Here is a 125,413-nt window from a genome sequence, read left to right on the forward strand (position 1 = left end):
TTATGAGATATCTCATATAATTTTCTTTATAAGATATCTTCTATAGTTTATAAGATATCTTATAAATTATATAAGATATCTTATAAAGTATATAAGATATCTTATAAAGTATATAAGATATTATATTATAGAGTATATTAGAAATCTTATAAAGTATATAAGATATCTTCTAAAGTTGATAAGATATCTTATAAAAACTGGATTATATAAGATATCTTATTTGAATATTATATGATCTTATATGAGATATCTTGAAGTTATAGATAGTAAAACGGCTTGCCAAAGAGTTCGCTTCTCAGTCTTAGAATAATAAACTTTTCAAAACACTAGTTTATATTGATAGGGGATTAATAAAGGAATCCAAAGAGCTAACAAAATATATGTATAGGTCACCGTGCTTGTTTTCGAGATAATAGCCATTGAAATTTTGGCGGGAAAATATTCTCTCTTGACTTTTCATAGCTTTATCATTGACAAAAACAGAAAGTTGAAGTTCTCAAAACTCTTTAAAAATGATTTTTTTTTATTTTTTAAGACCTTAAAAGATTTACAAAAAGAAATATAGGGGTAACCGGGCAAATTATTTCACGGCATTCAAATAGATAAAACCAGAGGATTCGAAATTCTGAGCCAGCTTCCTTATCAACCGACTAATGTCATTCCGCCGATCTCCGTTTAATCTCCGATTGCTACATTAACTGATTAATTAACGCCTGAATGCATACACAGTTAGAACGCGTCAAAGCGGAAATTGATTGACGCGGTGAATTATGGGCAATTGTTTACAATTACAGATTTGGCGGGAGAAAAAGGCGGAGCATAAACAGATGATACGATTACAGTAAACTCCTTAGGTTATATTACCTATTTACCTGTTCGCAAATACTTGGAAAAGAAGGCGGAGCATGATTACAAGTAAACACCTTAATAACAATGGAATTTGACAACACGTGTTTGCATTGTCAACACAAGGATTTGTATTAATTAGTCTTACTATACAAATCCTTGGTCAACATTATTTTGTAATTTTTGATGTGGACAATTTAAAAACGGAGCGAAGGCGTAAACAACTTATGAAACATAGTGATGTTGATCTAATTGAAACTACTGCTACTGCAAATTGATACCAGTTGGAGGAAAATCTGTTGAGAAAGTATATGTTGAAGAAAATGAAGACCCTTATGTATGTGATGCATGTTTTAAATCTCTTAAAACAATATACAACAGCCAGAAACAATGCAAACAGTTGACTGACACTCTAAAAAAAAAGTTTCTAATAACTTTAAGAATCTCACCATCAAGTTAGAATATGTACGTAGTGTAAGGCGAAACAGGGACTGTTTAACCCCTTCTAACACCAAAAGGAAAGAAATTCAGCCCACCCAGAGGATTAACTCCTAATGGCAACAGAAAGAGACTGCAGTTCTCTACACCCATTCCAAGAACTCACACTCAGACTCACAGAATCAGTCCCCTGGCCCTGGTCCCAAAGTTAAGGTAAATATACAACATGTGCATGTATATATCATGTATATATAAGATAACATTAAATTCTTCAACTTAATATGATCATTGAACATTTTTTACATGTAAATTTCTGTCAGTCACATGTCCAATTTCCTTGACCTCATTTTCATGGTTCAGTGACTACTTGAAAAAGTTAAGATTTTTTGTAATATGAAATACTGTAAATTCAGAAATTATTGCGAGGTTTTTATTATTGCGAATAATGCGACTGAGTTGTAAACGCAATAATTAAAACTCACATTTTGTAATATTTTAACTGAATTAAGCATGACTTTTCTCAAAATCGTAAAAATTAAAATCGCATTCAAGTGTAAAATGACAAAATCGCAAAAATAAATGCACGCAATTATTTCTGAATTTACAGTACTCTCTTATTGTAAGTAACAGGATACTATATATTTTGGTATGTGCATACCTTGCAAGGTCCTCATACCGATCATACATTTTTCACTTGACCTCAACCTCATTTCATGGATCAGTGAACAAGGTTAAGTTTTGGTGGTCAAGTCCATATCTCAGATACATGTACAAATGTACATGTACTATAAGCAATATGTCTACTGTAATCAGTGTATGGAAGGACAGTAAGGTGTACATGTCCAACTGGCAGGTGTCAATTGACCTTGACCTCATTTTCATGGTTCAGTGGTTTTAAGTTTTTGAGTTTGGTCTTTTTATCCATGCAATACTATATGCAATAAGTCAACTATATTTGGTGTATGGAAATATTTGATGACTAAGCTATATGTCAGTGGTTCAGTGGTTATAGTTAAGTTTTTGAGTTTGGTCTTTTTATCCAATACTATATGAAATAAGTCAACTATATTTGGTGTTTATCCAATACTATATGCAATAAGTCAACTATATTTGGTGTATGGAAATATTTGATGACTATATGTCAGTCGCTCAGATTGAATTTGACCTTGACCTCATTTTTAGGATTCATTGCTCAGTGTTAAGTTTATGTTTAAATTGTAATTAAGCTTTATATTTAGAACTACCGGTATCAACATAATATCAATGATTAGTAAAGAAGGAGAGACATTTCAGCGTGTGCACTCTTGTTATTTTATTTTCAACCGTCATGAAAGATTTGTCACCTCACCTCACCTATTCTCTTCATGCCAGTCGGCATTTAAGGCCCTTGAAAGATTTGTATGCCCCATTTATCAGCATTATGTTTTCTGGTCTGTGCGTCCGTCCATTGTACGTTCATTCATCTGTTCGTCCCTCCGTCTGTCCTGCTTCAGGTTAAAGTTTTTGGTCAAGGTAGTTTTTGATGGAGTACACATGTTCCTTTTGATATGATCATGATCTTTCTAATTTTAATGCCAAATTAGAAATTTTCCCTAATTTTCACGGTCCATTGAACATAGAAAATGATAGTGCCAATGGGGCATTTATGTACCAGGGACACATTCTTGTTGCATTGTCAGTTGAAAAGCAAACTCAAATCATAAGAACTGAAATGTTGGAATTTTGTACTTTATTTTACAGTTGTGTTATTATCTGTACATGTTATTTTAGTCATATATATATATATATACATGTATAGATACATTTTATAATAAAACCTTTGCAACATTAACCTTGATAAAGGAGGGCATGCACCCAGTACAAGATCAATTTCACATTATAGTAGTCCTGCAAAAAAGGTGGAGCTTTAATTATACCTGTCAATGCATGTATTTGTGTACCTGCAATTTGTACAATAGTTGAATAGTTGGTTTATTGCAGGATGAATTAATGTATGGTTACAGTCATTCCTATATTTATATAATCTAGAGGAAGACCAGTGTATCAATGCTTGAGTACATGTAGCTCATTCTTTTCTCCAATTAATATATATATGTACATTATATTAAAAATGTCTATAATCTGGTGATAAAATTGTATTTTTTGTTTGTCATCACAGAAGTCTGTCGAAAATGTAGAAGTGACATGGTGCATGCCATCCTGGACAAAGATAATCCTACAGAAAGCCTATATGCACCTGTAAATGCAAATTCTGAAGATACATGTACCACCATTACTACTGTCTCAGAGGAGGTAGGAATTCTATTACAATAACCATGATAACAGATATGATTGAAATATTACTGTGAGATGTTTGTTAGGGTGAAAATATATATGATATATAATGTAAGAATTTACTTTTGGGAAAGTCAGTACAAATTGTGTTTTAAAATAAGTATTACAAAGTAGCTACAGTATTTCTTAGAAACTGTAATTGTAAGATGCTATTGATTTATAAAAAAAGTATCAAAACAACTTTTTAGCTCACCTGGCCGAAAGGCCAAGTGAGCTTTTCTCATCACTTGGCGTCCGGCGTCCGTCGTCATCGTCCGTCGTCGTCCTGCGTTAACTTTTACAAAAATCTTCTCCTCTGAAACTACTGGGCCAAATTTAACCAAACTTGGCCACAATCATCATTGGGGTATGTAGTTTAAAAAATGTGTCTGGTGACCCGGCCAACCAACCAAGATGGCCGCCACGGCTAAAAATAGAACATAGGGGTAAAATGCAGTTTTTGGCTTATAACTCAAAAACTAAAGCATTTAGAGCAAATCTGACATGGGGTACTATTGTTCATCAGGTCAAGATCTATCTGCCCTGAAATTTTCAGATGAATCGGACATTTCGTTGTTGGGTTGCTGCCCCTGAAATGGTAATTTTAAGGAAATTTTGCTGTTTTTGGTTATTATCTTGAATATTATTATAGATAAAGATAAACTGTAAACAGCAATAGTGTTCAGCAAAGTAAGATCTACAAATAAGTCAACACGACAAAAATGGTCAGTTGACCACTTTAGGAGTTATTGCCCTTTATAGTCAACTTTTAACCATTTTTCGTAAATCTTAGTAATCTTTTAGAAAAATCTTCTCCTGTGAAACTACTGGGCTAAATTTAACCAAACTTAGCCATAATCATCATTGGGGCATCTAGTTTAAAAAATGTGTCCGGTGACCCGGCCAACCAACCAAGATGGCCGCCATTGCTAAAAATAGAACATGGGGGTAAAATGCAGTTTTTGGCTTATAACTCAAAAACCAAAGCATTTAGAGCAAATCTGACAGCGGTAAAATTGTTCATCAGGTCAAGATCTATCTGCCCTGAAATTATCAGATGAATCGGACATTCCGTTGTTTGGTTGCTGCCCCTGAAATGGTAATTTTAAGGAAATTTTGCTGTTTTTGGTTATTATCTTGAATATTATTATAGATAGAGATAAACTGTAAACAGCAATAATGTTCAGCAAAGTAAGATCTACAAATAAGTCAACATGACCAAAATGGTCAGTTGACCACTTTAGGAGTTATTGCCCTTCATAGTCAATTTTTTACCATTTTTCGTAAATCTTAGTAATCTTTTAGAAAAATCTTCTCCTCTGAAACTACTGGGCCATAATCATCATTGGGATATTTAGTTTAAAAAATGTGTCTGGTGACCCGGCCAACCAACCAAGATGGCCGCCATGGCTAAAAATAGAACATGGGGGTAAAATGCAGTTTTTGGCTTATAACTCAAAAACCAAAGTATTTAGAGCAAATCTGACGCGGTAAAATTGTTCATCAGGTCAAGATCTATCTGCCCTGAAATTATCAGATGAATCGGACATTCCGTTGTTGGGTTGCTGCCCCTGAAATGGTAATTTTAAGGAAATTTTGCTGTTTTTGGTTATTATCTTGAATATTATTATAGATAGAGATAAACTGTAAACAGCAACAATGTTCAGCAAAGTAAGATCTACAAATAAGTCAACATGACAAAAATGGTCAGTTGACCACTTTAGGTGTTATTGCCCTTTATTGTCAATTTTTAACCATTTTTCGTAAATCTTAGTAATCTTTTAGAAAAATCTTCTCCTCTGAAACTACTGGGCCAAATTTTACCAAACTTAGCCATAATCATCATTGGGGTATCTAGTTATAAAAATGTGTCCGGTAACTCGGCCAACAAACCAAGATGGCCGCCATGGCTAAAAATAGAACATGGGGGGAAATGCAGTTTTTGGCTTATAACTCAAAAACCAAAGCATCAAGAGCAAATCTGACAGGAAGTAAAATTGTTGATCAGGTCACGATCTATCTGCCCTGGAATTTTCAGATGAATCCAATAATCGGTTGTTAGGTTGCTGCCCCTGAATTGGTAATTTTGAGGAAATTTTGCTGTTTTTAGCTCACCTGACCTGAAAGGTCAAGTGAGCTTTTCTCATCACTTGGCGTCCGTCGTCCGTCGTCCGTAAACTTTTACAAAAATCTTCTCCTCTGAAACTACTGGGCCAAATTTAACCAAACTTGGCCACAATCATCCTTGGGGTATCTAGTTTAAAAAATGTGTCCGATGACTTGGCCATCCAAACAAGATGGCCGCCATGGCTAAAAATAGAACACAGGGGTAAAATGTATATTTTGGCTTATATCTTTGAAACCAAAGCATTTAGAGCAAATCTGACATGGGGTAAAATTGTTGATCAGGTCAAGATCTATCTGCACTGAAATTTTCAGACGAATCGGACAACCTGTTATTGGGTTGCTGCCCCTGAATTGGTTATTTTAAGGAAATTTTGCAGTTTTTGGTTATTATCTTGAATACTATTATAGATAGAGATAAACAGTAAACAGCAATAATGTTCAGCAAAGTAAGACCTACAAATAAGTCAACATGACCAAAATTGTCGGTCAACCCCCTAAGGAGTAATTGCCCTTTGTAGTCAATTTTTAACAACTTTTTGTCATTTTTTGTAACTTGTACAAAAATCTTCTTCTCTGAAACTACTTGGCCAAATTTAACCAAACTTGGCCACAATTATCATTGTGGTATATAGTTAAAAAAATGTGTCCCATGACCCTACCTACTAAACAAAATGGCCGACATGGCTTAAATTAGAACATAGTGGTAAAATGCAGTTTTTGCTTTATATCTTTGAAACTAAGACATTTAGGGTAAATCTTTCAAGATTTAAATGTCCATCAGAATAAGATCTATCCCCTCATAAATTTTCAGATGAATCTGACAACCTGTTGTTGGGTTGCTGCCCTAAAATTGATAATTTTAAGGAAATTTTGCAGTTTTTGGTTATTATCTTGAATACTATTATAGATAGAGATAAACTGTAAACAACAATAATGGTCAGCAAAGTAAGATCTACAAATAAGTCAACATGACCAAAATTGTCAGAGGACCCCTTAAGGAGTTATTGCCCTTTATAGTCAATATTGACCAACTTTTCGTCATTTTTTTAACTTGTACAAAAATCTTTTTTTCTAAAACTATGTGCCAATTTTAACCAAATTTGGCCACAATCATTACTAGGGTATCTATTTAAAAAAAGTGTCTAATGACCCCGCCTACCAACCAAGATGGCCGACATCAGTAAATACAGTAACAGGTGAGCGACACAGGCTCTTGAGAGCCTCTAGTTTTTTCTCCAAGTAAAACAGTAGAATGGAGCAGTTACATGTATGTACTGACATCATCAAAATTGCATATTTTTCTAACATTGCAACAAATTATTGGTTCGTAAATGACTATCATGCAAATTCACTAAACTGCCAATAATATGCATCATCATACATGTAAGATGTTGATGAAGATGATCCTTCCTTTAAAGCTATTTAAGAAAAGCCTCCAATACTTAGCTTCTTCATTTTTCTTCTGAACTCAGAAAAAAATAGCAAGATTTAAAATATTGAAAAAAAAATTGTAACACGCATTAGCATAATTAGGAAAGTAATATTTTCTGATGAAAATATAAACAGGATTTTGCAAGAGATATATCTGTTAACCAATTTCAAGTATTTGACCAATTTTTACATCCCTTTATATTTGTTTTAGCTATAAATAAGCTTTGTGTAAATTACAAAATAAGCCACATGAGGTCAATATTACATGTATGTGAAATATTGTAAATTCATATATATAATATTGCCCTAAGTTCATTTGATGTATACAATCTATTTCTTTTATTATGATACAGAGAGCAAGCCCAGACAATATTTCCTGTGATTTCCAACAGAACAAAAATGATGAATATCAGGAAGAAGATGCTGCAAGCTGTAGCACACAGGTAAAATGAAAACCTTAACTGTCCTAACTTTAATGGCCAAAATACAAGGATTTTCTAGTTTGCAAACAATTTATTAGTCCCCTACTGTTGAAGGCGAAGTGAACTTAAGGTTTGCACTCTGGGCTGAGTACACAGTTATTGTCCCTTGAATATTTGTTGTCCACAATTATGTTCCCTAGTGTACATGTGTCCGTATTGTGAGTTAGAGCCGATAAAGTTTTCTATAATTTTGATATAATTTGTCCCAAAAGTAGAACAACACACTGTAAGAATTTTATTGAGAAACTGCAGGTGGGATTTTTTTATTTCCATTTATTGTCTTAAGGAAATGCACCACGAAATAACTGTGTTTCCTCAGACCCTCTGCATGTCCATTCTGTCAGTCCGGCAAATCAGTTTTCCACACTTTTTCCTGCATGCTTGAAGATATTGATTTGATATTTGGTATATTGTTTTATCATGACAAGTTACAGATCAATTTTGATTTTTGTTCTGATCTGATAATTTTGTGCAGAATTATAATTGAACTTCAAAAAATTCACTTGCAAAATCAGTTTGATCAGTTTCCCAGATTTTTTTCGTCATGACTGAAGATTTTGACTTTGATATTTATTATATCGTCGCTGGGCTTCTAAATTGTCGTATATGACTTTTTTGGCTAAAAATACCTTTTGACACCAATGGTCTCGGCGGGAGGAAATCTTTGGTATAACAAAATAGCATACACATGATACAGTTAGATCAATCAAAATGTGTGAAATAAGACATATTACAAAATTGCCAATGTCAGTTGCTTGTAAAGTTTGCTTCCAAAATGTTGTATGAAAACTTGAAAATCGTTGTAGAATGGCTTTGGGAAAAAAATAATTGTACATTTCTTTATTTCCGTGAAAATAGTTTAAGTTCTTGGATAATCCATAAATGTCAAAGTTTTTATTTCACTGCTATTTACAAAAATGTTCAAGCTCACATACGACATTTTGGAAGCATGCATTTTGTCAAAATTTTCAAAGCCTGTTTGTGAGATATTTTTTTATTGAAAAATTTGTAATTTACAACATTTTAGAAGCCCAGCGACGATATGTTGTAAACATGTTCAAAATATTGCACTTTTAATTTCAAAATATTCATTTAACCATGTCAAAATTTCATAATGCAAGAAATATCTCTGTATAAGCTTGTCAATACCTTTTGTGCCTAATTTTCAAATAGGTTCAATGTTTATGTCTAAAAGGTCCAAAATTAAACTTTATTTGACCTCAACAAAAAATTATTTCTGGGGGACCTAGATGTGCTTAATTGAAAAAATTAATCTAAATTTTAAAGATTTTTTTAAATTGGTCCACATAAAGGTTTAAAGGATTCCAACTCAAACTTAGTTTGATTTTAACCACAATTGAATTCTTGTGATACTTTGTGTAATCTACACATGTATTTACTTTTTATACAACCGTAAACAAAATTTGAGGTGGTATATTGGTATCATGTTGTTGTCGTCAGCGACGTCTGAAGATATTTAGTTTCCTGTAATTTTAACGCAAAGTTTGAAACCATAAAAGGAAGGTTGAGGATTATGGTCCCAATAGTTAACGAATTAAGAGCATAAAAAAGGGCCCAAAGAAGCATTATTAAACCCCATGCATTGAAGTTGCAGAGGGTTTTTGCCCTGTCCGTCCATCCTGTTTCTTGTCATCACAACTCCTCTCAAACCACACAACAGGATTTCACAAAACCTTTTTAGATAATAAGGACATACAATGTAGTTGTGCATATCGACAGGAAATTAGGATTCAATTTTTTTACTTGGAGTTACGTCCCTTTCAACTTATTTACATTAATGTACTACAACTCCTCTGAAACTACACAATAGAATTTCATGAAACTTTGCAGATAATAAGGAAATATTATGTAGATGTGCATATTGACAGGAAATTAAGATTCATTTTTATGTCCCATTTATGGGCATTATGTTTTCTGGTCTGCGTCCGTTCGTTCGTCTGTCTGTCCCGCTTCAGGTTAAAGTGTTCAGTCGAGGTAGTTTTTGATGAAGTTGAAGTCCAATCAACGTGAAACTTAGTACACATTTTCCCTCTGATATGATCTTTCTAATTTTAATGCCAAATTAAGAGTTTTTACCCCATTCTCACGGTCCACTGAACATATAAAATGATAGTGTGGATGGGGCATCTGTGTACTAGGGACACATTCTTGTTTTTTTTCTTACACTTATTTCATTTCTCCAATGACAATGTGGGGACATGGGGTATGTGAGCGTGCTCACTAAGGTTCTTTAATACGATTTTCCAGACAGTTATAAACTTGTGTGTAAGTGTATGGATCGTTCTTTGATACATGTATGCCTAATCTAACTGTGTATTTAGATTATTTTTTTTTTATCCCAATTTCAAATTGGTCTACATTAAGGTCCAAAGGGTCTTAAATAAACTGAATTTGATTTTAACAAAAATTGAAATCTTTGGGTTCTTTTATATGCTAAATCTAAACCTGTAGTTAGATTTCTTTTAATTATGGGCCCAGTTTTCAAGTTGATCCAAATTGGGGTCCAAAATTAAACTTTGTTGATTTCAACAAAAATTGAATATATTGGGGTTTTTGATATGCTGAATTTAACCGTGTATTTAGATATTTGATTTTTTGGCCATATCAGCAAATTGGTCCATATTGAGGTCAAAAGGGTCCAAAATTAAACTTTGTTTGATTTCATCAAAAATTGAATTCTTAAGGTTCTTTGATATGCTGTATCTAACCACAAATTAAGATTTTGGATATTGGACCTAAATAGGTAAATTGTTATGCGTTACTTTTCTACATTGACTAGAGGTATAGGGGAGGGTTGATATCTCCAAAAAATGTTTAACCCGGCACATTATTAGGAGCCCCTGGCCTTTGTTAGTCTTGTATGATTTTTAATTTAAGTTTCTTGTGTATAATTTATAGTTAAGTATGACGTCCATTATCACTGAACTAGTATATATATTTGTTTAGGGGCCAGTTGAAGGACACCTCCGGGTGCAGGAGTTTCTCGCTGACCTTCAGGGTTGTTGTCTCTTTGACATATTCCACATTTCCGTTCTCAACTTTTAGATGTCCAAATTAAATTTTTTAAGTTCTTGGACCAATTTCATTCTCTGTCAGAAACCTATGCTGTGTCAAATATTTAATCACACTTCAAATTCTGAGCTGTATCGAGCTTGAATGGTGTGTCCATGTGTTGCAAATAATGATTACTTTCTGATAAATTTGACCATGTTGAGGCACTTATGTCCTGACTCTTACTTTTGGTTATCAAATATAAACTGACTCAGCTTCATGATTTTATCTATGCAGCCTCAAGACTCAAGAGATGGTTTGAATCTCAATTTTATCTAGATTATCATAATATTTCTCATCTTTTCAGATGTTAAATGCTGATTCTCAGGGTAGTTTGTGGTTACCGAATAGCCAGTACACTGACACCAGTGAACATATAGACAACTCAGATATCCCTCATTATGATATTTCAGTGAAACGTAAAGCACTTGATAATTTTTTGCAATCCTGTGGTCTTAGCCCTGTGAAGAAACAACTTAAAATCAACTGGAATCAATCATCCGAACACACCCAATATGACTATACAATGAAGATCGAAAAGATATTTGTACAGATGGTTAATGTTCTCGCACCATGACAAGGAAGTCATCTTCTACATTCAGTCATGAATTTATCTCCTTCAACATCATCTGACAAAACGCTTGAAAATCTACAGCTTATGATTTATCATCTGATTGGGGAACACAGAGACAGATTTTGTCAGTATTTGCAAATAACTTTACTTTTAAGAAATTAGTACTTATATTCCAGATTTAACAAAATATAGATATACATGTACAGCAGCCAGAAAACATGCTTCAGAAAAAGGATAAGGACAGCCTGTATAAATTTCACCATATACCCGCAAAGGGTTGTCTGAACATCAAACTAAATGTTTTATTGATTTTGTTATGTCTCCAAGCGTAATGACTGATTCACCATTTCTGGAAACAAAATTAAAACTATCAAATGGAGAACTTTATCAAGTACCTCAAATAATTTTGAATAGTGTTTGCTCTCGTGTTGTAGAACAGTACCAGACTTTTTGTAGGGAATCAGGAATTGGTGATGTGGCAAGTGACAGATCATATTGAGAATATTACAGCCCACTGAACCTAATATCAGAAAAAGTATGAAAGGTCTAGATAACTATGCAGCTGATGGAGCCAAAGATATTGATGACCTGAAGAAAATTGTAAATGTATTGGGCAAAGAATGGGAAGATGGTATATTCCAACAATTATCCAACTGTAAACAGTATTTAAAGCTTGATTATAAGGTTTGTTTTTGGTATAGATAAAGAAACATGCAATAATGTTATAATTCATGAGACACTAATCCCGTCAACGCAGAACACTAAAATATATTCAGAACAAGGTCCATAGGTGACTGCAGCCTTCAACAATGGAATCACACACTAAGTAAGCTAAAGACCAAAAAAAAGAAGTTTGAAAGATGAATTAAATTTTGATTTGAAAATGTTGCAATGATATTTATATTTTCCTTACAGCTTTATGATTCTTTAAGAAATCCTACATGCGCCTAGGTGGCTGAGTTAGTCTAAGTAGTTATTACTGTAATCACTAGCCAGTCAACACTGAGCTTGTTATTTCGAACCCAGTGATTACAAGTGCACTCCATTTCAATGGAAGGTCAGTGGTTTTCTTCGGGCAATACGGCTTCCTACGCCAATAAAAACGTATTTCCTACACTCTTTCATGTCATTCTAAAATGAAAATAAACAAAGTTATCTACCTTGAATTGAATTTTTTTTTAACCTCTTTGCTTATACAGATGAACTGCATTGTTTATGTCTATTTTCTTTTTTTTTTTAAATCTGTGCTCTATGACGTCAGCGTGCAAAATGCAGATAAAGCCAAATAAAAACATATGTGTGGATAGAGTTACCCTACTTTTCAGTGGTTCAATGGTAATTTGGAATTAAAGCAATTTTCTAAAGAGTTAATATAATTCTTTTTCTCCAGTGATAATATTTCACAATTCTATTGATGTTGTGGATAGTATAAAACTAGCATCAAAATTCAATTTTAATAAAAAAAAAAAGAAAATAAGACAAACAATGAAGTTCATCAGTATAAACAAAGAGGTTTAAAAATTTTTTTAATTCAAGGTAGATAACTTTGTTTATTTTCATTTTAGAATGACATGAAAGAGTGTAGGAAATACGGCTAATCAATATATTTGTAAGATGATACACATACATGTAAGTGGGTCTCTCCTCAAATGTTAATATTTGCACAATAGATATTATAACCCATTCATTACCTATTGAAATATATATGTTAGTGAAATGAACAAATGTTATTGATATTTGATTTTTTTTTTAAGGAAACAAAAGCAAATTTAGAGAAAATAAATCTGCGATTGAAAGAAGCGAAGGAAGAAACAGAACAAATCCGGAGGAATTGTCGGGACATTATCAAAACTTACCAGGTATGGTTTAAATACCTATTCTGATATTGGCCTGAAAGAACAATGTAAACAAGAAATTTTTAGGATGTCTTTATTATTGAGAAAACTGTGACAGAATAGTAATGGAAATGAGGAATGTGTTAAAGAGACAACAACCCCGTCAAAAGGCAGAAAACAGCCCACGGCCACCAATGAGTCTTCAACACAGCGGGAACATCCTACACCCCCTACTTGCTATAGGTATAGCAAATACAAATACACACACTTAAAATTTTGATAGCATAATTTGTATACAGCATTTCATGTAATGGCTAATTTAGCGTTGATGTCCATTCTACCAAAATTGCAATCACAGAATATCAGGAATACCTTGAATCAATGGGAAAGTAATTTTTTCCTGTAATGGTATGATTTTCATACAAATAAAACTACCTTGATTTATTGTTTGTATCTTAAAATTTCTACACATACTTGCATATTATGAAATGTTTGCTGAGCGCAGCCTGATACAACCGCAGAGGTTGAACCCTGAACAGTTGGGCTAAATTTTTTATGGTTTTTTATCTTGTCTACCTTTTGCCATTTCCGTTCTCTTACCACCAAATTTGATAAAACTTGTTCTCTATGTTCATTACCAACAAAGACACATCCAATTGGAATATAGGTAGTTTCATTTTTAAAATAAAGGAGTAGGTTCAGTAAGACCCCTTTTTGGCCCCAAAATATAGCAGTTTACAAAATTGTGAAATTGTAATCTTTTAGCTATTTACTGGAAAGTAGAATGCTTATGCTACATAAATATGGGCTGTTTTTGACAATACAATGCACATATATCGGGTACTAGCATCATTAAGTCATGCTAAATTACTGAAATCTTCACAATTTTAGCGTTTTTGTTAAATTTTAGACAGTTTTTGTCTTTAATGAAAGTGGCCGCATTTGTGTTCATTCATTATATTGAAATGTAAGTTGTATTTGATGATATTACATAACATATATAAAGGTTGAGGATGAACACGGATTCGGCTACTTTATAATTTTGACAAAAACCATATGAAAAGTGACGATTTTTGGCATATTTGATAGATTTTTCATATTAATGCTTGAAAGGGAGCGTTTTTAATGCCTAAATCAGTTAAAATCTTTCACATAAACTGATTGAATCAATTGAAATAGACACTTAAGTGTTTAAAAAATGTTCAAAATCTTTCGTTAGATGAACCTGAAATTTGAGACCAAAATCGGCCCTTACCGGACCTACTTCTTTCATGTTTCTCACTAATTATGTAATTTAAGCAAAACAATCTTTTAAATTCGGTATACTTTGTCCCCCATCCCCCCCTTTTTCCTAACATAAAATCATGGATCTGACCCTAATACCAGAGAGAGAATACCAGTGAGAGACGATTGCCACATTCAAACACCAGATTTTGAATTGATAATTAGCAGAAACATAAATAATGTACAGATTTTGTTATATTGCATGTCTATCTAAAATTTCATAATTAAAAACAAAATATCCTCAAAGTTGTTATTGACTCCCTTACACATGTAGTTCATTGCTTTCGGATTTTTAAAGAAGTGTAACTAGACATATACTAACGGAAATTATATTAGGAATACATGTTACATTCATAAACAAAAAAATTAAGTTTCTATAGGCATAAGAATGTATAAACTAAACTTTGTCAGATGAATAGGTCCAATTTGGAAGGCAAATTTCAGCTTTTTATTGCTCTGCTTGGCTATGAAAAATATAAAATAAACTATCGCACCAACCTTGCACCAAAAAGATTTTTTATCTTAAGTTTGATATGTATGAACTTGTCAAAATGTTAAAATTTTTAATAGGTGCAAGTATAATAAGGTCGTCAAAATTTAGAAAAAACATCAAACTTTCTGTATTTTTGCTTATTTCCCCAGGTATGACGTCATTTGCCACTACCATTGTGACGTCATTGAACCTTTTTTTTTTTTTTTTTTTTTAGATAAAAACAGTTTTTATTAATCATTGACTCATATTCAAATAATTTATGGAGAAAAAACTGCTCTGTTAGAATTTTTTTTATCTTATAAACTTGGGTCATTATAGGCCATTATAGCCCCTACTCCTTTGTCATAAAATAGGTTTCTGACACAAAACAAATATCAAGATCTTACAAATCTATTACTCAATACTGTGCAATTAAAGATTTCTTCTTGAAACTTTAAAAAAAAATTGAAAAAAATTTGAACCCCTTAAAAAAATTGGAACCTCCGAAAACTTTTTGAAATCCCCCTTGGAGCAATTACCCCCACACTTGATCTTTGCCTTTCCCTTGTAGTATGGAACCTTGTACAATTTCAGAGAGATCCATACCCTTAAACACAAGTTATTATCTGGAAACTATAAATGTGCTCAATTTTGGCCCTTTTTTTTGGATCCAATTCCTGCATGAATGGGGTAACAACCCCCAAACTCAATCCAAGCCTTCCTTTTGTGATATGGAACCTTGTGGTACAATGTCAGATAGATCCATACTCTTACATACAAACTATTGTCCAGAAACTACAAAAATGTGTTTTTGGCCCTTAATTCCAAAACTGTTGGCGCCATAACCCCCAAAATGAAACCAAACCTTCTACTTGTGGTATTAAACATTGTGGAATAATTTCAGAGCAATTGAAATACTTATACACAAGTTATTATCCTGAAAGTAGAAAAATGCTTGTTTAGGACCTCTTTTAGGGCCCTTATTCCAGTTATAAACAGTTAGAACCATCATCCTCAAAATCAATCCCAACTTTTCGTGGTATTGAGGCTTCTTATACATTGTTATAAAATTTCAAATATCCATTCACGTAAACTAAAGTTATTGTCCGGAAACCAATGTGTCTTCAAAGGACGCAGACGACTACGACATCGTACCATTATATGATTCCAAAAATTGTTTTGCGGTTGTATAAAAATAGCTGTAATGTATTTTGCCCTTGATAATGTAAATACTCGCATATTTAAGTGTTCAGAAAAAGTTTAAATAAGGTTGCTGAAATTCATTATTGTAATTGCAAAATAACTGTTATAGGAATCTGAGGAGATAAAATCCAACAGTCCGGATCAACAACTGAAGAAAAACAGACTGAACTTTTACTTCAGGAGACAGAAAATAAAGACAAAGAAGAGGTAGATAAATGTTTATTGTCTGTCTTAATTTACATTGAGTATTCCTGACAAAGGTGAATCTCAGAAGCCCCTCTAATACACCAAATTTATAAAATATGATTTTCATTTTCTAGCCCTGAAGAGATACTGCCACTGCTTGTGGACTCCTAGTCTCCGAGAGTATCATCAGCTCAGGAGTCAGTGCATTGGAATTGACATGTATTATGAAACATAAAAAAACACAAAAGAGCACATAAATTTTAAAGGTTACCATTGCATATTCCATACAAATATAACCAATTAACCAAATATTTAGACTGTTGAAAAAATTATTTACTGTGGATTCATTTATTTTTGTGGGTACCAATTTTTGTGTTTTGAGAAAAACTTGCATATTCGTGGATATTTAATTTCGTGGTTTTGGCAAACTTTGCATACATTCCTTTAGAAAATTTGCAATTGGTTGAATATTTAAATTCGTGGTTCCCCTGTACCCACGAAATCCATGAAAATTGGTATCCAACGAATAAAAAGGAATCCACAGTATTGGTATCAGTCGTGCTGTACCAATTCATTAAAATTTAACAACAGCTCGTAGAAATTTAATAAAACTTCTAGATAATCAATATATTTATTTTTATTTGTTTACAGTTATATATACAAGAATTATAGTCATTTCGTACCCCACATTTCGTACCCTGGCAAAAACCATTTCGTACCTTGACCATTTTGAATTTAACATGTAATACCATTTTGTAGCTCATGGAAGATTTAATATGTATGCCATTTTGTACCTTATGGAAGATTTATATGTTATTCCATTTCGTATCTCATGGAAGATTAATATGTATGCCATTTCGTACCTCATCGAAGATTTATATGTAATACCATTTCATTTCTCATGGAAGATTAATATGTATGCCATTTCGTACCTCATCGAAGATTTATATGTAATACCATTTCATATCTCATGGAAGATTAATATAAATGCCATTTCGTACCTCAGCGAATATTTATATGTAATACCATTTCGTACCGCATGGAGATTACTATGTATGCTTTTTGTACCTCATGGAAGATTGTTACTTGTCTTGTGGAAAACTGTTTCAAAGACGTATAGTCCAAATGCGCATGATAAACAATTACTCAATCATGAATAATTAAAAAAAACCAAACAGACCTAATAAATATTTTATTGTACTGTTGGTATGCATATACAAAACAATATAAACAGAAAGCACTAATAAAAACAATCATATAATGCCAAAATGGCAAACGAGCACAAAAACATGAGATAAAACATGAGATCTTCTGCACTACATTTGTAAATGTCTTATCTATGAAGCATTGTAATTAATTTAGTGTGTGCTTAAAATATTGCACCTGTTGAAGCTTTTTAAAATTTACCAATTAGTCATCTTAACACAAGAAAATAGGAAAGTGATTAAAAAAAACTGTCCCGGATTCAGACTCAGGACTATTTAATTTATTTTTACTAAGTTTAAAATGTTATACTTGTTTCATATTTTTTTTTCCTTTGCTTCAACTTCAAAATCTTTCCTATAACATAATTGTGAGTTATCTTCACCAGTACGAAGAAATGCATGTATTGAAAACATCTGGTAGAATTGTTTCCTGATGATCTTGAAAGTAACATCCATGTACCACACTTTGGCTGAGGATAAAACGTCTAACTGGCTATCAGTGGCAAAAATGAGGTGTCGATTGCTGTCAACAACGTCTTTCTTGAAAAAGTTCTCTGGTAGAAAGTCATAGTTGGTCTGAAATAGGGAATAAATACTATTATATTACTATGTATATTTATTGTAATGAACAAATTAGTACAATGTATAATGCTATAAAATGTTTTATATTTGCCATGCAGTTGGGTTTTGCACAATGTTGTTTTTACACTTCAATAATGTCTCATTGGCACTGATACCACATCTTCTTATATCAGTTTTATTATATTTTCGGATAATAAATTGCACATTGTTGAAGGACGCACTAATCTTCATGTTGCTGAGCTGTGTTTTTTCACTTCAATTATGTCTCATTGGCACTCATACAACATCTTCTTATATCAATTTTATTATATTTTCGGATAATAAATTGCACATTGTTGAAGGACACACTAATCTTCATGTTGCTGAGCTGATTTTTTTACACTTTAATTATGTTTCATTGGCACTCATACCACATCTTCTTATATCAATTTTATTATATTTTCGGATAATAAATTGCACATTGTTGAAGGACGCACTAATCTTCATGTTGCTGAGCTGTGTTTTTACACTTCAATTATGTCTCATTGGCACTCATACCACATCTTCTTATATCAATTTTATTATATTTTTGGATAATAAATTGCACATTGTTGAAGGACGCACTAATCTTCATGTTGCTGAGCTGTGTATTTACACTTCAATTATGTCTCATACCACATCTTATATTAATTTTATTTATATTTTGGATAATAAATTACATATCATATAATTATTGTAAATTATCTGATAATACTGGAAGAAACCATTCACTTAGTTCAAATCATACCTCAAAGTTTAAATCTGTTGGATCTTTTGGTCTGCTTTTCTCACGTAGACAGTTAGTTGACGTCTGAAGGTTGTGTACATTGGGTCTGCTACCTGCTGGGACTGTATGGTCGGAATGACTAACCATGGCTTCATTGACTATCTGTGCTGCTGGCTTGAAGACATTGGTTGCGGCTTCTTGCTTAGACTGTGAATGGAAAAATATGTTAAGTTTGATTTCATATGAAACAAGATCAATTTAGTTAAATCAACAGGCTCAAATATTAATTTATATATATAGTTTCTTTCTATCTATGTCAGTTGAACTCTGGTTGATAGTTGTCAACTTTGAAATCATACCACATCTCCTTTTTTGTATATCTTTCAAATAATTCTAAATGTTGATAACATGGAAATGTAAACTGTTATTTTAAATTATGTTCTCGGTAATGATATTTACATTAAGGTATGTTATGAAAATTAATAGGTAAATACCTGTGAAACTATCTTCAGTTTGATAATTGCTCCATGAGCTTAGTCATGGTTGTGTTGATGAGAACCTGGTCTGAAATTTGAACCAGACTGGATAACTGTTGCTGGACATCTAGATTTGTTTGAATGTACAGAGCACCACCAATATATTGAACCATTTGGTCGCTGACACTGAAAAAAATGACAAAATTATGAACAAGTGAAAATAAACCCTTTTCATGCATGGTACAAAGAAAGACAAAACTATTACATGTAGCATTATTGAGGGTTATAATGTCTTTTACTGTCAGGCGACACACGGTCATTGTCGGTTACCGTTAGCGTCAAATTGATTAAAATTTTAACGTGATTCATCAGAGGTCTCAAATTACTAATGTTAATTTACCATCATTTTTGAAAAAAAAATGGGCAAGAATTTTTACCATTATTCGTCATGAATGTACACCCATTAACACCTTCATTATTGTATTCATCTATTACATGTACATATAATAATACAAATGTCGTTATTTATCATTCTTAAAAAAAAAATAATCCTTAAAGTGGATTTCTTGAATTAGTATAGTTTCTTCAATTTTTTTAATCTATTATAAATGATCGACGAAAAAGGGAAATAGTTATTGCAAAGGAGCGGAGATAAAAAGAGAGGCACATTGGGAAACAAATGTTTGCATGACAAAGTTATTGCTCTCTCTGATATTTTTAGTTATACAAAATCACACATCGTGTTCCTAATTGATGTTCAAGTGCACTTACTTGATGTCTGCATAGCATGGTTATAACTTAAAAATAATTAAGTTTTCCATTTGTTATATTGTAGTGTTGCTGTGATTCTTTATTAATGATTGTGTAAACTGTATAAAAAAATCTTCATACCAGTTTGATTATTGTTACATATCATATATATATATAGAGAGAGAGAACCTTTCATACATCTTAAAGTAAAAGATGTGTGTCGGAGTCAAACGACATAAGAACCCTGTAAATTACTAGCTACTCAATATGGTTGTATTGGAATACAGATTGACAACACATGGTCCGAGATCATGTAATATTTGCCACATGATGCTCATATTTCTTTCTACCATCATCATTTTAGTCATTAAATATTGCTGCAAACATCGATGTTTAACACCCAAACAAAATGGAAGTAGTAAATACCTTCAGAGCTTCTCCGTGGTATATACTTGTGAAATATATAGACGAAATTCGGTATTGGTGTAAATCTACATCAACCAAAACAATTTTTGAATTACTATTTTGAGAGAACACTCACCAAACCAACACGAAAGTATGGCAAGATATAACCATGCAGGCATTTAGTTTTCGTCAGACACAAGATAAATAATCTCTCTCAAAAACGTATATATGCATGCAGTTTCAAATATCAAGAACAATTAGCGGTCTGTGTCTATATAGGTCACTGTTAAGTCCGTTTACTAACTGTTTGAGTCAGACATGTCACTTGTGCATTCTTAGAAGCCTTCATGTACCACATTCGACTATGGGAACTCTTCTCTGATAGTGTTGATAACATAAGCTTATATGGTAATTCTGTTTATCTGTATACAAGTGGTTGGTCTCGTCTGTCCCAACAATCAAATTAACGAAACGCTACTAGTCAGCTTTGTCTGGTAGAGAGAACCTCTAGAACTCATCCTAAATGGCACTTAAACGTCAGGAAACTTACAAGTATACAAGTAAAGATTGTTTCAAGAACAACGAGGTTGGGACGAATCCTGCAAACAAATAAATTGTAATTATAACTATTGAAGTTTCCAAATGCTGCTTAATCAAACTATTCATCGGTCTTTATAAAATTGTTATGTCTAGATGCACAATTTTATTTAATATGTTTTATTTTATAAAAAAAAAACCCATTAAAATCATGAAAAACTATACAAAAATATGATACGAAATAGCTTACCGGTACATGTATTAAGTCCATGAGGTACAAAATGGTAGATGCATTTGGCCCATTGGGTACGAAATGGATATTATCGGGGGTATGAAATGGTAAATGTTGGGTACAAAATGGCAGATTTGGGTACAAATGGCAGATTCGGGTACGAAATGACAGGGTTCAAAATGACTTGCTTCCATATACAACAGCCATGAAGGAACTTGAACAGTTAAAAATAAAACATCGTGAGACACTTTCAGAACTTCATACATACCAAGATAAAACCATGTGCTCGAAAGAGGAAGACAAAACAGATGAAGAAACTTTGAATAAATTTATAAACATATGTTACAGAAACAGAAAATTGAAAATAAAACAGTTCAAGATAAAACTGAACACATGAATTACAATCAGATTTTAAAAGGTATATATAATATATAAAAAAGAAGATGTGGTTAATGATTGCCAATGAGACAACTGTCCACAAGAGACCAAAATGACACCAAAATATGGTTATTTTGGGTAAATGTAGGGAAAAGATCAGTTAAGTTTCTACCAGGTGCTTCTTTTGATGCACTCATTTTAAATGTAGATCTGCACCTTTTATCACATAAAAAATAACCAGAAAAAATATTTAAAAGGTATCTCTAAGGTACAATGCCAGTAATACAATTTTCCACAAAACTTAATTTATATACTGAGAAAATTTAAAGGTTTTCCAGTTTTTATTTTTAAACAAGAATATTTTTTAGGCAATAAATAATAATCTTTATTTTGGAAACCAGAAAATCTTTTGTAGATGATATTAAACAAAATTTCTCATTTTATTCAGAGCACAAAATACAATAGCTTCACAAGATGCAAAGTCTCAAAACTTAAAATTAGCAATAAAGATTTAAGCATAGAAATGGAAGGGTGTCAAAGGAGAGAATCTGAGAAATTAGAATTAACGGAGAAACTAATGCCACAAAAAATGCTGAACTTCAATCAGAAAACTCTGCTCTGAATGATAAGGTAAGAACTATAGAAAATGTAGTTGGTTATAATAAGGTTTAACTTGACGTATTACTGTATCTTTTCAGTCACACTGGAGATAATGCAGATAAACTTGATCCAAATTGATTTGTTGAAGAAATAGTGGTTTGAGCTAATTCACATAATTTTTAACCCCAATGTCATGTTTTAGTTTAACACATATTTGTCAGAGTCAATCCTGTTTTAGATTCAACTGCCACATTTTTCTATTTGCAAGGTTCTATTAATTTGTTCCTCAGCATAATTTATCACACTATGGTAACTAGATATTGTTTTATTTGATAGGTGATGGCTTTATCAGTTGAAGTACAAAGTCAAAAGATGGATCTCCAGTCCAAAGAAAGCAACTTAGAAGAACTGGTAGGTGACTAAGATTAGTTGTTCAAAAAAATTTCAGAAATTAATGATAGCTATAAATAACTTTATTGCAGATATAATATTAGTGGGATAGCAATTTTAATGGAATTTGGTTAGCACACAAAACCACAAGTTTATATGTTTAACAAAGTACATTGTTTTATATGAGGATATACAGACTGTTGTAATACCAAGAAATGATATACTGATGAAAATACAATTTTACATTAACAGTGAAAATTGATAGCCACGAAGAATAAACGAATCCACAATGCCACATTGTGGATTGAAATATAAAAAAGAAGTCAATGTAATCCAGCACATCTTTTTTGTAGTAATAGAGTAGAGTTAAGGAGGCTCATGAGTACAAAAATTTCAGCAAAAAATTAAACATTTGTTTTTTTCATATCACATTTTATTTATTACACTATTAGTTATTACTTTAAGATCTGGTACAAAAATCAATCAAAAATATCGATTCAATTAGGCCCCAGATGTCTTTTATAATGTTTATTTCATTGAAAAAGCTTCAAATTATCTCCCTTTGGTGCAACAATGCCATTTTTAGCTCACCTGGCCCGAAGGGCCAAGTGAGCTTTTCCCATCACTTGGTGTTCGTCGTCCGTCGTCGTTAACTTTTACAAAAATCTTCTCCTCTGAAACTACTGGGCCAAATTAAACCAAACTTGGCCACAATCATCATTGGGGTATCTAGTTTAAAAAATGTGTGGCGTGACCCGGCCAACCAACCAAGATGGCCGCCATGGCTAAAAATAGAACATAGGGGTAAAATGCAGTTTTTGGCTTATAACTCAAAAACCAAAGCATTTAGAGCAAATCTGACAGGGGTAAAATTGTTTATCAGGTCAAGATCTATCTGCCCTCAAATTTTCAGATGAATCCGACAACCTGTTATTGGGTTGCTGCCCCTGAACTGGTAATTTTAGGTAATTTTTGCTGTTTTTGGCTATTATCTTGAATATTATTATAGATAGAGATAAACTGTAAACAGCAATAATGTTCAGCAAAGTAAGATTTACAAATAAGTCAACATGACCAAAATGGTCAGTTGACCCCTTTAGGAGTTATTGACCTTTATAGTCAATTTTTAACCATTTTTCCTAAATCTTAGTAATCTTTTACAAAAATCTTCTCCTCTGAAACTACTGGGCCAAATTAATCCAAACTTGGCCACAATCATCTTTGGGATATCTAGTTTAAAAAATGTGTGGCGTGACCGGGTCAACCAACCAAGATGGCCGCCATGGCTAGAAATAGTACATAGGGGTAAAATGCAGTTTTTGGCTTATAACTCAAAAACCAAAGCATTTAGAGCAAATCTGACATGCGGTAAAAGTGTTTATCAGGTCAAGATCTAACTGTCCTGAAATTTTCAGATGAATCGGACAACCTGTTGTTGGGTTGCTGCCCCTGAATTGGTAATTTTAAGGAAATTTTGCTGTTTTTGGTTATTATCTTGAATATTATTATAGATAGAGATAAACTGTAAACAGCAATAATGTTCAGCAAAGTAAGATTTACAAATAAGTCAACATGACCAAAATGGTCAGTTGACCCCTGAAGGAGTTATTGCCCTTTATAGTCAATTTTTAACCATTTTTTCGTAAATCTTAGTAATCTTTTACAAAAATCTTCTTCTCTGAAACTACTGGGCCAAATTAAACTAAACTTGGCTACAGTCATCATTGGGGTAACTTGTTTAAAAAATGTGTGGCGTGACCTGGCCAATCAACCAAAATGGCTGCCACGGCTAATAATAGAACATAGGGGTAAAATGCAGTTTTTGGCTTATAATTCAAAAACCGAAGCATTAAGAGAAAATCTGACAGGGTTTAATTGTTTATCAGGTCAAGATCTATCTGCCCTGATGTTTTCACATGGATCGGATAACCCGTTGTTAGGTTACTGTCCTGAATTGGTAATTTTAAGGAAATTTTGCCGTTTTTTGTTATTATCTTGAATATTATTATAGATAGAGATAAACTGTATACAGCAATAACGTTCAGCAAAATAAGATCTACAAATAAGTTTACATGACCAAAATAGTCAATTGACCCCTTAAGGAGTTATTGCCCTTTATAGTTAATTTTTAACATTTTTCATAAATTTTTGTTAATTTTTAGAAAATATTTTTATAGACTTTTTTTTTAACAATTTTCATATATTTGTGTAAATTTTTGTAAATTTTTAGAATATATTTTCCACTGTAATTACTAGGCCAAGTTCATTATAGATAGAGATAATTGTAGCAACAAGAATGTTCAGTAAAGTAAGATCTACAAACACATCACTATCACCAAAACACAATTATGTCATGAATTTATCCGTGTCCATTGTTTAATATGCACAAGACCAAGGTGAGCGACACAGGCTCTTTAGAGCCTCTAGTTTGGCATTAAGATTGAAATATCTTTTTTAACTTATCGGTGACCTACAGTTTTTATTATTGTTTTCAAATAAGCTGTACATAAACTAAATAATTATAAAATTTATGCGTTTTGGGTTTTTATTTTTTATTTTTTTTATTTCGATATTACCACCATGTATCATCAGTACACCGTATATAGGTACTAACCAAGCGGGCATGATCGATTTTGACCTTACACGGTAACGAAAATCTTTGTTTTGATTTATCAATATTCAATGTACATTTCTCAACATTTGAAATTCCTGCTCCCAAATAATTTTTGCATCGATTTTTTTCTATTCATAAAACAACTTTGATATTCTAATAAGAACAATTAACTTGTACATGCGCAAATAGTTGTGAATGTCAACACCAAATTTCAATTTCGATACAGTTGTTGAGACATTTACATGTTTTATCTGAAAAAAAAATACAGGGCAAAAGTAATAGTCACCAATCACAAACCTACCTGTGATTACTTATTCCTTGAAACTGTTTGGATAATAAACGAGTATGAAAATAAAGTTTTTGTGTACGGTGTACAACAACTTAACTATGCACCACCGTACATAAGAATTTATGTGGTCAGCTAAACACCGTACACAACTCTTCTTTAGGGATAAAATATCGAAAAATAACATATGTATGAAAGATTTCAATGCCAATTATTAAAACAGCTATATTTATTACACACACACATTGACCTTTTATCAGAAAAAGAGTTGCAATGAATATAGAATTATATTGGATGAGACGAGGGCCACCTTCTTTGACAAGTATTTGCACATGCTTTTACAAAGTTTTAGTAATCCCTCTTGTTTTGGGAAAATAATGAGACATCTCTAATCATCAACCTACGACCAAATCATTTCTTAAAACAGCAATTATGTTTAGATTGAAGAACACATAGATATTATGTGAACAAAACAAAGATTGTGGTTACCGTGTAAGATCAAAATCACTCACGCCCGCTTGGTTAGTACCTATATCCGCTGTACGATGATACACAGTGATTATCTCTATTTCTCCTTTTCAACAGAAAAAAAAGGACATGCAAGCCCCCTTAAATAGCAAAAGTTTTATTAACAAAGGATTCAATTTTAACTTATTCAGCATGAGATTTAATATTTATATAAAATTGAGCTTTGTCCTAAGTTCTGATAGCTTATGTACATATATAGATCCACAAGCTTCCTAAAAAGTCACCAGATGGTAGATAATATGAGCGCTCACTCTTCCTTCGTTTGCTGGGTTGTGTTTATATTAAGCCACACTTTATAATAATAATAATAATAATAATAATAAAATTCTTTATTTAACGAAGGTAACACATTTAACAATCTTCCATGAGGCCTTCAAAAACTATTAATACAAATAGAAAATGGACAAAAATACATACAAAATAAAATACATAATACAGTTAAATATAGCAGCTTCAATATTGAATACCCCCCCGAAGTACATATACATTCAGTAGAAGAAGAAAAAAAAAATACATTAGTTTCGTGCATCTTTATTCTGTTCAGTCAGTTAATCTTAAATGTATCTAAATTATCTATTTCTTTAATATTATTTGGTAAATTATTCCAGGTAATAAGACCAGAATATTTAAATGTTCTTTTTAAAAAATCAGAATTAGGTCTTGGTACATGAAGAAGTCCTGATGTTGTCGACCTCAGACAATAATTATAAAGATCAGCACAAGCAGTGAATTTAATAGATAGATAATTAGGTGCTAGACCATTCATACACTTAAACATTAAACACTAAACATTTTTCCACCTCAACTTTCATTGAGGTGGAAAAATTAATGCTATTTGTAATATGTTATGCTTAAAAATTTTAAATCTGCAGACCCTACCAATTTCATCCCTTCTCATTTGAACAAGTTTTATATGATGGTTGCCTTATGCATTCAATGTTGAACCATTCATTTATTAGTCTTAGCTTTCAAAGAGTTGTTTCTTTTTCAGTCTCACAGATTATCAGATATTACAACTAAAAGTCAACAAGAAATCAAACAACTGACAAATTCAGTGAAAAGAACAAGAAAGGTAACATGAAAAATATTCTCAGAACATTGTATTTTTGATTTTAGTTGATTTAGTTTGCCCCGTTTTGCTCTTTCATTTTAGAAACTGGTACTGATTCATCCCTTTTTTATGGCCCACTTATGATAGTAGAGGGGCATTATGTTTTCTGGTCTGTGGGTCCGTCTGTTCGTCTGTTCGTTCGTTCGTCTGTCCAATTTCAGGTTAAAGTTTTTGGTCGAGGTAGTTTTTGATGAAGTTGAAGTCCAATCAACCTGAAACTTAGTATATATGTTCCTTGTGATATGATCTTTCTAATTTTAATGTCAAATTAGAGTTCTGACCCCAATTTCACGGTCCACTGAACATAGAAAAGGATAGTGCGAGTGGGGCATCTGTGTACTGGGGACACATTCTTGTTATTTCATATTTAAATGGTCATTTAGTCTCAAGAAAAAAAAATTTATAAATATTTATGTAAGAAAATTTTCATGTATATATTTCAAAATGTCAAGATTTATGCTTGTTTATAAAGACCATGAAATTTTATACCAAACAAATTCTATATCAATTTGTTGATTCTGTAAAATGTAATGACCATATAGGCTCAAGAAAAGGAAAATATTATGATTAAACAATTTCCACACATTTTATGATTTTAATTGTTATTTAAAACAAAGAAAGTTTTACCCAACAAACTGTAATATCTGTGTGTTTATTTTGTGATAAGTATTAAACAACTGAAAGATTACTTGAACAGAAACTTTAAACTGTTATCTTCACATTAAAATCAATTTTAACCCTTTTTAGTCTTAATCATTGAAGGGAGATAATTGGAAAGCATAATTTTGTGCATCTTTTGATGATAACTTTGATGCATGTCTATTAAAGTAAAAACAACATTCTGATAAAGGGAAAAAATAAAGTTCAAAATTAATGGAGATAAGAGTGAAAGGGATGATTCAATATCATATTCACAAAGTGTTCTTTGTAAGGGGAGGGTGGAGTTGGTAAAGACTTTTAACAATTGTATGACTTGGCAAATAAAGTTCCAACCTCCCCTCTCAATTTTCTCCTCAGCTGTATATGTTCAATTTGTAATACTGATAGGGAATCACTGAAGCATGACTGGAGTGCCCCCCTCCCCTTTAGGTCAGTCATTCTTAATTGTAACCACAGCTGTATATGTTCAATTTGTAATACTGACAGGGAATCACTGAAGCATGACTGGAGCAGCCCCCCCCCTTTTAGGTCAGTCATTGTTAATTTTCTCCTCAGCTGTGTATATGTTCAATTTGTAATACTGATAGGGAACCACTGAAGCATGACTGGAGACCCCCCCCTTAGGTCAGTCAGTCTCAATTTTCTCCTCAGCTGTATATGTTCAATTTGTAATACTGATAGGGAATCACTGAAGAATGACTGGAGTGCCCCCCTCCCCCTTTAGGTCAGTCATTCTTAATTGTAACCACAGCTGTATATGTTCAATTTGTAATACTGATAGGGAATCACTGAAGCATGACTGGAGAAACCCCCCCCCCCCCCCCCCCTTTAGGTCAGTCAGTCTCAATTTTCTCCTCAGCTGTATATGTTTAATTTGTAATACTGATAGGGAATCACTGAAGAATGACTGGAGTGCCCCCGTCCCCCTTTAGGTCAGTCATTCTTAATTGTAACCACAACTGTATATGTTCAATTTGTAATACTGATAGGGAATCAATGAAGCATGACTGGAGCAGCCCCCCTCCCTCCTTAGGTCAGTCAGTCTTAATTTTCTCCTCAGCTGTATATGTTCAATTTGTAATACTGATAGGGAATGACTGAAGAATGACTGGAGTGCCCCCCTCCCCCTTTAGGTCAGTCATTCTTAATTGTAACCACAACTGTATATGTTCAATTTGTAATACTGATAGGGAATCAATGAAGCATGACTGGAGCAGCCCCCCCCCCCCTTTAGGTCAGTCAGTCTTAATTTTCTCCTCAGCTGTATATGTTCAATTTGTAATACTGATAGGGAATCACTGAAGCATGACTAGAGCGGTCCCCCTTAGGTCAGTCAGTCTCAATTTTATCCTCTGCTGTATAGGTTCAATTTGTAATACTGATGTTTGTCTTTATAGTTCTTTTTGTATGTCTTGATGTAGATGTTTGTGAATTTTATATATCATTATTATACCCCCGCTTTGAACTGTCAACAAGAATTGATGATGAAAAAGATGAGATTAAAACCTTAAAGAGAAAGCATGTCAACAGCATGAAGGTAGTGATCCTTCACATTTGTCTTTTTTGTAATTTGTTTAGAACAGATTAAAATGTAAGGAATAGTGTTGAATTCTTGAAGTGAATACATAAACTCAGTTGTGTTGCCTTTGAAATGCTATCTAGTGTACATTGAGACGTCTATGATAATAATAATCTTGTCAGATTATACATTAAGAATCAACCAAACCAGTATATACCATGATTTACAGTAAGAGCTATTTATAAACTAAGCTTTACTGTATTAAGAGATGTCTTTATTTTATACAATATACAAATTATATACTTTATATATTTTTTCCCCATATATTATTTACTTAAATGATTTTTTAACAGATTACCAGGTGCAACACAGCTGAGATACTGTGGAAATCATACTGAATGAAAAAGATGAATGCATTTTGCATTAACTTTTATTCTATTCATTTAACATTGTATCTTTTACTTTAAGGATTTGACAAGACAGTTACAGCAAGCAAGAAGGAAGCTTGAAACTTTTGAAGCCAATGGAGAAAAAGACAGTGCAAGTCTTGGATCTCGTACAAGCTCCACTGGTTCCCTAATTACTCTTACAAATGGTAATGAACCAAATTCTCATTCTCAACAAGTGCCAACTCATACATATAGGCAGTCCAGTCCTCCAGACCAGGTAGGATCCTTATCATCATTTAGGTAGAGACAGACGGTTATCTCCTGACCTAATATAGCACATGCATTTGCGTAATTAAAATCCGTTCTGATTCTTTTTTTACGCAATCGGTAGACAAGGTAAACCAGCAAAATGGCAGACGACAGCGACCGCCTTTGTGTTCGAGGTCAGTTTATCAAGAACGATAGATTAAATTTAAATTAAATCAATGGGGAGACCACGATTACGGTTCGAGGGGAGTGGTATTACCATTGGAACCGAGTATTAAGAACATTGCCTACAGGCTACAATGTAAGGGGACGACCATTTGCCAGGAGGATTTGTTTTGGATTGGTTATTCATTTTTGTAAACTAAGAGGATAGATTGTCTATTTTCTGCACTATTGAAGTAAGATTTTTCATTAAAGCAAGAGACAGATTATTTATTTTCACAACTATATTTATATTATTCAAAAACTTTCAACTTTTAAACATTTGTTTATTATATAAAATAATACATGTATAGTCAAGTCATTATGTACCATTTAATCAGAATTAATCATCATCCTCTGCAGAAATGAATTTTGTATATTCCCAACTGCATACACATGTATTGCATACATACATAGTATTAAAGTTTGTTTGTAACTAAGCTGTTTTAAAAGAATGCAAAACATGATTACGGAGCGGAGCGAGGCAAATTTTTTTTGGGGTTTTGGAACTGCTGAAGGCCCTAGAAGGTATAGAACAAATGATGCAAAGTCAAGCTTTCTGGGTGTTCCCCAGATCCTTTCTTCATCTGAAAATGCAAGTTCTGTTTTAATAATTTTTTGACAATATTTTGGTCTCAAAGCAAAATGTATAGATTCAGTGTAAGACTAAAAGTTTCTAGGGACAACATCAAAAGACCAATATGCATGATAAAACAAAAATGTAATTCACATAGTTAAGGTTGTGGCTGCTGTTTTCATGATCAAGTTCATATTAACAAAATCACTAAATGACAAAATGAATGAAACACTAACAGAATACAGAAGGGCAATCAATGAACAAAAGACAAATAAATAAGAATCATTGATCCCGAAAAATCATTCAAGGGCTATGTCTGAGGGAGAACAGGACTTGCTTCTTGCAAGGCACTCATGGTGAACACAATTTGATATGGAGACAAGCTTTGGTTTTGAAATTTCCTACATGAGGCATTTGCCTCAATGTAGTTTCTGCCCTGTAATAAAAGTGAAGTAAGTGTTCCTGAGACAATAACCCCCCCCCAAGAATATCAAATGGTTGTCCCCTTACAGTTTCAACTGATATTGGGCAGAGTAAAAACATCTTATGGAGTGAAGGCAGAAGGGTTGTTGAGTTGGAAGTTCGGGCGGAACAACTCTTCTGCAACAGATGCAACACCCCACTCCATCTGAAGGATATAATATATATATAGTTGGTGAAATGGAGTAAACAATATTTTTTAGCACCCCTTCATTTTTAGCTCACCCTGGCCCGAAGGGCCAAGTGAGCTCTTCTCATCAACTATTACAAAAATCTTCTCCTCTGAAACTACTGGGCCAAATTAAACCGAACTTGGCCACAATCATCATTGGGGTATCTAGTTTAAAAAATGTGTCCGGTGACCCGGCCAACCAACCAAGATGGCCGCCATGGCTAAAAATAGAACATAGGGGTAAAATGCAGTTTTTGGCTTATAACTCAAAAACCAAAGCATTTAGAGCAAATCTGACATGGGGGATAAAATTGTTTATCAGGTCAAGATCTATCTGCCCTGAAATTTTCAGATGAATCGGACAAACTGATGTTGGGTTGCTGCCCCTGAATTTGTAATTTTAAGGAAATTTTGCTGTTTTTGGTTATTATCTTGAATACTATTATAGATAGAGATAAACTGTAAACAGCAATAATGTTCAGCAAAGTAAGATCTACAAATAAGTCAACATGATCAACATGGTCAGTTGACCCCTTTAGGAGATATTGCCCTTTGTAGTCAATTTTTAACCATTTTTCATAAAACTTAGTAATCTTTTACAAAAATCTTCTCCTCTGAAACTACTGGGCCAAATTAATCCAAACTTGGCCAAAATCATCTTTGGGGTATCTAGTTTAAAAAATGTGTCCGGTGACCCGGCCATCCAACCAAGATGGCCGCCATGGCTAAAAATAGAACATTTGGGTAAAATGCAGTTTTTGGCTTATAACTCAAAAACCAAAGCATTTATAGCAAATCTGACAGGGAGTAAAATTGTGAATTAGGTCAAGATCTATCTGTCCTGAAATTTTCAAATGAATCGTACAACCTGTTGTTAGGTTGCTGCCCCTGAATTGGTAATTTTTAGGAAATTTTGCTGTTTTTATACGACCGCAAAATTTGAAAAATTTTTCGTCGTATATTGCTATCACGTTGGCGTCTGCGTCGTCGTCGTCGTCGTCGTCGTCCGAATACTTTTAGTTTTCGCACTCTAACTTTAGTAAAAGTGAATAGAAATCAATGAAATTTTAACACAAGGTTTATGACCACAAAAGGAAGGATGGGATTGATTTTGGGAGTTTTGGTCCCAACATTTTAGGAATTAGGGGCCAAAAAGGGCCCAAATAAGCATTTTCTTGGTTTTCGCACTATAACTTTAGTTTAAGTGAATAGAAATCTATGAAATTTTGACACAAGGTTTATGACCACAAAAGGAAGGTTGGGATTGATTTTGGGAGTTTTGGTTCCAACAGTTTAGGAATTAAGGGCCAAAAAAGGGCCCAAATAAGCATTATTCTTGGTTTTCGCACAATAACTTTAGTATAAGTAAATAGAAATTGATGAAATTTTAACACAAGGTTTATGACCACAAAAGGAAGGTTGGGATTGATTTTTGGAGTTGAGGTCACAACAGTTTATGAATTAGGGGCCAAAAAGGGGCCCAAATAAGCATTATTTTTGGTTTTTGCACCATAACTTTAGTATAAGTAAATAGAAATCTATGAAATTTAAACACAAGGTTTATGACCATAAAAGGAAGGTTGGGTTTGATTTTGGGAGTTTTGGTCCTAACAGTTTAGGAATAAGGGGCCCAAAGGGTCCAAAATTGAACTTTGTGTGATTTCATCAAAAATTGAATAATTGGGGTTCTTTGATATGCCGAATCTAACTATGTATGTAGATTCTTAATTTTTGGTCCCGTTTTCAAATTGGTCTACATTAAGGTCCATAGGGTCCAAAATTAAACTTAGTTTGATTTTAACAAAAATTGAATCCTTGGGGTTCTTTGATATGCTGAATTTAAAAATGTACTTAGATTTTTAATTATTGGCCTAGTTTTCAAGTTGGTCCAAATGGGGGTCCAAAATTAAACTTTGTTTGATTTCATCAAAAATTGAATAAATGGGTTCTTTGATATGCCAAATCTAACTGTGTATGTAGATTCTTAATTTTTGGTCCAGTTTTCAAATTGGTCTACATTAAGGTCCAAAGGGTCCAAAATTAAACTAAGTTTGATTTTAACAAAAATTAAATTCTTGGGCTTATTTGATATGCTTTATCTAAATATGTACTTTGATTTTTGATTATGGGCCCAGTTTTCAAGTTGGTCCAAATCAGGATTCCATATCAAGTATTGTGCAATAGCAAGAAATTTTCAATTGCACAGTATTGCACAATAGCAAGAAATATCTAATTGCACAATATTGTGCAATAGCAATTAATTTTCAATTGGAGTTATCTTTCTTTGTATAGAATAGTAGTTGATAATATATATGGGAAATTTGCCAGACATGACTATGATGTCATTTTCTATTTTTATTTGCCAATAACTTTATGTAAATAACTTCATTGGAAATTTGCCAATATAAAATGTTCCTGATGAAGCTTTTTTAGCTCACCTGGCCCGAAGGGCCAAGTGAGCTTTTCCCATCACTTTGCGTCCGGCGTCCGGCGTCCTGCGTCCGTCGTCCGTCGTCGTCCTGCGTCCGTCGTCGTTAACTTTTACAAAAATCTTCTCCTCTGAAACTACTGGGCCAAATCAAACCAAACTTGGCCACAATCATCATTGGGGTATCTAGTTTAAAAAATGTGTGGCGTGACCCGGTCAACCAACCAAGATGGCCGCCACGGCTAAAAATAGAACATAGGGGTAAAATGCAGTTTTTGGCTTATAACTCAAAAACCAAAGCATTTAGAGCAAATCTGACATGGGGTAAAAATGTTTATCAGGTCAAGATCTATCTGCCCTGAAATTTTCAGATGAATCGGTCAATCGGTTGTTGGGTTGCTGCCCCTGAATTGGTAATTTTGAGGAAATTTTGCTGTTTTTGGTTATTATCTTGAATATTATTATAGATAGAGATAAACTGTAAACAGCAATAATGTTCAGCAAAGTAAGATCTACAAATAAGTCAACATGACCAAAATGGTCAGTTGACCCGTTTAGGAGTTATTGCCCTTTATAGTCAATTTTAACCATTTTTCATAAATTAAATTAATCTTTTACAAAAATCTTCTCCTCTGAAACTACTGGGCCAAATTAATCCAAACTTGGCCACAATCATCTTTGGGGTATCTAGTTTAAAAAATGTGTGGCGTGACCTGGTCAACCAACCAAGATGGCCGCCACCGCTAAAAATAGAACATAGGGGTAACATGCAGTTTTTGGCTTATAACTCAAAAACCAAAGCATTTTGAGGAAATCTGACATGGGATAAAAATGTTTATCAGGTCAAGATCTATCTGCCCTGAAATTTTCAGATGAATCGGTCAATCGGTTGTTGGGTTGCTGCCCCTGAATTGGTAATTTTGAGGAAATTTTGCTGTTTTTGGTTATTATCTTGAATATTATTATAGATAGAGATAAATTGTAAACAGCAATAATGTTCAGCAAAGTAAGATCTACAAATAAGTCAACATGACCAAAATGGTCAGTTGACCCCTTTAGGAGTTATTGCCCTTTATAGTCAATCTTTAACCATTTTTAGCTCACCTGGCCCGAAGGGCCAAGTGAGCTTTTCTCATCACTTGGCGTCCGGCGTCCGTCGTCGTCGTCCGTCGTCCGTCGTCCGTCGTCGTCCGTCGTCCGTCGTCGTTAACTTTTACAAAAATCTTCTCCTCTGAAACTACTGGGCCAAATCAAACCAAACTTGGCCACAATCATCATTGGGGTATCTAGTTTAAAAAATGTGTGGCGTGACCCGGTCAACCGACTAAGATGGCCGCCACGGCTAAAAATAGAACATAGGGGTAAAATGCAGTTTTTGGCTTATAACTCAAAAACGAAAGCATTTAGAGCAAATCTGACATGGGGGTAAAAATGTTTATCAGGTCAAGATCTATCTCCCCTGAAATTTTCAGATGAATCGGTCAATCGGTTGTTGGGTTGCTGCCCCTGAATTGGTAATTTTGAGGAAATTTTGCTGTTTTTGGTTATTATCTTGAATATTATTATAGATAGAGATAAACTGTAAACAGCAATAATGTTCAGCAAAGTAAGATCTACAAATAAGTCAACATGACCAAAATGGTCAGTTGACCCGTTTAGGAGTTATTGCCCTTTATAGTCAATTTTTAACCATTTTTCGTTAATTAAAGTAATCTTTTACAAAAATCTTCTCCTCTGAAACTACTGGGCCAAATTAATCCAAACTTGGCCACAATCATCTTTGGGGTATCTAGTTTAAAAAATGTGTGGCGTGACCTGGTCAACCAACCAAGATGGCCGCTACGGCTAAAAATAGAACAAAGGGGTAAAATGCAGTTTTTGGCTTATAACTCAAAAACCAAAGCATATTGAGGAAATCTGACGTGGGATAAAAATGTTTATCAGGTCAAGATCTATCTGCCCTGAAATTTTCAGATGAATCGGTCAATCGGTTGTTGGGTTGCTGCCCCTGAATTGGTAATTTTGAGGAAATTTTGCTGTTTTTGGTTATTATCTTGAATATTATTATAGATAGAGATAAACTGTAAACAGCAATAATGTTCAGCAAAGTAAGATCTACAAATAAGTCAACATGACCAAAATGGTCAGTTGACCCGTTTAGGAGTTATTGCCCTTTATAGTCAATTTTTAACCATTTTTCGTAAATTAAAGTAATCTTTTACAAAAATCTTCTCCTCTGAAACTACTGGGCCAAATTAATCCAAACTTGGCCACAATCATCTTTGGGGTATCGAGTTTAAAAAATGTGTGGCGTGACCTGGTCAACCAACCAAGATGGCCGCCACCGCTAAAAATAGAACATAGGGGTAAAATGCAGTTTTTGGCTTATAACTCAAAAACCAGAGCATTTTGAGGAAATCTGACATGGGATAAAAATGTTTATCAGGTCAAGATCTATCTGCCCTGAAATTTTCAGATGAATCGGTCAATCGGTTGGGTTGCTGCCCCTGAATTGGTAATTTTGAGGAAATTTTGCTGTTTTTGGTTATTATCTTGAATATTATTATAGATAGAGATGAATTGTAAACAGCAATAATGTTCAGCAAAGGAAGATCTACAAATAAGTCAACATGACCAAAATGGTCAGTTGACCCCTTTAGGAGTTATTGCCCTTTATAGTCAATCTTTAACCATTTTTCATAAATCTAAGTAATCTTTTACAAAATCTCCACTGAAACTACTAGGCCACAATCATCTTTGGGGTATCTAGTTTGAAAAATGTGTCCGATGACCTGGCCATTCAACCAAGATGGCCGCCACGGCTAAAAATAGAACATAGGGGTAAAATGCAGTTTTTGGCTTATAACTATGAAACCAAAGCATCTAGAGCAAATCTGACAAGAAGTTTAATTGTTAATCAAGTCAATATCTATCTGCCCTGAATTTTTCTGATGAATTGGACAACTGGTTGTTGGGTTGCTGCCCTCCAATTGGTAATTTTTAAAGAAATTTTGCCGTTTTTGGTTATCTTGAATACTATTATAGATAGCGATAAACTGTAAACAGCAATAATGTTCAGCAAAGTAAGATCTACAAATAAGTCAACATGACCTAAATGGTCAATTGACCCCTTAAGGAGTTATTGCCCTTTATAGTCAATTTTTAACAATTTTCATTAATTTGGTAAATTTATGTAAATTTTTACCAAATATAGTTCTCTGTTACTAATGGGCAAAGTTCATTATAGATATAATTGTAAGAAGCAAAATCGTTCTGTAAAGTAAGAACTTCAAACACATCGCCATCACCAAAATACAATTTTGTCATGAATCCATTTGTGTCCTTTGTTTAATATGCACATAGACCAAGGTGAGCGACACAGGCTCTTTAGAGCCTCTAGTTCATAAATCTAAGTAATCTTTTACAAAATCTCCACTGAAACTACTAGGCCACAATCATCTTTGGGGTATCTAGTTTGAAAAATGTGTCCGATGACCTGGCCATTCAACCAAGATGGCCGCCACGGCTAAAAATAGAACATAGGGGTAAAATGCAGTTTTTGGCTTATAACTATGAATTCAAAGCATCTAGAGCAAATCTGACAAGAAGTTAAATTGTTAATCAAGTCAATATCTATCTGCCCTGAATTTTTCAGATGAATTGGACAACTGGTTGTTGGGTTGCTGCCCTCCAATTGGTAATTTTTAAAGAAATTTTGCCGTTTTTGGTTATCTTGAATACTATTATAGATAGCGATAAACTGTAAACAGCAATAATGTTCAGCAAAGTAAGATCTACAAATAAGTCAACATGACCTAAATGGTCAATTGACCCCTTAAGGAGTTATTGCCCTTTATAGTCAATTTTTAACAATTTTCATTAATTTGGTAAATATATGTAAATTTTTACCAAATATAGTTCTCTGTTACTAATGGGCAAAGTTCATTATAGATATAATTGTAAGAAGCAAAATCGTTCAGTAAAGTAAGAACTTCAAACACATCACCATCACCAAAATACAATTTTGTCATGAATCCATTTGTGTCCTTTGTTTAATATGCACATAGACCAAGGTGAGCGACACAGGCTCTTTAGAGCCTCTAGTTTCCTTATCTTATCTAAAATGTTTTTAGATAATGTATGTTGGACATTTGCCAGACATGACTATGATGTCATTTTCTATTTTTATTTGCCAATAACTTTATGTAAATAACTTCATTGGAAATTTGCCAATATAAAATGTTGCTGATGAAGTTTTTTTTATTGTTTTATACAATAAACAATGTATATTCACTTTTACTACCAACCAATCTTTACCATTCAGTGATAACAAGCACTTTATTTTACATTTTAATATTTTATGATGTATTTAAAAGAGTAGTTATTGTTGCAAACTCCATTAGAAATTTGAATTGATATCAGTTTTGGAAAAAGGGAAACGGGGATGTGAAAAAAGGGGGGGGGGGGGTTTAAATTTTTCTCATTTCAGATTTCATAAATAAAAAGAAAATTTCTTCAAACATTTTTTTGAGAGGATTAATATTCAACAGCATAGTGAATTGCTCAAAGGCAAAAAAAACTTTTTAAGTTCATTAGACCACATTCATTCTGTGTCAGAAACCTATGCTGTGTCAACTATTTAATTTTAGATTTAAAAAGTTTGAAGAAATCTTTAATTGATTTGTAAAATCTTGACATTTGTTTTGTGTAAAAAAAAACCATGTAATGTCAAAAATTTTATCACAATCCAAATTCAGAGCTGTATCACGCTTGAATGTTTTGTCCATACTTGCCCCAACTGTTCAGGGTTCGACCTCTGCGGTCGTATAAAGCTGCGCCCTGCGGAGCACCTGGTTGGTTATTATCTTGAATATTATTATAGATAGAGATAAACTGTAAAAAGCAATAATGTTCAGCAAAGTAAGATTTACAAGTAAGTCAACATGACCGAAATGGTCAGTTGACCCCTTTAGGAGTTATTGCCCTTTATAGTCAATTTTTAACCATTTTTCGTAAATCTTAGTTATCTTTTACAAAAATCTTCTCCTCTGAAACTACTGGGCCGAATTATTCCAAACTTGGTCACAATCATCATTAGGGTATTTAGTTTAAAAAATGTGTCCAGTGACCAGGCCAATCAACCAAGATGGCCGCCATAGCTAAAAATAGAACATAGATGTAAAATGCAGTTTTTGGCTTAAAACTTAAAAACCAAAGCATTTAGAGCAAATCTGACAAGGATTAAAATTGTATATCAGGTAAAGATCTATCTGCCATGAAATTTTCAGATGAATAGGACAACCTGTTGTTGGGTTGCTGCCCCTGAATTGGTAATTTTAAGGAAATTTTGCCATTTTTGGTTATAATCTTGAATATTTATATAGATAGAGATAAACTGTAAACAGCAATAATGTTCAGCAAAATAAGATCTACAAATAAGACATCATGACCAAAATTGTCAATTGACCCCTTAAAGAGTTATTGCCCTTTATAGTCAATTTTTAACATTTTTCATAAATTTTGGTAAATTTAAAAAAAATATTTTCCACTGTAATTACTGGGCCAAGATCATTATAAATAGAGATAATTGTAGCAACAAGAATGTTCAGTACAGTAAGATCTACATACACGTCACCATCACCAAAACAAAATTTTGTCGTGAATTTATCGGTGTCCATTGTTTAATATGCACAAAGACCAAGTTGAGCGACACAGGCTCTTGAGAGCCTCTAGTTTACAAACTACTGTACATTCAGAAATTATTGCTTGCATTTATTATTGCGATTTTGTCATTTTAGATTTAAATGCGATTTTAATTTTTGTGATTTTGAGAAAAATCCTGTTAAATTCATATAAAATATTTCAAAATGCGAGTTTAAATTATTGCGTTTACAACTGAGTCGCATTTTTCCCCAATAATAAAAACTTGGCATTAATTTCTGAATTTACAGTATCAAAACTTTGTGAAGTTTATAGGAATATGATTGCAATTCACCTTCAAAGATGTCCTGCTGGTAGAAATCTTTACAATTTCTGTCTCAATCCAGGAAATCAATACTAACAGGACAGTGATAGTGCAAGTAATGCACAGCATCAAAATGAAACCCCTAAATAAAAAGGGATAAGAAATAAGTTTGGCATTTTCAGCATTGAGATGTACATGCAAAATGACTTGAAGGTTAACCTTAAGGTTAATGATAATTATGAGGTTAATTAAAAAGATAGTATTTTCAGAATTCTATCAAATAAAAAGGTAAGAATCACCTTTTTAATAGTAAAACAGAGAGGGTTTATGGTTCATATTTTCTTTTTATAAATGTAACCTGTCCAAATAACCTCTCTTCTTTTTTTTTCAACACATCTTCAGTCTGGGATGTATGTGGGTAGGAGGTTAAAATTTTAAAAGGCGTTTGCTAGGAGGGGTGCTGTCCAAATTTTAAAGAGGTTTTTCTCTATTTTTTGTTTTTAAATTTTAGTTTTTAGACTATCAATCTTATTTCCTTTCCTTAAAATTCAATACTACATGTATAAGGAAATCTGGATTGAAAATATTTTTTATTTCATCTTCTGGACCACAATAATTGTTTTCATCAAGTTGGAGGTCAGAATATTTGTTTATGAAAAAAAACCACACAAATAACCTTATGTTTTTGACACAAGTTGGAACAATGTTTAACCCCGCCATAGGAGCCTGCAGTAATTCAGTGGATGTTGTTAGTTGCTATATATTATCATAATTCATTATTTTGTACATGTATATGTATAAATTAGGCTGTAAGTTTTCTCGTTTGAATTGTTTAACAACATTGTTTCTTTGCCTATTATACATTGTAGCTCACTATGAAATATAGGTTGTACTCATTTTTATAGGCCCTAACTGACCTATAGTTATTAAATTCTGTGTCATTTGGTCTCTTGTTGAGATCTCTTTTCTGAGAGTAGTCTCATTGAAAATCATACCACATCTTATATAAATAGAATTGTGTTTCTTTCCCTTTCCCCTTATATAATGCTACCTACACAAGAAAAATGTCACTACTCAAACATTTTATTTTGATTTTTTAAATAGTCTGAGGCTACAGAAATAAAAAATGTAGTTGTTTTCTTTCAAATCTCTCGATAAATAATAAAAAAATGTAAATTTCATGACTTTTTTGTAAATTTCCTTTCATAAATATAAAATAAGATATTTTTCTACATGAACCTTCACATACATTTTTGTACATGCACCTACCCAGTACTTACCCACTTGATTAAATTTGAGTCTGAAAGGGGACACAACATATATTTTAAGTTTGGCCTCATGATAAAACAAAATGATACCATCTTTCTTTCTTTCAGTATAATAAATTTTTATCTTACAGGTACGGCTTAGGTAGTCTTTTGAAGGTGGTATGTCAGATATGCTCTGGTATGAAACTGGTATCTGACAGGCAAGAGGAATGAAAAAAGAAGCATTTGATATATCAACTCAAAAGTTATTCTTGGTATGTAAAAAGCTTTAACGTAAGAAACAAAGTAGGAAAGTTAGATTATTAATTCTATTTTATTTATCATTCTGACTTGTTTAATGTTTTTTAGAGTAGTTTCTTTCAAACTCATGACATGGGTATGAGGTGTTCAAATTTGTGTACTATATAGTGTTATTTATTATTTACAGTGTTGATTACACCAAGAATTGCTAATATGTCTATGGCTTACAGCATAGCTACCACTGCAGGGGTTGTATATATCGTTCTTTCTAATTAAAAACTTGCCTAAGCAAACTAAGAAAAAGATTTTCTCATTGCCAGGACAAATTTCTTTTTTATTCTGTTTTAATTTATAACACTATTTTGAATTCAGAGGGTTTTAGCCATCATTCACAAAAGAAAAAAAAATCTTATCTTTATTCCCACACTACTAAGTTGATAAACAGCAGACCAATAATTTATTAAAGATGGCCTTTAATTGATTTAAGTAAGGAAGTTATATTTTCTATGTATTTCTGCTTGAATATTTCTCAGCACATGTACATGTAACATTACCCCACCTGATCCAAAAACACTGAAAAAGAAGGAGAAATGTATAGCATTGTCACTTATGGATGAGGCATCTGATTCCTGTAAAACTGCTAGTGCAGAAAAAAAGCTGTTTCCCCAAGTGATGAATTGGAATGCAGTTTTGATGCTGGTTGGCAAACAAGAGGCTCTGGTTGGCAATATAACAGTAAAACAGGTATCATGTCAACATCAATAATATTATAAAAATAAAAGTGGTGGAGTTTATTGATGTGTGCTCACTAGGTTACAAAATTGCTTATAAACTGAATCAAGTCAGAAGGACTTTATGTAAAAATTCAAATATGTGTGTCAGTCTTTAATTCTGTCAAGTTTACACATCAATAAACTTGTCCAATATAACTATTTCCAACTCTGAAAATCATAGGTACATTAAGGTTTACCCTTGTCCCTCTGTATATCTGTATTATCCTCCCAATTTTAATTCAGTTTTTATGTTTAAGTCGAAATCCCACCTACTGTTCATGGTCGACCAATGATATTTGATCAATAGAATACCATAGGAATAACTAGTCGTACTGCACATTGGGGTTCACTAAAAAGTAGGCCATTCTAACCTATAGTAATATGTTGAGTATAAAAAAGAAGATGTGGTATGATTCATAATGATTGCCAATGAGACAACTATCCACAAGAGACCAAATGACACAGAAATTAACAACTATAGGTCACTGTACAGTCTTCAACAATGAGCAAAGTCCATACCGCATTGTCAGCTATTTAAGGCCAAGAAATGACAATGCAAAACAATTCAAACAAGAAAACTAATGACCTAATTAAAGGTCCATTTCTCAGCTACTATTTAATTTCAATGAAAGGTAATAAGGTAGATTGTGAAATTGGAACGGATACCTGACATTGGATTTTTAGGTTTATTTGTAACTTGTGGCTAAACAGCAAAAAAACTAAGGAAAACTCACATTTATATCTGTCTCACATAGATAAACCTTATAAGTTATATTTTCAAACATTATCCTTTTTTTTCTATTTTGAATATGATTTTCATAACTGTTTTTGATTTTTTCTTATGTGACTAAAAAGGACACATAATACTTTGTATGTTTCAGGACATTCCAGTCTAGTTGGTGCAAAGACGGGGAAAATTCTAGACTATGATATAAGAACTAAACTTTGCAGTATATGCCAGCATCATTTGGGATGAAAGGAAACAATTGCAAATCATCAATGCAACAGGAATTGTCAAGGTACACAAACAACAATTTTTTTAGAATGTTTTTTCAAGCAAAATCCAAAGATTTAAGGTTAAGCCAGCTTTCTGTGAAAATGTCATCCAGACAACAATAAGAATATCACAAGTCGTATAGCTAGCACATACATTTGTGACAACTATTTTTTTTATAGCATTCTTTGAAATGGAGGTTGCCCTTTAGTGACCACTCTGTCTGTCTGTAACAAGGAGTGTGACTCTATATATAGAAAATCATTATGATTTCATACTTGTGTTTCAGTTGACAACCCATGTCCTATGGTAGAGATTGCGTCTGCTCTATATTTTCAGAACTATTATGATTTCAAAGTTTATACTTAACATGTATATTAACCAACACCAGAGGCAGTGTTCTCCCAAGGCCGTTTAAGTGTCCCCTTGATGCTATAATAATTTCCGCAACGCTATAATTATTTCGAGAATGCTATTTTTAGCTCACCTGACCTGAAAGGTCAAGTGAGCTTTTCTCATCACTTGGCATCCGTTGTCCGTCGTCCGTTCTCTGTAAACTTTTACAAAAATCTTCTCCTCTGAAACTACTGGACCAATTTTAACCAAACTTGGCCGCAATCATCATCGGGGTATCTAGTTTAAAAAAATGTGTCAGATGACACAGCCAACCAACCAAGATAGCCGCCATGGCTAAAAATAGAACTTAGGGGTTAAATGTAGTTTTTGGCTTAAAACTCAAAAACCAAAGCATTTAGAGCAAATCTGACACGGGGGTAAAATTGTCAATTAGGTGAAGATCTATCTGCCCTGAAATTTTCAGACAAATCGGACAACCTGTTGTTGGGTTGCTGCCCCCAAATTAGTAATTTTAAGGAAATTTTGCAGTTTTTGGTTATTATCTTGAATATTATTATAGATAGAGTTGTAAACAGCAATAATTTTCAGCAAAGTAAGATCTACAAATAAGTTAACATGACCAAAATTATCAAGTGACCCATTAAGGAGTTATTGCCCTTTATAGTCAATTTTTAACCATTTTTCTAAAATTTTAGTATTCTTTTAAAAAACCAAACTTGGCCACAATCATCATATCTGCCCTGAAATTTTCAGACAAAACAGACAACCCTTTGTTGGGTTGCTGCCCAGAATTAGTAATTTTAAGGAAAGGAGTAAGTCCAGTAAGACCCCTTTTTGGCCCCAAAATATAGCAGTTTTACAAAATTGTTAAAATGTAAACTTTTAGTTATTCATTGGACAGTAGAATGCTTCTGCTACATAAATTTGGACTGATTTTGACATTACAATGCATATATCGGGTACTAGCACCATAAAGTCATGCTAAATTACTGAAATCTTCACAATTCTAGCATTTTAGTTAAATTTTAGACGGTTTTCGTGTAAAACGAAAGTGGCCGCATTCGTGTTCATCCTTAATATAGAAATGTAAATTGTATTTTATGATAATACATAACATATATAAAGATTGTGGATGAACACGGATGCGGCCACTTTAATGTTTGACAAAAACCATCTGAAAATTGACATTTTTCGGCATATTTGGTCGATTTTTCATATTTGAGCTTGAATCGGATCGTTTTAAATGACTAAATCAGTTTAAATATTTCACCTAAACTAATTGATTCAAATGAAATACCGTATTTATTCTATTTAAAGCCCCCCTTCTAATTAACGCCCCCCTACCGAAAATACTGTGTTCAGAACTTTTGACTTCTAATAAACGCCCCCATTTTGTAGTTAAAAAAATAAATTTGGTCTATTTCAATAAAATTTTAAGTTTTTCAATATCCGTATCGTTCCCGGAAAATGTGTATATGCAAGGTATTTCAAGTCCGATATTAATAAAACTTGCTTCCAGTCACAGTCACGTTGATTTTACCTCCTCTTTTTAAGAAAAAGTTGAAGATTTTACTATGTTCAATAGGCACGTGGCCTACACATTTTTCTTCATTTCCAATGACAAAGACGAGTTTGACGGCAAATTTATCGTTTGGATTAGCTTCCTCTTGTTCACATTTTAGTTTGTCGCTGATTTCATAACTCCTGATACTTTTGGATACATAATAACCCCTAATTCAGCTGTTGAAATTATGTTCCATTGATGTTCACGCTTGTTCATTCGAAAATTTTAACAAATTATTACATGAGGTCACAGTTACCGATAAACGCTATTTATAGATTATGGAGACAATAAGAAACATGCGTGTATGTTACTATAGTCTGTTTCAACAAAATTCAGGTAAAGGTCAATGAAGTAAGGTACGAAATTCGTTTCTCTAATTGACGCCCCCCTTTCGGAAATTGTCTTCGCCCCCGGGGCGTTTATTAGAATAAATACGGTAGGCACTTAAGTGTTTAAAAAGTGGTCAAAATCTTTCGTCAGATGAACCTGAAATTTGAGGCCAAAATCGGTCCTTACCGGACCTACTCCTTTTGCAGTTTTGGGTTATTATCTTGAATATTATTATAGATAGAGATAAACTGTAAACAGCAATAATGTTCAGCAAAGTAAGATCTACAAATAAGTTAGCATGACCCAAATTGTCAGTTGACCCCTTAAGAAGTTATTGCCCTTTATAGTAATCTTTTAACAATTTTCATAAATTTTTAGAAAATATTTTCCACTGTAATTACTGGGCCAAGTTCATTATAGATAGAGATAATTGTAGCAACAAGAATGTTCAGTAAAGTAAGATCTACAAACACATCACGTTCACCAAAACACAATTTTGTCATGAATTTATCTGTGTCCATTGTTTAATATGCACCAAGGTGAGCGACACAGGCTCTTGAGAGCCTCTAGTTCTTATCTCTATCGTAAAACCATGTCCGAAATTTTGAATTTTCATCTTATTACCGCTTGTGATCATAAAAATTATATCACCTTTAATTGTAATCCCTTTAAGTCGGACGATAGAGACAATCAAATTAAAGAGGTGTTAATTGCCTTCATGGGGAAGACTGTTTGGATACTAATACCCCAAGCTGAGACTTGTGACATGACTTATACCACATGATCCAATCGTAAATTTCGACATGCAGAAAATTTAATCAGCAAATCATATAACAAGTTGAAATCTACGTTTGCATTATAAAAAATATAAAGATACATATGATTTATCTCTTTAGAAAAGAGGTTTGGTCATATATTTTTACTACATTCAACAAATTACTTTCGTTTCCTTCCAGTACTACTTGTCAATCAAGAGCGTGTATAAAAAACATTTTGATTTTTGAGCTAAATTAGTTTGATACTTTCTTAGAAAGTTATAATAATTGGCTTTAGTTTATGTTTCATCCCTTTATTGCTTTAAAAGCGTCATGCATTCCCAATCTCTGGTAAAACATTGTTTATTTTCGTAAATTTTTCCTTTGACCGACATTGAAATATTTGTATAAACTACAGATCGGAACTGGGACAGATACGACAAAAATCCACATTTTTAAGATAATAACTACAGATGCACAAATGGCACAGTAGACAGAAAAAAATATCCTGAAGGCCACCATTTTGAAAATCTCTTAACTGTCCTTTGAAGTACAGTTAAAGCAAAACACCAATTGGTTAAGAACAAAAAAATAATATAACATTGAACCAATAACTAAACTTCAACCAGGTTAATGGTTAAAGAAAATAAAACATGCCTTAATTCATTGAGTAACATGAAACCATGAATTTCATAGACATGACAAAGAAAATTATTTATTGCCAACTTTCTTTTTCTTTTTATATAAAATTTACATTCTAAAGTTGGATAGGTATGACCACACATATATTTATTTGGCCCAAGACGAAAAAAATAATTTTTGTAACTATAAAATTAAAATGAATATAGAAAACAGGATAATATAAAGCATTGCTGTGACGCGTCAAATAACATTGAAAAAAAATACAGCCAAATGTGATTCTATCCAAAATTCCTGGGGAAAACACTGCAGAGGGTGTGTCTTTATGTATGTGCAACTTTCTAGGTCAAAGGTCAAGGTAAAAAACTTTGGTTGTGTTGACAATCACATGTCTTTAAGGGTAAAAAGATATAAATAAATTCCACACATTATTCACAACGAGGCCCACAGGGATGTCTTCCATCTCAATGAGTCTAGTTTCAATTATTACAGTTACTAAAACAATTTTTTTTGTTTTGGTCCTTGAAAAAAGGACAATGCAATTTGGTTTATGATTGCATAGTCATAACACCACCTTATGGCTATGCACTTACAAATCAAGTATGTGTGTTGTGTACCACCATGACCTTTAAATGACCTTATTCTTAGACTACAATGTCAAATAATTTAGTTTTGTAAGTTATAAGAAGGGAGATGAAATATGTTTCAGTCATACAAAACAGTTCTCACATGATTAATTGTATTAATTACAATGTCCTTTTTTGTCACAGGGTCTAGAAAAGGCATGGAGCCTGACATGGCTTTGTCCATGGTTACAAGGATGGACGACAGAGGGTGCACTGTTGGCACTATTCACACAGATAATGACTCTTGAACAACCTCAAGGCTAAAGCAAAAATTTGAAAAAAATAAAAAAAGAGACAAGAACCATGTCAAGAAAAATCTGTTGAAACAACTGTATGTTCAAAACAGTCAAAGAAGGATGAACTTTGTGAAAGATTAGACAGTATAGTTCCACACCTCTTTGAAGACCATTCAGGCTGTTCTGGAGATTGGTGCACATATTCCAAGCAACCATCAACATACAGGTTTGAATTTTTTTTAATTTGAAAGATGTTTTACATATATATGAAAGTTTTTTTTAGTATTTTTTTTATTAAGAGTGATACATCCCCGCATTCTATAAAACAAACAAAAACAAAAGATTTTTCTACAAGTAAATACAATTGTAAGATCATTAGGACCAAAATAATTTACAGATAATAAAAAGACTTGTTATGGTTAATTGATGAACATTTTTTACTGGAATTGAACAATAATTGTGTTGTATTTGAGTACTTGTCAATGGACTATTCCATCTGTGATGTTACTATCACCAAATGAATTTTTGGGTGACTATAAAATGTAAGATAAAACCGTCAGCAAATATTCAAATTCAACACTGTTATTGTTATGCACAAATGTCATCTGCGGCACAGCGCAAAAAACTTCATCCAACAGGTACATCATCAGTTTTACCCCCTGAAGATATGTGATGTTGTCTAATCAAAATCCTTGTTATAAAAAAATATGCATTACAATACATAAAGAATAACACAGTTCAGTCTCTTTAGCAATATTCTAGCAGGCTATTTAACTAGGTAAATAAAATTGTATAGTATAGATCAATTTGAAACATTGCCATAAATCAACATTCATATAATGTATGAAATTTCAACTATCTTCTTTGATATCATTTCAGATATAAACATCTCCCAAAAGGTGAACCATTGAAAAATGAGAACCTGCGTCAGTGACAGAAAATTACAAGAAAAGATCAAGCTAACTTGTAGATTTAGGCTCAACACAGAGCAATGAAAATTTCAACAATATAGTTGCAAGCAAGGCTCCAAAAATTAAGTCAGTAACTAAAAACATTGATTATAACCTGTAAGTATAAACATCCACCAAAATATTCCAACATCTAACACATAGAAAATGAATATAAACATAACAATACAAAATAAAAAGGTGAACCATTGAAAAATGAGAACCTGCGCTAGCAGTTAGAGATATTGACAGAAAATTACAAGAATATAGTTGCAAGCAAAGCTCCAAAAAATAGGTCAGTAACTAAAAACATTTGATTATAACCTTTAAGTAAAAATATCCCCCAAAATAACAATACAAAATAGAATTCTTTCAATTTCAAAGGGAGATGATTGCTGTTTATCTGTCATAAGAAAATTGAGAATTTGTTTTCGAGTTCTAGTTTTATGAATTAATTTTACTTACCAGTCAAGGAATATACACAAGGATTATCTCCCTTACAACGTTCTCATTACTCGCAACACCTGGATGATTTCAAACATCTATCTAACATTGATCATCCGGGTGTCTGCTTCCCTCAGTTTATCGGCGGGCACAAAATATTCCCTATAACGAAAATTATTTATAACTGGGGAGATGGTGGGAGCCTTGACTGGTAAGTAGAAAAGATTCATAAAATTAGAACTTGAAAACAAATTCTTAATTTTATATCATATATATTTTTACTTACCAGTCCAGGAATATACACAAGGATTACTACTGATTTCAAAGCAGTCTGAACCTTAGGAGGAGTGTTATAAATAAATTATCTCACCTGAAGAGACTTTCTACACCACACATCTCAATAACAGAAAACTTCTCTGTGATTCTTAGTCATTTCAAACTTCATCATAATTTCAAAAAGTAGTTCATAGTTAAAAACATATAAAATACTTCCACCATTGAAAATGCTGCCACCAATAACATTTAAATGAATAAAAAAAACATGCTGAGCAACTCGCCGAAAATATCAACTTAGGCTATTTTCTGTAACACATTTACATCTAATTCACACAAATAAAATCTACTGAAAGTAGATTTTGAACTCCAATCTGCAGATTCTAAGATCGAATTGATAGATGCTCCTTTAAAGAATGCCCAAGTCGGACCAATAGCTCTTGTAGAATGTAGATATAGGAAGATGTGGTGTGAGTGCCAATGAGACAACTCTCTATTCAAATAACAATTTATAAAAGTAAACCATTATAGGTCAATATACAGCTGTAACATAAAATATTGTCCTCCATGAAATATTGTCTGTCGGACAAATTTTCATATAAAATATTGTCCACTGACGGTATTTCATAATGAAATATTGTCTTGGACACCTCCTGGACAATATTTCACTATGAAATTCTGTTCATGACAATACTTCACTATGAAATACTGGCTTTGAAAATATTTTTTAATCCAATTATTTCACAATTAGAAATAGTACACAAGCATGCAGCATGCACATTTTTAGATTTATAACTGAAATTGTTTTGTATAGTAGAGAATTTATATTATTACTAATAGTGAGTTTCAAATTTGCATAGAAACATTACAAATGGTTTATTATAGATTAAAGAATTGTCTAACGTAGGTTTCATTTTATTACATTATACTGTACAAATATAAGTAATGTACTGACAATCGCTTATTTTGTAAATATATACACAGGCACATGTCGCAGAAAAAAATCCTATATACATGAATATATGTTGATAACCTCCCCTTCATAAGACAAAATTCCATGACAATCTATTTATGAAATATTGTCTCAATACTCACGAAATATAACCAAAATATAACCTCCCTTCAATAGGACACAATTTGGTAGTATTTATCTATGAAATATTGTCTTAAGTCACACAAAATATAACCTCCCTTTAACAAGACAAAATTCCATAGTATTCATCTGTGAAATATTGTCTTAGATACATACACAATTTCACTATGCAAATTTGTCCTTCTCTGGACATTTTTCCATAGACGAGGACAATATTTCATGATACATAGTTATGAAATATTGTCTTGTGGTACAATATTTCATAGGACAATATTTTGCTTTACACAGCCTTCAACATAGAACCTTGGCTCACACCGAAAAACAAGCTATAAAGGGGCCCCAAAATTACTAGTGTAAAACCATTCGAACGGGAAAACCAACGGTCTAATCTATATAAAAAAACGAGAAACGAGGAACATGTATAAATTACATAAACAAACTACAACTACTTTACATCAGATTCCTGACTTAGGACAGGTGCAAACATTTGCAGCGGGATTAAACGTTTTAATGGTACCAAACTTTCTCCCTTTTTCTGAACAATAGCATAACAGCACAACATAGAAAAACATACATGTATTTTCCGTTTCCCTGATGATTCAGAGTCAGAATAAGCCTGTTTAATGATTTGAACATTCCAATGTGAAATTGTCTGAGAGGTATAAACTGGTTTGTGAGGTTCACATAAAGCTAAAAATAATTTCCCTCTTTGGTCCTACTATAATTTTTCGCAACGGTTTTGTTTTATCTAAATATTGTAGCAAACTTTTCTGTGGATCTAAAGAGGTATTCTCAGTGTATGTAGGTACGAAAATTTTTGTTCCAATATGTTTCTCCCTATCCTGTTTGGCTAGGCCATGTCTTATAAACTTAATTCCTTTAGTCTGTATTGTCATGGAGCCTTCATCCATTCTTAGTGCCGGCAGATTGCTACATCTGCTGAATGCAGTAATACCAGTTAAGAATGCAGTTTTTAAAGTCAAATCTTTTAAACTCATTTGTTTAACATTGTCAAAAAGACTACAGTTCTAACATTCTTAATACTATGTGCAAATCCCATTCAGGTAATAGTTATGCGACTGTTGGCCTGGTATTGAAAACACCTTTAATCAATCTAATTATTTTAGGATGTTGTCCAATTTGGAATTTATCTATTGGAGGTAAATCCTTGGACAACATTGAGCAATATCCTGCAATTGTTCTGTATTGCAAACCACTATCAAATAAATATGAAAAAAATCAGCTATCTGACTTAAAGATATTTTATAGGGATCAATTTTCCTTGTACTACACCAGCTTTTGAAGTTTTTGAATTTTGAGCAGTAATCTTTTTGAGTTCCTTTCTGCCATGCGGCGGAGAATAACTGTCTAACCCCTTTAGAAAAGCCTTCTGTTGTAATCTGTTTGTTGATAGAAGCCATGCAGTCAGCTTGAAAACTTGTGGATTTGGAAGATAAATCCGAGTTTTCGGTTGACATAACAATTCTGGAATTACTGGTACTCTGATGATAACTGCTATCAATAATTAAAGCAGCTCTGGATACCAATGTCTCTGTGGCCATTTGGGAGCTATCAACAAAATCTGACAAAGGTACTGCCTCATATATTGTAGGACTTTCAGAATCAGACAAATTTGGGGATAAACATAGGCGTACATTCTCTCCCATGAAATTGTCAAAGCATCCAGAACCATTGGAAGTGTACGGATTGATAGTTTAGTCTTAGATGCATGATTTTTTTATTAGTTGTTAGTGGCTTTGAACTAGCTGTCAGATAACTGCGAGTACTCTCAGATCTGTTCATTGCGTCTTTTTGTGTCGGGATGTATAAGTACCTGGCCAAGTCCACTTGTCTTTTTGTCCATCTGATGAGTTAAGCCTTTTTCAACTGATTTTTATAGTTCGTTCTTATGTTGTACTGTTATACCACTGTCCCAGGTTAGGGGGAGGGTTGGGATCCCGCTAACATGTTTAACCCCGCCACATTATATATGTATGTGCCTGTCCCAAGTCAGGAGCCTGTAATTCAGTGGTTGCCGTTTGTTTATGTGTTACATATTTGTTTTTCGTTCATTTTTTTTACATAAATAAGGCCGTTAGTTTTCTTGTTTGAATTGTTTTACATTGTCTTATCGGGGCCTATTATAGCTGACTATGCGGTATGGGCTTTGCTCATTGTTGAAGGCCGTACGGTGACCTATAGTTGTTAATGTCTGTGTCATTTTGGTCTTTTGTGGATAGTTGTCTTATTGGCAATCATACCACATCTTCTTTTTTATAAAGCTTTCTAATGTGGAATCCATGAACAAAAAATTTCTGTCTGACGATTGTCTTTTGCAGCAAATAAATCTATTAGAGGAGTCCCTCAAATTTGAAGGAGATTTTGAACTACATGTTTGACCATTCCGTATGTTGAATTTGGTCCGACTGAGTTGGTCTGCTAAAATGTTCAATTTTCCTGTTATATGAGCAGCATTCAATCGAATATTGTTTTGAATTGCAAGATTCCACAAATCCTTTGTTTGGTAGCAAAGACTGGGTGATTTCCTCCCCCCTTGTTTGTTTATGTTCCAGACAGTATGAGTATTTGGACCGTACCCGTACGGTCTGGACACTGTATGCATACTTTTTCAAAATACACATATGGTCGGACCATATGCGTATAGTCAGACTTATATTAAGAAGTTGGTCAAGTTTATTAGATACAAATGCATATAACAGATCAACATAACTTAACTCTCAAATCAATTTAAAATAGTTCAATTGTAATTGAAATAAAAACTTTATATTTTAACTTTTGAAAAAAAATCACGCTTATTTTAAATCTGTTAATCTCTTGTATATAGCATGTCGATCTGTAATACATTTATTGAATAATGATCACTGAATTGAAGATATCGGAAGTAAACATAATGTGGGAGGACAATAGTTTAAAAAAAATGCAAATGCAAAGGAACAAAATTGCATGAACTGCAAATATGTAAATGTAAAAAATATTACGTAACTTGTGTCACCCAGGGCGAGAGTACCAAAATAGGATTCAGATATACAATATTTAATTTCAGTTGTTCGTTTGTTCATTTTATCTATCTAATTGTAATAATAACAATGAATTTGTATAACTAAATATAAAGATTGTGATAAATGTTTGTTTAAATTAAACCAATATGATCAAATAACATATATGGTCAGCTCCTACTGGACCATAAGCGTATACTCATACGGTCTGACCGTAGGCGTATGGTCGGACCGTATGAGTATACGTATACGGTCTTGACCATACATGTACGGTCCAAATACTCATATGGTCTGGAACATTTATATATTGTACCACTGTGGTATTGTCCAATCTTATCAGAACATATTGACCTTTCAACTGATTTAGGAATTGTTTCAGCGTTAAAAACACTACTTCCAATTCTAGGGAATTTATATGTTTCTTGCTCTGTATTTCTGACCATTCCCCTTAAAAAATTTGATTGTTCATAAGACCCCCATACACAGTTTGGAAGCATTTGTGACCTGTCGTTGTGACAGAAGTCTGAGCCAGTTAAAAATATTGGCCTCTCAGCGTGTTTGCTGAAATTTTTCACCATCTAAGATATGATTTCAGATGTGGTGTAACTGGGATCTTTATGGAAAGATACTGACAACTTGGTCTCCGAAATGAGAAGAGATGCAGTTGAATAGATCTCATGAACAAGCGTGCATTCGGAATTAACTCTATGCAAGATGCCATTATGCCTAGTAATTGTAGGAAGTGAAATGCTGACACTGCATTCCCTGATGAAAGACTTAATATCGCCATATTCAGTTTGTCTATTCTTTCCTGAGTTGGGCAAACAAGTCTCTTGTCCAAATTAAACTGCCCCCCTAGATATATACATTTTTGAGTTGATACTAGACTTGATTTTTCTCTGTTGATAAGAAAACCTAGTGAAATTAGGAGATAGAGACATTCTTTCGATCTTGATATAATTGATCCTTGCTTCGATTGACTACTAACCAGTCATCCAGATCTATTTGAGTTCTCAGAAAAGCTGCTACTACAGAAACATTTTTGTAAAGACTCTCGGAGCAGAAGTTGGTCCGAAACAAAGAACTTTCCACTGATAACACTGGTTCTAAACAGAAAATCTGAGAAACTTGCAATGTTTTTGAAATATTGGGATGTGTAAATAAGCATCGCTTAGATCTAGGGAAATGGCCCAGTCTCCTATTTTGACTAAGTTTAATACTTTTGTGAGAGTGTCCATTTTGAAATGTATTTTCTTGAGATACCTGTTGAGGGGTCTGAGATTTATTACTGGTCTCATTGTGCCATTCTTTTTGGGGACTAGGAAAAAAGTACTGTAGAAACCTTTGCTGCATCTTGCTGGCGAACAGATTCTAAAGCGTCTTTTTCTAGAAGAGTATTTATTTCTTGGATTAAAATATCCGAGTCTTTTAAAGACACAGAGGTTTTCCGTATGCCTGTCCAGAATGGCATTTCTAGAAACTCTAGTTTGTAATTCTCTGTTATTACTGACATGACCCATTAGTCGTCTGTTATTTATATCCAATTTTCCAGAAAAAAATACCCAATCAAGATTGCCGCCATGGCTAAAAATAGAACACAGGGGTAAAATGTAGATTTTGGCTTATAACTCTTGAACCAAAGCATTTAGAGCAAATCTAAAAGGGGTTAAATTGTTTATCAAGTCAATATCTATCTGCCCTGAAATTTTCAGATTAATTGGACCACTGGTTGTTGGGTTGTTGCCCCACAATTGGTAATTTTTAAGGAAAATTTGCCGTTTATGGTTATTATCTTGAATACTATTATAGATACAGATAAACTGTAAACAGCAATAATGTTAGCAAAGTAAGATCTACAAATAAGTCAAATGACCAAAATGGTCAGTTGACCCCTTAAGGAGTTATTGCCCTTTATAGTAAATTTTTAACAAATTTAATTAATTTGGTAAATTTTGGTAAGTTTTACAAAATATTTTCCTCTGTAACTATAGGGTCAAGTTTCATTATAGATAGAGATAATTGTAAGCAGCAAGATTATTCAGTAAAGTAAGATCAACAAACACATCACCATCACCAAAACACAATTTTGTCATGAATCCATCTGTGTCCTTTGTTTAATATGCACATAGACCAAGGTGAGCGACACAGGCTCTTAAGAGCCTCTAGTTAGAACTATAACTATGAGTTTTATTTTGCCAATCTTGACGCACCTGACTAGATTTAAACTTTCTCTTATTATTGTTTTTATTCTCTGGTAACAGATCGTCTAGTTGCTCACGTTGTTCTATATGTTTCTCAAGTTTGTCTTCCAAACCTTTACCAAATACACCCTCATTCGAAAGAGGTAAATACAACACTTTAGCCTGTATATCTTTCAAGTTATTTAAACCAGACTCAGTAGCTGCAGCTTTCCTGCGTATCATATGGTTAAACGCACCTGTGCGTCCTACCAGATCAAGAGACTTTGTCGAAATTGCTAACAAGTCCTTCACCATTTGACAAGTTTCATTACTAACATTTTCATTTTCAACCCTCTCTAATAAGGTTCCTAATGTTTGTTGCATATACAACACTGATATAATACCCATACGTGAAGCCACCTGCTAGATTTTCTATCTGTTTTAAAGGTTGAGTAACCAACTGCTTGTAGTTATCCCATGACTTAACACTATTTGTACCATGAACAGTTCTTATCATTGGTTCTGATAAATCATCTAAACTGGGTACTTGCAAAAAGAAATTAGATTTATCATTAACAGGAAAAACAACTATGGTATTCATCTTTAAAGGCTGTAAGTTTCTCTGGATTTTTATTCTCCAAAAATGTTCTAGAATTCTAACCTGCGCTTCATCAATGATCAAATCACCAGAAATACCAGAAGATTCTGAAGGAATATCTTCTTTGAAAAGTTTAGACAATAAATTTAAATTATCTGACTGCTTGTCTACAATTTTATTGTTATTATTATCAAAGTTACTTGTTTGTCTCTGATTTGACTGACTTTCAACATTGTTACTAGTAGTAGTAGGTTGAGTTTGTAGATATTGGCTAAATCTTTCAACATTTCTAGATTTATTACCAGCCTGAGAACAAACAGGAATACTTAAGCCACAAGAATATTCATCCTCTGATGAACATAGACCAAGTAAATCAGCCTTTTCACGACTGTCTATATGAAGAGAAATTTCTGACCTATTGTCAAAATCAACATTTCTAATAATTCTAGGACTTCCAGGCCTCGACAATAAAGCTGGTCCGATTGTCCGATACCAGAGGGAAAAAAGGTCGGACAAGTAAAAGCTGTATCAAGCTTGTACTTCGGGACAAGTACAATTATTCTGCAAAAAATAAATTCAATCCAACTTTGATGAACAAAGTAATTATAAACAAAAAACAAGAAAAACCAATATTAATTTGAAATGTTTATGTATTCTGTTTATTCAAATGCAAAACCTTTTTCTTCAACATGTTTACTTGCATTATCGATAATTTTAACTGGTTCTTAGTCATGTACTTTTTAACAGGTAAAAGGTTTACTATAATGTATTCTCAGAAACCAGTCTTACTGATCCAATCAATGTTGCGCTTTGTAGATAAGGTAACTTTACAGGACAGTTCGTCACCTCCAAAGATCAGCTCCAAGTTTAATAGGCAGTTTGGCACCGTAGGAGACATATTAAGTAGAGTCTAGACATGATTGATAGACAGTTTGGCAAGCAGGAGACATTTCGGGACCAAGACAAATCAGTACTTCATTTTGCTACTTTATTCTTTTCCTTATAATAAATACCAAGGGTAATTTATCACAAAAATATTTTTTTTTATTTACCATAAAATTCACAAAATCATATTTGATCATAAGTAGAAAAAAAAACAATACTTGCAACATGGTGACCTTAAGTTGTTAATTTCTGTGTCATTTGGTCTCATTGGCAATCATACCTTATCTGCTTCTTTTTATTAATTGCATTTGAATAAACTTTTTTCAACTTAAAAACAAACCAGGATACAAATCCAATGAGTGTAAGGCCTATCAGATGGTGCCTCATGTGCAAAGTCTGATGAGACTAGCATTGATGAAAACTATAACCTAAGTCCTGTGACATGTCTAGATTCAGTTGTATTTGACTCATACTTTCAAAAGAAATACATCAAATTCTGTTTTGTTCCTTTAATCAACTAAAAATGTAAAAAGGTTATTTTTAATAAAAAAAAAATTGGACAAGTAACAATTTTATTCGGACAAGTTGAAATTTTTTTATTGTAGAGGCCTGACTTCCCAAGTCCTCATCAAGATTTGCATTCAAAGAAATTACCGGTCTACGCTCCCCTGTACTTGGGACGTTATCCGAACTTTGTTCTCTCTGTGTGGCCAAACCAACAGGGTGAGAAACCTCTGCAACAGTCAAACTACCTTTAGCACATGACTTGTTCAAAACTGCAAATAACATAGGGGTCATCCATAATTGTCAACCATTTTCCAAAGTGTACAAAACGTACACTTGGGGGGAGGGGGTTAAAAAATCAACATTTTTACCGTACGCTTTTTTTTTATTTCCAGAATTTATTTCGTTTCCGTAGGGAAGGTCGATGTATAAAATCGAGAATTGGCTTGGGTGTGTTTCTCTTCTTATTTTTTCTTTATTATTTTCACTTGATGATATTCATTTCGATATCATAATTCTCCTCAATCCGGATTGAACTATTAAAAGATCAAATCATGAAAACTAAATCTTTCAAAAATGTAAACTTGTAGGCCTAAAAAATTTTAAAGAAAAAGTTTGCAAGCATTTCTCAGTACCCCCGATTGTCATTTCATCTGCTTTATTATAGATCGTTATCGTTTCACTCTGTTTAATAAACAAAACTGATGGAAACACTAAATTCTTTGAATGTTTTGATTTTGACAAGACGCCTTTTTGTGAAAAGATTTTAAACTGGTCCTTCGATTAATTTCCTTGTAATGTATTCCAAAACAGTAAACCAGTAAACCGGAAGTAAACTTATTTTTCTTAGTATAAGCAGAGACATATAATACAATTGTATTATATGTTGTATTATTATTATATGTCTCTGGTATAAGGAAGTACACCACTAATTAATGGCCCCATTGCTTTCTATGTTAAATTCCTCAATTTCGAGTGGTCACAGCTCTTTTATCTTAAGTTCAAATAAAGTGACAATCATTGCATGTCAAAGCAACACCTTCTGGTGTCCTGTACTGAAAAAATCAACATACCTTACATGGCACATAAGAAAGAACTGGTTCCCGGAATTTCGGATGTACCATAACAGGTACTTCCGATCTGACAAAAAGGCAAAATGTACCCTCCTTTTTAAATTTCATGCCATTTTTTTATTATTCAAATTTATCAGTCAAAAATTGTTCTGCAATGATCACCAGTCATGCAGCTTTCATTTGATACCAAAATTAATAAAATATTCTAAATATTTTGAAAGTTATGTCCATGCGTAGGAACTATTTTGTGTTAAATATGTACTACTTTCTGGCATGTGCTTTCTGGCCGGGCCTGAATTAGTGGTGTTACACCATAAGCCTCCGTTAATTTAGGTTGGTCCCCTCCGTAAAACATTCAGTATGTCTTCGGAATATACAAATATAAAATTAGCCCATACCGGACGGTATTGTCAAGAATTTCAATAACGGCCGGGAAACAGACTACCTTTAATTAGGAGCACCTCCATATGAAGTTTAACCTTAACCTTAAAAATTATCCAATATATGTACACGTTACAGTATATATGCATAAACGATAATAGTTTAAAGGGACCTTTAAAATAGAAATACAGGCGGGAAATTTAAAAACTTAAAATGTTTTAAAACATTACACTTTTATTGATTGCTGTCTTAAGCTCTGATTCCATCAACAACCGTCAGTCCATACTTTACCAATGCAATATAACCATGCATTTCCCTTTCTTTGATTCTTAGCATAGTTTATGTGCCCTTTTGTTAATCTTTTGCATGCTCTAGGTGCCCTTTTTCGTTGGAGTTCCCACTGTGTGATAGGGGAAACACTAATCTTTGAACTCTTTATTCTAACAAAACACAACCATCACAGATAGATGTCATCAAATAAAACAGTCAGATATGTTTTAGTTTATTTTCAATGCAAATTTCTATATTAAACTAAAATATAATAAACAGGATCTTCTTTTTATTAAGAATGATTGATTCCTCTCTTGAAATCTGAAAATGGTTGATGTACACTTTTTGAGGGAGGGTGGGGGGTCTGAAAAAGTGTACGTTTTGTACACTTTGGAAAATGGTTGACAATTATGGATGACCCCATATCTATTTTCTTATCAAAACTGTCTTTCATACTGGTTAACTTATTCTCAAGTTCAGCTGTCGTTGACATGCGTTTCTTTTTCTTTGATGAATAGTCTTTTGTTGTCCTCACCATTTTTTTCACGAGAAAATCACCCGTTGGCGTTTCACCTGCACTATCTGAATCTAAAATTTCAGCATTTTTGCTAGCAAGTGAGTGTCTATACTCTTCAGCCATCATCCAAAATGACAGGACGACAATATCAAACATACATAAATAAAAATTTCAATGATGAGACTCTAATAGAAAGTCTCAAACAGTGAGAACGTCTTATTTTGTTGCACCTGAAAGATAAACTGAGGGAAGCAGACACCGGATGATCAATGTTAGATAGATGTTTGAAATCATCCAGGTGTTGCGAGTTATGAGAACGTTGTAAGGGAGATAATCCTTGTGTATATTCCTTGACTGGCATTTAAAAATATATATATGATATAAAATTGACTATTTTAGAATGTTTTTCTCTGAAAACTGACTACGAAGAATTCTTGTTTTAAACTATGATCATTAGCATATTCTTTAAAAATACAATCCTTCATTTTTACATCATTATATATACAGAAAATAACAAACAGTGCAGATGGTTTAACATGAATTTAAGTTTCACTTTGTAAAATTAAAATTTTGATATGAGGGAGGATTCAACTCCAAAACCTTTAAAGATATAATTTCAAAATTTTACAAACTAATATAAGATCTTATGAAACAAAAGTGTACAATTCAAAAAAGTTTGAACAGATATTCCCCCTGAAACAGTTTTGTAATAATTTTAGCTAGTTTAATCTTCTGACAGCTGCTTTACTATATTAACTGTGAAATGACTGGTGAAATTTCTTTTTGTAGATCATATGGTGGAACCAGTTCATTAAAAGCAAGAGTTTCACCTGCAGTTCTTCAGAAGAATGAAGGTTATACCTGGGTAAACAAGGTATTTTGTTACAACTTATATATTATAAATACTCTGTATTTCCTCTTTCATTTTACCCCATGTTACATAAACATATAGTATAATGTTTGTGACCTGTCTTTTTAAGTTTCTAAACAATTATTTGAAAACTCATACAGTGATTTTTGTCAAATTTGGTACAAAGGTGAATGACCTTACAAAGGTGATCAATTTCAAATTGGACTTAGTAATTGTATTTTTTCAATCAAATTTTTCTCAGCAATGCTTGTCCACACCATAAATGATGTTAATTTGGTTTTTAATTGTTTAAATATAAAGTAGTGTGTGGTTGACCTTCATGTGACCTGATCCAAAGGTCAAATTTAGAATTTAAAGGGAGGGTTATGTTTTTGTCTTCAAAAACATTTCTCACTAGTTTACCTTGTTTTAGGTTAACAAGAAAACATTGCTGTCACCAGGCACTATTTCTGTTGGACTGAGAATTGACAGAAAGAGACTCTGGCAAAGAAGATTAGCTCCTCAGTTCATTTCAAACGTGACAGATTTAAAAGAAAGGTATAACTTCATGGCATATAATTAGTCAATTTAGTGACAGCCATATAAATAAAAACCAAAGGATATGGGATATCCAGTACATGTACAACAAAAAACACACAGAAAGCAAAGGAACAGCCTTTTTATTGCGATTCTTCATCTCAAAGTCACATTTAGGCCTAAACAGGGAGAAAATATAAGTCTCACCTCACTGCAATTTATTGATAATTTTAAAGAATGTATAAATATATGATTTAGCCTGCCTGTTTCTCAGATATGAAGTGTCGTGTTAGGTGTCTCAAAAATTTTGTTAATCAGTGCAGTTACCTCTGCTGTATAAATACAGGTACATTGTATATTGATCTCGCTCCAACAAAGTGTTTTAAAGTGAAAAATTTCAATGTGGATAATAACAAGGGCCAAGAATAGGTGGTGTGTGTCTTATTTGAAATTGAGTATATCAACTGTCGTACAATTGAAAGCATGATGTGGCATATATAAGAGAAGTTATCTCAAGAATAACTACACCATAACTTTAAAAATATAAGCACAGGGACATGATGAAACTTACATGAATTATGTTAAATTGTAAAATGGGTAAACTTTAATATAAATTGCTAAAGTCAATATAAATTACAATTTGGCCAAAAAAAGAGAAAACAAGATGATGACATTTCAAAAGAATGATATGGTTTTTTAGAGTTATATTCCCTTTATTTTACAATGTACATGTAACAATACAATAAGGTATAAACAAGATTTTTATGAATATTTTTTTTTTGTCTTTTTTTAGCATAAGAAAACTTTTCAACAAATTCAAGCAGCAGTTATAGAAGGAGAAACATATCAACCACAAATTGAAGAAAATATGTCGGTAAGAGACATTAAAAAGATTCCAACTAAATATTCTTTGGAAGGCATAGACAATTATGTTGTATTTGATTTAGAAACAACTTGGTTATCAAGAACCTCTGATATAACACAAATATCAGCATATGATGGGAAGAACATGCTAAATCTGTATGTGTCTCCACGACAATATATTTCATCAAAGGCCAGTGATGTTACTGGCATTACTTTCTCATTTGAGAGAAACCAAATGTATTGCCATGGTGTTCCAGTTGAAAGTGTTAGTATAAGAACAACCTTACTTAAACTAATTGAAATGATACAGAAAAAATCTCGTCCTGTGCTTGTTGGTCATAACATCCATTCATATGAATTTCCTGTACTATGAAATTTGTTGCACGAGTTTAATCTGCTGAGTTCTTTTGATAACCTAATTATTTATGAATGCATTGACACTTTGAAAATTGCAAAACGTGAAATACCAAAAGCTAATGTTCAAAATTATAAGCAGCAAACATTAGTTCAAAAAATTCTGGAGATTGTTAATGGTGCTCATAATTCTGAGGAGGATGTTAGAAGTTTATACAAACTGTTCCAAATCCAATTAAAAGTGTTCAGATATTTGTTTTTCCAGCATCTCATGAAGTTTATGACAGAACAGAAGAGAACCACCAGGGTATTGCTACTCTTACCTGAAGCTGTAAGTTTATCTATTTGGCTGATTATCTCCCCTTGAATTTTGAAAATCAGGGAAGGGAACCATCAGGTCATCACAACTTCTTTCTGTAGCTTTTAGTTTATCTATTTGGCTGATTATCTCCTCTTGAATTTCTGAATCAAGGAATAGAAAAATCAGGGTATCTATACTATCAAACGAGAAGATCTCATTTTGTGTGATGCTTCTCTTCCTCCCACAATAAATTAATCATCATACTCCTATATGTCCTATAGGTACCATGCATATTCGCATTTGTCATCCATTCTTATAAGTATTCAGTTTGGGTTATTTTGGGAGAAAAACGAAAATAAAGGCATCCGGATACATTGTTTCCAACATCTGACTGACTTTTAAGACAGACATGACTACCGGTTTTAACACTGATAACCAATTGTATGATAGATAATAAAAATGAAAAATAAATAAGCCAATCAGAGCATGATATCTTGGTATAACGATCATAAGAACCACTACTATTAAACCTCGGTTTCACTTACACATAATTTTCATAAGTACTCAGACGGATACAGGACAATTATTTCGGCATTATCTGCATGTATAGGCCACAGACCACAATTAATTTCTCTGTTAGTTCTTTATAACGTTTTGTCACATTAAAAAATTTGCACCATGCACTTTTGTCCAATTTTTTTTGTGTGTAATGTATAGTACCTGTCCAAAAGTATATCCAAAATTCAGAAAGATTGACTCAATCACTTTTACAAATTTAGCCAATACACATCCCTACCCCTATTGACAAGTCAAGAGATGTTCCGAAAACTGTAAATATTACCTTTTTGCACTTAGCCTAATCACTCTTTCCATATCAAAATCAGTTAAAATACAACATCCAAAAGTTTATTTCACCTCTCTTCTTTCATTTCCAACCCATAAAAACTAAATAATCAATGAGAAAGGCAAAGAAAAAAAAATTAGAAAGAATACACCTTAATTAAAGGGAACTATATTCGTAGACACCGAAAAGTAGGGTCATTAATTGTGGTCTTGGGCCTATTAGACCCTTATTCTTCAACTAAATGCCAAAAAAATTAGCATGCATTAAGTTTATTCTTTATCGAAACAGCATACAAAATTTTAAATCAATCCGACAAGTTTTATGGTAGTCCTGATTCTTTTAATAACACTACCATCATGTTAATAATTACAGGAATTTTGTGGCATGAAATTTACAAAACATGTATCTATTAGGAAAAGTTAAAGTTTAATAACTTTCTTGTTGAACAAGATATTTTAAAAAAAGTAAGGTGTCTATAGAAGCTAAATGACTAAATTTTAAGAATTTGAAAGAAAAATTTAAAAAATCATGTTTTTTTCAATAGAAGTTGGGTTTTTTCAAAAATTCTTGTAATTTTAGTTAAATTAAATTAAATAGAATTCCTTTAAAAATACTTAAATAGAAAACTCACTTTCAAAACTTATCTTAAAAATTAGCTTATCTTATCTTTAATAAGTAAAATATAACTCAAACAATAATTAGACAAAATTCACAGGTACTTGACCTGTTTACCTGAGGTACCAACATACCTGTCAACTGACCCGTATTCTGCGGGTGTGACCCGAGATTTTCACAATTCTGAGGGATCACCCGGGACACCCGCCGGGTCATTGAATAACCTGAGAATTCCGAAAATGACCCGTTTTCACCCGTATTTCTTAGCCTTGAGATTGATTTCATAAGTAATATTCCTTTGAAATACCGGCAAATTCGTAATTCTTCCATGAACAGGAAGTTCATCTAGCTGTGTAAACTGTCAAATTAAGTTGCCCATTAAGTGCATGGCTTCACTTGACAACTTTGGTGTCAAACACACTGTTAATTAATACCAATTACCTTAACTTTAGGTCGTAAATAAATTGCACTGTTGTTTTACAAACATATTTCAACTAGATTTACTTCCACTTTTTTGTCACCATTCAAAATTATTCCTTATATTTACATTTTTGGGGTGAAAAAGATTAAATAAAAAAAAAAAAAAATTCAAATACATATTGAAATATAACTTTTCATTATTTTTATACCTTTATACAATTTAAAAAAAAAAGTTGAAAATTATTTTGTTCATCTATACTTCTTTTAACTGTATTACTATATTTTATTATAAGTCTAATTTCAATTGAAAATTTAAAGATGTGTTTTATGGCTGAATAGCTGGTTTCAAACATTATAGAATTACTTATGGAAAATATATCCTAATATTTGGTGTGTGAGGTTGAATTACATCACAACTATGAGTAAAGAACATAAGACTGTGTTACACAAATTTAATTTGCTTTAGTCTAGAATTTTAGTATATTGAAGGAATTTTTGTCTTATACATGTATTAAAAATATGCTTTAAATTGTAAAAATATTCGAATTATCTCTTGCCGCGATATAGCCTTTTTGTGCTAATGCGGCATAAAGCAACCAACAATCAATCAATCAATCACAAATTTATAAAAATATTTTAAAGTGCAATGAAACAATAATTAATAAGATTTAAAAATTACTTAACCAAGTGAACATGCATTGATGTTTTGGAAACTTTGATTTAAATTATAAGAAAAATGTACAATAAATACTGAAATTCAGCTCGAAAAAGTTTGTACGGTGTATGACCTGAGATTTGATTCTTCAATGCAGGTCATGACCTGCATTTTCATCGTCACAGGTTGACAGGTATGGGTACCAATATTCATGTGAAACACCAGGTCATGTTACATGTAATAAAAATTTCAAACTAGTGTAATTTCTTTATTCCTTGAAATATCACACTCAAATAAACTTTTTAGTGAAGTTTAACTATTTGTTTATTTTTATCAATAAAGAGATTTAATAAATATCATAAAAGACTTCTGTTAGAAAAATATTTATTAAAAAATATATCAAATTTGACAACAAAACTTATTTAAAAAGTTAATAGAAAACATCCAATATGCTTTCTTGTTAAATTGATTACTTAATAAATTATTTAGTAACATATTTTCATAGATTTTGATCTCAATCTGGACCCCTGAAAATGAAATAATTGGCTCAACTGGATACCGTTAAGAAAACACTTAATTTAGAGTTGCCTCAGAAGGTGTCTCTGTAACACCATACCACATATTGCATCAAAGGACAAATATGTACATCAAAGCAGATATTGTACACTACTTTATTATAAATATCAGGGTCTCCAAATTTTATGCCATTAGTCCAAGTTGCGATATAACTGATCCAGTTTAATTTTTCAAAATGTTCACTAAAGGTCATACCAAGAAATGGTCAAAGAAAGACAACTCTCCAAGACATCCTGGATGCTTCCAAGCAGGCAAACCCAGTGGTAGAAGCAGAAGCCAGACGTCAATACAGATCCCTGAATCAGCTAGTGCAAGTACTTCCTATGTGTGGCAAACTTTTAAATCTTCTGACTGCAAAATGGAGACAACTGGTAACATCTGTACCCTTCGACCGCAAGCTAATGCTGACCTGAAAAGAGAAGAAAATAAAGAATTACATTCTGGTATGAGATGAATAGACAGTCAACTGACATTCAGCTTGTTCAACACTACTAATGATAAACACCAAGTGGACTCACCATCCTGTCCTAAGTTTAATGCTGACTATTATGAACAGAAAAAGTGGGGAACTTGCTGGCAGTTTACCTTAAAATGCATAGCCTGTGGTTTTATTGGAGACAGAATGAAGATGTACAAGGAAATAGCTAATGGCAAACCAGGACCCAACCCAGGACAACCAAATGTAGCCCTAGCATCTGCTTTGCAGGACTGCCCAATTGGAAATACAACAGTGCAGCAATTACTTGCAGGAATGGACACACAACCACCATGTAGAAGCAGTATGCAACGCACATCCAGCAGAGTAGCAGCTGAAATGGTCAAGCTGAACAAAACAGACATGGCACAGAAACTGCAAAGGTGATGATGCACTCAACTGGTGGAGTCATTCACATTACTTGTCAACATACCAGATCGCTGCCCTGCAAATGGATAAAACAGATAAATTTTTACTTCAAGAAATCCTGAAAATGAAATTAACTACAGCAGCTATTGAAAGCATGAAACTTTATTACAATACCAACAAAAATGAAGGAGTTCATAGAGCACTGAGTGTTAATTTGCCCAAAAATGTAATTTACTCCAAAAATATGGAAGGACGACTTGCTTCAGGAGTACATAGAAACAACAACATGCCGGGAACCTCCACACAACTTAAATGTACGAATCTAGAAGTAGAACTTTCAGAACGAAGTAAACGTTATCTCAAGAAAATGGACACTGACTTTAAATACAACCAAGATTACATACTAAGACCAGAAGTTCAAAAGAGGAGATTACAGCAGAATGCAGAAAAGCTGGCAGAGCACAAGACATGGAGAGAAATGAACAAAAAGCATGACTATTATTGCAAAGGTCAACTAGATCCACAGCCTGCCTTACAGTTCCAGGACCATGACAGCTACTGCAAACCAAAGCTTCCAAGACCTGCTGCAGACTGAGATACCAGAGCCACCAGCAAACAGAATCATAACAGGTCCTTTTCAGGGCCACCCAAATATCAAAAAAAGAATCTAAAGTTGTTGTACAGTAGTTTCCAAATTTCTTTTCCTTTTTTCCCCCATTCTGATAACAAAATATATTTTTTTGCCCGCCCCAGAAAAAAAAAAGAAGTAAAATAAAAATATAGAAGTACCCGATAATCATTTTACCCAAATTACTATTGTCCATTTTCAACTCCACTCTGCATGGAGGGAGGGGATCTGGGTGGCCCAAACAGGAACTGGTTGAAACGCATGACTGCCGGCTGTTGTTGAAACCATGATGTTCGACAGTAATGCACTTCGAATTGTGGCACAGGTGCGAAATATCAGTTTTATCAATAATAATATTCTGATGATGCACCATGTAGGCAAGCCTGTACACATGCATTTGTCTCCGACCCCTGGCGTCTGGAAATTTACAATTAATAACTCCATATTTGCCATTAGGTGTACATAAACCTGTCCAAATTTGACACTGCCCATTATAGCCAGGGGCTGAGCTTTCTGTTAATTTCTGACTATATTTCAAATAAAATGCATCCATTTTGAAGATGTGATGTTTTGTAAGACAATAGAGTAGTAATATATTATTAAAATATAAAAAGGGTCCAACATTATTGACAGAAAGGGCTGAAACTGGGGTCAAAGGGCTTTTAGTGCATCAAAATGGCCAAAAATGCCTTAAATTGCAAAATATAACCAGTTTCAAGATTAAAATTGAAAAAAATTACAATAAACCAATAATATTTATCATTTGAAGTGACTTTCTGCCAAAACAGTTGGCCCTTTCTTCATTTTCAAGAATTTGGGTATCAGCCTCTTAGGCCACAGACCACAATTAATTTCTCTATTAGTTCTTTATAACGTTTTGTCACATTAAAAAATTTGCACCATGCACTTTTGTCCAATTTTTTGTGTGTGTAATGTATAGTACCTGTCCAAAAGTATATCCAAAATTCAGAAAGATTGACGCAATCACTTTTACAAATTTAGCCAATACACATCCCTACCCCTATTGACAAGTCAAGAGATGTTCCGAAAACTGTAAATATTACCTTTTTGCACTTAGCCTAATCACTCTTTCCATATCAAAATCAGTTAAAATACAACATCCAAAAGTTTATTTCACCTCTCTTCTTTCATTTCCAACCCATAAAAACTAAATAATCAATGAGAAAGGCAAAGAAAAAAATAAGAAAGAATACACCTAAATTAAAGGGAACTAACTATATTCGTGGAGAACAAAAAGTAGTGTCATTAATTGTGGTCTTGGGCCTATTAGACCCTTATTCTTCAATTAAATGTCAAAAAAATTAGCATGCATTAAGTTTATTCTTTATCGAAACAGCATACAAAATTTTAAATCAATCCGCCAAGTTTTATGGTAGTCCTGATTCTTTTAATAACACTACCCTCATGTTAATAATTACAGGAATTTTGTGGCATGAAATTTACAAAACATGTATCTACTAGGAAAAGTTAAAGTTTAATAACTTTCTTGTTAAACAAGATATTTTAAAAAAAGTAAGGTGTCTATAGAAGCTAAATGACTAAGTTTTAAGAATTTGAAAGAAAAATTTAAAAAATCATGTTTTTTTCAATAGAAGTTGGGTTTTTTTCAAAAATTCTTGTAATTTTAGTTAAATTAGGAGTCGAGAAGAAATTTAAAATTTATAGTTAATAGCAAATACACTTTATTTATAGTATACATATGTTCATAGTATACAGAAACACGAAAATGATCGAATTTAACAGAAAAAAAAATAATAACGAATTTTGAAAACAAGAGAGAGGGCTTAAACTGTTTCCAAGTACCTATGAATTTTGATACCTTTTTGAAGTTTGTCCTTTGACATTACCAGGCCAAAGATTCCTGGCGAAGTTTGACTTTTAATTATCTAATCTACTATGGCGCTTGTAATTACTTCAGATTGAAAAAAAACCTTCTTGATCTTGTCGAATTGAAAATGTCTGAAACCGATGATACTTTCATTTTTTCTTGATGTCTCAGAAAAAAATGTGGAGTGTTTCAATTTTACATGATTAAACCTGTACCATCAAGTATTCATTAGTTATATCCACATTGATTTGCATTTCACAGTTTTTAAGTTGCATTTTTTTTTAAAGGATGGAGGTTACACATTCAGATGTACATGTAGGTCTCAGCAATATTTTATCAAACATAAATTGCAAAAATTAATCTAGTTGTCTAAGTTCTAATTAATTTTATGTTTTTTGGAATAACAATAGCAATCAATATACTGGAAAATTGATCTTTCAAATTAATTACCACGACAACATTTTTAAAATAGAACAAAATTATTTAATATTTTCAATACACATTTATATCAAATCTTCTTAAATTGAAATATAAAGTCCAGTTAAGTGGTTAGCGTTTTTGGTATTCAATATTGGGTCCTTCTGACAATCAACTCATTAACTGGTTAACTGTTGACAACACTAGTTTTTATGGCATAACAATATTGATGATTATCATTCATCAGATGAATCTTTTTCTTCCCAATTTTCATCAGTTCAATGATGACGATTGCACAGATTTTACAGTACACTTGATACTTCACAAGCTGAGAGAAGATTTACAAAAGTATAGAAAATGTTTCAGTGGATCAGAGTTTGTCAAGTGGATAATGGAGAACCATAACTTGATTAAATTGCTGAGTTCACAATTAGGTAAGTCAAACAGTGGTCTCAGATTTTCTTTGTACTTGTTTGGCTTTATAAATATTTTGATATGAGCGTCACTGATGAGTCTTATGTAGACGAAACGTGCGTCTGATGAATTTAATTATAATACTGGTACCTTTGATAACTATATCTCACTCATCTATATTTTGTTGGTTGTGGTATATAAATTATTACCGTATATAAGATTTTTCTTGTGTTGGCTTTTTCACAATTTGATGGCAGGTTAAATTTTCACTGCGTACAAATTTCACTGAATGGGAAAATACATGAGAAAAAATAACTGTATTGAATTGTTAAAGTTGTAATCACCATAATAAAATCGAGAATGGAAATGGGGAATGTGTCAAAGAGACAACAACCCGACCATCAAAAGACAACAGCAGAAGGTCACCAACAGGTCTTCAATGTAGAGGGAAATTCCTGCATCCAGAGGCGTCCTTCAGCTGGCCTCTAAACAAATATATACTAGTTCAGTAATAATGAATGCCATACTAAACTCCAAATTGTACACAAGAAACTAAAATTAAAAATAATACAAGACTAACAAAGGCCAGAGGCTCCTGACTTGGGACGGGCGCAAAAATAAACTTACTTTACATCAAATGAAACTTCAAATAGAAAAAAATGATGCATAGGTTTTAATTTAAGGAATATCTATCATATTTTTTCTGTCTATGAAGAAATAACTTAAAAAATGTGGTGTACACTGAATAACCTGCACTCAGTATCCATGCTTCTTTGTTGATTGTATACTAAAAGGTGACAATCTGTACACTACAGCCTCAAAACACGACAACTAATTACGGTAGATGCCATATTTTCAAATCATAACAGATTGTGGGAATTGTTTTTTGACGATTATACTTTATGCATCCTTAATAAATGATAAAATCATGCACAGAATACTAAATTTATGATATATACATGCATTGGTTCAAGAATTGGATAAACATTATTTTTCACCAGTCCCTCGTTTCATATGACTTGAACTAACAGTTAATCAATATCAAATAAATGAGTACCACAAATGAAAAAACACTTTCAAGGAAATTAAAATTTTCACATTGGAGTATAATAAAAGTTGAAGGTTTTGACCATTACAGACACAAGGTATACTAATATCTGTGTAAATGTCATTTGTTTTTTACACTGCATGCAAAACGTTAGGGTGAAGACAATAATCAATGGAACACCATTAAAAAACATTATTAACCAGTCAATGATTACTGTGTTGACATTATGAAATCAGATGTTTTTATGAAGTATACATACATACTCTTGTGATCTCTCAAACAACACAAAAGACACAATAATTAAAAGTCTTTTAAACAACCATAAATGATGGGATATGCTAGGAAATATATGTGGAATCAAATTTTGGAGTTTCTTTAGATGCCAGGAGTAAAGCGGGAAAAAATGATATACAGTATTATATACTTAGAAGAAAATACATGTAAATTGTATGTGGAATACAATCAATGGCAATTGTGCTGTATCAACCATCCATGTTGAAGGAGATATGGTATGATTGCCAAAGAGACAGCTAACGATCAGAGTTCAAATGAAGTGGATGTAAAAAATTAAAGACCACTGCACAGCCTTCAAGTTCATTGAGTTCAACAATGCTTCATTCTTTTGAAAAAAAACCAATTTAAAAACAAGGTTGACTGATTGAATTTTCTAATGTTTATCATTGATTGTGAGTGAGCATACAAAAGCACATTTTCTACCAGATTGAAAGTTTAAACGAAACTCCAGAAGATAAGGATAAACAAGGTCGAAAATACAAAAATCCTCAGATATTATTTGTGGTATTTTCTACGATGTCAAATATCGATCTTATTTTGTAACTTTTATATAGGAGACACTTATAATATTTTAAAATGGGGTATGGTTAATAAACTTCAAAGTTTCATACACTTAAAAGTCTCTCTCAATTCTTAGAAGTCTAGGAATAATTTAAAAGAATGATGGACAGAAACTAATATTTTTTTTTATTATCTATTTTAGTTCCAGGTTTGCCTACAGATTATATTCTTATAACTAAAGAAATAGCAGCATTAATGGGCAGGAGATTTTTGGAAAGTAACCTGATAGTAGATACAGAAATTTATGATAAACATGATCAAGGTATAGCCTATGGTTCTTTTCATCTTAAAAAAAAATGCTTGCAACAAATTGATGACCTACACTCACCCCCTGCATATGGCATCTTTTCAATCGGAATCCTGTCTGTCATACCTCCTATAGAGTGAGTCTCAAAATGTTTGCTCTTTGTCCTAGTCAACACCGATGGGAAAACCTACTGTTTTACAGTGCTTATCCAGTGACCTTTGGGGTATCACAATAGCAATGGCCAAAACAGTTTACCAAATTGCAGTTAGATTTCTTCTCCAACTAACTGATCAACTTGTAAAATGTTTTAGCAGATTGCTCAAGTGAAATGTTGTTAGTATGAAGTGAGTGCTGTGAAATCAAAAGTAATACTTACCATCCAGATCCAGTTAGTTGATATCTTTGTCATTTGTTTCAAACACAAAAATGACTTACTATAGTATGAGTCACTGAATAAGAAGGTCTAATTTTGACATGGAAACTTCTATCATAAATAGATTTTATAAATAAATAGTTCAAACCATTGTTTTGTAGATGTATATTTTATAGCTTTGTCTTCTAAGACAAAGTTATTGTGTAATTATGATTCGTATGATATTTTCTATACAAATTACTGATCTGCTGGCATTAAAGGGAAATAATTTTTATTGAGTTATTGTACACCAAATAATTAATCAATGATACCTGGCTTCTGATTTTGCCTACAATTTTTTCCAAATTTTTAATAATCTTTAAATTAAATTTCATTGTTTCTTTTCAAAACAGAGGATACAAGTTTAATAATCATAAAAGTAATGTTACAAACAAATTAATTGAGGAAAGTAAATATTTGTCAGACAAAAATTGTGACAACATTTTGCTGATTTTCAGTAATGTAAATTATTTCCCTTTAATGATAGCAGATAAGTAATTGCTTTAGAAAAAAATATCCAAATTACAATTATGCACTAACTTGTTGTTGGAAAACGGAGCTATTAATTATAGACTTACAAAACAATGTTTTCAACTATTTATTTATAAAATCTATTGATGATAGAAGTTAACATGTCAAAATTAAACCTTCTTATTCAGTGACTCATATTATAGTAAGCCATTTTTGTGTTTGAAACAAATGACAAAGATATCAACTAACTGGATCTGGATGGTAAGTATTACTTTTGATTTTACAGCACTCACTTCATACTAACAACATTTCACTTGAGCAATCTGCTAAAATATTTTACCAGTTGATCAGTTAGTTGGAGAAGAAATCTAACTGCAATTTGGTAAACTGTTTGAGCCATTGCTATTGTGATACCCCAAAGGTCACTGGATAAGCACAGTAATAGCTTCGTTTTCCAACAACAAGTTAGTGCATAATTGTAATTTGGATTTTTTTTTCTAAAGCAATTACTTATCTGCTACCATTAAAGGGAAATAATTTACATTACTGAAAATCATCAAAATGTTGTCACAATTTTTGTCTGACAAATATCAACTTTCCTCATTTAATTTGTTTGTAACATTACTTTTATGATTATTAAACTTTTATCCTCTGTTTAATTTTGAAAAGAAACAATGAAATTTATTTTTAAGATGATTAAAATTTTGAAAAAAATTGTCGGCAAAATCAGTAGCCAGGTATCATTGATTAATTTTTTAGTGTACAATAACTCAACAAAAATTATTTCCCTTTAATGCCAGCAGATCAGTAATTTGTATAGAAAATATTATACGAATCATAATTACACAATAACTTTGTCTTAGAAGACAAAGCTATAAAATATACATCTACAAAACAATGGTTTGAACTATTTATTTATAAAATCTATTTATGATAGAAGTTTCCATGTCAAAATAAGACCTTCTTATTCAGTGACTCATACTATAGTAAGTCATTTTGTGTTTGAAACAAATGACAAAGATATCAAATAACTGGATCTGGATGGTAAGTATTACTGGTAAGTATTACTTTTGATTTCACAGCACTCACTTCATACTAACAACATTTCACTTGAGCAATCTGCTAAAACATTTTACCAGTTGATCAGTTAGTTGGAGAAGAAATCTAACTGCAATTTGGTAAACTGTTTTGGCCATTGCTATTGTGATACCCCAAAGGTCACTGGATAAGCACTGTAAAATTAAAAAAAAACCTGTTTTGAATATGATTGAAATATTTGCAACTTGACATTAAACAAACTATTCTCAATCAGTGATAAATATCATATCGTTTCTGTGGAAAACAGTATGTATAAACTATGATAAGTTAAAATGATCTACTTTTAAATGTAAAAACAAATATTTAGTGAATAATCTATAAACTGAATATATTTTCGTTATTGTAAACTTTTCTTAAGCAGATATGATTGCTAGAATTCCCTTTTCCAAAAAAATAGTTTATATCATGTGCTATAGTCTTTCAGCCTTAAAGATTTTCTTTTACTAATTGAATTTTGGTCAATAGCAAACTAGAAGACTTTCTTGTTACAGCATACAATATATACTTTATGTCTATATATTTGTAGATAATAGACTGGACCTAGATACAAGCTTTGATGCAACAAATTATCCTCAATTGAGCATCATGGAAAATAAACAAAATAACAGAAAGGGAGATAACTCATCGACTGATAGTGATGCAACACCAAGTGATACATATCCAAAAACTCAGTATCGGGTACATGGCAAAACTTTAGTGTCACCTGTGCAGCTCCCAAGACAGGCAAACAGAAGCTTTAATAAACCAGTCTCAATTATCCTGTGATACACCAATGTCTTTCAGTATTTATTCACCGAGAGTGATGGCCCTATTTTTGAAAATTGTGATGATCATTTTTACTACATTGCTACCATGACAACTCTCCACAATGCAGAAAACCATGAACCTCCATCAGAGTTAGATATTTAAGTGGACAAATGTTTCCAAAGTCATGTTTCAAATGTTTCTAAAGTCATGTTTCTTCCAATTATTTACTGCATATTATTTATAGTCGTAGAAAGTTTTATTCTAGCGTCTTAGTTTCTATTTTATTTACTAATGGCGATTTGTATTTGTAAATTACTGGAAGAATTAAATATATGTGATTATATGTTACCTTTGGAAACTATGACATCTAAAGTATCTTGAAAAATTGTTTAAATTCTGTTTTTTAAGATATATCAATTGCCAACAAACGCCAATGGGCGAAGGTCAAATGACCTTACTAGGAACTCTTCAGATTTTATCGTGAGTGTATTCGAAATCAAAGCTCTCGACAATATTTTAAGAAAACACACGATACATTATTGTGTATATGACCTTTGTTTTTCCTGTTTCAAATTTATATTCCGCAAAGATTCAAGATTTTTTTTTGTTTCTTAAATACTAATAATCAAGATTAAGAAATGAAAAGACAAAAATTTTAAAATTCAATAAAACAGATCTATGGAAACTGTGAATGGCAAAATTTAAAACTTTGGTTGCCCATTTCGACCAGCTGAAGCCGGCTCGGCAGTACGAGTAAGTTCTCTTTTGAAAACGAAAAAAAAAAAACCACTAAAAGATTAAGATCTTTTAAGTAAGTATATATTAATTTTTGGAATTTAATTTCTTTTCATATTGTTCATCAAAAATATTTCACCGAATAAGGTCCAAAAATGAAGGTAAAGATAGAATTTTAGTGTCAGTTTAAAATTTTAGATGTTCAGGACGTATTAATGTTGAAAATATGCCACACACCGCTATATTTTGACCTTTGATAAAATAGTACTACTAGAACTAGTCAAAGCCGCAAAGCAGCTTGTGCCTTATACAAACAGTCACTTTCTTAAATTGTGGTTGAACTAATTAATGTTTAACAATGATTAGAGCTCTTGCTCTTGTAAAAACTGTGCTTTATATGTTTATTTAAAATCATGTTCTCTTGTGACATTTAAACAAGTGTGCTTTAACTGTTGTGTAAAATAACTTATTGATTTAGTGCTTTAGTATAAACATTATAAGAAACATTCAACATAGGGACTATTGTTTGAAATTTTATATTGTTCTGTTATTGTAACTTGTTATTACATATCTTAAAATATATATGATGAATAAAAATTTGAAAACCCCTTATCTTCTATTATTATCAAGTAAAAATGGCTATACAGGTGTCTGAAGGTATGGAATCAGTTCTTTTTACAAAAAAAGGAAGATATGCAGTTTCAACACACAAAAAACATTGGGTACGCCAAAAAAAGTTGATAAAAAATCCCCAGTTATGAGACCCAAACTGTTGTGGCTTGACAACTTTGTCACATGTCTGTAGAAGTGCATATACACTTTCCTTTCTGGGATGTTATTTTTCAAGAAACTTCCTAGTAAAAGTGTTACAGTTTTAGCTGCAAAGGTCCAAGTTCCTATGGCAAATTGCATTGTCTATATTTACAGAATTGCAACCTATAGTTTCTAAAAAACAGGCTTAACCAAGAAAATTGACCAATGAACCATGAAAATGAGGTCAAGGTCAGATGAATCACGCCAGGCAGACATGTACAGCTTACATTCCTTCTTTGCAACAAATATATCAGACCTATTGCTTAAAGTCTAAGAAAAACAGACCAAACCACAAAAACCTAACACTGAGCAATGAGCCATGAAAATGAGGTCAAGGTCAAATAAAACCTGTGATACTGACATGTACATCATAAAATATTTCCATACACCAAAGTGACCAAATATAGTTGACCTATTGCATATACAGTAGTAGTATAAGAAAAAAGTCAAAAACTCAAAAACTTTAAGGAGTAGGTCCAAAATTATAGCAGTTTTACAACATTATTAAAATGAAACCTGTTAGTTATTTATTGGAAAGTAGAATGCTTCTGCTACATAAATATGGGCTATTTTTGACAATTCAATGCACATTTCTTGTGTACCAGCATCATTGAGTCATGTTAAATTACTGAAATTTTCACAATTTTAGCATTTTAGTTGAATTTTAGATGGTTTCTGTCTTAAATGATAGTGGCCACATTTGTGTTCATTCTTAATATTGAAATGTAAGTTGTATTTGATGATAATACATAACATGTATAAAGGTTGAGGATGAGCACGGATGCTATAAAAAAGAAGATGTGGTATGATTGCCAATGAGACAACTATCCACAAAAGACCAAAAATGACACAGACATTAACAACTATAGGTCACCGTACGGCCTTCAACAATGAGCAAAGCCCATACCGCATAGTCAGCTATAATAGGCCCCGATAAGATAATGTAAAACAATTCAAACGAGAAAACTAACGGCCTTACTTATGTAAAAAAATGAACGAAAAACAAATATGTAACACATAAGCATACGACAACCACTGAATTACAGGCTCCCGACTTGGGACAGGCACATACATAAATAATGTGGCGGGGTTAAACATGTTAGCGGGATCCCAACCCTGCGTCCACTTTCATTTTTGACAAAAAACATCTGAAAAGTGATAATTTTTATAGATTTTTCATATTTCAGCTAGAATTGGAGCGCTTTTAATGATTTTAAAAATCAGTTGAGATCTTTCACTTAAACTAATTAAATCAATTGAAATGGTCTCTTTTAAAGTGTTTAAAAAGTGTGCAAAATCTTTGTCAGATGAACCTGAAATTGAGGCCAAAATCAGCACTTACCGGACCTACCTTTTGACCACTGAAACATGAAAATGAGGTCAAGGTCAAATGACACCTGCCAGCCAGCTAGATATATACACCTTGCAATCATTCCATGCACCAAATATGATAGAACTTAGTCACTATAATAATTGCATAAAGTATAAGAAAAACAGACCAAAACACAAAAATTTAACTATAACCACTGAACCAAGAAAATGAGGTCAAGTTCAGATGACACCTGCCAGTTGGACATGTACACCTTACAATCCATTCATACACTAAATATACTAGACCTATTGGTTATAGTATCTGAGATATGGACTTGACCACCAAAACTAAACCTATTTCACTGACCCATGAACTGAGGTCAGGGTCAAGTGAAAAAAGTTTGACAGGCATGATGACCTTGCTAGGTACACACATACCAAATATTGTTGTCCTATATCTCATAATAAAAGACAAACTAACATTACAAAAACTCTTTTTTTCAAGTTGTCACTGAACCATGAAAAAGAGGTCAAGGACAATGGACATGTAAAAGAGGGAACATAAGACATCTATATACAAAGTATGAAGCATCTAGGTCTTCCACCTTCTAAAATATCAATCTAATTAAAAACTGATCTCTCATCGCTCCTGTTTCTGATATGTCGCATGGGAGATCTAACGAAACCCGCTTTGAGATCACATGTGAGTGACCTCGTAGGTGTGTCTTTTTCGACCAATGAAATTGAGTCTTCCACGATCTTGGAAGTTTAACGTAAGGCAAAGGGATGTAACTCATTTTATTTACGACAAAATCGTCAGTCAAGATAATTCATAAAATTTTTTGATTGGCTTATTAATAGGTCGTCAACTCATTTGCATATCTTTATAAATTCATAACTTTTAGTTCACTCACATGTGACCTCAAAGCCGGTTTCGTTAGATCTCCCACGCGACATATCAGAAACAGGAGCGATGAGAGATCGGTTTTTAATTAGATTGCTAAAATATAAAGCTATTAATAATTTAACTAACGCTACCCAGATCACTATCCCTATGTCGAACTTTCTGCGACAGAAGTCTACCAAAACCGTAAAAAATAGACCTTAAACTGCATTCGATGATCCACAATAGTGTATACAATTTCAAAGGATTGGGTCAAAAGTAAAATCACAAAAACCACAAGTGGGACTAAAACTATCGCCCAGAAATATATAAAATACCATTTTCAAAGGCAAGCCACAACTCTTAAACAATTATTGTAAAAAAATCTGACTTGACCAGTATTTTTAAGCGCCTATTATAGCGTTGCTGCATTTGTTTGCACCTGTCCATAGTCAGGAACCTGATGTTCATTGTTTGTTGATGTGGTTCATAAGTGTTTCTCATTTCTCGTTTTTTATATAAATTAGACAGTTGGTTTTCCTGTTTGAATGGTATTTCAGCAGCCAAGGCTCTATGTTGAAGGCTGTACTTTGAGCTATAATAATGGTTTACTTTTACAAATTGTGACTTTGATCGAGAGTTGTCTCATTGGCACTCATACCACATCATCTTACATCTAGTTACTATAACTTCTACCCCTAAAATATTTAGGCTTAAACAAATCAAACAATGTAATAAACAATCTTTATTGCCATATAAACAAATGAAACACGTTTGTGACAAACTAAAACAAAAAAACTAACATACACTCATGCATATGTATATATACTAGTATATATATATCAATTGTTGCAAGTATAAAATATAGTGACAAGTCAAAATACCAATTACAACATAATAATATAACACAAAACTTTTAACCCTGGTATATTAAGAGTCCCCTGACCTCAGTTCTATTGACTGTTTTAAAAAGGTACCTAAACTTTGTACATGTTGAAAATTTGATGGATTAAGTATATATTGTAGCTTTTTTTATTAGTGCAACTCATAAAGTTGGGATTTTGAGAAGCATTTTCAGTGAAGTAATTATTTCTTAAATTTTTATTTATTACGCAATGAAAGAAGAAGTGAAATTTATCATCAATTATCTTTAATAGGGCAAAAATTACATTATCTAAGATTTCGTGGTACTTTTTTATGTCTACCTAATTCAAGTTACAGACTAGGATCGTAATAAGTTTAGGAAATTCAAAGTTTGAATGTAACAAGTAAAATTCTGTCTCAGTATCTGTTTTGAGATCTTTGTAGAGAAAAAGTTTATTATGTTCACATAAATTTTCAATATTAGTTTTATAGAGGCTTTTATATTTATTTGAAATTCCTCCTTTGATAACATTTTTTTTAGAGATTTGACCTCCTTTATAGTTTTACATGAAAACAACTTTTTGGGATCCTCTATCTCTTTATGGATAATATCTTTGGCATATGTATACCAGGAGTACACATTTTAAGAATCTAACATCTTACAAATTTCAAATGATTCTTTAAAAAGAGGATTAGTATCTTTAGTGTGTAGCCTAGCCAAATAAAGTAGAGACTGGATTTAAATAAAATTTTCTATTGGTAACCTTCCAACTTCAAGATGAGTTGCCAAATTTGTTGAGCATTTTCTAACACCCAATACATGTATATATTTACAGAATGATAAATGAACCTTTTCAAAAGGTGATCTATCTATAAAAGAAAATGGATCAACAATTTTGTTACTATAGTTTGCACAAGTTTTTGTTGTTATGAATGGTAGGTATGAGTCCATCATACATACTTCAATACGGGTCTGACTAATGAATCAAAAAGCTAAATGCTACTTTGATTGGCACATTACCAATAGCTGAAAATCAGGAATATAGAGAAAATATAATCTTCCTAGCTTTCTTGGCTAGATCATTAAAGTATAGTTAAGGTTACCATTTCTTCTAAGAACAGACCCAAGAAATTTATATTCTTAAACATTGTCAATCATTTGAGTTTTATATTTAATAATTGGTTTTTCGAAAATGTTAAACAATGTTAAACAATGTAGGACTGATTGTGTCGCCTTGGCATTCTCTCTGTTTTTAAACCAGGTGCTCCGCAAGGTGCATGCAGCTTTATACGACCGCAGAGTTTGGGGTAAGTATGGAAACAACATTGAAGCTTGATACAGCTCTGAATTTTGATTCTGATAAAATTTTTGACATAATATGTGTTTCTGACACAAAACAAATGTCAAGATCTTATAAATATATTGTGCAATATTGTGCTATTAAAGGTTTCTTCTTCAAAGTGAAAACTACTACCCCTTTTTTGCAATTAGTCCAAATCCTGATATTTCTTTATATATAATTTACAAGAAGTGTAAGGGAGGTGAATCCAATCATACCAAACATTGTATGATAAATGTTTTTGAATTACCTCTCTTTCACTGCTTTTAAATTGTCTTAAATGTCCATTGACCAGATAAAACCTAGTTTTCCCCCTTTTTTTTTGCCCCTAATTCCAAAACATTTCAAGCCATAACCCCCCCAAAGTCAATACTAATCATCCCTTCACGGTATGAAAACTTGTGGTATAATTTCAGAGAGATTCATAAACTACAAAAATGCTTATTTTTGGCCCCCAATTCCAAAACTATTGGGACCATAACCCCCAAAATCAATCCCAACCCCTCCTTTAGTGGTATTGAACCTTCTTGTAAAAATTTATAGAGATCCATTCACTAAAACTAAAGTTATTGTCCTGACACTAAATGCGTCTTTGGACGACGACGCAGACGACATGATTGTATTATCCTACGAAAAAAAAATGTGCAGTTGTATTAAAAAATGGAGTTGAAGCATTATCAAATTTAAGTAAAGATTCTGTGCCTGAAAACTGTTTTTTTATTACTTGGTATAAATTTTTGCCAACCCCTAATTTAGCCAATTTGAACACAAGACAATCTCTCCAAACATAGTCAAATGCTCCTTTTAAGTCCACAAAACATGCATATATATTTTTATGCAGATATTCATTGATCAAAGTTTTCAATATAAACAAACTGTCGGATATCCTATGGTTTTCCCTGAAATTAAACTGAGAGGCAGAAAATTTATTTATCATAAATATTTTTAGTCTATTATTCAGAACACTACTAAATATTTTATACAGACAGTTGATTAAAGAAATACCTCTGTAGTTGCCAGGATGGCATTTATCTCCAAATTTTAATATTAATATAATAAAAGATGAATTCCAGTGTTTGGGATAATGACCAGTTTTTAAAATAAGATTAAAAAGTTTAACATAAGATTTTAATGTAACTGAACTTCTGTATTTAATGACTTGATATACTATTTTATCAGGACCAGAGGCTTTACCTTACTTAAGTTTTGATAAAGACTTCTTTAATTTCAGCGCATGTGATTGGTTTATCAGTTTCTAAAATTACAGACATGTCTCTTTCTATAAATTTTAATTCTTCCTGTATCTTATTTTTAAAGTTTATATCACCGTCAATGCACATGCCCTGGTTCTGAAAATGGATCATGGTATCATGGTAATTTAATAAAGGTTCTCCACTCTCCTCAACTTTATATTTTCTTGGATTGAAGGAGTTTAAAATTTTCCATAACTCATGAGGATTATTTTCTGAAACATTTGATAATTTATCAAAGAGATTTTTTGTATACTCATATTTTTTCTTCTTTTATCAATTTTCTAAATGACTAAAAGAAACTGAAAATATTTTTGTTTGTGGTTAAGATTAAATGGGTTTCATCTTAAATCTTGTCCTACCTTATTTATAATACTTTAATGTTCTTTCACTGAACCATCACTCTTATATGTTTTATTTTTTAAATTTTTCATTAATTTCTTTAATTTACAAGATTTTTCTGTAATTTTAGATAAGATATACAAGCTTCAGTTTATTCCTTCTTGGCAGAGAGAAAATGGTTTAAATTCAAAATCAATAATATTATTCCTTATCTCATTAGTTTCTATGACTCTATAAAAGTAAATCATAAGATTTCTTGTTCCACTTGTATGATTAGATATCTGTATTTAATATTCTAAGTCTTGCAGCTTACATATATCCAGTAAATTTTTACCCTGAATATTTAGAACTGGGTCCTCATTATTTCTAGGAATAACTTGATCTACATGATAATCTTCTGGGAGTAAATTATTCATACTTAAATCATTTAAATCTAGAGAATCGTTTTCGAAAAAGTCTGCAGATTTTGCAATCCTTGAATTAAAATCTCCAATAAGTGCAGTTTTTCCAAGATTAGAAAATTAACTAAATTGAGACTGTAGAAATTCATAGTCATTGTCATAGTGTGTGGAATTTATTGGTGGGATATATATAGCACAGATAAAAATATCAAACTGTAGTCCAAGCTCTATTTTTTTATGATGACCTATTTTTTTTCCTAAGACACCCCTTTAGCAATGTTTTTTTTTAATGTATAACAAAATTCCACCACTGTGACGTTTAGCTTATTTATTCTTTTTTCTTACTGTTGAAAAGGAAATGTAACCTCGAATTTGTGTTTCTTTACTATCTCCTTTCCATGTTTCAAGTAATATATTAATATCACCTTTAACCTTTTTTGTAAAAAATCATAATCAATTTTGTCTGCAAGACCACAAACATTCCAAGATGAAATTCTGATTTTATTGCAAACAGTGTTATTCATATATATTTGTATAATGTATTGTAAACATAGTGATATTAAACCCATAAGCATATCTAATTTTTTCTTTAAAGCAAGAATTTATAGTATAAACATATATAAGCTTAACATATTTATTATGTCTATTCAAATAAGCTTTTCATTTCAAGTATTTTGAGAAAAAAGTAATTCAGTGAAGAAATAAACATCTTAATTTATTTACATGGCAAAATTCACCGTTATGATTAATTAACAGACAACATTCTTTTATTTACTACACTTTATAGTTTCTTTCCTGTTGAAAGGGAAACAACTCTGTCATTATATTATATTTTTCTATATTATCTAAAGTTACTGATAGATGAACATATAATGGCATAAATGATAATTATTCAAATATAAAATACTGCTTTTTCTGTACAGTTAAGGTGGTACCCAACACCTTAACTAAAATTAATTTGGCTCGTTTAATTTTCCTAAAATTTTGACTAAGTATTTACTTTGACCCTTTGACAAAAATATAAAAATTTCAAAAAATTTGAACCCACCGTCTTATCAGAAAAATTACACTGGTTATATAGCAGTTTGACAAGCACTTATTTTGATAATCGAGCAGCTTAATATTCCCTTAACAACACAACGTAATTTAAATGTTTAGCTGATTTTACAGAGTTATCTCCCTGTAGTGTTAGGTACCACCTTAATATAGTAATCAACTTCAGTTTTATTCAACTCTTTGTATGTCACTAATTTGGTTAAAGTTTTTTACATCATAATGTTCTATCTATTGTCTCTCTTAGTATGCGTTACTTATGTGTTGAATGTATTGAGTTAAAAGAATATGTTAATAAAGTTGCAAAGTTTTCAAAAAAATACAATTCAGAAATTAAAATATTATTGTCCACTGTTTTCCACTGGTGAAGATGTTATATATTCCTCATACTGTTACTTGTGTCATTCAATTATCCTTCAATTATTACTGGTATTTTTTTATAACTTCTGGTAGTCTGGTATGTATGTTCTTCTTCCACTAAATAGAAGTAGTGGTTTGTACTGTATTTCTGCAATCCTGCCGTTTCAACACATATTACATCGTCATCTTAATCTTCAGGATTGCTGAGGTGTAAGTATTCTCTGTCAGTACATCTATGGTTGATTTTTCTGGTGTCTTTTATGTGTTAACCAGAGTTTAGGCTGGGTATTTAGATGGTGCTGCTACGATTCTAAATTTTGGAGTTATTTCCTGTTTAGTGCTAGCTTCTACCGGTGGAATCCATTTGGCTATTGGTTCTGCTGTGGCTTTAGGTCAGAGTTGCCATTTTCTCCATGAAGTCTGTTGTTGTTGTGCATACACAAAAATTGTCTGAATTACATTGTATTTTTGTTATAGTTATCCACCACAAACCTTTTATGCAGCCACAGTAGAAGTTACCTGAAAAAGAAATATAGATTCTTAAACATATCTCAGTCAAAACTATACAATTGAAACACTATTTAATGCAAGAGAATAATTATCTGGACATAACAATAAGAATAATATATATGTAAGCCTCAAATCTATGTCCGGCCTCAAATCTATGTCCTTTCCGCAAATCTATGTCCTTTTTAATATTGCGTCATAGACGTTCCAAATCTATGTCCTGTGTTGTCTCGCATCTATGTCCTTTATTTAATCAAATCTATGGCCATTTTTGGCTCAAATCTATGTCCTTTCATTGACGTAAAACATATAACAAAACGTCATCAAGTAAACAATGAAAAGTTAACAATTACAGGTGTAAGTACTGCCTTTAACACGGAGCATTAACTCACACTGAACAAACATTGAACAAGTGGTTTATATGACAAAACCAAGGTTAACATTTTATCTATTTTAAATACACATGGTTTAAAATTGCTTTATGTTTTGTTTTATTAAACTGGAGGAAAATCTGTTATGAATAGTGGACTGATGGAATATTTTCAAAAACGTCAACTAGAGATTTATCCTCTTGAAATGTTTTCTGACAATTATCGGATATCTTTACTTACTACTACTATTGGGGAATATTTATAATTCAAATCCAGTCATGAACTAAGAGACTGCAGTGTTTACATCTGGTTTCTGGAGAAAAGGAATGTGCCAAAACATAAAGAATGATTCTTCTCGGGGAAATATTTTCGTTATTAAAGACATTATTACAAGTTTTACATTTGAACTAAATAGATATCAGCTAAGACCAAACAATTGATATATGTTTTATTGTGATTCACAAATATTTCAAATATAAAGAACGTTTTACTTTTATCAATTTAGAATGATTTTTTGATACTAGTATTCAAGGAAAAACATAGATAAAGTGGTATAAATGTCAATGAAACAGCGATATGAACAAGACATATGAATAAGACAAAGCGAAGTACGTCGAAGTTGCAAACAAATATTCATTCTTTGCTGTCTTTTTTAGTAAAATAAATATGTGTAGTTTCATTCTTAAAGACGTCATACAATAATAACTCACGCATGCAAAGATTTTAACCACACATGGAAAAATGACTTAACAAAACAAAAAGCATATAAGACCGTACTTGAAACAATATTATAAATACCAGCTAAATAATTTAGCTGGATTTTCTTATACTTCAGCTCTTGCACATACATGGAGAACACACACCAACTTAATATTGAATTATGGAAAATTACTTAATAAAATAAAAAACCTATAAGACCGAACTTATTAGACGGGCATAAATTTGCGCATGGCGAAACAAATTGGAAAAAACATTACACAGATTTGAGACCTTGTCTTTTTAACGGACACAGATTTGCGAATGACGTCACGATTGAAAATCGGACACAGATTTGAGGCCGAATCTCTTTTACGGACATAGATTAGCGATTGACGTCACGATGGGGCATAGATTTGAGAAAGGGACACAGATTTGAGGTCGTACACAGATCTGAGGTTTATACACATAACTTTTCTTTTACTTTTTTTTAAAATGGTTTGGTGGCATTATTAACTGTTAAAACACCAGTCTTTATTAGCAAAATAGGATGAACAACAAGTTATTTGATGTCTGACATAAAATATAATGTTTTTCTTTATAATTGATTTATCATTCATCAGGCCATTACGCTTCTCATTTTTTCATGTTGTGGACTTTTATAGTTAACAATACAGTATAGGTTTTTTCTCATTGTTGAAGGTGGTAAAGTGATATGAGTTGCTAAAATCTTTGTCATATGTGTCAATTGACTCATTGCATTGGCAATCACACTGCATCTCTTAATTTTATCATAGTGGTAAAAATCAACATTGACATGCTATTAGATAAATAGTTCATAAATCTGTCTCCTGATTCTCACCATAAAGGTCAGCTCCAGTGGCTATTGCCAGCCTCTATCCTTATGGACTAGCTGTGATGCTAACCTAAGATATAAAATGCTTCATCATCAAAAATTGGTTTATAGTATATAAAGGTAATACATGTTGAGAATATATGGATTAGACAGCTATCCAGCAACACAGCAATTACTTATGCAATTAACAAATATCCTTTAATTTACTCATGTAGTGGTACTGATAAATGAGAGTAGACTTCTGACCAACTCTTATATTCATAGAGCAATAAAGAAATTTTATAAAAAAATTGATATATTTTTTTTTAACAAAATAACAGACTGGTACATACCTTTGTTTAAGCTGTATAAGACAACCAAGTTTATTGCCAACAACATGAAAACATCTCACTGAAAGAACCTAAAAATAAAATAAAATGGATACATTAAATATTTTACAAATCCATTTCATTTGTCAAGATAACATTTACTAAATATTGTTTTGATTTCTTACTACATAAATCAGATTAGTATTATATCAACACTTAAGTTTGTAAAATTTCTATAAAGATGTAATACAAAAAAGAAGTAAAAGAATAATGACTTGATTTCAACTGCACAAAAATCTCAATAATTTACTGAGTTATCTCTTATTGAATAAACAAATCTTGGTTGAAATTGTCTCCCCTTGGAAGTAATATTTCAATCTGTAGGCTTACTTTTTATAATTTTAATAGTAAATCTTGTTGATATACCTGGTACACGTATCTTTAAATATTTAACAGGTAAAATAATTCAGTGTTTTGCATGTAGAAAATAAAGTTTTGTTTCTTGTTTCCCGGTAAGTTTTACACTCCTAACTAGGAGTCTTCTCCCCATAGGCGGATCCAGTGGGGCCCTGGTAGGCCCGAGCCCCCCCTTTCGTGGGAAAAATTTGGTTGATTATATAGGGAATCATTGAAGCACGACTGAAGCGGGCCCCCCCCTTAGGTCAGTCAGCGGGCCCCCCTTTGGAAAAGTTCTGGATCCGCCACTGCTCCCGTATTCGGAAGAAGAATAAGAAGTTTCTTAATTTTTATCAAATATTACTAGAAAATGTATAGAAATTGTTAGGCTTAAATAAACTTGCCTTTCTTATTTTCTTGGTAAAGCTGCAGAATTTCTGACTTGGTTGAAGATTTCTTTAACCATCTTCCATGGAATAATGCTCTGCTGGCTGCGATATGGAAAAACTATTTGAGAAAAATAATTGAAACAATATTTAATGCAAAAGAATAATTAACTGAGCATTACAATAATGATGTACAGTATATAACATTCCTTTACTTTGCTTTAAATTGACATGTTAACATATCTTTTAAACTACCAGTCTTTGTTGGTACAAAACCAGGGCAGCAGTCCTTTTGCGCCAATTACTGTTTTTCAGTCACCAGAATATCCAAAACTATCTCCCAATATCTTTTTTATCCAACCATGGCAACTGGAGTAGTAAAATACAAATAATTTATTTAATTCAGACAAAAATACCATATATGATTTTAAACTTTCAAAATTTACCAAAAGTGTAGTACCCCACAATTTCTACCACCCCATACACTTTTATTAAGATGTACTAGAACACCCCTGCGATATCATGGGTTTGTGACTGAATTTCAGTATATAACTATGTATAGCCTTATTTTAGCCTGAACTTTTAGTATTTTTTTGGTATTGTCATCTGATAAAGTCATGCTGATTATAAGATACAGTTTTCTTAGCTTTTAAAATATTTCGTAAAAACTGTGAATCAAAGAATTCAGCTTTATTTATAACTAACATAGGACAATGACGTTGATTAAAAAATACTCAATTCTGGACCCTTTTATTTTGAAATGATTAATATTACTTGAGTGTTATGAATTAAGTTCCAGGTCGACGAGTTCAGTCTAGTAATGAGGGTAGTAATGCCTTTTGCCGTTAGACGTCAAATGGTCCTTTTCGGCTATCATAAGGGTAAAATTGGAAAGCATTTAACCATGATTCTTTAAATAGTTATCAAAGGTACTAGGATTATAATTTAGTACGCCAGACGTGCGTTTCGTCTTTAAAATATTCTTAACGTGATCCTTCAGAAGTCTCAAAAGAGGGGCGAAAGATACCAATGGCACAGTCAAAAACCAGCAGTGATAACGGTGCTCTGAAAGGATAAGCAGAAGGTCGTGTTGTTCATTTAAACCTGGTAATAGTTTAATTCGATAGGTCACATATGTAAAAAGGGAAGGGGATTGTAGTAATGACATAAGGAACATTTCCGATATCATCTGTAAAACGGTTATTCCATAAAAAAAGGTGAACCAAATTGTGATGGCATCCAGAAAATTTATGAAGGGATGATCTCAACTTCATTATTTGGAACTCTTATTTGATAGCTTCCTTGTGAGCACCAGCCCTCTATCAAGGCAATCATGATAGGAAATACAAGCCAGGGAATATGGCATCAATTGGAAGATGTACTCTGTATGCAGGCACTGCTGGAATGTTGCTACATAGAAATGGAAAGTTCACAATTGGGAAGCTGAAAGCATCTCTTTTCATGCTTTTGTCGTAAAGTTTTGTTTTCAACCAACCCTCTTTGTCAATTTCTAGATGTAAGTCAAGATATGAGGCAGACGTAATTGTATCTGTTGTATCCTTTATCTCTAGTTCAATGGGATAGATGCTTTCAACTTAATCACCACATTTTGAGTTATTTAGTGTAAGATCATCATCAACTAACTCTTGAAATCCCCAGGTTCCTTAAAAGGATAACAGTCAAAACTAAACAAAATTTAAACTTAAATTTAAAACTACTTGGTTTAATAATTCTAATTGTTTGCAATTCTTGAAAACTGTTGGAAGTCTTAAAAGGAATCCCTGTAATAATGAAAGCATTCAAATTATTTTGGACTCTTATGGACTCATGAGAAACTACTTCAACTAAAGTATGATCCCTATTAAAAGTATGGCAATCAGATTTCTGTTGGATTGGCCAGCAATTTGATGTATTGCTAAATGGTATTTCAAATATAATAAACTCATCATAGATACCAGGTTCAAAATATTATATTTATACAAGAGCATGTTTCGTCTAAAAAAGATTCATCAGTTACGCTCGAATCAAACAATGTTTATAAGGCCAAATAGAGGACAAAGTTTAAGAGCATTGAGAACCAAAAATTCCTTAAAGTTTTGCCAAATACAGCTAAGGTAATCTATTCCTGAGGAAGAAAAGCCTTAGTTTTTCAAAAGTTCCAAGTTTTGTTAACAGTTAATGACACCTTAAAAATACCTCGAGACCAAATACCCTTGTCTAGCGGCTCGGAAAATTTAACAGTCCCTCAAGTTATAACTAATATTTTTTCGCAAATACCCCCATAACATGATATATGTGTTTACAATTTTTATGTATTTATTATATTACAAATTTGCTTTAAATAATGATGGAAAGGTTATAAATATTAGTCGCAACAGGTTTTCTTTCCAGTTTTGTAAAATTTAAAAAAAAATTCCCTTTGACCAATGCAGACAATTAGCACAACCTTCACACCAAAATTTTATCATTTTTCTGGAATGGAATTTTCATTTCCCTCAAAATACCTTCTATATTTAAATGCTCATAACTTTTTTATTAGTGCAAGTTTTTGGAAAAACTAAAGTGTTTGTTAAAGTAAAAACATTGATGAAATTAAATCAATAATAAAATTCCAAAAGAAGAACACATCATTGTGTAATTAAGGTTACTTTTCTAAATTCATTTCAAATCACATAAATTCCTACCCAGATTATTTGAGAAAAATCAATGAAAAGTTCAAAACTCAACCTATAGTTTTCAGAATTGCATCCTTGGCTGTCATAACATTACTATCCTACAAATGGACGAAAAAGAAAAGTTGTTACTACAAGACATCTTGAGAATGAAGCTTAGCGAAGATGCAATTAGTAGTATGAAGCTTTACAACACCACCAACAACACAGGTCTTTGAGTGTGAATTTACCTAAGAATGTATGTAATCTTCTCAAGAGGCATGGAGGCCAGATTGGCATCTGGAATTCACAGAAACAACATGCCAGAAACTCAGCAAAGCATGGACAAACAGTTTACCTACAAGCAAGACTATGAAAAAAAACCTGAAGTTAAACATAGATGTCTTACACATTGTTACACAAAGTGGGGAAAAAATAGTGGAACATAGAGAGGCCAAGCTAAAAAGTAAAGAGCAAGATGTTTACAGAAAAGGACAGTTGGACCCAGTACCTGCCTTTCTTAGCCATAGTACTAACTGCAAGAGAAAACTATCACCAGCACCATAGATGAGACAGTAACCCAGCAACTCATGCAACCAAAGGTCCTTTTAAGGACCACCCAAATCCTTCAAAAAGATATGTGAAATTGGTGTTTACACCAATTAAATAAAGTAAACATTTAATCTAATATTACTTAGGGGCAGTTTTTTCTTGTAATTTTGCTCAATATTTTGGAATAAGTCCTTTAAATGAAATATTTCTTATCAGAATGAGTAGGAATTTGCCCAAAACAGAAAAATTATGAGCCCCTGATTTGAGATTTGCCGCAAAAGTTTCAACATATAAACTTAACAACCCCAAAATATGGTAAAATAGGCATCAAAAATTATTTTTCAATCATTTACTATAAATTAACAATAAAATATCTTTGCATTTCAAATTTGAAGCAAATGGTGCAAATTAGGGGACCAAAACGTCCATAAATTTGTCCTATAAAGGCCGGAGAACACAGTTATTTTCCCTTAATTGTCTATCAAAACATAATGACAATTAAAAAAAAAATCCACCTGCTCTTTTCCGATAAGGTTTGGTGTGCATAAAGTTTGACTTTTATCCCAAAACATACCAAAAATTCAGAAAACTGTAGCTGCTCATTTTCAAACTTTTAGGACACCGGTATTCATAAAGCCAGAGAGCTTCCGAGAAGGGGAAATTCCACCTTTATTTTCGATTAGGGCAAGGTTCCGGTGCAAAAAGTTGACATGCATGTGTCTGGACACATGGACACAACGAATTACAAATATTGAAGTCTTATCTTTCACCTAAGGCAACAACCATTTTCTTATCTGGGGGGGGGGGGGGGGGGGTGGGTTAACTTTGTGTAACAATGTGTAAGACATCTATGTTTAACTTCAGGTTTTTTTTCATAGTCTTGCTTGTAGGTAAACTGTTTGTCCATGCTTTGCTGAGTTTCTGGCATGTTGTTTCTGTGAATTCCAGATGCCAATCTGGCCTCCATGCCTCTTGAGAAGATTACATACATTCTTAGGTAAATTCACACTCAAAGACCTGTGTTGTTGGTGGTGTTGTAAAGCTTCATACTACTAATTGCATCTTCGCTAAGCTTCATTCTCAAGATGTCTTGTAGTAACAACTTTTCTTTTTCGTCCATTTGTAGGATAGTAATGTTATGACAGCCAAGGATGCAATTCTGAAAACTATAGGTTGAGTTTTGAACTTTTCATTGATTTTTCTCAAATAATCTGGGTAGGAATTTATGTGATTTGAAATGAATTTAGAAAAGTAACCTTAATTACACAATGATGTGTTCTTCTTTTGGAATTTTATTATTGATTTAATTTCATCAATGTTTTTACTTTAACAAACACTTTAGTTTTTCCAAAAACTTGCACTAATAAAAAAGTTATGAGCATTTAAATATAGAAGGTATTTTGAGGGAAATGAAAATTCCATTCCAGAAAAATGATAAAATTTTGGTGTGAAGGTTGTGCTAATTGTCTGCATTGGTCAAAGGGAATTTTTTTTTAAATTTTACAAAACTGGAAAGAAAACCTGTTGCGACTAATATTTATAACCTTTCCATCATTATTTAAAGCAAATTTGTAATATAATAAATACATAAAAATTGTAAACACATATATCATGTTATGGGGGTATTTGCGAAAAAATATTAGTTATAACTTGAGGGACTGTTAAATTTTCCGAGCCGCTAGACAAGGGTATTTGGTCTCGAGGTATTTTTAAGGTGTCATTAACTGTTAACAAAACTTGGAACTTTTGAAAAACTAAGGCTTTTCTTCCTCAGGAATAGATTACCTTAGCTGTATTTGGCAAAACTTTAAGGAATTTTTGGTTCTCAATGCTCTTAAACTTTGTCCTCTATTTGGCCTTATAAACATTGTTTGATTCGAGCGTAACTGATGAATCTTTTTTAGACGAAACATGCTCTTGTATAAATATAATATTTTGAACCTGGTATCTATGATGAGTTTATTATATTTGAAATACCATTTAGCAATACATCAAATTGCTGGCCAATCCAACAGAAATCTGATTGCCATACTTTTAATAGGGATCATACTTTAGTTGAAGTAGTTTCTCATGAGTCCATAAGAGTCCAAAATAATTTGAATGCTTTCATTATTACAGGGATTCCTTTTAAGACTTCCAACAGTTTTCAAGAATTGCAAACAATTAGAATTATTAAACCAAGTAGTTTTAAATTTAAGTTTAAATTTTGTTTAGTTTTGACTGTTATCCTTTTAAGGAACCTGGGGATTTCAAGAGTTAGTTGATGATGATCTTACACTAAATAACTCAAAATGTGGTGATTAAGTTGAAAGCATCTATCCCATTGAACTAGAGATAAAGGATACAACAGATACAATTACGTCTGCCTCATATCTTGACTTACATCTAGAAATTGACAAAGAGGGTTGGTTGAAAACAAAACTTTACGACAAAAGCATGAAAAGAGATGCTTTCAGCTTCCCAATTGTGAACTTTCCATTTCTATGTAGCAACATTCCAGCAGTGCCTGCATACAGAGTACATCTTCCAATTGATGCCATATTCCCTGGCTTGTATTTCCTATCATGATTGCCTTGATAGAGGGCTGGTGCTCACAAGGAAGCTATCAAATAAGAGTTCCAAATAATGAAGTTGAGATCATCCCTTCATAAATTTTCTGGATGCCATCACAATTTGGTTCACCTTTTTTTATGGAATAACCGTTTTACAGATGATATCGGAAATGTTCCTTATGTCATTACTACAATCCCCTTCCCTTTTTACATATGTGACCTATCGAATTAAACTATTACCAGGTTTAAATGAACAACACGACCTTCTGCTTATCCTTTCAGAGCACCGTTATCACTGCTGGTTTTTGACTGTGCCATTGGTATCTTTCGCCCCTCTTTTGAGACTTCTGAAGGATCACGTTAAGAATATTTTAAAGACGAAACGCACGTCTGGCGTACTAAATTATAATCCTAGTACCTTTGATAACTATTTAAAGAATCATGGTTAAATGCTTTCCAATTTTACCCTTATGATAGCCGAAAAGGACCATTTGACGTCTAACGGCAAAAGGCATTACTACCCTCATTACTAGACTGAACTCGTCGACCTGGAACTTAATTCATAACACTCAAGTAATATTAATCATTTCAAAATAAAAGGGTCCAGAATTGAGTATTTTTTAATCAACGTCATTGTCCTATGTTAGTTATAAATAAAGCTGAATTCTTTGATTCACAGTTTTTACGAAATATTTTAAAAGCTAAGAAAACTGTATCTTATAATCAGCATGACTTTATCAGATGACAATACCAAAAAAATACTAAAAGTTCAGGCTAAAATAAGGCTATACATAGTTATATACTGAAATTCAGTCACAAACCCATGATATCGCAGGGGTGTTCTAGTACATCTTAATAAAAGTGTATGGGGTGGTAGAAATTGTGGGGTACTACACTTTTGGTAAATTTTGAAAGTTTAAAATCATATATGGTATTTTTGTCTGAATTAAATAAATTATTTGTATTTTACTACTCCAGTTGCCATGGTTGGATAAAAAAGATATTGGGAGATAGTTTTGGATATTCTGGTGACTGAAAAACAGTAATTGGCGCAAAAGGACTGCTGCCCTGGTTTTGTACCAACAAAGACTGGTAGTTTAAAAGATATGTTAACATGTCAATTTAAAGCAAAGTAAAGGAATGTTATATACTGTACATCATTATTGTAATGCTCAGTTAATTATTCTTTTGCATTAAATATTGTTTCAATTATTTTTCTCAAATAGTTTTTCCATATCGCAGCCAGCAGAGCATTATTCCATGGAAGATGGTTAAAGAAATCTTCAACCAAGTCAGAAATTCTGCAGCTTTACCAAGAAAATAAGAAAGGCAAGTTTATTTAAGCCTAACAATTTCTATACATTTTCTAGTAATATTTGATAAAAATTAAGAAACTTCTTATTCTTCTTCCGAATACGGGAGCAGTGGCGGATCCAGAACTTTTCCAAAGGGGGGCCCGCTGACTGACCTAAGGGGGGGGCCCGCTTCAGTCGTGCTTCAATGATTCCCTATATAATCAACCAAATTTTTCCCACGAAAGGGGGGGCTCGGGCCTACCAGGGCCCCACTGGATCCGCCTATGGGGAGAAGACTCCTAGTTAGGAGTGTAAAACTTACCGGGAAACAAGAAACAAAACTTTATTTTCTACATGCAAAACACTGAATTATTTTACCTGTTAAATATTTAAAGATACGTGTACCAGGTATATCAACAAGATTTACTATTAAAATTATAAAAAGTAAGCCTACAGATTGAAATATTACTTCCAAGGGGAGACAATTTCAACCAAGATTTGTTTATTCAATAAGAGATAACTCAGTAAATTATTGAGATTTTTGTGCAGTTGAAATCAAGTCATTATTCTTTTACTTCTTTTTTGTATTACATCTTTATAGAAATTTTACAAACTTAAGTGTTGATATAATACTAATCTGATTTATGTAGTAAGAAATCAAAACAATATTTAGTAAATGTTATCTTGACAAATGAAATGGATTTGTAAAATATTTAATGTATCCATTTTATTTTATTTTTAGGTTCTTTCAGTGAGATGTTTTCATGTTGTTGGCAATAAACTTGGTTGTCTTATACAGCTTAAACAAAGGTATGTACCAGTCTGTTATTTTGTTAAAAAAAAATATATCAATTTTTTTATAAAATTTCTTTATTGCTCTATGAATATAAGAGTTGGTCAGAAGTCTACTCTCATTTATCAGTACCACTACATGAGTAAATTAAAGGATATTTGTTAATTGCATAAGTAATTGCTGTGTTGCTGGATAGCTGTCTAATCCATATATTCTCAACATGTATTACCTTTATATACTATAAACCAATTTTTGATGATGAAGCATTTTATATCTTAGGTTAGCATCACAGCTAGTCCATAAGGATAGAGGCTGGCAATAGCCACTGGAGCTGACCTTTATGGTGAGAATCAGGAGACAGATTTATGAACTATTTATCTAATAGCATGTCAATGTTGATTTTTACCACTATGATAAAATTAAGAGATGCAGTGTGATTGCCAATGCAATGAGTCAATTGACACATATGACAAAGATTTTAGCAACTCATATCACTTTACCACCTTCAACAATGAGAAAAAACCTATACTGTATTGTTAACTATAAAAGTCCACAACATGAAAAAATGAGAAGCGTAATGGCCTGATGAATGATAAATCAATTATAAAGAAAAACATTATATTTTATGTCAGACATCAAATAACTTGTTGTTCATCCTATTTTGCTAATAAAGACTGGTGTTTTAACAGTTAATAATGCCACCAAACCATTTTAAAAAAAAGTAAAAGAAAAGTTATGTGTATAAACCTCAGATCTGTGTACGACCTCAAATCTGTGTCCCTTTCTCAAATCTATGCCCCATCGTGACGTCAATCGCTAATCTATGTCCGTAAAAGAGATTCGGCCTCAAATCTGTGTCCGATTTTCAATCGTGACGTCATTCGCAAATCTGTGTCCGTTAAAAAGACAAGGTCTCAAATCTGTGTAATGTTTTTTCCAATTTGTTTCGCCATGCGCAAATTTATGCCCGTCTAATAAGTTCGGTCTTATAGGTTTTTTATTTTATTAAGTAATTTTCCATAATTCAATATTAAGTTGGTGTGTGTTCTCCATGTATGTGCAAGAGCTGAAGTATAAGAAAATCCAGCTAAATTATTTAGCTGGTATTTATAATATTGTTTCAAGTACGGTCTTATATGCTTTTTGTTTTGTTAAGTCATTTTTCCATGTGTGGTTAAAATCTTTGCATGCGTGAGTTATTATTGTATGACGTCTTTAAGAATGAAACTACACATATTTATTTTACTAAAAAAGACAGCAAAGAATGAATATTTGTTTGCAACTTCGACGTACTTCGCTTTGTCTTATTCATATGTCTTGTTCATATCGCTGTTTCATTGACATTTATACCACTTTATCTATGTTTTTCCTTGAATACTAGTATCAAAAAATCATTCTAAATTGATAAAAGTAAAACGTTCTTTATATTTGAAATATTTGTGAATCACAATAAAACATATATCAATTGTTTGGTCTTAGCTGATATCTATTTAGTTCAAATGTAAAACTTGTAATAATGTCTTTAATAACGAAAATATTTCCCCGAGAAGAATCATTCTTTATGTTTTGGCACATTCCTTTTCTCCAGAAACCAGATGTAAACAAAAATATACATACACTAGTTGTTTATCTTGGTAAAGTGTTTTAATCACATGTAAAATTACTCACAAGATTAATATGTATAAACTCACAAAACGCTAAATCTGTTCTACAGTATTAAACCAATAGAATTGTATTGAAAAGAACAGAAACATTCTTTGATATTATATAATTCGTAAAAGTTTCAGTTTAAAACTTCATACTAGTCTTCCATTTAGCCTTTTCAAAATACTAAAAAAGTATCTTTAAAAGAGAATAAAGAAACGAAATTAACTCTGAAAGCGATACCGTGAACTTTGATGTGACGCACATTTTATCAATCAAGTATGACTATAGGATAGTTCAACAATTGTTGGTGTTCGGGCTCAATGCAAGATGAACGTTCCTATCGCCTTTATTCTATATCCACATCCTGTCTTTATCCTATATCCACACCCTCCAATGCTCATAGACACTTATTTTTATTAGTTCTGGATTTCTCAACACACAAATACATCGGCAAGTGAATGCAAAATAAATTACATTTGACGGCATTTACAGTTGGATTTTCACAAACCATTTGATGAAAGGCGCAGAATTGTCTGAATATATATTTGTTTATTTGGTCATACTTTTCTTCGGTTAGTTTTGTTTTTCATTTGTGGTGTAAATCAAATTGTTGGATAAGATATAAACTTTGTGTTTTATCATCAGAAATTGAGAATTAACGCTTCAAAATAGATAAATTACCAAATAAACAAATAAACCTATGAGAGTTCTGCTTCTATTGGTACTAATTTTGATTAAAATCTTACATGAAATAGTTCCTAAATATTTGTTATGAAAAATACCCGTAGATTTTATGATATATATAACAACTAATTGTAGGTGACAAATACTTCTGACCATTATACTTTACTGGCTTGACGGTTTTTGAAGTACAACGTTCCTAAATGTTCTAAAAACTTTTCTTCCAAAAATATATATGTATGTACTTCCATAACTTCAATTGCAATTTGAGCATTTGAACTCAATTTCGGCGTTTTACGTTTCCGCAAATTGGCATTTCTTTTCCGGAAAAAAAAGATGACGTTTCCGGAAAAAAAAGTTTACGTTTCCGCAAATAAATATCTTCCTTTCCCTGAAAAAAAGTAACTATTCCGGAAAAAAAAAATTATTGCTTTTCCGCAAATAATTGAGGAATACCTGTTGATCGAAAGCAAAGCCATAATATAAAATAAATATTAAGTAAGTCAAAGGTCATCATAACATGCAAGTAAACTTCATCATTTAAATCTATGAAAACGTATGTTCAAAAGTCAGCACTAATCAGAAATATCTTGATATGAGTTCATAAGTCAGTTCTGGCAGAATATTTGTAGCCAACACGCCGCACAAAGTCCACAGTAGTACATTCACCGTTTACAAGTTTTGTATTTTGTTCAAGAACTTAAGGAAGTCCATCTTCTCCTTTTCACATTTCCAAACGGGTGCTTTTACAGTTAGAGTTCTCATCTTTATGTAAGATGTTGTTTGCAGTTTCAATAACACATCGATAAAAAAAAACAAACAAAAAATGTTAGGACGGCTAGCGTAAAACTGCTCGTTCAAGTGGGCATGAAAAAACTCGGCACTATTCGTGTTTTCGTAACAGCAGTATGCATTACGCATTCAAAGTCATTATGAACTACCTCGGGAAGTTATTCTTCGGGTAGTGCACACATCAATAAGCCGATCCAACAGTTTCGTGTAACATTCCTCGGATTTAAGTGGAAGTAACGCAAATACAAGACGAATGTAGTTACCATTTTTACATCCATGTATCGAATAAACTGAGTTGGTAGAAGAATTTCGGACAGGATTTAAATGTGCCATCTATGAAAATATCAGTCATTTCATTACATAGACATACCAAGTTGGTGAAACATGAAAGTATAACGATTCCCGAATCAAAATCATTGACTAACTAAAAATAAGTTTCAATTTTGTTAGTGTTCAAATCTATTTGTCTTAATGTCTCGTGAATTTCTAATCTACATTTAGGTAATTTTGGAAACTGCTTTCGCCTGTCTCTGTATAAGGACATAGCAACATTTTTCAAGTCAATATATTTTCAATTATTTATAATTTACCAGGTAAATTTCCGGAAAAGTAATAAATGCAAATTGCGGAAACGTAGCATTGGGACTTTGAAAAATTAGCGGAAATGCAATACGCCCCTCAATTTCATAGTAACAAATGTAGCGTCACTTTTTAGCTCACCTGGCCCGAAGGGCCAACTTTTCTCATCACTTTGCGTCCGTCGTCGGCGTCGTCGTCGTTAACTTTTACAAAAATCTTCTCCTCTGAAATTACTTAAACAAAATGTTACAAATTTATCCACAATCATCATAAGAGTATATATTATAGTTTAAAAAATGTGTCCGATGACCCTGCCCGCGAACGAAGATGACAGACATGGCTAAAAATAGTACATAGGGTAAAATCAGTTTTTGGTTTGCATCTATGAAACTGAAGCATTTAGAGCAAATCTGACGGTGGCAAAAGTGTTCATCAGATTTAGATATATCTGCCCTGAAATTTCAGACAAATCAGACAACCGGTTGTTGGGTTGCTGCCCCTGAGTCAGTAATTTTATTGAAATTTTGCAGTTTTTTGCTATTATCTTAGATATTATTATAGTATCTAATGATATCTTATACTATAAATTTTGATTTTAACCTTATTTTACATGATTTCCAAAGGATCAGTAAATACAGGCGAGCGACACAGGCTCTTATAGCCAGACTATTTGCTGGGTATTAAAATGAAGATTCAAGTCGGTATAAAGTTTAACAATTTAATAAACGATCCAACAAGAATATAAACGATGTTACAATATTGAGTCCGGTGTTGACGGTTTAAGAACCTATCCAAAACTGAATATAAATTATTTTTAAGAAGTATATAAAACAGAATAATTAAGAAATACATGTAACAACGGATTAGGCAATTATTGTCCATTGTTCAGATAATCTGCTAAAACTGTCTTTGACACGTAGATACGAAGTCCATTATCGGATTAGTAGAAACATACATTTTAAACCAAAGATAATTGTGTGGGAATATTTAAGCTAAAAATGACAATTGAAAGATATAGTAATTAAAAGTCAGAAAGATGATAGTCCAAATAATTAGCATGCTTTTCGTCCGGTCATATATGCCCCTCTCGTCCAGAATCACGTCCACGGGATTTGAATTTTCATAACTAATATCTTCTTCCACGGTACTGATAGTTACGCCTGTTTTGATGATAATTTCCTGAATTTGTTCGAGTGTTGTTTTTTAATTGTTCTAGTTCATGTTCGTAATTTTTACAAATTGCCTTTAAATCAAGTTCACTTTTTCTAACTACATTGTACATTTCTAAAACATCACTACAATGTAATTTCCAATTTTCTTTTTCTTCTTTTATCTCAGTTATATAGTCTGTTATTTTGTCGTGTCCCTTCTCATATCTTTGTACGGTGTTCTCCAGTTCGATAATTTTAGCGTCTCTAATTTTAATTGTTTCTCGAAGCTTCCGAGTATTTTCAAATTCTCTTGTCAATTCCATTAATGTAGACGTATGGATGCAATTTTCGTCTTCCAATTGCGATTTTAAAGTTTCAATTTGGTCCCTTAGAAAACAATCACTATTGATAGTTGAAATGAAGACAGCATTCCCGGTTTTGTTAAATGGAAGTTCCTGAAGTGTCCGTTTTCGTTCAAAATAATCTTGAAGTCTTTTAGAATCTCTTTCCTTTTTCTTAATTGATTTATTATTGTTACAATTTTCCGTTTGTGTCGAAATTGAAACAGTTTTAAGTTCATTCTTATGAATTTTAACTCGGCCAACACGAGTGAAGCACTGTCGAGCAAAATGACCTGGTTTTTGACATTTAAAGCATTTTGAATTTCTAGCGGCACACAAACTCTTGTTGGTATGTTGCTTTCCACATTTTCCACACATTCTGATAAACTCTCTTCTTTCTGGATTAACTCGATACGGCATATAATTCCACATCCATGCTGGTCTTAAGGAATATCCGTAATAATTCATTGTATTGATATTACTGTCCAAATATAGTTCGTCCGAAATATAATAATTCTGGGGTAAACTAGTCACTTGTCTGTAATTTGTCCTTGGGGAAATTTCGCTTGGCTGCGGAGGTAACGGAATCTTGTGCTGATCTATAAAAGATAACACTCACGAATCTCTAAACACCATGTATAGCCAGACTATTTGCTGGGTATTAAAATGAAGATTCAAGTCGGTATAAAGTTTAACAATTTAATAAACGATCCAACAAGAATATAAACGATGTTACAATATTGAGTCCGGTGTTGACGGTTTAAGAACCTATCCAAAACTGAATATAAATTATTTTTAAGAAGTATATAAAACAGAATAATTAAGAAATACATGTAACAACGGATTAGGCAATTATTGTCCATTGTTCAGATAATCTGCTAAAACTGTCTTTGACACGTAGATACGAAGTCCATTATCGGATTAGTAGAAACATACATTTTAAACCAAAGATAATTGTGTGGGAATATTTAAGCTAAAAATGACAATTGAAAGATATAGTAATTAAAAGTCAGAAAGATGATAGTCCAAATAATTAGCATGCTTTTCGTCCGGTCATACTCTTTAGAGACTCTAGTTTATTTGGTTAAAGTTTTTATTTCATTTTCTGACTCTTGATACATTTGACAAATGCACATGTATGGTCGACCTCATACTAAACCGTACGAGTATACTCATACGGTACGATCATACGGTCAGGTATACTTATATGGTTCAGACCGTACGCGTAAGGGTTCAAATACAAATGTACTCATATTCTCTGGAACATATATATACATGTAGCATTGTTGAAAAGAAAAATTATACTTGTACTCATCATGGATAATACACAATACAGAACCACATCCGCGTATAATTTATTCAATTCATCTTTCATTCTGAAACAAATTCATTTTCCATTTTGAAAACAAAACAAACAGTTGTTTATAATGTCTGTGTCATTTTGGTCTCTTGTGGACAATTGTCTCATTGGCAATCATACCATATCTTTTTTTTATATGCAAACCAATGAGTGATGGAAATCTGCTAAACACCACAAAATGCATGAATGTGTGGTATTCTTTGTCATTATTTTGATTTCAAACAAGAACATGATGGATCCGAGTATATTTTTGAAATTTACGGACCGTTTTGGCTGCTGTGGAACCTAACAGACACTGAATGGAAATCTTACTTATGTTTTATAGATATTGCAAAGGAAATTTAAATGTCAAATATAGTCTCCAAATTATGTCTCCAGCATATACATAAAGAGAACGCTATGTTGGAGTTTCTTGTGGATGAACAAATATTTACTAAAGAATAAACAGAGTGTAATAGCTAGATAACTTTTCAGAAATGTTGTCTGTTTGATTGATAGAAAATCGCATAAAAATCGATAAAGCAAATACTATAATCTTTCCATTCATCAAAAATATAATTTATGCTACAAAATATACTATCTAAGAACAAAAGTCCGTGCTTTTAATTAGATCTATAATATCGGGTGTAAAAAACAGAAAATTGTCTTTTGATGATGAAAAAAAAAAATGTTTGGACTTTAACGGTGCTTTTTTGTGGACTTTAGCGGAACTTGTTATTGTGGACTTTAACGGTGTTTTCTTGTGGACTTAAGCGGAAATTTTGTGGACTTTAGCGGAAAATTGTTGTGGACTTTAGCGGTGTTGTGGACTTTAAAGGAATTGTGGACTTTAACGGTGCCACACACCTTAACCTTATGAAAAATATCAATTTCAGGTAAAAATCAAGTGTCATGCAGGACAATACTTTAAAATTATTTTTTAAACTATCATAGTGGGTGAGGTATCAAACCAAAGCCACAGAACACTACAGTCAAATATGACCTCAAATTAAATTTGCGGATACTTCAGGTTTTGTTATAGACTACTCGTTGCTTTTGGGTTTTTTTTTCACAATTATGACTGCTACCATAGTATTATCTTTTGTTGTGTATTTAACTCTGGTTAATATCTATTACATTATAGGTTTTGTAACTATACCCCCCTTTTTTTCCCTTGCAACGTACCACAAACTTCAAAAGTATTCCATATAAAAAAAAGAAGATGTGATATGTTTGCAAATGAGACAACTCTCCAAATGAGACCAAATGAGACATAAAACAATTATAGGTCCCGTACGGGCTTCAACAATGAGTAAAATTCATACTGCATAGTCTTCAATTCCCGAAATGTATAATGTAAAATAAACAAAAAATATAACGGCCTGATTAATGTACATAATAAATAAGAAAGAAACAAATATAGTATATAGAAACAAACGACAAACACTGCATTACCGTCTCGTGACTTGAAACAGACACATACAGATAGTGTCGGGGTTTCACATTTTTACAGAGGATGACCTTGAGGTCACTCCGATGTATTGTTATCGCTTAAATTTCCGTCATGCATAAATTAGTCAAATTAATTTTGGGTTTTCAACACCAGTGAAAAAAGTGCATTTTCATACCTGCGATTTCTGTTCTCCGGTTGTACGATGTTTCAACAAAATATGGAATCATTTCAGTTGTTGATTTAGTGGTGAAAATTTGACTGAATTATATCTTAATACATACGATTTTATATGTTTAATTGGTGTTTCAGAAAGAGGTCAGGTGCTCTTGTTCATTCATAAAATTATCGTTCATTCATAAATTTATCGTAAAATAAAAATCACTACACAGGTTATACGTGTAGTGTAAATGACCACCTGTAATAAAAAAAAATAGCGGTCTCACTAATAACGACAAGAAGAATTTTTAGCGACAAGAAGCGTCAAGAACGGACAAGAAGAATAAATTAAGCGACAAGAAGACTATTTAACGACATGAAAACTTCTCGTATCGCATGAGGATGACACATATCAAATGAACAATTATGTGTGGGACTTAGTTTTAAGAAATGATGTCAAAGTAACACTATGAAAATATTTTTAGTAAGCTGAAATATATATTTATTCTTTACATGTTTATGTGTTGTAAGTTATTTTATTTCTGTCCCATTTTTCAACATTAGCGTCTCGAAAGGTGAAATGTTTTAACTGAATGGTTAATTTAAATTAATTATGAAAATTGTTAAAATTAAATAAATAAAAGTTATTATTGCCCAGTTACAAACACTACCAGGAGATAATTCATAATTACCCCCAACTTTAGCCTGGTAAACTTGTTGTCTCCTTGTGAAATATAAAACATATTAAAAATGATTTCCTGCTTAAGTCTTTTATTGATATAAAGTCAAAGCCTTCTTGCTTTTCACTAGACAAACATGTCCTGTCACTGCATTACCGTCTCGTGACTTGAAACAGACACATACAGATAGTGGCGGGGTTTCACATTTTTACAGAGGATGACCTTGAGGTCACTCCGATGTATTGTTATCGCTTAAATTTCCGTCATGCATAAATTAGTCAAATTAATTTTGGGTTTTCAACACCAGTGAAAAAAGTGCATTTTCATACCTGCGATTTCTGTTCTCCGGTTGTACGATGTTTCAACAAAATATGGAATCATTTCAGTTGTTGATTTAGTGGTGAAAATTTGACTGAATTATATCTTAATAAATACGATTTTATATGTTTAATTGGTGTTTCAGAAAGAGGTCAGGTGCTCTTGTTCATTCATAAAATTATCGTTCATTCATAAATTTATCGTAAAATAAAAATCACTACACAGGTTATACGTGTAGTGTAAATGACCACCTGTAATAAAAAAAAATAGCGGTCTCACTAATAACAACAAGAAGAATTTTTAGCGACAAGAAGCGTCAAGAACGGACAAGAAGAATAAATTAAGCGACAAGAAGACTATTTAACGACATGAAAACTTCTCGTATCGCATGAGGATGACACATATCAAATGAACAATTATGTGTGGGACTTAGTTTTAAGAAATGATGTCAAAGTAACACTATGAAAATATTTTTAGTAAGCTGAAATATATATTTATTTTTTACATGTTTATGTGTTGTAAGTTATTTTATTTCTGTCCCATTTTTCAACATTAGCGTCTCGAAAGGTGAAATGTTTTAACTGAATGGTTAATTTGAATTAATTATGAAAATTGTTAAAATTAAATAAATAAAAGTAATTATTGCCCAGTTACAAACACTACCAGGGGATAATTCATAATTACCCCCAACTTTAGCCTGGTAAACTTGTTGTCTCCTTGTGAAATATAAAACATATTAAAAATGATTTCCTGCTTAAGTCTTTTATTGATATAAAGTCAAAGCCTTCTTGCTTTTCACTAGACAAACATGTCCTGTCAGGTTTAATTCTTATATATGTAGATGAAAAATAAAAGTCCCCAAAACATTAACATGGCAGCAATTGCTTTTACAGCCTTTAAGGCTTTGATTTTTTTACAGAAGAGTGTCCACCATGCACTTGCACTGCACTATAATAAAAGTAGTAGAATAGAATTATCATATACAAATAGATGAAAATTATATATACATGCAATCGTAATATTAATAATATATATAACAACAAACCAGTGTATTCTCTACGACTATTATTATATAAGTATAATAGTCCAAGGTATACTGATTTCTTGCACTACAATATAATAGTTATTACGGTGAGGTTGAATTTCCTGTCATTTATTCATCATCCAAGCACGAACTTGTATCAGAAAAAAATATCTCTGTAAATTAACCCAAGTTTCAGGTATAGAGATGTGATCTGTTTCTGTGACATGTGCTTTTGACCATCCACAAGAACCTGCGGTCATCCGATGTTCAGTACTTCAGTACTTTGATTAAGGGCACGCCAATACTCCCCTAACCTCGGGGATGGAATCGTGTGTACCAGTTCAACAAGCTTTATACCAAATCAACCGTTATCTGCATCATCTTCATTTTCATCAACCGTCACAAGACATGTTTTAATATTTCTACATATTTCACTCATGGCCACAGGTCTGCACATGAAAGGTTCTGCTCAAAGCAAACACGTTATTTTGATTTTTTATTTACAAGTACAGACAAGGTATTGTAGGAAGTCCGAAGACATTTGTTCCTAAAAAAATACTAGCTTCAAACCATCCCTATCAATTCATCCAAGATTTAACAGAGATCTTAAAAAGGGATTTAGGAAGGTGTGATGACATCCATTATGCTTTTCTGCAAAGATGCTGGGGAAACATTATACGAGACGTACACACTATCTTGAATTCGCTCGATTTCATGGTTGGCAACACATTAGATAGCGTCGCACTTTACTTTAAGAAGCATAAAATCCATTGGCATTCAATGATTCAACAAGATGTTTTATGCCAAACTCATGGTACATTTGTAAAGCCAATCCTAAATGAAAAGGAGTAAAACAAAAACGATTGCCTCAACAATTGCTTAGCATTTCCACAATTTCTCTGGTGCCATTTCCTGAGAATAGTCTTGGCTGTATGCAGTTTCATTGAGTAACCATAGAATGAATTGCAATAAATACGAAGGCATTGACTGAATTAAGAAGGAAGAGACAATTCATCCGAAGTTGGGTATTCTTCTTTAGAGTATCGATGTCTTTTCTAAGTAATCTGGCAGCGGAATGAAATATATGTTTGTTATATATGTGTCTATTACAGTTGACATTGAGATTTTGATTTCAGTTTCAATTGACTAGAAGCTTATATGGCATCTTAAATAGTTATGTTGCTACTAAATATTATGTTATATTTGCCTTGAACTTGTTGAAGTTGTTTGACAACTGAATTTCTATAGAAATAAATGAGTTTAGACTGCATTTTACAAGTAGAATATTTTAAATTAGAATCAGCCGGAAGAAATGATCTATATTTATCAAGTAACGTTGACATGAGGAATGACCATTAAATCGTTCCTAAAGTCAAACTAGATAAGTATGCCTTGTTATCTTTGAAAAATAAAAGTTTCCAACTATCCAAATTTACTTTGAATGAGTTATGTGCTAAATGATAATGATCAAAGTGATTTTATGCCCCATTTTCGTTCGTCCGTTTTAATTTTAATGCCAAATTAGAGTTTTTATCCCAATTTCACGGCACATTAAAGATATAAAACGACAGCGCGAGTGGGGCATCCGTGTACTATGTACACATTCTCGTTTTTTTTAATATTTAGTCCTGTTCAGGGCCTTTTTTTTAGAACTACTAAATTTAATTAGGATAAAACATAAGAAGATGCGGTGTAATTGCAAATGAAACAACTCTCCACCACAGACCAAATAAGGAGCATAGTTTGCCTAAACAATAAAGATAAATCTTTTCATATGAGTGCAACATGTCTTAAAATTTGATAGCTGAATACACTTGAAATATAATGGATGGTGTTGAAAAAACAAAAAACAAAATATTACTTTTTTTTTGTTTTTATTTTACTTTGTCCAACAAGTTTGAACTAATCCCTCCTTTGCACATCTTTTGACAGAAAGAAAAGCTCTTTAACTAGTCTCCATTACCCTTTGGGTTATTATTTTTGTGATCAGATTTTATACGGTACACCATACGAAATTTATAGATATACGAAGATGTGGTGTGAGTGCCAATGAGACTGAACTCTCCATCCAAATAACAATTTATAAAAGTAAACCATTATAGGTCAATGTACGGCCTTCAACATGGAGCCTTGGCTCACACAGAACAACAAGCTATAAAGGGCCCCAAAATTGTATGAATAATATGAGATAAGGAGTATACGCCAATGAGACAGGAACTCAACAGCAAAAAATAACTAAAGGACATATAGATGCAAATATTCAGTTAGTTACATATGAGAGGTGTCATCCTGTTTAGCTCTGAATTGTCCCGATTCTTTATTAAAAACAAACTTCAGATGAACTTAACAGAAGCAATAAAAGATATTCATTAAACCCCAGTTCCCAAATAACGATAGACCCAACAATTAAGAGACAATCGTTTATTTATAAGTGACCAATCGCATGCCTCTTTTAAAGGTTTATTTTCACTTTCTTAGTACAAGATAAATCTCTCATGGGCCGTGAATTGACCATGTCGTCTGCATTTTATATGGTGTGTCTTCTGTACTATTATTTGTCTGTTTGTCTTTTTTTATTTTTAGCCATGGCGTTGTCGGTTTATTTTCAATCTATGAGTTTGACTGTCCCTCTGGTATCTTTTGTCCCTCTTTTAAAAGTTTGATGGATTTTTTCTTTCCAAATGTTCAAATAAATTGAAAATAGCTATCAACCAATCAAATCGGTAGTATATCGATATGTTAGGTATACTGCACAATACAGTGACCGGGTAACGAAACTCCTGACATCGCTAAGATCAAGTAAGGTCACCTAATCTTTGCAGAATAATTACTAGCATATCCCGACTTGATTTTTCAATAAATATAACTTCAAAGGGTTTTTAAAATGCTATAGATAGGCATTATTTAAACTTCAAAATCTTAACTTTAGTCTATGAAATAGTTATAGTGTATCTGCATTGCATTGAGGCCTTAAGGGTGAATTTTTTTATTTTTTTTTTTTATCAAAAATTGGATTATTGGGGTTCTTTGATATGCTGAATCTAACTAAAACAAATTTATTCTGGACCATAATAGGTAAATTTCCATAGGACCGGTTGATAAAAATCTAAAACTTAACATACATAATAGATAAACGAGTTTAAACAAAGCATGTTTCCAAATAACTTGCATAGTATATTGAGTACTAAAATAGGAAGAAAACTAAAACATTTAGCTGAAAAATATAGAAATGTTGTTGCCTGCACAACTCCAGCTCATTAAAAATACGAATAAATACAGGAAGGTGCCTGCTTTACTCATACAATAAACTATGATAAGAATAAACTGTGGGCATTAAATGAATAAACCTTTGCATATAAGGTCGAAATGATGATCTGCTACACCACTGGTATTCTTATATTGATATGATAACAAATAGCAATCCAGATTATAATGATGGCTAAATACAGTCAGTATAACAGCACTGAAATGAAGATCCCTGTCCTCATCCAACGGATATTGATGTCATACGAGTAGACAGTACTTCAGTACTTTGATTGGATTTGTTAAAGTTTTGTTCTTTTTATTTTTTAAGAGACAAAGCTAGATGCTGCAGATTTTGAAACTTATGATAAACCATATAGCAAAATTAACTAGTCCTTACAGATGAAGTTCCAGATGATGTCTACGCTAATCCTATATATGTTGGTAATAAATAAGCTTCTGTTCAAATTGCCTTAAATTCCATGAAAGGTTTGACAAAGTTATTGATGACTTCAAAACTGTAACATCAGACTGAATCAGAATATTTACTTTGAAAAAAGCTTAAAATTGAGAATGGAAATAGGGAATATGTCAAAAGGGACAATAACCCGATCAAAAAGCAAATTACAGCTCAAGGCCTCCAAAGGCTCATCAACGCAGTGAGAAATTTCCTCACCTGAAGGTGGGTCTCAGCTGGTCCCTTAATACAAATGTGTACTACTTCAGTTCATTTATCAGTATAATACGGGAAAATGATAATACATACTCTGAAGGTTTTGACCTGCATGAATTTTATATTTTTATATTTTGGCCATAAACATGCTTATGCATGTCTAAATTTTTCTAAAACTCCATAAAGGTTTGACAAAGTTGTTGATGTCTATTTTTTTAACGAGACTGACCTTTATACCTTGCTGTTCGGTGTGAGCAAGGTTACGTGTTGAAGGCCGCATCTTGATCTATAATGGCTTAAATTGTTACATGGATGGAGAATCGTTTCATTGGCACTCATACCACATCTTCCTATATCTATGAACCTAAATATTGACACTGCCGATGCCGATGACGGAATATAGGATCTCTATGTCTCGCTTGAAATCACGACATAAATGTTGCAGGCTCCACAAAAAGCCTCAATATGTTTGATCATACTAGGAAACCTATCTACACTGTAACAATGATGATTAGATCCTAAATACATTTCTAAGCACATCTTTGTGCACTTTTTTTTTTACATGTTTAGGTTTGTGTTTATAATCGTGTTTAGCTTAGAAATAAGTTATTTTTAAACACTTTCATTTCCAAACACATTAAAAGTGTTTAAATTCAAGTCATGTTTAGATGTGTGCTTACTGAGAAATGTGTTTAGAATTAAAAAATCCTGAACACGTTTAGATCTAAACATATAATACAAGTGTTCATTTCTAAGCACGACTTTTAAAGTGAATATATAACAACAACTATAAACACGCACCACTGAAGAAATGTTTCAACTATCGATGTTCTAGGTAGTCTTCTTCTTTCTCGGAGTACCTTTTCAACACAAAGACATATGATAACAATTTGACATTAAAACTCGTTATTGAAGAGGAGCTGACTAACTAATAAAAATGACCAACACCATGCTTCATTGCTAAAAAAAAAAGGGAAACGTGAACCAAACTGCGTGATGAATGGATGTGCTGTGTATCATCATAAACATGTCTAGTAATTTTCAGGCCGCGCTTACGCTGGTTTCTTCTTATATTCGATAAGTTCAGAGGGAGAGGGATGTTTTAAGCTTCTTTTTTTTTAAACAAAATTATAATCCAAGACCACAACAATAGACCATCTTGTACTGTTATACCACTGTCCCAGGTTAGGAGAGAGTTGGGATCCCGCTAACATGTTTAACGCCGCCACATTATGTATGTATGTGCCTGTCCCAAGTCAGGAGCCTGTATTTCATTGGTTGTCGTTAGTTTATGTGTTGCATATTTTTTTCTATAAATAAGGCCGTTAGTTTCCTCGTTTGAATTGTTTTACATTGTCATTTCGGGGCCTTTTATAGCTGACCATGCGGTATGGGCTTTGCTCATTGCTGAAGGCCGTACGGTGACCTATAGTCGTTTTAAAATTTCTTTGTCATTTTGGTCTCTTGAGGAGAGTTGTCTCATTGGCAATCATACCACATCTTCTTTTTTATATTAGCCTATATAAAATTGAGAATGAAAATGAGGAAGGTGTCAAAGAGACAATAACCCTACCACAGAGCAGACAACAGCAGAAGGTCACCAACAGGTCTTCAATGCAGCGAGAAATTCCCGCACCCGGAGGCGTCCTTCAGCTGGCCCCTTAAACAAATATATATACTAGTTCAGGGATAATGAACGCCATACTAAACTCCAAATAGTACACAAGAAACTAAAACAGTATCGTAAATTCGTAACTATATCTCTTCTTAATAAGTCTATTTAAAGGTTTTGTTAGCTTCTGATGTGAATACTGACATTTTTGTGCTTTATAAAGAATATTTCCATAAAATATTGGATGTGCAATACCTGAACGTATAAGAAGTCTGCATGTTGAACTATATTTACGAATGATGTCCTTATACCGATGATAAAATTTTGTATATGCTTCTTTCAGAAAGAGTAAATGTACAATTTTTTATAAAACTTAGGAGGAGACAAAGTCTATTATTCCTTTGTAAACTAAAACTATATCTGAAGTCAAATTACTACATGAGTTACAACTTCCCTGTTTAGCTTCTACGATAGATTATAACTAAAAAGATTTATACAAAACAAATTCTGTATCAGTACTACGAGGATCAGTGGGGTCGCCAAATGGACGGCTGTACTGATAGAAAGGCTTATAACTATATTACTTTCAAGACAAAGTTTGGTCCTTAAAGAAAACGTTTCCCTGAGCGAAAGATAAATTTCACTCGATACGAATTTCGTCACATAGACAATGTTGTTGTCATAAGGGGTGGGGGGTTGGGGGGAATACACACACACAATGTTTGTCTTAGGTACACCGAAAATAAAAATTTAGTTTCTAATCACAAAATGGTGTTTTTTCCTGTATAGTCCATACAAAATGTGTCATTTTGTCCCGTCCTGTAGCTTGAGAAAATGCGCGGTGACCTATCATTTTTATTATATTTTTCAACATGTATCAATAGATATAACGTTTTGGCAAAGTATGAACAAATTCTATCATTTTTATTTTAGACTCCCATACCACCTTAAGTGACAATTCGTGTATAAAATATTAAAAATTATTACCAATCATATATTCTATTACTGTAAACAGAAATAGAATTGAAAATTCATTTGATCAACGATTAGAGCAAGGGGTTTGAGAAAAAAAAAGTAAACAGTTTGCTGTGCTTTATCCAGATTATAGCACAGTAAGCCTTGAACAAAGAGATTTTACCCATGTCATGTGTTAAGTATCCATAGGACAGTATGACTCGCTTAAAATATGAAATGTTCATGTTCATTGAATCGCAAAGTATGGCTCAAATTCCTAATTTGGAATACATTTCCAACTGGAATACGTTTCCAAAAGAAGATGTGTATAGTTAAGAAATAATTCATGGAAGCCATAGATTGTTGGAAATTTACACATGGCCTGGGCCGTGATATTCGAATTTTATCCTGAGCGTTAGCGAGGGATAAAATTAACGAATATCACGGCCCAGGCCATGTGTAAATTTCCAACAATCTATGGCTTCCATGAATTATTTCGATTCTAATAGGACAAATACGGTCATTAAAAAACTGAAGCGAGGGTAGGTATGCTGTGTGTGTGGCTGTTCTTTTTTACTCCCTGTTAGATAAATCTCAAATATCTTTATAAATATGTAGCTTGCGTAGGTTATTTCGTGAATAACCGCTAGAAAGAAACTTTTTAATTCTTTAAATTCTCAAACCCAACATTTGCCATTTTTAATTTACATGTTTTTCTCATAAGCTTCCGTCAAATCCAAAGTTGACATTATGTAACTAAGGAGCCGCCATGTTGACTTGCTGAAATGAGTAAATATGCGAATAATGCACTTTGATAGAATAGAAAATAAAACAAAACCTACCTCAAAAATTAGTTTTAATACAATATCATACCGATTCCGATGGTTCACGTAACAGAAAACTTTCAACTTTAGCGGTTTCATTTGTATGACGTCTTGTTTTGAAATGACTTAAATGCGCCAAAAAGGATAATTAGACTTTCGCGGAATTTTATTTAATTTTAATTTTGTTGACTTCTCCGAGCTCTTGTGCATTACTTCTTTTTAATATGCATACGAATAAGAATAGTTATTTTGTCTTTTTTTAATTGCACTTTTCAAAACAATAAAATCGGCAAAGGGTCTGCAAATAGGTTCCAATATTGATAGATTTACGTGGGAAGTATATTAATTGTAACAGCCATTATTATGTATATCTTTGAGTCTGCGCTAAGTATATTTTATCGAGAATTTTATCACAGTGTTGTTTACAAAGCTAAAGAAGCACGTCATATTAGAATTTCAATTTGACATAATTCTTATATCATTTGCATATCTATAAATACTTGAATTGGATTGGTCAAGAAGAATTTTTCTCTTGGTTTACACTTCGATAAACCATGTTTCCGAAACTACTTTTGTAGTCTATTCATGCACGATACACATTCTTGCAGGGATACTGGGATTTTCAGCAAGTTGAGATTATAAAACAATTGCATGACAGTTGTTTCTATTCTAATGCATATATAACCCCCAAAAAAAGAAATAGAATAAATGCACTAAAGCTTCGAAAATGTATAAAAATAAAATTTAAATAAAATTCCGGGAAATTTCACGAATGATTTGGCGAATGTACGTCATGGCAAAACACGACGTCATACGATTGAAAACTTTCAGACGAAAGATTATTTCGTTACTTGTACGCTTCAAATTCGGATAGTATCTAATTAAAATGAAATTTTTGAGGTAGGTGCTAGTTCATTTTAGATTCTGTTGCTTTTATCGAACATTTTTAAAGTTTTTTTAGAAAGTCAAGATGGCGGCGTACTCCTTAGTTACGACATGACATTGTGCATCTGATGGTACATATAGTAGCCATCAAAGTAATGATGTAAATTAATATTCGCGTATGTTTGGCTGAAGAATTATAAGGATTAAACACGTTTTTTCTAGAGGTTATTGATGTGTAAACCGGGTCTCTAACTCACAAACTTGACATAAAAGTCCTTCGGACTTTTATTCAGTTTGTGAGTTAACCGCCCCGGTTTACACATCAATAACCTCTAGAAAAAATGTGTTTAATCCTATAATGAAAACAACTTCATTGTAATTTAATCTACCCGGTTAACAAACAGACTAAACCTAGCATTGGACGGACGTGGTTTATCTATTTGTTCCTTTCGGGATCCGGAATTTCTTTTTACGAATTTTCGGGTTGTGTTGTGGGGCATGTTATCCAACCTATTTTGAAAGTGGGGCGAGTTGGCAGACCTTATTTCAGGGGAATTTTACCCTTTTTCATAAGTGGGGTGGTTTTTTAGAAAGTGAGCGAATTTTTAAAAAGTGGGGCGAGTTTGTGAAAAAGTTGGGCGATTTTCTAGTGGGGCGATTTGTCATAGATTCGTTTACAATAACATATTTGGCGGGAGAAAAAGGCGGAGCATAAACAGATTTAGACAATATACGTATAGTGTCTTGAAATATGAAATTTATTTGTATGAGGCTTAGAAACGGGAAAATGCGAGGTTCTACCGAGCATTTTCCCGTTTCGTGCCGAATACAAATAAATTTCATATTTCAAGACACTATACGTATATTGTTTTTATACTGAAATCGATAAAAAAATAAAAAAAATAATAAAAATATGAAACAAATATTATTAAATAAAAGTGTTTGGAATTTCCCCCTTGGGGTACCATTTTGGGGTATTTCCCTATGAGCGTAGTCTAGGCGGTAAGCATTGACAATTTAAGGAATTAGAAAGGGAAAATTAATTTAATTAATAACATTTGATAAACATGGTATATAAATTACCAATTTGAAGACATAACAGGTTTAAATTCATAAAAGTTTGACCATTGTTACTACACGTTGTCATGGTTGTGACGTGACGTTGTAAGTAGGCGGGGCTTATAGGTGAGTTGAGGTCATTGACGTATAAAGCTAACGTTTATACGTATCAGTTGGAAAGCAAGTCCTTGGAAACGTCCGTTGTCGTCAAGCTTTATCAGCAACAATAGCAGGGGGAATTAATTTGGTGGTGCTACAGTCGTCCGTAACGTCAAAAAGTCCGCCAAATCAATCGGCTAAAAGATTGACGTTTAAAGTATTTTTTGCAACTTGTCATGCTTTTATTACAATTAAATTTTAAAATTTGTAGGCTTTGTGACCAATATAATTTCTTTACGACATACAAACATTACAAAAAATAGCTTGTTATTGCTATTCCTTTATCCTGTCCGTTCTAAAAAAAAATAGCCATCTTTTTTGTTCGCCAAAAAAAATCGATTTTTCCTAATTTGACGTTTGCGTATCCAAATACAGAAAAGAACGGTTATAATCTTAAATGAAACCGGGAAACCTATTTCAAATTTATACACTGTTTTGAAGCCATCATTTTTTACTTTACTTGTATACATCAATTTTAGTGACCACCAGCCATGTCAATTTTTATCTGGTTTTAGCTACGTTTCTACTTCAAAACAGTAAAGTTTATAGCTTCTTTTCATTGTACCTGTTTCAAAGTGCTCTAAAATACTGATTTTATTAAAGACATGAATGAAATTTTGATTAAAAGTTGTGGATTTTCACAATTCCATACGATACTTGTATTTTAAAGTAACTAAAACCCCTTTTGATCCCCTACACAAATTGACGGTGACATTGTTTTCTTTTTTCAACATACGTCATGTAACGTTTATAACAAAATATGTGTCAGGGTCATGTGCATAGTAAAAATTTACACATTGGAAAAGTGAAACAACAAACAAAGATCTTCTTTATTGCGTTTAAAGCTAAACGTCTTGGAAAATTCTGACAGATCTGACAAATTATTGATAGCCTACTGTACTGTATGGATGGACAAAAGCACAAAAATAGCAATAGAAAATGCATTGCAAAGAAAATTCTATACGAAAAAAACATATGAAAAAAGAAAATGAAGGTCAGTTAATAAAATCTTGCTTATATTATTATCTCTTTACTTAGTAAGCTATATTTCCATTCTCAATTTTATGGTAATAAATTAATAAAAGCAAAAACTAGCTAATGTCAAGCCAAGTCAGCCAAACAAGAAGTTTATTCATAGAGATGTGTTCTTACAAAAGTGAATTTATTCAAATGGCAAATTCTTGTCAAATTTAAGCATCTTTGATCATTATTAAAGTAAAATGCACAAAATTTGTCCCACCAGTTTCATTTCATTTCCTATTACTAGTATTCAGGTAAAGTATATACACAAAACTTTGTTTATAAATATGTAATTATTTAAAGAAGCTGATACAGCAACCTGTTCAAGAGAAGAAGCCCCATTTTTACCAAAAAGTTTACTTTCATAATCTATAAAAATACCCTGAGAAATAAGACAACGGGCTACTGTGCAAGCTAATCTAATAGTTTAATTTTACAATAATAATGATTCTGAAATTCAAAATTGTGTCACTTTCACTTATAATTTAAAGCATATTTTTTTACAGAATTTCTGTCAATATTTTTGGTATAAAACTTATAAATCCCTTTTTTGTATTTTACTGTTCAACTAAGAAACATAGGCTTGAGTTTAAAGGCTCTCTTAATTTGAAGAGAAATTTGTTGTGACTCTTGGTCACACTTTATAGAATATAAAATATATATGATCAGTACTATTTATTTAATAATTATATCAATTTTCAGAAAGATTATTGAAATTGTATAAACTATGTTTTATTGCATTAAATATAATCAGAAGTGTTTATAAAAAAATTCTGCTAGGAATGATCCCACATATAAAAATTACATGTAGTACATTTCATCCGCCAGATCTAATTTCTTTCACTATAGCTAGGTTTTTAATTTTACATGTATAGGTGTCATTATCCACATTTCTGAATTGTTTTTTTTTTACTGCAGTAATATTTTGTCTTTTAATATTTACATTTAGTCCTTCTCTGAAAAATAGGGGGAAGTATCTCTTCTTTATATTATCATAACATAGTTATAACTCGAGTTTAGTTTTTTTTCTTTCTAATTTTTGTAAAGTAAACTACTTTTTTAATTGTTATGCATTTTGCTGGGTTTTGATTTTTGACTGGTGATATTAAGGGGAGATAACCACTTGCACAAATCGGCATAAAAACCACCGCTTCGGTTTGAAATCAATTTGACGTTTGCGTATCCAACATTCTATTGCCGAGATATTCATATCGAGTGTTTGTCTTAATGAGATGCTTTATTAAATTTAAATTCAGCCCATCATTTTTAGTTTCCTCGTAAATATTTAGATTTTTCGTTCAGGAGACTTGACAATTTTCACCCCAACTCCAAGTTTGCAGATAAAATAAAGAATAAAAGACTTTGATTTGATGTGTGAGCTATGACGAGAATAAACTATGGATACTCAAGATTAGTTAGGTCAATAAGTTTTTATTACGACAATAGTATTCAGTGAGTTAAAATGAGGTTTGTCTCATCCGTTTTTTTACTGAATTTTCACGGTCACGTGACTCTATTGTTGCTGATAAACTTGGGGTCAAACCGTGACCTGCTTTCCAACTGGTATAGCTTTATCTGTACAGTAAAATAGCTGATTGCAGTATAAGATACGATTAGTAACCTCCTTGGGTTATATTACCTATTCTAATGCAATTATTTTGTAACAATTGTTCCTGATTGGATAACAGCAAGCGTAAAATTCTCTATCTCCTTGTCTGTAACTAAGGAAGCCGACATTTTGAATTTCGGAATGTATTGACATGTTATTTTTACAATAAAAAACAAAAAACTCACTTGTTGCGCCTAAAAATCTTCTTTTTATCAAATTTTATTACATTCTGAAGCGGCACAGAAGCCAGAAAACGGCCGATGTTTATGTTTGACGCCGGAAGCATACCTATGACGTCACCTAGTGTAGGGACCAAAGAACATAACATCTTTTCGCGGAATTTTCTTTAATGAACATTTTACACTGAAATAATGATTGAAATTTAATTATAAACTTGTTTTGCATTAGAATAGAGATAACTGTATTGTATTTGAAGCTTTGCGGACGTCCATCGGTAGTTTTACTGTCGCAAATACCCGTTTACCTGTCTCCGCTCCGCGTCGCCAGGTAAACTAAATTTGCGACAGTAAAACTACCGATGGACGTCCTTAAAGCTTCAAATACAATACAGTTATCTCTTAATTTACCTGTTCGCAAATAGCTGGAAAAGAAGGCGGAGCATGATTAAAAGTAAACACCTTAATAGCAATGGAATTTGACAACACGTGTTTGTGTCAGCATTATTTTGATGTGAACAATTTAAAAACGGAGCGAAGGCGTAAATAGTTATCAAAAGTACCAGGATTATAATTTAGTACGCCAGACGTGCGTTTCGTCTACATAAGACTCATCAGTGACGCTCATATCAAAATATTTATAAAGCCAAACAAGTACAAAGTTGAAGAGCATTGAGGATCCAAAATTCCAAAAAGTTGTGCCAAATACGGCTAAGGTAATCTATGCCTGGGATAAGCTTGTGAAACATATAGTGATGTTGATCTAATTGTTACCAGTTGGAGGAAAATCTGTTGAGAAAGTACATGTATGTTGAAGAAAATGAAGACACTTAATTATATATATATATATATGTAATACTATGTGATGCATGTTTTTAAAACAATATATACAACAGCCAGAAAATATGCAAACAGTTGACCGACATTCTCAAAGAAAAAGTTTCTAATAACTTTAAGAATCTCACCATCAAGTTAGAATATGCCCGCGGCAACAATAGTGTAAACTGTAAAGCGAAACAGGGACTGTTTAATCCCTTCTTAGACTGGAAAGAAATCCAGCCCGCCCAGAGGATCAACTCCAATTTAGGCATCAGAATGAGACTGCAGTTCCAACAACTCAAACAGTCACACTCACAGAATCAGTCCTCTGGTCCTAAAGTCAAGGTAATGTATATGTTACAGTTAATAGGTGAAATTAGGAATAACATGTAATCACTAAAATTTAGGGATAACATGTAATTCCTGATGTGCTTAGATATAGTAAATAGCTGTAAAAATTCATTTTAAAATTAGTAATAACTGGGTAGTTTCAGGAATTACATGTACATGTGATTTACTAATTTTAAAATGAATTTTTACAGCTATTTACTATAACCAGAGATGATATAATACATTATATTATAATAATTTAGGCCGGGTTAACGTTATTGCATGAATATTGGGGAATATTGTCCCGTGTAGAATCTTATATTGCATGAGCTTGCGGGTGCAATATATGTTCTACGAGGGACAATATTCCCCAATATTCATGCAATAACCCTTTTATTACTATACTATATATAAAAATATTAATTTTCGCGAACCATTTAGGTCACGGAAATTCCAAAATATGGCATCAGTAAGGAGAGTTGTGCAAATAATGTAAATACACGGAACCCGTCCAAACTTTCTTTAGCTAATAGTATTCATCATTTTCTATTTTATATGTACTAACAACATTCCATTTTTCTATAATTTCGATTAAAAAATTCCCAAATCTGAGTTAAAATAGGTCGAATGCCCCAAATAAACATTTTCTGATTGGTTGAAGTACTGTGGCGTCGATGATGAGCATAACAAGCCTCGATGTAAAGCATACGCTTCACAGGAATAAGGAGAGTTTTACAAATAATGTGAATACACAGGTCCTCCATCCTATTTATGTTTTGCTGAAAATGTTGCAGTGTTCATCATTTCTGTTTTGATTCTGCTAACAACATTCCATTTTTTCTATAATTCCGATTTAAAGATGTGGAAACTCAGGGGCGGATCCAGCCATTTTAAAAAGGGGGTTCCTAACCCAGGACAAAGGGGGGTTCCAACTACACGTCCCCATTCAAATTCAATTGATTGTCCAAAAAAAGGGGGGTTCCAACCCCCGGAACCCCCCCCCCCCCCCCTCTGGATCCGGTATCGGGACTGTTCGCCCTAATAACATGTTCGCCCTGGGTACGTTCGCCCTGAGATCGTTCGCCTATAGAGTCCGTTCGCCCTACTTAAAAAATATTAATATTCAGGGCATTTAAGTTGAATAAACTTATTCAGATATTTCTATGGTATATATTCTTGAAATTTATGGAAACAGGGAAATATTTAAAAGTGTATGGCTTGTATAGGATCATTAAAATTGTTCAATGACAAAATAACTTTGGATCACTGATTATTGTGATACTAGTCTTTTGATGGATTATTAATAAAAATCAAACGTTTTGTTTTTGATAAAATATATAGCTTGAAATTAATGAAAACAATGATGTACGAACTGTAAATCATGAAACATGTATGTTTACATGTTCATTTAGTATTATACTCTGAAAGTAGTAATCAATAACGAGAAATACATTGTATTCCAGTATTTTACTCTGTAAATCAAAGGGAAAATGATAAATTGATTGCGGGAATATAAATATTCTGTCAATTTTTCAACAAACTTTAACATATTTCGTTCAAATACTTAAAACTATGAAATCAGAACAATAAGAAAAAAATAAAAAAATCAGGGCGAATGGACCCTGGGCGAAAAGGAATCAGGGGGTTGCACTAATGACAGGACGATTGCCCGGATAGTGACAGGACGGTTGACCGGACGAGATATAAATAGTCATAACTATTTTGTTATTCGGTAGATTTGTTTAATATTTGTAGACCTTAAAGATATTAAAATATTTTTTATAAAAATCAAATAAAAAAAGTGAAAAATAATATTTTTGAGTAAATAAAGTTGACCGGACGGTATTCACACTAGCCGTTATACGCTATACATATATTCAACTCCTCGACAACAAGTGTTAATATCTCTTTTGTTTTACGATATATGCTTTTTAAATATATTGAAATGTTAACACAAGAGTTAATATCTTTTTTGTTTTACAATATTCGTCCATGAAATTCAGGAATCTATGAGATTAATAAATATAACATACGAAAATATAAACTTCATGATAAACAAAAATGTTTTTCTGCCAAAAAAAGTTGACCGGACGGTGTTCACATTCGACGATGTACGTGTTAATTATATTCATAAAAAATATTTTAATATCTTTAAGGTCTACAAATATTAAACAAATCTACCGAAGAACAAAAAAGTTATGACTATTTATATCTCGTCCGGTCAACCGTCCTGTCACTATCCGGGCAATCGTCCTGTCATTAGTGCTTCCCGGAATCAGGGCGAACAGATACCAGGGCAAACGTGAATCAGGGCGAACGGACCCGGATTCTCTGGATCCGCGCCTGAAACCCGTAATAAAAATAGATGGCCTCAATGATTTAAAAGCAACCCAAAAAATTCCGTTAATATAAACATGTTGAACTTCGATCCTGACTTCAACCGGGGTTATTAAAACCGATTCACAAATAAAGATCTCCTTGCTCTCAAATGACTCAAATGTAATTCTTAGTGAAGTATATTGGTAAATTCGTTTATGGAAATTTATACACACTTTATCATTAATATAAGTTACCAGGCTTTTGCATATTCACGTTTTTTTTATGCTCAACTTTAGTCAAATTCAATTCTATACATTTTTTTTTACGTAAAGCAATAGGATTAAGAATATTATTTCGCGCCAATTTAACCAGCATCATCACCATCATCAAAATTATTTGCCGTTATCTTTGTGAAAATCAGTTATATAGTTTATTAATTAGAGAAATTTTGGTAAGTATTACTTATCAATGTTAAGTTCTACTGATGTGCTTCTCTTCTAGACCTTTTTGACGGTCAGTTTTATCCCATTTATCTCAATATTATCCCCGATGACAGAAATGTCAACCCGACCTATTTGTGTCAAAAGTGAAAATCGCATCTATTTGATGAACTAATTTCTTCATAAACTGTACATGCATTATTTCTGTATTATTTGATAACCAATCACATTCACGTTGCATGTTTGCATGATAATGGGTTATTAGTGGATTGTAAGGGCGATGCAACGTACATGTGAGGTCTGCGCGATCACGTGACATTATTATTTGTAAACAAACATGCTCCCCGTGTAACACGTGTGAATTATCCTTTCAAAGTGTTATGAATCTTTCAATTACTATTTTATGATATATTTTTCTGTTTGTTTTTAGGTTTGCATATCAGTAGTCAAAGTGAATTGGACATAGTTCTGAGTAGTGTGTGTGTTTTTTTTAAGAATTAGAAGGTAAGTCTACATAACTTCAAAAGTCATTATTTAAGTGAAATCTGAAAAGATGACTCAACTTTCCCTCTAATTTTCCCTCTATTTTTGAAACCTGCATACCAAATTAAAGGGCATTTGCTCCCCTTGAACACTATTTGGCCCCTTCCCTGTCATTTCCCTTTAAATTTGCTCAAAAGTCATACTTTCAGTCCATTTACAGTAACGGCTGATTTGTGATTTTACCATCTTAACTGCAATCAGTGCGCCTTCACGTGACATAATTATTTGTAAACAAACTGGCTCCTCATGTAACACGTGTCTGAATTGTACATTTAAAGTGCAATCAATCTTTCAATCACTATTTTATGTTATTTATGTGTCTGTTTTTAGCTTTGCATATTACCTGATCAGTAGTGGAAGTAAATCAGACTTAGTGTCATTTTTCCTGTTCTGAGTTGCATTTTTTTTTTATAGAATTAGAAGGTAAGTCTAAATAAGTCATTATTTAAGAGTGGGATTGGAGTTGTCCTGATCACGAAATCCTGACATAAAAAACATGAAATCCTGAAGTCCCAAATTAAAAAAATATCAAATCCCTACATCCAGATTGAGAAAATAAAAAAAGAGACACACACCGACAGGGTCAATAGAACATGGGTTTGAACGCATGAAATCTCTAGTCTAAAAATGCCAGTGATAGAAAGATAAACAGATAAGCAACTGTCGAGGGCCAAATAAGGGAGGGGAAAAAAAACAGTATTAGTACTATTTCGCAGGACTATAGACAGATGCATAGACAGACCAAGGGGGTGGGGGAAATTAAGTTGATTATATACACGTAGGAAATCATTGAACCATGACGGGAGAGGGCAACCCTCTGGTCAGTCAGAACCTACCACCCCTTTATGAAAAGTTCTGGATCCGCCACTGAGATTTGCAGGTTTTCTTGGTAAAGATACCGTTAAATATCACCAACTCTGATTGCATGAGCACACAGTTTGATTCACTTTAGCTCATTAGCTGGGCTCACTTGCTAAAAATGTTCATTGCGGTTCACTGGCAAATATTTTATGATAATCATGTGCAGGTAAGCTGATAATTTATACATGTGTGCGAGATAGAATGATAAACAGATAATCATAGATCCCTTAATATATCCCCCACTGAGGACACAATTTGATTAACATTAGCCTGTTAGCTACACTCGCTCGCCATTAAGTTCATTGCGGCTCACTGGCTTATATGAAGAAAGCTGATAACATGTACATACATGAGGGTGGTAATGCCCTTAAATTTACTGTCAGGTGTCGAACAGTCATTCTCCGCTACCGTTAGCTTCAAATTAGTTTAAATTTAACTCTCTGTGATTAGTGAAAATATTCTGAAGGTGATTTGACAGATTCTCAAATAATTATCATTACTGTTATTTTTGGAAAACATATAGCGTGATTTGTCAAAATTCAGCTGATTTTTTTATCTTCTGAAAAAAAATGTACATTTTATCGTCATGTCTAAAAATTACCGTTGTTTTCATTTGGCAAGAATACTTCAATATGGTACCCCATTACTACCCTCATACATGTACATGTACATTTGTATATGGTCAGATCATATGTTTTCGTATGTCATTTGAATTTGTACTTCGCCTTTTCAAATGAAATTGTGACGCCAGAATGCATTCTTAATAGCACAATAACTGATGAGAAGAGGACACATATGTCAACCAACATTTTTGCAGCCACGTCAAAATGTGTGAGGACACCTTTTCAAGCTTGCGTTCATGTTTTGTGAAAACTGTTATAGGAAGCTGAAAAATACCAACAATAGAACAATAAATAGATAATCGGTATTGAAAAATAATCAATGCGTTGAAAAGCCAATGATCTACATACATGTACAAATGTATATACATAAATATGTCAGCCATAAAATACAACTGATTTAATTTACACCACACCTGTTGGAAAAAACCTTTATGTTTTTTACTCTCTATAACTTATCTCATTCTACAATGTAGTCCATTCAACTGACAGAATAGGTGTAAATTTCATGAATTCTTTAATATCAAGTATAATCATGGACTATTCTCTATATGTTGTTTTTTTCTATGGTCGGGTTGTTGTCTCTTTTATTCTTTCTTTAATGATATCATGTTAACAAATTAATGGAATAGTAATAGAAGTGTTGCACAAAATGAATGTCAAGTTTATTTTGGTGGCTGTCAAAAACGAGTTTATAAAAAGACAATCCAGAAAGAATATTTAACATTCAAATTTCATAATTCAGTTGATTGATTGATTGTTGGTTGCTTAACGTCCAGTGGTAAATATTTCATGCATATTCAGGACGAGAACAAGTTCACAATAAATACAATAGGTAGGTTGATATGATAAAGGCCATCTGGGATGATGGTCGGGGAAATTTGGAGTGCCACTGGAAAATGAGGGTATATTGGATAGGGACAGAAATTTTGCCTTACAACAGGCCACCTACGGACCCCTCAAAAGAGTTGTTGCAAGGGTTCTTAACGTGCAAAGAGCGTAATTCAGTAATCTGCTTTGGATTTGTTATACCACTATATGTTCCCTGGCGGGTCTACTCGACCCACACGGCATGCTTGCTTTTTTTGTTTTGTTAAATCGATTTGAAATAACATGCCATAGAAACTGAGACGACTATAAAACATGTGTTATAGTAGTCTCGGATAGAAATAAATAGAAATAAAAACACAGGTCTCTAAAGTATGTAGTATAAACCATATTCAATGCTTTACAGGATTGTTTAGTTGAGTCGATCATTTTTGTTGTACTGACAACTTAACAGGGGCGTAGCTGCCGTTAGGCACTATAGGCACGTGCCTACACATTATTTTTTTCAAAAAAAAAAAAAGTCGAAAAAATTGACAACGCAATTTTATTTCATTTTAAACCTTTTTTTTACTCTTTACGGCCTTGATAATCTAAGTTTTAGATTCCTTCCCCACTCCTTTCGAGATGCACGCGAAGTCATCACAACTCTTTAATCATCGTGTCAAACGACACTGTATATAAATATCTAGTATATCCTGATTATTGTTGTTGATTGAAGAAGTTTGAAAGATTTCTTTAAACAAGCAGAGGAAAAAAGAGGAGATAAACGAGAAGCAGAAAGTGTATTAAACAA

The 125,413-nt window shown here is 32.5% G+C and overlaps 1 protein-coding gene and 4 long non-coding RNA genes across 8 annotated transcripts; 3 read left to right on the plus strand and 2 right to left on the minus strand.

The window, feature by feature from the left end:
- Positions 1 to 17,917: 17,917 nt before the first annotated feature.
- On the minus strand, positions 17,918 to 19,430 carry LOC143047240 (uncharacterized). Its single transcript, XR_012969461.1, has 3 exons — positions 19,290 to 19,430; positions 18,817 to 19,002; positions 17,918 to 18,044 (listed from the first exon to the last, which is right to left on the minus strand). It is a non-coding gene; the product is annotated as an uncharacterized LOC143047240 (long non-coding RNA).
- Positions 19,431 to 19,721: 291 nt separating this feature from the next.
- LOC143047239 (uncharacterized) lies at positions 19,722 to 76,115 on the plus strand. Of its 3 annotated transcripts, XR_012969460.1 has the most exons (16): positions 19,722 to 21,613; positions 22,022 to 22,203; positions 22,510 to 22,584; positions 26,983 to 27,063; positions 29,750 to 29,947; positions 41,160 to 41,282; positions 41,802 to 42,012; positions 42,923 to 43,060; positions 47,451 to 47,768; positions 48,422 to 48,609; positions 60,514 to 60,598; positions 61,008 to 61,132; positions 61,905 to 62,660; positions 69,756 to 69,912; positions 71,938 to 72,057; positions 74,550 to 76,115. XR_012969460.1 is itself a non-coding variant. In XM_076220256.1 (4 exons), the coding sequence occupies exons 1-4, from the start codon at positions 62,601 to 62,603 to the stop codon at positions 74,786 to 74,788; spliced, it is 570 nt and encodes a 189-aa protein (XP_076076371.1). In that variant the 5' UTR covers positions 62,403 to 62,600; the 3' UTR covers positions 74,789 to 76,115. The 3 variants fall into 3 exon arrangements, 2 of the variants coding, with proteins under 2 accessions (XP_076076371.1, XP_076076370.1); XM_076220256.1 differs by lacking the exons at positions 19,722 to 21,613; positions 22,022 to 22,203; positions 22,510 to 22,584; ... (7 more) ...; positions 60,514 to 60,598; positions 61,008 to 61,132 and having other exon boundaries at positions 62,403 to 62,660; positions 71,944 to 72,057; XM_076220255.1 differs by lacking the exons at positions 19,722 to 21,613; positions 22,022 to 22,203; positions 22,510 to 22,584; ... (7 more) ...; positions 60,514 to 60,598; positions 61,008 to 61,132 and having other exon boundaries at positions 62,413 to 62,660.
- LOC143047241 (uncharacterized) lies at positions 32,248 to 37,804 on the plus strand. Its single transcript, XR_012969462.1, has 2 exons — positions 32,248 to 35,811; positions 36,322 to 37,804. It is a non-coding gene; the product is annotated as an uncharacterized LOC143047241 (long non-coding RNA).
- A 3,127-nt stretch (positions 76,116 to 79,242) lies between the features above and the next one.
- On the minus strand, positions 79,243 to 91,549 carry LOC143047238 (uncharacterized). Of its 2 annotated transcripts, none has more exons than XR_012969458.1 (5): positions 91,420 to 91,549; positions 87,661 to 87,763; positions 86,885 to 86,952; positions 86,559 to 86,622; positions 79,243 to 84,641 (listed from the first exon to the last, which is right to left on the minus strand). It is a non-coding gene; the product is annotated as an uncharacterized LOC143047238 (long non-coding RNA). The 2 variants fall into 2 exon arrangements; XR_012969459.1 differs by having other exon boundaries at positions 91,361 to 91,428.
- A 2,938-nt stretch (positions 91,550 to 94,487) lies between these two features.
- On the plus strand, positions 94,488 to 95,830 carry LOC143049051 (uncharacterized). The gene is made up of 3 exons (XR_012970025.1): positions 94,488 to 94,726; positions 95,435 to 95,502; positions 95,765 to 95,830. It is a non-coding gene; the product is annotated as an uncharacterized LOC143049051 (long non-coding RNA).
- The last annotated feature ends 29,583 nt before the right edge of the window (positions 95,831 to 125,413 follow it).

Source organism: Mytilus galloprovincialis, chromosome 10, assembly GCF_965363235.1.
Source record: "Mytilus galloprovincialis chromosome 10, xbMytGall1.hap1.1, whole genome shotgun sequence".
NCBI classification, from domain to species: domain Eukaryota; kingdom Metazoa; phylum Mollusca; class Bivalvia; order Mytilida; family Mytilidae; genus Mytilus; species Mytilus galloprovincialis.

Excerpts from the sequence above, each read along its gene's own strand:
- LOC143047239 (XM_076220255.1), top strand. The coding sequence starts at position 62,601 with ATGAAGTTTATGACAGAACAGAAGAGAACCACCAGGGTATTGCTACTC. Across the intron at positions 69,913-71,937 it reads ATTGCTGAGTTCACAATTAG|TTCCAGGTTTGCCTACAGAT; the intron begins GTAAGTCAAACA and ends TATCTATTTTAG. Across the intron at positions 72,058-74,549 it reads TTATGATAAACATGATCAAG|ATAATAGACTGGACCTAGAT; the intron begins GTATAGCCTATG and ends ATATATTTGTAG.